Source organism: Capra hircus, chromosome 3, assembly GCF_001704415.2.
Source record: "Capra hircus breed San Clemente chromosome 3, ASM170441v1, whole genome shotgun sequence".
NCBI lineage: Eukaryota > Metazoa > Chordata > Mammalia > Artiodactyla > Bovidae > Capra > Capra hircus.
In genome coordinates this window covers 17,248,820-17,390,165 of record NC_030810.1, presented here as the reverse complement: position 1 = coordinate 17,390,165, position 141,346 = coordinate 17,248,820, and the positions used below count along the sequence as shown (strand labels likewise).

The 141,346-nt window shown below is 46.0% G+C and overlaps 8 protein-coding genes and 1 pseudogene across 18 annotated transcripts in view; 3 read left to right on the top strand and 6 right to left on the bottom strand.

The window, feature by feature from the left end:
* ZNF691 (zinc finger protein 691) overlaps nt 1-3,971 on the bottom strand; it is a 5,388-nt gene extending 1,417 nt beyond the window's left edge. Inside the window, exons 1-2 of one of the 2 annotated variants that reach the window (XM_005678591.2) lie at nt 3,892-3,971; nt 1-146 (exon numbers count right to left, since the gene is read on the bottom strand). The exon at nt 1-146 is cut by the window's left edge and continues 1,417 nt beyond it. In XM_005678591.2, coding sequence (XP_005678648.2) covers nt 1-37 — 37 coding nt within the window. In that variant the 5' untranslated portion in view covers nt 38-146; nt 3,892-3,971. The remainder of the gene's footprint in view (nt 147-3,891) is intronic. The other variant, XM_005678592.3, reaches the window with a different exon arrangement.
* Nucleotides 5,749-17,280, bottom strand: ERMAP (erythroblast membrane associated protein (Scianna blood group)). Its single transcript, XM_013962924.2, has 9 exons — nt 17,196-17,280; nt 14,825-14,941; nt 14,140-14,172; nt 13,109-13,141; nt 10,418-10,438; nt 9,648-9,668; nt 9,526-9,552; nt 9,382-9,408; nt 5,749-7,524 (listed from the first exon to the last, which is right to left on the bottom strand). The coding sequence occupies exons 1-9, from the start codon at nt 17,278-17,280 to the stop codon at nt 6,800-6,802; spliced, it is 1,089 nt and encodes a 362-aa protein (XP_013818378.1). The 3' UTR covers nt 5,749-6,799.
* Nucleotides 20,635-21,604, bottom strand: LOC102184307 (annotated as a pseudogene).
* On the top strand, nt 37,676-43,843 carry SVBP (small vasohibin binding protein). 8 transcript variants are annotated; one of them, XM_018042695.1, is made up of 4 exons: nt 37,698-37,747; nt 38,189-38,336; nt 38,418-38,567; nt 43,419-43,843. In XM_018042695.1, exons 3-4 carry the CDS (start codon nt 38,454-38,456, stop codon nt 43,503-43,505), a joined length of 201 nt encoding a protein of 66 aa, XP_017898184.1. In that variant the 5' UTR covers nt 37,698-37,747; nt 38,189-38,336; nt 38,418-38,453; the 3' UTR covers nt 43,506-43,843. The 8 variants fall into 8 exon arrangements, with proteins under 8 accessions (XP_017898171.1, XP_017898208.1, XP_017898199.1 ...); XM_018042701.1 differs by lacking the exon at nt 37,698-37,747 and adding an exon at nt 37,765-38,096; XM_018042682.1 differs by lacking the exon at nt 38,189-38,336 and having other exon boundaries at nt 37,676-37,747.
* Nucleotides 47,694-59,776, bottom strand: LOC102184582 (CDP-diacylglycerol--serine O-phosphatidyltransferase; the record flags this gene model as incomplete). Its single annotated transcript, XM_013962861.2, has 5 exons — nt 47,694-47,885; nt 53,533-53,733; nt 54,351-54,494; nt 55,180-55,277; nt 59,607-59,776. Coding segments are annotated over 5 exons (741 nt in total), but the record flags the coding sequence as incomplete, so codon positions are not given.
* On the bottom strand, nt 66,660-76,168 carry C3H1orf50 (chromosome 3 C1orf50 homolog). 2 transcript variants are annotated; one of them, XM_005678598.3, is made up of 5 exons: nt 76,033-76,168; nt 75,803-75,918; nt 70,614-70,700; nt 69,968-70,099; nt 66,660-69,605 (listed from the first exon to the last, which is right to left on the bottom strand). In XM_005678598.3, exons 1-5 carry the CDS (start codon nt 76,109-76,111, stop codon nt 69,405-69,407), a joined length of 615 nt encoding a protein of 204 aa, XP_005678655.3. In that variant the 5' UTR covers nt 76,112-76,168; the 3' UTR covers nt 66,660-69,404. The 2 variants fall into 2 exon arrangements, with proteins under 2 accessions (XP_005678655.3, XP_017898169.1); XM_018042680.1 differs by having other exon boundaries at nt 76,042-76,168.
* Nucleotides 76,371-95,619, top strand: P3H1 (prolyl 3-hydroxylase 1). Its single transcript, XM_005678599.3, has 15 exons — nt 76,371-76,912; nt 80,215-80,367; nt 82,157-82,346; nt 82,558-82,689; nt 83,746-83,885; nt 88,826-88,915; nt 89,185-89,237; nt 89,412-89,533; nt 91,431-91,558; nt 91,724-91,819; nt 92,473-92,623; nt 93,758-93,875; nt 94,274-94,349; nt 94,604-94,744; nt 95,147-95,619. The coding sequence occupies exons 1-15, from the start codon at nt 76,448-76,450 to the stop codon at nt 95,300-95,302; spliced, it is 2,211 nt and encodes a 736-aa protein (XP_005678656.2). The 5' UTR covers nt 76,371-76,447; the 3' UTR covers nt 95,303-95,619.
* Nucleotides 102,347-108,176, top strand: CLDN19 (claudin 19). The gene is made up of 5 exons (XM_018042677.1): nt 102,347-103,153; nt 104,436-104,600; nt 104,709-104,793; nt 106,588-106,740; nt 107,445-108,176. The coding sequence occupies exons 1-5, from the start codon at nt 102,931-102,933 to the stop codon at nt 107,491-107,493; spliced, it is 675 nt and encodes a 224-aa protein (XP_017898166.1). The 5' UTR covers nt 102,347-102,930; the 3' UTR covers nt 107,494-108,176.
* On the bottom strand, nt 121,930-141,027 carry YBX1 (Y-box binding protein 1). 2 transcript variants are annotated; one of them, XM_018042673.1, is made up of 8 exons: nt 140,651-141,027; nt 139,896-139,959; nt 130,260-130,293; nt 127,463-127,552; nt 126,863-127,165; nt 126,667-126,749; nt 123,152-123,417; nt 121,930-122,320 (listed from the first exon to the last, which is right to left on the bottom strand). In XM_018042673.1, the coding sequence occupies exons 1-7, from the start codon at nt 140,814-140,816 to the stop codon at nt 123,183-123,185; spliced, it is 975 nt and encodes a 324-aa protein (XP_017898162.1). In that variant the 5' UTR covers nt 140,817-141,027; the 3' UTR covers nt 121,930-122,320; nt 123,152-123,182. The 2 variants fall into 2 exon arrangements, with proteins under 2 accessions (XP_017898162.1, XP_017898165.1); XM_018042676.1 differs by lacking the exon at nt 127,463-127,552 and having other exon boundaries at nt 140,651-140,959.

Genomic DNA, 141,346 nt, shown 5'->3' with positions numbered 1-141,346 from the left:
GGTGCTGTTCTGGGCTCTGCTCCTTCTCACTGCCCATCTCTGAATCCTGAGAATGAACACAAATGGCCAACACCTTTATTCCATGGGTCAGGCCAGCCCCCAGCGAATCTTCTATCCTGGGTTGATTCTGTCCCAGTTCATGATCCCTATAGAAAGAACCATTTCATTCCATTAACTGGAATACTTGGAAGAATGCCTTTACTAACTTTCAAGTGACAAACCTCCACAGATACATAAAGTAACCCACCAGAGCAAAAGGAAGGCCCCCAGCTTTGTCCACCCCCAAAAGATGTTATTTGTGAAATTTGCATAATGTCACTTATCTTACTACCACACTAAACCAAGACAGTCTAGACTAATTCACCTGCAAGTGTAGGACCTTCCATTAGGGGCTGAGTTTTATTTTTCTAACTAAGTTAACAGAAATTCCCATTCTGTTTAACCTTTTCTGGAAAAACCTTCCTTACAAGTATCCCTCTATCTGCCTGCTTTCAAACAGAAAATAACAGAGCCTCTAAGTCCTGAGGCTCTCCTACCCACTCACAAGGCCCAGCTCTGCATCCTCTCAAGTGCTCTGCCACCGTCCCTTCCTCATCTCCCCACAGTCTAACAAATAAAGGGGGACATCTGGGTCCTCCAAGATCCCCTGCAGGGGCTGCACTGTGTCTGTTCTGCCTGGGCAGTGCCCACTTCCACTCACACACCCCAGAGAGCAGCGCCTACACACAGTCTCACACCACACACACAGTCATACTCACCAAACACACACAGTCACGCTTACAACACTCGTGCATATCATGCAGTCACACGTACACAGCCACACATGTACCAATCACACACACCATACACAGCCCTCCCATACACAGAACCACATACATGGCTACACAACCACACACCATGCACACAGCCAGCTGTACTCTCACACCACACAGCCTCACAGGCACACACTGCCCCCCCCTGCCCCCAACACAGTGCCCAGGCCTATTGTGCACACGTCAGTAGGCGCTCGCTAAGCCACACAGACTCCTTTAGAGTCCCTACAGGCACGGACGGCAAATGAGGGGGAGAAAGACTGACAAGAGGAGAGCGGTGTTTCCTCGGAACCTTGAGGAAATAACGGCACTTCAAAAGGCAGAGCGGACTGGTGGAAATACCGCAGAGTGACATGAACAAGGGGATGAGCGAGGCGAGCCCAGGCTACGATGGGACACTGAGGACGGTGAGTGAAAGACTGGCAATTCTTCATCCTTTGTGGAAAACAACAACAAACAATAATGGAAGGGACACCAGCTACAGTTAGGGCTGGATCCCAGTGGTGACATACACTGTCTTTACAACTCTGCAAATTACTCAACCACTCTGGGCCTCAACTCCTGTATCACTGAAATTGTGATACCAACTGACACAGCAGGACTGTTAGAGGAAATGCCTATCATACGCTCAGTGTAAACTGCGGCACGTACTAGTCATTCAGTACATGACAGCTGTGACTAACTGTTGAAGACACTATATGCTAGCCCTGTAAAGAAGGCAAGAATGAAAAAGATTTCTTACATGATCTTGTTAGGAAAGGAAAAAATTCAATTAAAAAATGGTACAGTGTATATAATCTAAAATGTGAAACATGGACAATCTGTTAAACCTTTAAGGAGTGGGGTGGGGGGGTGGTTAGTAAACTTTTTCTGTAAAGGACCAGGGAATATATATTTAGTAAATATTTGGGGTCATAGGATCTCTGTTGCAACTACTCGACTCTGCTGTTGTATCATAAAAGCAGGCATAGAAAATCCGTAAATGACTGGGTGTGGCTGTATCCTAACAAAACTTTATTTCAAACAAAAGAAAGCAAACTATAATCTACCAATCTGTTAAGAGTGTTTCTTTTTTCAAGAATCTAGGTAAGTAATGTTTGAAAAAAAAAAAAAAAAGCTGCTTCACTTTCAAAACTGCAAAAAAAAAAAAATCAGAAACTATTCCTTGATACTTAGTCACTATTTTCTGACGATCCCTTTAAAAATTACAACCCCTCCAAAACAAAAAGTAAAAAATAAAAATTATAACCCCTTCCCCCACACTCAGTTCCCCCTTGCCCGATAGCATTTCTCACCTTCTAATGATCTGTTCTTTATGTCTATTATTTAGTATAAGCCTCCCCCTGCAAAACATAAGTCCCATTAGGGCCAGGTTCTTTGCTTTATTCATTAATGTAAACCAAACTCCTAGAGCAGTGGCAGTCATACACAGAAGATCCTTAATAAATATTTGCTGAATAAACTGAATGAAGACCAGGCCTGTCTCCACAATCCATTTCATGCTTACTTGTATCTATTCTCACCCACCATTCCTTAGCAATCTCTTAACTCCTGATCACTTCCTCCTTCATGCACTCACAGAGTCTTGTACTGGCTTTTATGGTGTTTTATCTGTTTACAAATCTGTTCCCACTATTAGTTTATAAGCAACTTGTGGGCAGAGACTGGTCATTTTGGTAATGTCTCCAGCACAAGACCTTGTGCTCAAAATTTTTTAAGTATCAGTGAAAGGATATGACCTTAATTTACCTCCTACTCCTGTCCATCCCAGCTAGGGCTCCAATATCTCTCTATGCAACAAGCTACAGAGCCTCCACTCACTGCCAACCCTACTATACTGAGAATCCACAATATACCAAGCTCTGACTCTTCCCAGAGCTGAATGCTAGGTTGAATAAGAAGACTTAAGACTATAGTCACCACCCTAAAAGACTTTATGGTACAGTGCAGCGTCATGGGCCACTAACTCCAGAAACTGTCATACATGTGTAGAAGGTTACGTTCCAGACGAAGCAGGAAACTTGTAGTTTGCCCAAGGGCAATGAGTGGCAGAACTGGGAGCCATGCCCATCGCTCCAAAGCCAGTGCTTTTAAGCGCTACACCAGTAATAAATACAGTCCCCTGGGAGTTCTGATGACACAGGCACATCTCCCTGAAGAGTTCAGGGATAAGCAGCTTCGTGGAAAAGGTCGTCTTTGAGTCAGGACTTGCAGGATGGATGAGCAAGACTGACAGAGATGGGGAACCCACCATCTACTAAGAAGACAGTGCCAGGTAAAGAAGCATTTCCGTATCACATTTCAGAGATTTCGGGAAAAAGGGACTCATGGGGTTTGTCTTCCCAGGAGGTTCAGAGGTACAGGGAGGGCCACAGGTGGAAGGGACTGAGACGGTGTGGAAAAGGATCCAGATCTAACAAGTAAGAGCCAAGAAGATGGGGCTGGTGATCAGAGATGCTGAAGGCCAAGGGCCTGGGTTAGATGGAAGGGACCAAGCTGGAAAGTGGTCTGAGGAGCCTTTAGGGTCAAGTCAAGACTTGGAGGGAGCCTGGAAATATCAGGGGAAATGTGTGAGAGCACTGCGAACTGAACGGGGGTGAGGGGATGGATAAAGAGTCAGAGAGAGAAGAGGACCAAGAGAGTCAGAGGGTCCGAGGAGACTGGTCAGGGTGGGAACCCGACCCAAGAGGCTGGGTTGTGTGCAGCCGGGCGGAGTCTGAGGTTGGAGCGTTGTAGAGGAGCTAAGTTCAGAGCTGCCGGGCGGGCGTGGGGCCGGAGGGGTAGGAGAGAAGGAGAAGCTGACCCCGAAGATATGGTCAGTGGCAGCGGGACTGGGTACTCAAAGGCAAACAGAAGGGCGGGAAGGCAGGGGCTTGGAGCCAGACGCTGGCCGTGCAGGCCGGGGGAAGGGGCCAGGAGTTGGGACGAGGGACCACAGGGCCCCGTTTGTTCCCCAGTGGGTCCGCGGAACAAAGCCACAGCCACAGCTGCCCGGTGACAGGAAAGGGACTAAGCTGAGAGCTCCCCGCGAAGCCACTAGCACCTCCCCACCGCGACCTCGGGCCCGACCCCAACCCACCTAGCTCCAGCGTCTCGCGGTCAGGAACAGTACCGCCTCACTGAGCCAGGGGGCGGAGCCGGAACCGGAACCCGGAAAGGATCCGCCCTACCTCTTCAGGATTGGTTCCTGAGGATTCCCTTTCCTTTCTACTGGCTGCCACAACGCTAGAGTCCCTGGCGTGGCCTGCTGGGAGTTGTAGTCCTGTGGAAGATAATAGGCTCGGAGAAGAAATTTGAGAAGTTTAGAATTTAGTGGTGGAGACTGGATTCCCTTTAAGGTCGAGGGCTTCCTGCTGCGCTCCGGCGTTAAAAGCCCAAAGTGCAGGCCACCAGTGTGGGAAGCAGTAGGCTACGTAGCGCTAACCTACATGATCTGCTGCTGCTGCTAGGTCGCTTCAGTCGTGTCCAACTCTGTGCGATCCCATGGACGGTAGCCCACCAGGCACCCCGTCCCTGGGATTCTCCAGGCAAGAACACTGGAGTGGGTTGCCATTTCCTTCTCCTAGGGGTCACGAATTCAGAATTTCTTCTTCACTCTAAATTTGACACCCTTGGCGGCCCTGTAGACATCCCCCGAACCCAGAATCCCGCGCCCCACTGGAGGTTCATAATTTAAAGTCAAAGGATTTGGGAACTGGAGAGGAGTCTATTTATTTATTATGCAGTATAGTTAGGGGGCTTCCCTGGTGGCTCAGAGGTTAAAGCATCAGCCTGCGATGCGGGAGAGCTGGGTTCGATCCCTGGTTGGGGAAGATCCTCTGGAGAAGGAAATGGCAACCCACTTGAGTATTCTTGCCTGGAGAATCCCAAGGACGGAGGAGCCACGGGCTACAGTCCACAGGGTCGCAAAGAGTCGGACACGACTGAGCGACTTCACCTTTCATAGCTGATTTACAATATTGTGTTAGTTTCAGGTGCGTAGCATAGTGATAAGGGGCTAGTTGTTGTTTACAGATTATATTCCATGATAGGTTATTTCAAGATATTGTGTGTAATTGCCTGTGTGCCACAGTAAATACATGTTGCTTATCTATTTTATGGATACTAGTTTATATCTGTTAATTCGGTACTCCTAATTTATGCCTCTCCCTGAAAGGGAGTTGAAAGATCAACTAATCCAATACCTTTATCGGAGAAGCTAAACATTCCCTGGCCAAGGAACCACCTCCAGTTTCCTGAAGTCCCTGCGCAGAGATTTCTCTGAGTGCTACTTAGTTAAACTTGACTTTTGTTCATCGATTCAGACACAACAAGACCACTATCCAGGATTAAGGGTTTTTTTCCTTCAGGTTTAATTTTTTAAAAATCTAATCAAATATGTAGGCTAAAATTCTACAAGCCTCTCACATCTTCAAGGTATTTCAGTGCAAAGCGAAAAAAGAGTATTGTCTTCAGAGACAGACACACTAGATTTATAATCCCAGTTCTACCACCTTGCGTTATTTCCTTCCCCTGTAAAATCCCTGGCTGAATTACTGTAAGAATTAAATGACTTAACATATGTAATACTTCTGCCACCACAAATGTCAGTTCTTTTTCCTGTTGGTAAGTTTTCTTGGGTGCAACCAGTGTGAACAATGTGAATCCGTTTTAAGACTGGGATAGTCACAAATTATGTTTGAAACTAAATATGGATGAGTGAAATATAAATTGCCCACATACACTACAACTTTATAAATGGATATAAGTGAAATACTGAGAAGGCAGACTCAGAAATAAAACTGTGGCTATATTTTTAACTGTGGTTAAACTCACATGGGTGGAATCAAGGCTCTTCAAAAGCAGTCCTGTAATGTGCCTTTTGCTTATCAGTCCAAAGCCTTTCCCCACAACTTCTCATTCCCAATGAAAATAAGAGCATGCCAAATGACAAATACCAAGCTTTTATTTAAGGACTGTACAAAAGCAAACAAAAAATTCCTTTCTGAATCTCAGAGGGGATTCAAAAGGATCAGTGTAACACACGGCCTCACCCACAGCTGCCTTTTCAAGGCCACACACAGCTGGTCTACTCTGTATGAAGCCTTGCTTCCTATCTTCCTGATGGTGATCCTTAGGTTTTTCAAAATTAAGATTACGGCTACCACGTTTACAGTCCCCATACCCGGCTATCACCAAGTTAGCTTTGTAAACATTCTCTGGTGGCTCAAATGGTAAAGAATCTGCCTGCAATGTGGGTGACCTAGGTGCCATCTCTGGATTGGGAAGATTTCCTGGAGGAGGTCATGGCAACCCACTCCAGTATTCTTGCCCGGAGAATCCCCAGGGATGGAGGAGTCTGGTGGGCTGCAGTCTGTAGGGTGGCAAAGAGTTGGACACAACTGAGTGACTTAACACATCCACATATTAGTTCTGCATGTCACCAAACTATGTTGTAGATAGCATCAAGGAAATAGAAAACAGTGGCTTCCTTTTTTTAAATCCCTCTGGCCCTCTGCTCTGTATTCCAGAAGAAAGAAGGAAGAGTATGTGATCCAAAAAAAGTTTACTTTCAAAAAAGCTGTCCTTGGGGGTTAGAGGCCTGAACTGAGAAAAGGAGAAAAGCAATTCTTGATGTGATAAATAAGTCAGGACTGGGCATCCTAATTTCATAACTACAAGCCTGAGTGCAGGATGAGGCAGGATGAAGGCTTTTAAGAAGCCCCTTGAGTAGAGAGTCCCTGTATCTCAGTGGCACACATTCCCCACCATCACCTAAACCTAATCTGATTGTTCATCTGGTTTTCAAGAATTCTTCCAGGGCAATGGAAACTTCAAGTTCCCAGAAATTCTAAAACTGAGCCCTAGGAGAAAGTGGTGCAAGAGAAACCATAAAGGGGTTTGGGTTGGGTGAAAGGAGTGGAGATGGTCCAGAATCACTGGACCAGGAGACTGAAATCCAGGGCACTGGGCTAGAGAGTCTGAGAATCAGGTGATGAGGCCCATCCCTAAAAAGAAGGAACCTTGAGCCCCTGAAGGGCTGGGCCAAGGTCAGAGGACCAGGACAGGATCATATCTTTGAGTGGGACGAGCTCTGACGTCTGAGCAGGGAGCAAGAAAGGGTCCACCTGCAGAGGCACCTCTCCATTAGCCTGGCCTTTTTCTTCTGTGTTGGGGTCAGTTGATTCCTCTGGTTTCTGGAGTTCAGAACAGATTATTAGAGGTGCCGTGTTTTTCCCTCCATCACGAAGGCAAGGTTCAAAGAAAGGGCGGAGGGGGCCAGAGAAACTGTGGGTGAAAGTAAAGATGTGGGACTGGTTGGTCACATCATAGAAGGAGATGACTCCTGCTTCATAGTCCAGAAAAATCCCCACACACCTCGGGGGCTCTTTCAGGCGGAAGGAGGTCTGCGGGGATGTGAGGGCCTCGTACTCATTCCCTTGATTCTGTCGCAGGAGCCAGTGTCCGTTGGCAGGCGAGGCGGTGACCTTCCCCTTCCTGCTCACTGACTCACTACACACCCCCAGGGCCCATTTGGTCTTGTCTGCCACAGACACCTCCCAGTAGTGACAGCCAGCTATGAAGTACTCGGAGCCCAGGACGCTGACAACGAAGTCAAATCGCTCGGGATTGTCAGGCACAGGCTGCCTTGTGTCTCCAAGCTTCACACACTTGCGGTCCTCAGACAGGATGAGTTTGGGATGCGCTGTGTCTGGGTCCAGGGTCACAGTCACTGCAGAGAGTCACAGAGAGGTGAGGTTTTAGGAAGCTAAGTCTCCAGCGACCTCTGAGTAGCTGTGGGGGGAATAATCATCTCTCGGTCTGCAACCATGGTGCCCTCATCCCCACATGTCCTGGAACTAAAAAAAATATGTTGTCAGTCTCCTACATCTACTAGTGGATTAAGTAAAAGAGGGAAACGTTTCTCATCTGTCTGTGAAGCTGTCTTAATCCTTAAGAAATACTGCTTTTGTCTTTGCTGGTCCAAAGGGCTCTCACGTATGGTAATAAACAAGTTGTGATGTTAGACCCAGTAGCGTGATAGCATATTGGAGCCCCAGCTCTGTCTTACACTAGTTAAGTGATACTGGGCTTGTTAATCATCTCTAAACCTTCATCTGTAAAGTGGGAATAATAGCAACACCGATGTTGGAGAGCTGTTGTACAGATTTGATGAGCTAATGCACTCGATAATGAGTGTGTGATGCTCATTTTCTTAACTAAAATTATTGCTTATAGTCATCATCTTAAAATGTTAATGTAGAGAGATAACTTCCTTAAAATTATGGATTATGAGGGTGACAATGAATCTCCTTCCATCCCCAAGTCAAAAAACAGGCTCATTTCGTAGAGTTAAATCCACAAAATGCACACTCAGTCAAGTAGTGGGAATGAATCAGACTAGGAGAGTGAAAAGGGTTTGTGAGTTCCCAGAATGTCAATAGCAATGGCACCCCACTCCAGTACTCTTGCCTGGAAAATCCCATGGACAGAGGAGCCTGGTAAGCTGCAGTCCATGGGGTCGCTAAGAGTCGGGCACGACTGAGCGACTTCACTTTTGCGTTTCACTTTCATGCATTGGAGAAGGAAATGGCAACCCACTCCAGTATTCTTGCCTGGAGAATCCCAGAGACAGAGGAGCCTAGTGGGCTGCCATCTATGGAGTCGCACAGAGTCCGACACAACTGAAGCGACTTAGCAGCAGCAGCAGCAGCAGAATGTCAATAGAGGTAACCCGGTGTTTTCTCAATGGGCCGACTCATGGATTCTATTGTTCCTGCCTAAACAAAAACCTGAATGGAAGGGGGATGAGCATCTTGGAAAACGCAAGAAGGGCAGAAAAGCAGTGAAAATAACAGGTCTCATTCAAACAGCAACAAAAATATGTGATCTAGGAAAAAAATTGAAGAGATGTGCAAATCTTTTCATTTAAAACTATGAAACCTTTTTGCAGTCTACATTGCTGGGGCTTCTGCCCAACTCACTCTCTTCTCTGAGAATCACCACTCACCAAGGAAACGGATCTTCAGAGAAAGAAGGCTGTGGCAGATGCGTAGAAAGAGACAGGAGCACTGACTAGCTGTCCAACAGTGGGAAAAGAAGGACTGCTCAGCCTGAAAGCACAGCAGAGACTACCCAGGAACAGATGAATAGACTTGACTGCAGAAAAATAAACCACTCACGCTTCAAAAGAAATACATCGAGGACATTAACATGCAAATGAAAGACTCAGAAACGTACTGTGTGAAACATACGACCAAGGGTTAATATAGCAAAAAGGCCCCACAAATTGAAAAGTAGCCAGAACAGGACAGGAGCAGACAAGTCACAGAGATAAAACACAAATTTTAAGAAAAATCTCAAAAATCATCGAATACCCTTAAGAAGAGTAAACCAAATATTTATCAGTGTTTTAAAAGAAAGGAGACTTTCTAAATCTAAATTTGATCCTCCCAAAATAAAAGATTTTCAAAATTTGATTAACAGATAAACAGATCAGACCTAAAATTTGTTAAAATTACAATGTGCCTTCTAAAGGAACAGAGTCATGGGCTCTCAACTGTGGATCCATCTGACGGGTGTACCTTACCAAAGTGCAGTCGGGCCCTTTTCCAGCCTGAAAGACAGGGGAAAAGGGCATTGTTAAAGTGACGGAGAAATAAATGGAGACTTTCTGATACAGGGTGGAGGTGGGGAATGGTGGAAGGATGAGGATGGGGAAAGTGCATCTCACCTGAGTTTGCTGCAGCTCTTTTTAACTCTACAAAAGAAGAAACACGGAGAATGAGTTTTCATTGGAAACAGAATCAACAGGAAAGAAGATGTTATGGAAAATAAAAGAGCAGGGGTACTTACTCAGTTCTCTCCGGAGTTTCTCTAGAGAATTAAAAGAATTTGACAAATCAGAATGAAGGCTTCTACATGCCTGTGATGCCCCAGTCCCATCCAAACCACACTCCTAGAGCAGATCCTTCCCCTACGACCGTGTTTCAACAGCAATGACTCCCAGCCCGGGGCCCCAGTGATAATGCAGAGGGTCAGCAAGTTCCTGTGGGAGCCAAAATGACCTGCAGACTGAATGTACAACACATCTCACATAAATGTATGCAATATTATGGGAGAAAAGTAAAATATAGATTCGTTTAAAACTGGTATTGAATTTCCATTAGATTTTCTAATGCATATTTCCTCAGTGTGAAATCATGTAGATACGCCACGTGTTTGAGGATTTGGGATAGTTGTTATAACGAGGTTCTCATACATGAAAGGGTAGAGAAGCACTGCTCCATGTATCCGGTTGAATGAGGATCCATCTACCTTGGATTCCACCTAACTGAATGTCATGCCTGAGTGACAGAAGTGTCTTCCTGATGACTTCACCTGTAGGAGGTACCCCTCTTCTTGCTAAAACATGTCCTTTTTAGAGACCAGATAACAATTGTGCAGGAAACAGGAGCAGGGAATATTTGAGAGAAAAAAAAAAAAGAGGCCTTTATGAAGCCAAAAAATCCGCCCCCCATATGCTTGCCCCCTCTCTTCTGCCCCAGGAGGTGAATCTGGGACTCTCATCCTAAAACAAAGATGTCTGCAGAAGGTTTGGAGCACAGATGAGAAGCAGAACTTACTGAGGGCTTTATGGAGTCGTCCTAGGAAACAGAGAAAGAAGCACAAGTGAGCAGGAGGGCTCATCATGCCAGTCGCCCGCCCGCCCGCCCCGCCACCCCCGGTGGAAAAGATGATGACGATCCCATCAGCCCCCAATCCAGTCACATCTCCCTAAGGGCAGATGTGGAAATTCACTGGTGCCCGTTCCACTTTCCGGATGACCTGGACTACCCTGACTCTGGTTCCTCTTCCCTTCCCTTTGTCTGTCTTGTTTCCTTTCGCTGTCTGTATGAATTTTTCCATATGTTTTTAACCAGTGTCCATGAGTATATGCCTTGCTGCTCTTTTATAACTGTTGGGCTTCCCTGGTGGCTCAGATGGTGAAGAATCTGCCTGCAATGAAGGAGACCTGGATTTGATCCGTGCATCAAGAAGATCCCCTGGAGAAGGGAATCGCTACCCACTCCAGTATTCTTTCCTGGAGAATTCTTTAGACAGATGAGCCTGGTGGGCCAGAGTCCATGGCGTTACAGAGTCAGACATGACTGAACATGCACCACACTATGCTATGCCATCATATTCATGGTGTAAAACTAGCTGAAGACCCACTGTTCACTTACTGACATGTTCTGTTATTCTCTAGAGTGGCCCTCCCTGAAGAACTGTGACCCCAGAAGGTCTGGGACATGTGCATATGCTTCTGTGGTTTGGGGGAGCACCATCAGCTTCTCTGGAAGGGCCGCCTGCCCACGTTTCTGCTCAGCACTGGCCCCACCACAGAGTTGAAGTGATCCATCTGAGTTTACTGTCAGGCCCTGTGCTAAGGGCTGGGCATCCATTAGGTGCATTGGGGCTGCTGCTGCTGCTAAGTCGCTTCAGTCATGTCCAACTCTATGCGACCCCATAGACGGCAGCCCACTGGGCTCCGCTGTCCCTGGGATTCTCTAGACAAGAACCCTCGAGTGGGTTGCCATTTCCTTCTCCAATGCATGAAAGTGAAAAGTAAAAGTGAAGTCGCTCAGTAAGTGTCCAACTCTTCGTGACCCCATGGACTGCAGCCCACCAGGCTCCTCCGTCCATGGGAGTTTCCAGGCAAGAGTACTGGAGTGGGGTGCCATTGCCTTCTCCAGGGCATTGGGGCAGTGAAGCTGAATATGATACAGCCTCCCAATAAGACATTATTTTATCATTCTCACTACCAACAGCCTCCATTCATTGTGTCCTGTTCTTATGATGTATGTTCTGAATTCTCTCAACAATGTGAGGTGCATATAATGATTATTCCCATTTTACAGAGTGGTGGCCTGCGGCTCAGAGGGACATGGAAATTTGTCCAGATTATCCAGCTACTAAGTGGCCAAGGCGGAGAAGGTGATGGCACCCCACTCCAGTACTCTTGCCTGGAAATCCCATGGATGGAGGAGCCTGGTAGGCTGCAGTCCATGGGGTCAAGAAGAGTCGGATACAACTGAGCGACTTCACTTTCACTTTTCACTTTCATGCATTGGAGAAGGAAATGGCAACTCACTCCAGTGTCCTTGCCTGGAGAATCCCAGGGACGGGGGAGCCTGGTGGGCTGCCATCTATGGGGTCGCATAGAGTCGGACACGACTGAAGCGACTTAGCAGCAGCAGCAGCAAGTGGCCAAGGAGGCAGGATTCACACGCAAGTCTGTCTGACTCCTAGCTGGAGGCTTTCCTCCTATCCCACACTGTCCCTTCCCTTCTAGGACAGGATGGTCATTGCATGGTCATCGCGTCCCTGAGGCTGCATCCCACACTTTAACCAGCCCGGAGGAGATGAGAGCCGGGAAGGGAGGAGATGCCGAAACCATTGCATGTGGAGCCATTTCTGAGCTAGAAGACAATGATTTGTCTTCCCAAATAGACTTTCAAGGGGCAGAGTCCCACCTGCTTTTTGAATCCAGGGTTCTATCTTTTACCCTCAGTGGCCCAGAGCAAGCATTTAATTAATGAAGACAAAATGGTAATAAGAGAAAGGTTTCAGGAATTGTAACAGGAGGGTGTTGGGTTTTTTTAAGTTGCCTTTGATAATACTGAAAACAATCAGGTGAGAGGATTTATTATCACAATTTTACAGATGAGGAAACCAAACCTCAGAGTAGTAAAGTGACTTAACCCAAGCCTGTAAGTGGCAGATCTGAACCAGCTGCTGCTGACTCCAGCACCTATGATCCTCCCACTGTATCGCACCACCTCTGTCAACGCAAAGTTTGTATGGGTCCTTGAGATTCTCGTACATCCTGTAATACCTTGTTTTTTAAAAAAATTGGGACCTGTACCACACAGCCTGCAGGGTCTTAGTTCCCCAACCAAGGATCAAATCTGTGCCCCCCTACATTGGAAGTTCAGATTCTTAACCACTGGACCACGAGGGAAGTCCCCCATAATACCATTTTAATATATTTTTACATAGTGTATAGATCTTCTTTTTAGGTGATTGCTGGAAAAGCCAATGAATGGCCCAATGAATTCTGACCACAGGCGTCCCCTCACCCATAGCTAACAACCCTTGACAGTGGAAAGCAAAGCCCAATAATACTAACAGAGGAGATATGTGTGGGGAGTGTGTACATGTGTACACATACACATATGTACATTGTACGTTTAACAAGTGACTGTCAGCATTTATGTAGAAGGAGAAAAAACATGCTATCTGTTCCCTGCCCCTTATTCTATACATAGAATTACCTTTTTCTTTTGCATGGTCGGAGAGAAGATTTTCTAGAGGAAGGAAAAGTAAAAGAAAATGAGATTCTATGCCATTTTCTTGAGGGTCCCTGCTTCTAACTGAATTTATGGGCTCTTGAACATGTCCTTCCCTACCTCCACCTCCTCCTCCCTGATCCAGGCCCTCATCACCTCCCATCAGGATGCCAGAAAGAGTGGCCCAAATTGCCCTCACATTCTGTCTCCTCCCTCTGGTCTCCTCTCAACACAGCAGCCAAAAAGAGCTTTCTGGAAGCATAGTTCTGGTTGGGATATCCCATGCACAGCTTCACCACTGCTCCAAGGAGAAAGATGAAGACCTTCCTGGGATCCCCAGGGCCTCACATGCTGGTCCCTGGCTCCCTCTGCAGCATCATCTGCTGCCGCCTTTCCCCTCATGCAGGCACCACATCTCTTTCTCAAGCTCTTCTGCTGCGGGTGGTTCTCTGAGCTCTCTTCCCCCTTGTCAGTCCATCCTCCAGGCCAAACATCACTTCCTTTGGAAAGTCCTCTTCTATCCCTGAAGTCAGGTTAGTTTCATCCAGCCACCATCTCTCCAGCCTTCAGAACTTCCATCTGAGGCATTTGTCTCACTATTAAATTCGCGTGTACCTCCCTGACTGGATCAAAGCTTCCAAGAAGGCAAAGACTGTGTCCACTTTCACGCACCATTGTGTCACAAGCATCTGGTATGGTCTGAACCACTTAGCAGAGAATTATCAATTATTTGTTGAATGGATAAACATGTCCCCTATGTTAGACCTACACGACTCTCCCAGAATCAGATCAAGCCATGAGTTCACAAAGTCGCCAAACACATTGGAAGGCAAGATATTACAAGAAAGAGTCGTCAGGAAGTGGAAATGACAGGTGCTAACCCCCCTCCCCACTACTGTCACCACCTAGGACAGCAGATGCTGGGATCTGCAGGTCCAGAATTTAGACTAGTGGGTCCTGGGGACACAAAAATGAACAAAACGGAGAAACATCTCCACCCAGCCCAAGACACTCACCTACCTCCATCGCGTGCTCATAGAGAAGCCTCTCTGGAAGGGAGAGAGAGACGTCAGCTTAAGGAAGGGTCTTTTCTTTTTTTTTTAAGGAAGGCCCTTTTCTAACGCCCACTCCAGTGTTCTTGCCTGCAGAATCCCAGGGACGGAGGAGCCTGGTGGGCTGCCATCTATGGGGTCGCACAGAGTCGGACATGACTGACGCGACTTAGCAGCAGCAGCAGCTTTTCTAACGAGCAGAGCTGTCCACAGGCGGCCTGAGCAGGATTTTGTTCCCTGTCACTATGAGTGTGTGACCATTAGAAAGGATTAGAGGGTCTTCAAACCATTAGATGCAGAAAGGAGTGTTGGATTCTGTGATTTTCAAAGTCCTTTGCAACCCTGAGAGCCAGGAAATGCAAGCCTATTAAGGGTTTCATCCAGTGGATACAACTGGAGTTCTTAGTTAATTGGAAGATTGGCAGGATGTGTTATGTGCTAATTTCTCTAAAGATAAGAATTCACAGCCCTGCCCAGGAGTTTCCTATTGATCCTCTCTGCAATGTGGACTCCGAGAGCATGGCTTTACCAGTTTTCTCCCGGACAACCTATGGATAACTGTTGAATCTGTGTCGGCATCCTCCCCGCCTTTCCCTAGAGAGTCTGGAGTACTATTTCCTGCCAGTCTGGGCCCCCTTACCACTGTTACCTTTTGACCTTCTTTGCTTCCAGATGATGTAAAGGCCCACCACGATGAAAATCCCCAGAACAGGTAGGATCACAGTAAGAGCCACGGCTGATGGCGGGAAGCTATCTGGAGATTCGGCTGAAACAGAAACCACCTGTGACCACCCACTCAGAGCTGCTCCCGTGCCAAGGGAGCAGGTGTCTCAGGCACATCCCAACAGCCTTTGTCACCTCAAGAGACACCTTAAGCCAAGATGGTGAGGGTCTCTGCTTCTCTCAGCAACTCAAAGCCCAGATGATCAAGGGATGACTTTAAAGTGAGATGTTTATCTCTCAGGATTGGTTTCAATGACCCTGCCTGAGGACAATGAGTCAAACTCAGCAACTTGGACTTCCCTGGTGGTCCAGTGGTTAAGAATCCTCCTGCCAGTGCAGAGGACACAGGTTCGATCCCTGTTCCAGGAAGATTCCGCAGGACACAGGACAGCTAAGCCCGTGCACCACAGCCACTGAGCCAATACTCAGGAACCACTGAAGCCCCCGCACTCTAGGGCCTGTGCTTTGCAACAACAGAAGCCGCCACGATGAAAAGCCCGAGCACCAAAACTAGAGAGCAGCCTCCGCTCACCACAACTGCAGAAAGCTGATGGGCAGCAAGAAGACCCAGCACAGCCGACAATAAAGTAAATTTTTTAAAAAAAACCAGCATCTAGGGACTTCCCTGGTGGTCCAGCGGATAAGACTCTGTGTTTCCAATGCAGGGGGCATGGGTTCAGTTCCTTATTTGGGAGCCAAGATCCCACATGTTGTGCAGCATGGTCAAATAAATTTAATTTAAAAAGAATAAAAGGTGTAAGACAAGACCAAAAAAAAAAAAAAGAGAGAGAAAAACTCAGCACCTAAACCACAATCTCACCCTACCCTATATGGAAAAACTACCCAGAGACTTTGGAGAACTGGAGCTGCGCCCTCAGGAATCCCCTATCATCTTGTGAGCACCCACCTGCTTCCCCTTCAAATCCTCACTCCAGGACAGAACAGCAGTCAGTGAACCCTTTGCCCTGAGCCCTGTTGGCCAGGGCAAACCAATTTCTATAGAGCTACAGCAGCAAGCTGAATGTCTAGGCAGGAGAGAAAGGAGAAAGGAGAGACAAAGTGGAGAAGGAAATAACAGCAGAAGAGGCTCTATGACAAGCAGCGAAGAGCATAAGCTGGATGCGAGTCTTTTGCTCAGCACTGCGTGACCCCAGGCCAGAGACAGGCTCACCAAGCCTGGCCTGCCAATTCTATTCCATCGGGAGATTTAATGAGATCAGGCACTTAGCTCTTAGTGAGAGACAGTGGCAGTAGTAAGAGAAGCGGGGGACAGACAGAAAAGACAAAAGAGGCTGGCAGAGGTCCATGACTCCTCCCCATCTGGGACCCAAGACCACAGTCTTTCTCGGCTCTAAAACCACTCTGCTCTGCCACAGGGCTCCATGTTTCAAGAGTCTTTAAAAGAGTCATACCCTTTTGACCCATTAATTCTACTTCCAGAAACACATTCTAAGAAAACAATCAGAATCACTTCCCAAAATATGTGCTAAGATGTGCATTGCACCGTTTATTATAATATAAGGAAAAAAAGGAAACCTTCAGATGTCTAGAAATGGAGATCTGAATAATTGTGTTATGCTATAACCACACAATGAAATACTATGCAGCCCTTAAAAACCATGCTGCAGAGAATGACTTAAGGACATGGGTGAACAATGTTCATGGTGTTGTATATGGAGGGAAAAAAATAAACCCGGGCAGAAGAATACATACACGTAAACATATGAACACTCAGAGATACAGACATACAAGAAAGTCTTCAAAGAAATCCCTCCAATGTATATATACATATAGACATATATAGTGTATAGACATATATATGTCTATATATGTAGACCTATATAAAACTGAATCACTTTGTTATACATCTGAAACTAACACAACATTGTAAATTAACTATATTTCAGTTTTTTAATGGTAAAAAAAAAGAAATGCCCTCAAATGTTAGCAGTTGTTCTTTCCAATTTATGAGGTTCTAGGCCATTTAGGGTTTTCTTTAAAATGTTCTGTACTTTTTCAAATTGTCCACAATAAACACTTGTTATTGACAGAATTTTAAAAACCCCAAAATTGCTTTCTTAAGTTTCAGCTAGCATAGGAGTTTTCTCTGGAACCACCAGGGACTTCAGGCTTTTTTCCTGCCCTGCATTTATCTCCTAGGACCATGGCTGGTCTCCTCTTGGCCGAGGGCCATGCCGCAGATGGTGTAGTACACACTCCCCAGAGTGCTGTCCCTGGCTCTGTTGGACACCTTTGCCCAATGTCCTAGGCAGGGAAAGAGGTTCAGAAGCTCTTACCTAACATGTGCAAAGGCAGCTGGAAGAAGACCAGTGTGGTGAAGCATCTAGAGAGCCAGGAGCCTGAGCAACTTGGCATCTTCATCCAAACTAGGAGGACAGACACAGGGAGACATCAAAAAGAGTCAGTGAGCTTGATGTGAGAAAGGGTACCACCCAGCAGGTGAGGCGGAGATGGAGGTTGCATAGCGTATGCTCTGGTGTCACAGAAACCAGGTGTCTAATGCCAGCTCTGCTGCTTAGCTCCATGTAAGCCAAGTCTCTGGGACTCAGTTTCTCCATCTTTGAAATGGGTATACTTACCGTGCCTCCTGGCAAGATTATTATGAAGACTGAAGGAGGCTAGCAACACAGAGGCTGGCATCATGGTTAAGTCTATAAATGCCTTTAGTGGGGACAGGAGGGTGAGACACCAACTGTGATATAGACAGCACAGGGAGGAGTCTGGAAGAATGAGAACTTATACCCAGAGCTAGCCAGATAAACATGGTAAGGACTGACTGTTTTTTGCATTTAGTGTCCCAGGTCAGGCTTGGAAACTGCCTGTTGCAAGCCAATCATGAGCCCATGATGTAGCCTGAAGCACTTCCTGGACAGCTTTTCAAGTCTGACTGTTGGAAAACAAGAAACTAAGGCAGCGAGATCCCTTCATTTCATCGTGAAGGCACTAATTCTACAAGTTCAGCTAACTCCTTGGGGTTAGAGGACCTGGGCTCAAGTTATAGCTCCACCCATGTCCTAGTTCTGTGTCCCTGGGAAAGTTGTCTCTTTTTTTGATAGTGCTGTGCTGCCATGGGGAATTTCTTCGTTTCCTAACCAGGAATCGAACCCATGTCCCCTGCAGTGTAAGCACTGAGTCTTAACCACTGGACCACCAGGGAAGTCCTGGGCCTTCAATTCTTAGCGTATAAAGGGGGGACCTTCTTCACTTGCCAATGCGAGGGTTCAAGGAAATGATGCATGTAGAGCACCTGTCACCAATACCTGTTGTTATTATTTCTAAACTGAAAGAGACCAATCATCCCTGGGAGGTGTGGGTCACCATCTGCACTTGCTATTGTCTGAAATTCCTTGTTGTTGTCGCTAAGTTGCTAAGTCATGTCCAATTCTTCGCAACTCCATGGACTACATCACTCCAGGCTTCCCTGTCCTTCACTGTCTCCCAGAGTTTGCTCAAACTCATGTCCACTGAGTCAGTGATACCATTCAACTATCTCATCCTCTGTCTCCCCCATTCTCCTCCTGCCCCTAGTCTTTCTCAGCATCAGGGTCTTTTCCAATGAGTTAGCTCTTTGTATCAGGTGGCCAAAATATTGGAGCTTTAGCTTCAGCATCAGCCCTTCCAGTGAATATTCAGGGTTGATTTCCTTTAGGATTAACTAGTTTGATCTCTTTGCTGTCCAAGGGACTCTCAAGAGTCTTCTCCAGCACCGCAGTTTGAAAGCATCAGCTCTTCAGTGCTCGGCCTTCTTTATGGTCCAACTCTCACATCTGTAACATAGCTACTGAAAAAAACCATAGCTTTAACTATACGGACCTTTGTCAGCAAAGCGATGTCTCTGCTTTTTAATACACTGTCTAGTTTTGTCATAGCTTTCCTTCCAAGGAGCAAGTGTCTGTTAATTTCATGTCTGCCATCCAGAAATTCCTTGGGCAGGAAACAAATCTTTCATGGCACCCTTGAGGTTGAAGTTCAAATGCAAACCCTCAAGAAAGAGAGAATCTATCTCTTCCACTCTTACATTCTCTTCAAGATTTCAAATCCTTTCCAGAAAGTCATAAGGCTGGATCCCTGCAGGTCTTGGAAGAAGGCAAAACGGAGCTTGGAGTGGGTAGGACGGTCAAAGCAAGGTTGTGAAACTGAAGATGGACTCAAGATTTGAACACGTTTCCAGTTCTGTTTATCTCATTATCTTAGGCAAACAGCACACTGGTTTAGGGTTCTATTGTCAGTTTTTGTTTTAAAATAGTGATGCATGCATATAACAGCTATGCATAGGGACTTCCCTGGTAGTCCAGTGGTTAAGAGTCTACCTTGCAATGCCGGGGACACAGGTTCTATTCCTGGTCAGGGAATTACGATCCCAACAGCAGCTGATCAACTAAGCCTACGCACCACAACTAGAGAATCCGTGCACTGCAACTAAATCCTGACGCAGCCAAAGAAAATAAATATCTTTACAAAAATTACGCATAGTCTGATACAATTTAGGGAGAAGATGCTTAGAGAAAAGGCAAGAATGTAGATATTAAGCAGTGGTGATTTCTAAGAGTGGGAGAGGAGAACAAAGATGATCGTTACAGTTTTCTCTGTGTGTTTTCTAAATTATCTACCTTGAATGTGTATAACTGTGATTATCAGGAAATAAATCTATTAAAAGAAGCAGTAGGAGGATGACCAGGAAGGAAAGGAGAAAAAGGAGGAGAAACAGAGTTCACTTTGGGAAAGAGAACACACAGTCCAGGAGGAACCTCTCTCATTCTTGCTATTGGTAATTTATGTCTCTTTTTTCTTGATCAGTCTGACTAGAGGTTCATCAATTTCATTGATCTCAATGAATCATCTTTTGGTTTCATTTATTTTCTGTAATGTTTTTCTGTTTCTTATTGTATTAGTTTTTGCTCAGATCTTTATTAATTCCTTTCTTCTGCTTACTTCGGATTTAATTTGTTCTTCTTTCCGTGTTGCTTAGGTCAACGATCTGTGATCTTCTTTCCTAATATTGTCACTTAGTACAATACAGATGACTATATCACTCATCTTTTCTAATATAGTCATTAGTCATTTAGTCACAAATTTCTCCTTAGGAATTGCTTTAGCGACATCCAACAAATCTTGATACGCAGTGGTTTTCATTTTCGTTACAGTCAAAATACATTCTATACTTCTGATTAAATTCAGGCATCCATGGACCCAGTATACATGGAATAACTAGGTGGAGAGAGGCGTTTTAGGGTAACAGGGAAACACTAGGGCTCTGAGCCTGAGTAACCACTTACCAACCAATTGTTTAAGCAGAACTTCCAAGCCTCAGTCTCTGTCTTTGTGAAATTGTGAATAAAGACAGTGTTCATTTCAACAAGTAAAAAAAGAAAAATGTTCTAATTTCCTTTTAATTTCTTTTAATTAAATGTATTATCTAGTTTCCAACTATTTGAAATTTTTTGAGATAACTTTCTATTAGTTTCTTTTTTCCCTTTAGCTCACATTTCATAGAAACTACAAAAGATTAAAAGTGATACCCTACTACTATATACCCTACTACTGTACACATCAGTTGGCCTGCCCCATAACGCAGCTCAGGTCATTCCCTCCAGAGGAAGGGAGGCTTGCCTCCCCAGCTCCTGCAGGAATGGCCTGTCCTGTCCCACACCACGTCTAGGAGGAGTGTAAGGTCTTGGTTTTAAGCATGGCAGTAGGACAAAGGAGGTTTTGTTCTCAAGGCCTTCTATTGCAGCCTGGCCCTAAGATGGCCCAGGGCCACTTGGAGAAATATTCTTTGCTCTTCTGAACATCAGACTTGATGGTATTACTGCCAGGCTTCCAGCCAGCTGGGCACACTTTCCCATGTGTGTCAATAAACTGAAAGGCCTGAACTAGCCTCAATGTCTCATCCACAGAGTCGCCAACAGGAAGGTCGCTGGTGGTGATCTTTCAAAGGATACCTTTATCGTCAATAGTAAGAAGGGTCTGAATGAGATGCCTTCATCAGCCTTTAAGATCCCATAGTCCTGAGCAATGGTGCCCTTGGAGTCTGATATCAAGGGAATGTTCACGGGCCCCAGTCCTCCTTGTTTCTTGGGTGCATTAATCCACGCTGGGTGACAAGAAGTGAAAATCCACAGAAACATCCATCACTTGGCAGTTGAGTCTCTTTTTAAAAATTTATTTATTTTAGGCTGCACTGGGTCTTCATTGCTTCTCGAGGGCTTTTGCTAGTTGCAGCGAGAAGGGGCTGTTTTCTGCTGTGGTCCCCAGGCCTCTCGTTACAGAGGCTTCTCTTGTTGAGGAGCACAGGCTCTGGGGTGCACAGGCTTCGGTAGCTGTGGCATGTGAGCTCAGTAGTTGTAGCACATGGACTTCATTTCCCCACAGCACATGGAATCTTCCCGGACCAGGGATCGAACCCATGTCCCCTTCTTTGGCAGGCAGATTCTTAACCACTGCACCACCAAGAAAGACCGGCAATTGAGTTTTTTCAATTCCTCTGCCCTATCACTGAAAGCAATGATCTCCATGGGGTACACAAAGGTGAAGTCAAGAGGGTGAAAGAAGAACACAGCATATTTTTCTCTGTAGTCAGATAGGCTGATATCGTTGAACCGACCATCTGGCACAACAACTATTGCTTTGAACTGAGGGGCACGGTGCCCAATTTCAGCATTTCCTGAAGACATATTGCTATCAGCAGTTCTCAGGCGGGAACCACAGAGACCAGTCAGGAAGAAGACTGCTGCTGCTAAGTCGCTTCAGTCGTGTCCGACTCTGTGCGACCCCATAGACGGCAGCCCACCAGGCTCCCCCGTCCCTGGGATTCTCCAGGCAAGAACACTGGAGTGGGTTGCCATGTCCTTCTCCAGTGAAAAGTGAAAGGGAAGTCGCTGAGTCGTGTCCGACTCTTAGTAACCCCATGGCCTGCAGCCCACCAGGCTCCTCCGTCCATGGGATTTTCCAGGCAAGAGTGCTGGAGTGGGGTGCCATTGCCTTCTCCCAGGAAGAAGACACACCTCTCTTATTGGTTTCTAGTTTAATCCTGTTGGGGCCAGAAAACACACTTCGTGCGGCTCCAACCCTTTGGAATGTGTGCACTTATGTTATGGGCTGGCGTTTGGTCTATTTTGGTAAAAACGTTTCGTGCGTATTTTGCTGTCATCGGGCAGAATGCAACTCACGCGACACGAGACTTGAGCATTTTGATTGAAGGTGTGAGTTTTATTCCTCATACTCTCACGTGAGAAGAGCAGAGAGTAAGCTGCTTGATGACATTTCCAAACATCTAAGGTTCTACAAAACCAAGAGATAAAAGAGGGGCTTATGTCCCTAGCGAACTGAGGACTAGAGCCAGATGCTTGCTTTCAGTCTTGGCTTGGGCTCTCTACCTGTGTGACTTTGTAACTTGGAGCAAGTCACTTAAACTCTTAGGCCCTGAGTTTTCATCTTTAAATTGGGAGATTCACTTACATTTGCTGAGTACACTGTCGATTGGGAAGTAATCAAGAGGTAAGGAAATGTATTTGGCTTTTGATCCAGTAAGAAATATTCTGGAAATCTACTCTAAGGAAAGAATCTGAAATACAGAAGTTTACACGATGTCAGTAGTATTTGTATAATAGTGAAAAACAGGACCATCTATAAGTACATCAATAAGGAAATGACTAAGTTAATTACAGTTCATCAAGCCTATGCTTCAAATGTAAACTAATGATGTGTTAAAAGCAAAAAAAGGAAGGCCTATAAAATATGAGTAGTCATTAATCATTAAGGTGGTTGGAAATATGGGCAATTTTTTCTCATCTCTATTTCCCAACTTATTAATAAAGTATAATATATTGATGAACAAATGTGTAACATGAAACTAAATTTAGCAAAAATAAAATGCATTTAATTAAAGAATTTTGACTAGCTGAAGTTTTAAGTTCCTTTCCCCAGCTCCATTATGCTATAATCTTGCTTCCGAAAAGGAAACCCAACATATCAAGAATGTCTAGCTTTCAGTTCTCCATTCAGTTCAGTTCAGTTCAGTCGCTCAGTCATGTCTGACTTTGCGACCCCAGTTCTCCTCTAGAAATATCCTAATTTGGAAATATGATACTTCAGATTACAAAATTACTGAGTTAAGAGGGGCATTATTCAAATTCTATTTTTGAGAGAGCCTTCAGTGGGCAGAGCAATGGTAAAGGAAAACCATGTTATTCAGTGGAAGTTTCCGAGCCAGATGGGAAGAAAAAATCAAAGAAAGGGACTGGAAAGTAAAAGATGGTAGAGGGGAGACAAGGTAGAAGGAAAAGACTGAAAAAATAAAAGGGTGAACAGATGGTGAGGAAGAATTTCCATCATCAGCTGTCTAGATGTTACCTTTGCTGCAAGTCACCTGTAGGACACCAGGTCCCCAAATTGCTATATGTAAAAGAGTATTTTTTTCATTGCTATACATGTGATTTTAATTTTTTCTTGTATCCATCCTACTTTAAGGAACTAAAAGTCCTCTCTTCTTACTATCTCCCCTAGTCTTTAAAAAAAATGTTATTGGCGTATAGCTCATTTATAATGTTGTGCCATTTCAGGTATACAGCAGTGAGTCAGGTGTACATATACATATGTCCACTCTCTAAGATTCTTTTCCCCTATAGGCCATTATAGAATATTGAGTAGAGCTCCCTGTTATACAATAGGTCCTTATTAGTTGTCTGTTTTATATACTGTAGTGTGTATATTGGAGACGGCAATGGCATCCCACTCCAGCACTCTTGCCTGGAAAATCCCATGGACGGAGGAGCCTGGTAGGCTGCAATCCATGGAGTTGCGAAGGGTCAGACACGACTGAGCGACTTCACTTTCTCTTTTCACCTTCATATATTGGAGAAGGAAACGGCAACCCACTCCAGTGTGCTTGCCTGGAGAATCCCAGGGACGGGGGAGCCTGGTGGGCTGCCGTCTATGGGGTTGCACAGAGTCAGACACGACTGAAGCGACTTAGCAGCAGCAGTGTGTATATGGCCTTCCTGATGGCTCAGACAGTCAAGAATCTACCTGCAATGCAGGAGACCCAGGTTTGTTCCCTGGGTTGGGAAGATCTCCTGGAGAAGGAAATGGTAACCTACTCCAGTGTCCTTGCCTAGAGAATCCCATGGACAGAGGAGCCTGGCGGACTATAGTCCATGAGGTCACAAAGAGTCGGCCACGACGGGAGTGAATGAGCGCACACGCACAGTGTGTATGTATCAATTCCAGTCTACCTCTCCCCCATCCTTACTCTCTGGTAACTGTAAGTTTGTTTTCTACCTCTGTGACTCTATTCCTATTTTGTAAATAAATTTATTTGTGCCTCCCATTTTTTAAAGATTCCACATGTAAGCAATATCATGTGATGTTTGCCTTTCTCTGTTTGACTTAACTTCACTCAGCATGACAATCTCCAGGTCCATCCACGTTTGTCATTTTAATAAGTAAGAAAATGGTATCTTATTAAAAATAATGATGTATCATTTTAATTTGTACTTCTTTGATTATTCCTTTCTCATTTGAATTTTGTCAGCTACCTGTCTTTATACTTTGTCCATTTTTCTATTTGGACATTTGTCTCTTAAATGGTTTCTTTAAGCAATATAATTCTTCATAGAATAACAATTTTTTTTTTCTATTACACATGTTGGAAATATTTTCCCCCACAGGAAATCATTCACCCTTAAGTTTGAAACAGTTTAATTTCAAAAACTTCTAAATCAGAAAAAAATATGCAACCAAAGCTCCCCTGACAAGTCAAAGCAGCTTAAGAAGACCCTGCATATATACAGATGTTCAGTCTGAAAGCACACAGCCAGGACCTGGCTAAGAGTAAGGGCTAAGCAAGTGTTAGCTGTCATGCTTAACACCGATGAAAGTAATACCTAAAGGAGAGTCTTTTGACAAAACCTGTTGGGTCCCCTTGTCACTTGCCCCCTTTTGTGTTCTTCATTTCCCCATTTTATCCTCTAAAATGTTCTTGTGAATATGGAGAAAGGAGATAGTTTCTCCAACGAACCTGAGGATCCCGAGAAAGTCACAGAACTGAAAAGAATGAAGAGAGGGGAGAGGGAGGAGGACTCACCACCTTTGGCATTGGCCCTTTGTCCCTCACTGGCTGCACTGGAGTCTCTAAGCTGGGAACACCCTCCGCCCGTTCAGGGAGACCAGGCATCAGGCAGAGCAGCAGGAAGGACTCCGGAGATGGGTCTGGGAAAGGTTTGTCTTTTATTCTAAGGCCTGAGGCTCTCAGCCAGAGCTCCCTCAGCCACACAGACTCTCTTCCAGCTGTTCCTAAGCACCAACAAGCCACGCCCTGCCTGTCTGCCCCTGATAAAGGAACAGAGCAAAGAGAAGGTTCCTAAAAGCAGGGAAGCCTCCCAGTGCCGCCAGGTGCCAGGTAAGGAACAGGACCTCTGCCCCTCAGCTCCTTCTCCCATTCAAGCTAATGGCGTGCTGATTGCTTTGATACATTTTGCTCCTATCACACCCATACTGAAAAGCTTGCTCCTCTTTACTTTCCAATTCAGAGTTAAATTGAAGACTGGTTGCAGACACCCAATTAGCCACCTTCTTTAACTCGCTACTTTTATCTCCAACTGCACTCTGACATGTGCTTTCTGACAAACCTGCTGACTGTCCCCCAATTGTGATAAACCCTTTCCCGCCTATCTTGCTCCCAGAATATCCATAATTATATGTTCATAATATACATAATTGCATTCTTACCCATGCATTATATACTGTTATGTATTTTTGAACTTTACAAAGATGGAGCACATTGTTCATGAGTTCCTGTGATTTCCTTTTTTCACTCCACATTAGTTTCTGAGTCTAGCAGCACCTATGGTTGCTCACACCATGTCCCCTCAGCCCACTCAATTTCAGGGTAGCTGAGTGAGACTTGCAGGCAAGCTGCCAGCATTCCACCTCACAGGCCATAGCAGTTCTTTGCCCTCCAGAGAGGCCATAGCAGTTCTTTGCCTACCGAACTGGGAGTCTTTTCAAACTTGAGAAAGCTGTTCAGCCTGTGAGTAGCTTAGAAGTTCAGGAAAGTTAATGCCCCAGGGGGTCAAGGGGGCTTGGGCTGTCAGGGATGGAAGTCAGTGGAAAATGGTCCAGCCCCACATCTCCAGAGGAACAGTTCTAAGCTGTATTCTACACGATTCCTCAGGGAGTTCCCAGCAGGAATAAGGACGATCCCCACCATCATCAGTAACTCAGTAATGCACATGTTATCGGTTTGTCTTCCTTTTCTTCTCACTCACCATTTCTGATTCCTGGGATCACCACCTAAATACACTCTTGCACTGAAGAATTTATCTTGCACTCTGATTTTGTGGAGTACAAATTAAGAGAGTGAAATCGATCCCTACTGATTGATAGAGCTTTAATATATTCATCCAACACTGTGGTGTGTGTGGGGGGGTGTGTGTGATCAGTCATGTCTGATTCTTTGCAACCCCGTGGACTGTAACCTGCCAGGCTCTTCTGTTCGTGGAATTTTACAGGCAAGAATACTGGACTAGGTTGCCGTTTCTCCAGGGGATCTTCCCAACCTAGGGATTGACCCAAAGTCTCTTGCGTCTCCTGCATGGCAGGAGGATTCCTTAGCCACTACGTCACCTGGGAAGCCCCAGTGTGTGGTAGATCATCGTATTTAATATGAGTATACCAACAGTCTGCCCATTTCCTCATTGATAACAGTGAGGGTTATTTCTGGGCTTTTGCTTTTACAAATAGCGCTGTTATGAACATTCTTGACCTGTGTTACCCAGTTTATATTTGCAACAGTTTCTCTGGGACAGCAGTTCTCAATGTGGATCCATTAATTCTGAGAGTCCCTGAGATCCTTTCAGGGGACCCCTGTGCGATCATGTTCACTGAGCCATCATTTGTCTTTTTCAAAGTGTTGACATTTCCCCTGAACCAGCAAAAGCAATGATGGGTAAAACTGACAGCATCTTAGTATAATCAAGGAAGTGGCACCAAACTGTAGTAGAAGTTGCTGATTTTAATGAAGCTCTACCATTGAGCACATATCTTTTAAATATTCAGTGTGTCAAAATGGAAGTAGACTTAAGCAGTTCTGCTATGTATCAAGATACAATGACTTTCTCCAGGAAAAGCACATAAATGATGACTTGTGAGCTGAACTAGCTCTTTACTCATGAACTTCATTCCTACCAAAAAGTATAACCAACAGACAAAGTATGATTATTCAGACTTGGGGACTCGGCAGTTGTTTTCTCTAAAAGGAACAAAGGACACTTTGTCACTTCAAGGAAAACAACTGACAGTATTTGTTGCCAAAGAGATTTGATATTTTGGTTGGAAATTAGAAGTTTGGAAAACTTTTATCTGCTACTGTGAGCTTAATGGTTTCCCACTAAAAGAAGATTTTCACGATGAGATTGCTAGTGACATTAATGAATACGAACTATGTCAACATTTGAAAGATCTGCACAATTCAGTGAAGCAGTAAATTCAAATTGACTAATACATGTGTTGACAACCATGCACGAGTAAAAGATAAAATTCAGGATAAGCTAGTGTGTTTTACTGTAACAGTATGAAAAGTTCATTGGTATATAATATATTTGAAAGTTGCTAAAAGAGTAGATCAAACCAGATAATCCTAAAGGAAATGAACCCTGGATATTCACCGGAAGGATTGATGCTGAAGCTGCAGCTCCAATACTTTGGCCAGTTGATGCGAAGAGCCAACTCACTGGAAAAGACTCTGATGCTGGGAAAGGTTGAGGGTAGGAGGAGAAGGGGGCGATAGAGAATGAGATGGTTGGATGGCATCACTGACTCAATGAACATGAGTTTGAGCAAATTCAGAGAGATAGTGAAGGTCAGGGAAGCCCGAATGCCACATTCCTTGGAGTCTCAAAGAGTCAGACACGACTTAGTGATTGAACAACAAAAGAGCAGATCTTAAACGCTCTCACCACAAAAGAGAAATGGTAATCGCATGTGATGTGCGGGTGGTGGTAGCTACCTTTATGATGGTAATCAGATTGCAATCTGTAAGTGTGTCAAATCAACCTATTGTACACCTCAAACTTATACAATATTATAAACTTATACAATTATATCTCAATAAAAACAGGTGAGGAAAGATAGGAAAAGTTCACTGGTATAGTTTTAGATTCTATGCGACAATAACTTTTAAGACAAGTGGTAACTTGTCAAGTTTCTTCTAGCATCAAAGAAAAAAAAATCCACAATTATAAGAGGTGATTGAAATGTTCCTTTTCCAGAGAACCCTCCTATACTGTTGGTGGGAATGTAAATTGGTGTAGCCACTATGAAAAACAGCCTGGAGTTTCCTTAAAAAGGTGAAAAATAAAGTTGCCATATGATCCAGCAATCCCACTCCTGGGCACATATCCGGAGAAAACTGTAATTCAAAAAGATATATGCACCTCAGTGTTCAAAGCAGCACTATTTACAATAGCCAAGACATAGAAGCAACCTAAATGTCCATCAACAGATGAATGGATAAAGTAGATGAACACACACACACACACACACACACACAATGGAATACTACTCACCCATTAAAATGAATGACATGATGCCGCTTGCAGCAACATGGATGGACCTATAGATGATCATACCAGATGAAGTGAGTCAGAAAGGGAAAGACAAATGCCATGTGATACTACTTATACGTGGAATCTGAAATATGACACAAATGAACTTATTTACAAAACAGAAACAGAATCACAGACAAAGAGAACAAAGTTATGATTAACAAAGGGAAAAGGGGGTAAGAAAGGAATAAATAAGGAGTTTGGAATTAGCAGATGCAAAACACTATAATAAAATAGATAGACAACAAGGACTTACTATATAGCACAGGGGCCTAGAGTCAATATGCTGTAATAAATCATAGTGGGAAAAATATAAAAGAATAATAAATATATATTTCTATATATAACTGAATCATTCTGCTATATACTAGAAACTAATACAACCCTGGAAATCAACTACTTCAATTAAAAAAACATTTTTTTTTAAGAAAAAGAAAAATATCCACATATAAGTGGACCTGGGCAATTCAAGCCATCGTTGTTCAAGGGTCAATTGCACGTGAACTTCCCGATTGAATGCAGTAGCTTGTATGAGGATACAACACATAAAAAGATTTACAGAAACAGAAAACAAGTCCATCTTTCTCACTAACTTTTTGTTTCAGAAAATAATTGTTTTCATAAAATATGTCGTGCATGTTAACAAGTGTTTATTATTTTTGTTTTCAAATGAAGCAATAATTGTAATTTAAGTATCTCCATTTTAATTTCTAATATGGTAAGTTTCAAAAAATATAACCCACAGAAACTGAAGCTCTTGGGAGTTCTCAGTAATTTTTAACGCACACACACAACTACACCCTTCATGCCATCACTATACCTATCAAAATTGACAATCAGTTCAGTTCAGTCACTCAGTCGTGTCCAACTCTTTGCGACCCCATGAATCGCAGCACGCCAGGCCTCCCTGTCCATCACCAACACTGGGAGTTCACTCGGACTCACGTCCATTGAATCGGTGATGCCATCCAGCCATCTCATCCTCTGTCATCCCCTTCTCCTCCTGCCCCCAATCCCTTCCAGCATCAGAGTCCTTTCCAATGAGTCAACTCTTCACATGAGGTGGCCAAAATACTGGAGTTTCAGCTTTAGCATCATTCCTTCCAAAGAACACCCAGGGCTGATCTCCTTCAGAATGGACTGGTTGGATCTCCTTGCAGTCCAAGGGACTCTCAAGAGTCTTCTCCAACACCACAGTTCAAAAGCATCAATTCTTCAGCGCTCAGCTTTCTTCACAATCCAACTCTCACATCCATACATGACCACAGGAGAAACCATAGCCTTGACTAGATGGACCTTAGTCGGCAAAGTAATGTCTCTGCTTTTCAATATGCTATCTAGGTTGGTCATAACTTTCCTTCCAAGGAGTAAGCGTCTTTTAATTTCATGGCTGCAATCACCATCTGCAGTGATTTTGGAGCCCCCCAAAATAAAGTCTGACACTGTTTCCACTGTTTCCCCATCTATTTTCCATGAAGTGATGGGACCAGATGCCATGATCTTCATTTTCTGAATGTTGAGCTTTAAGCCAACTTTTTCACTCTCTTCTTTCACTTTCATCAAGAGGCTTTTTAGTTCCTCTTCACTTTCTGTCATAAGGGTGGTGTCATCTGCATATCTGAGGTCATTGATATTTCTCCTGGCAATCTTGATTCCAGCTTGTGCTTCTTCCAGCCCAGCGTTTCTCATGATGTATTCTGCATACAAGCTGGTTTTTGAAAAGGCAGAGGAACCAGAGATCAAATTGCCAACATCCACTGAATCATCGAAAAAGCAAGAGAGCTCTAGAAAAATATTTATTTCTGCTTCATTGACTATGCCAAAGCCTTTGACTGTGTGGATCACAATAAACTGTGGAAAATTTTTAAAGAGATGGGAATACCAGACCACCTACCTGCCTCTTGAGAAATCTGTATGCAGGTCAGGAAGCAACAGTTAGAACTGGACATGGGACAACAGACTGGTTCCAAATAGGAAAAGGAGTCTGTCAAGGCTGTATATTGTCACCCTGCTTATTTAGCTTCTATGCAGAGTACATCATGAGAAACACTGGGCTGGAAGAAGCACAAGCAATCCCTTAATATTATTTGGTGTCCAGTCTATGTTCATATGCTTTCAATAATGTCAAACATGTCTTTTTATAACGGCTTGTTCAAACTTGGATCCAAACAAGGAACACACATTGTATTTTGTGGTTAAATTTCTTAAGTGTCTTTATTCCATAATGATTCCTCTGCCCTACACACTTGATTGTTGGTAAATTGTCTTATACAAAGGGCCACATTGTGGATTTAGCCAATTACATTCCTGTGGTAGCATTTAATGTATTTCTCTATTTCTCAGATTTCCTAAACTGGAAACCTGGAAGTTTGATTACATTCAGGTTCACTTCTGAGCTGTGTGACCTGGGTGAGAGTCGTAACCTACTGTATCCCAGGTTCCCTACTAGTAAATTTCTTTTTCTGGCCTCACCACACAGGATATGGGATCTTAGTTTCCCAGCCAGGGATGGCACCCATGCCCCCAGCAGTGAAGGCTCAGAGCCCTAACCACTGGACTGCCAGGGAATTCTCCTTACTAGTAAAATCTTTCACATTTCTTTGTAATTTTTTCAGGAAAATCAACTTTAAAAAATTTTACCACAGCCTCATACACCAGAATAGTAAATAAACCAAACACTTTTTTAAAAGGTTATACTCCATTTATAGTTATTATAAAATATTGGCTATATTCCTTGTGTTGTACAATATATACTGTAGCTTATTTATTTTATAGGACTTCCAAGGTGGCACTAATGGTAAAGAACCTGCCTGTCAACGCAGGAGATTCAAGAGACGAAAGAGATACGAGTTGGATCCTTGGGCCAGGAAGATCCCCTGGAGAAGGAAATGGCAATCCACTCCAGTATTCTTGCCTGGAGAATCCCGAGGACTGAGGAGCCTGGTGAACTATCCACAGTAGTTTGTATCTTATTGGTAAATTGAGGATAAGAATGGTAACTCCTTCATTGGGTGTAAAGATTAAATTAGTTAAAACGTGTAAAATACTTAGAACTGTGCTTTATACCCAATGAAAGTGTTAGCCGCTCAGTCATGTCTGACTCTTTTCGACACCATCAACGGTAGCCCACAAGGCTCCTCAGTCCATGGGATTTTCCAGGCAAGAATACTGGAGTGGTTGCCATTTCCTTCTCCAGGGGATCTTCCAGACCCAGGGATCGAACCTGGGTCTCCTGCATTGTAGGCAGAAGATGCTTTACTGTCTGAGCCACCAGGGAAGCCAACTTGAAAGCCAGGGATGAAAATAAACAGAGGCAGTCTAAGAAGCGGGAGGAAATGGCAGAAAACAACAACTGATACCCTCAGAAGCACGAAATAAGATCCTGAATCAACAACACAAAAGGAAGAGGCTACCAAAAAGAAAGCCAGGGAACCAGGAAAAACACAGGGAATTAAAATTTTATAGCAAAAAAATGAGCAAATTCAACAGAAAAACTAGAGGGTAAAGTTCAGAAAAATCTCTTATAGAGTTAGAATAAGCAAAGCCAGGAGATAGAAAATAAGAGAAAAAATGATGGGAAAAACGAGGAAATCTAACACAATGAAAATTTCCCGGAATTGAAGACTGTATGTTTCCTGATTGAAAGGGGCCACTGAATACCCACTGTAATGCATGAAAAAGACTAACATTATTATTACTTATCATCACAAAGGTTCAAAAGATCAAGCAGGGAAAATATGTGTCCTAAAAGCTTCTAGAAACAAGTGAACAAACAAAACAGAAATCAGAATAAATCAGACTTCTCAAGAGTCGGCATGCGTGCAAAGCTGCTTCAGTCATGTCTGACTCTTTGCAACCCCATGGACTGTAGCCTGCCAGGCCCCTCTGTCCATGGGATTCTCCAGGCAAGAATACTGCAGTGGGTTGCCATGCCTTCCTCCAGGGGATCTTCCCGACACAGGGATCAAACCCCCATCTCTTACACCTCCTGCATTGGCAAGTGCGTTCCTTACTACTAATGCCACGTAGTAAGCCTTCTCAGAGTCTAGCCACATGAAAAGCTAGACAACAATGGATCAATGCCTTTAAAATTCTGAGGGAAAATGATTTCCAATCTGTACCACGCCAAACTGTCGATCAAGTGTGAGAGCAAAATAAAGCCATTTTTAGACAAGCAAGATTTCAAAAATTTACCTCCCGTGAAACTGTCCTGGGGAAATTACTGGGGAACAAACTCCTCCAAAGTGAGAGGATAAACCATAAATAGGAAGATCCAGGAGACAGGGGATTTGGCAAGAAGAGGAGATGGAAGTCCCCAAACGTGGTTAGGGGAAGTCTCAGGACTACAGTGGGACAGCAAAGCCAAGAGTACAGCTTGGAGTGTGAAAAGGATAAGCCTAAGGAATGTTTTTTTCTTCAAGGGAAAAAAACAGTTGAAATATGTTGGATTTTTGTGACCAGATTACAAGACATTTTACAATCCTGATGGAAAGTTTATGGCATGATTACTAGTAGATGCATAGATAATTACACAAAGGAAAAAAAACAGACAATTTTTGACTCCAGGGTAAAAAAAAAAGTTGCTTAATAAAATGAATGAAATATTAATACAATATACACTGTAAAAATATTCTACAGTTATATTCATGTAAACACTGACTCAAGCAACCAGGGAATTGGTAGACTGGCCAAGACTCTGTTGATAGTTGAGAGACACAGAGAGAGAGAAATTATAAATTCATGGTTGAAGAACAGAGAGGGGACTTTCACTCCCTCCTGGCTCCAGCCTTCACCTTCCTGATGAAGAATCCCAAACCAGTACCTCCACACCTATGACTCTCTGGAGCCCTGTGCTTAGTGGACACCTCTTGCCTATCGCCATCTGTAAGTATAAACTAGCTCTCTCTCTCTCTCTCTCTCTCTCTCTCTCTCTCACACACACACACACACACACACACACACACACACACACCTCTGATTGATCCTCTTCCTCATTCCTTCCCAAGCCACCTCATCATACCTTCACTTTTTATCAGTGGTCCACTGTTTCTCCAACCTTCCAGTTTAGCTTTTCCACTACTTAATTACTCTATATATCCAGTCTGTTTCCATTGGCTTTATAAAGCCTTCCAAAGGTCCCTGCCATGTCTCCAGCTATAATCTAATCCAGATTTATACAAATTTTATAAACTGTACAATGCGATAAAAGTGTAAAAAAATATAAATCTTGCTGAAGTTTAAATGTTCATTGAAAAAAATTTGGAAAATACAAAAAAAACACAGAGAAGATAAAATAATCTCCACTCAAAGTAATCTGAATATGCAATTTGTTGTGTTTCTATCCAGCCTCTTTTTCACAAAATGAAATGATAAAACAAATATTGTGACTATGTTGTATATTTAATATACTAAATTTATATTTAATATACTTGTCATATTTAATATACTAAAAACATTTAAAAATATTCTTCTATGTCACTATAATGGCTGCATAGAATCCCATTTTAGTTATCCTGTGATTTACTTAATCAATCTCTATTTATAAATATTTTGGTTGTTTTGGTTTTTTACTCTTATGAATAGCTCTGATTATTTAGTTGGGATAACTTAAAAGTGCAGTTGTTGAGTCAAATGTTGTGCTTATTTTTTTTTGTTGTGATTTAAAACACCCACATAAAACTTACCATATTTTTTAAATCTTTTTTAAAAATTTTAAATTGAAGTATAGTTTATATAGAATATTACATGTTACAGGTGAAAAAATATAGTGATTCACAATGTTTAAAGGTTATATTCCACTTATAATTTCTACAACATACTAGCTATATTCCCTGTGTTGTACAATATATCCATGTAGCTTATTTATAATTTGTACCTCTTAATCCCTTACCTCTTCTTGCCCCCTCTCCATCTTCCCACTGATTACCACTAGTTTGTTTGCAATACTTGTGAGTTTGATCCTTTTTTGTTATGGTTACTACACTATTTTATTTTTTAGATCCCACATATGAGTGATATCATACAGTATTTGTCTTTTTCTGTCTCACTTATCTCAGCATAATATCCTCCAAGTCCATCCATGTTGTTGCAAATGGCAAATTTTCATTCTTTTTTTTTTTTTGGATTGAGTAGTATTCCGCTGTATATATGTACCACACCTTCTATATCCATTCTACATCCGTTCATCTGTTGATGAACACTTAGGTTGTGTCCAAATCCAAACTGGCAATTGTAGACAATGACACTGAACTTTGAGGTGCATGTATCTTTTTTAATTAGTGTTTTCATTTTCTTTGAATATGTATATCCAGGAGTGGAATTGCTGGGTCAGGTGGTAGTTTTATTTTTAGTTTTTTGAGAAACTTCCATATTGTTTTCCACAGTGGTTGCACCAAATTACATTTCCACAAACAGTGTACAAGGGTTCCTTTTTCTGTACATCCTCAATAATATTTGTGTCTTTTTGATGATAGGCATTCTGACAGATGTTAGAGATGTTATCTCATTGCCATTTTAATTTGCACTTGATGAAAATTAAAGAGGAGAGTGAAAAAGCTGGCTTAAAACTCAACATTCAGAAAACTAAGATCATGGCATCTGGTCCCATTACTTCATGGCAAATAGGTGGGGAAACAATAGAAACAGTGACAGACTTTATTTTGGGGGGCTCCAAAATCACTGCAGATGGTGACTGCAGCCATAAAATTAAAAGACACGTACTCCTTGGAAGAAAAGCTATGACCCACCTAGGCAGCAAAGTAAAAAGCAGAGACATTACTTTGCCAACAAAGGTCCGTCTAGTCAAAGCTATGGTTTTTCCAGTAGTCATGTATGGATGGGAGAGTTGGACTATAAAGAAAGCTGAGCGCTGAAGGATTGATGCTTTTGAACTGTGGTGTTGAAGACTGTTGAGAGTCCCTTGGACTGCAAGGAGATCCAACCAGTCCATCCTAAAGAAAATCAGTCCTGAATATTCATTGGAAGGACTGATGCTGAAGCTGAACCTCAATACTTTGGCCATCTGATGCAAAGAACTGACTCATTTGAAAAGACCCTGATGCTGGGAAAGATTGAAGGCAGGAGGAGAAGAGGACAACAGAGGATGAGATGGTTGGATGACATCACCTACTCAACGGACATGAGTTTGAGCAAACTCTGGGAGTTGGTCATGGACAGGGAAGCCTGGAGTGCTACAGTCCGTGGAGTCTCAAAGAGTCGGAAATGACTGAGCAACTGAATTGAACTGAACTAATGATTAACGATGTTGAGCATCTTTTCATGCGCCTGTTGGTCATCTGTGTATCTTCTTTGGAAAAATGTCTATTCAGGTTTTCTGCCCATTTTTCAACTGGATTGTTTGGTTTTTTGATATTGAGTACATGAACTGTTTATATATTTTTATATTAACCCTTTATTGAACATGTCATTTGCAAATATTTTCTATGTCTTTTGATTTTGTTGATGGTTTCCTTTGCTATGCAAAATATTTTAATAACTTTCCACTTGTGTGTTACTTTTATTTCCTTTGCTGTAGGAGATAGATCAAAAAAGTTGTTACAATTTATGTCAAACTTGTTATGCTCATGTTTTCTTCTAGGAGTTTTAAGGATTTGGGTCTTATATTTAGGCATTTAATCCAGTTTATTTTTATATATAGCGTTAGGGAGCATTCTAATTTCATTGTTTTACATGTAGCTGTCCAGTATTCCCAGCATAAATTTTTGAAGACACTGTCCTTCCTCCATTGTATATTCTTACCTCCTTTGTCATAGATTAATTGACCATAAGTGCATGGGTTTATTTCTGGGCTCTGTATACTGTTCCATTGATCCATGTGTGTACTTGTGTGCCTATACCATACTATTTTGATTACTGCAGCTTTGTAGTGTAGTCTAAAGTCAGAGAGCATGATTCCTCCAGGTCTGTTCTCCTTTCTCAATATTGTTTTCACTATTCAGGCTCTTTTTTGTATCCATGCAAATTTTAAAATTACTTGTTCTAGTTCTGTGGAAAATGCTCTTGGTGTTGTGATAGGGGTTGCACTGGATCTAGATTGCCTTTGACAGTATGGTCATTTTCATAACAGTAATCCTTCCAGTCCATGAACATGGTTCATCTTTCCATTTGTTTGTGTCTTCAATTTCTTTCATCAGTGTTCTATAATTTTCCAAGGGCAGGTCTTTACCTCCTTAGGTGGGTTTATCATTTAACTATTTTTTAAGTGTGCAGTGCTGTGGTATTAGCTATTTACACTCTGTTGTGCAGCTGATCTCTAGTACTTTTTCATCTTGCAAAACTGAAATTCTATACCCGTCGAACAGCTTCCCTTTTCCCCACCCCAGTCTGTGGCAATCACCATTCTACTTTTTTAAGAATTTGACTACTTTAGATATCTCACAAAAACAGAATCGAGCATTATTTGTCCTTTTGAGGGGTTATGCTCATTATCAAGGCTTTTGCTGTGCAGTGATAAACTGGCTTCTCAAAAGGTTGTGATAATTTACATTTTGATTGAAAGTGTATGAGTGTCCATCAGGCTATACTTTCACTGCTGCTTAGAATCCCCCTTTTGTTTCGATTCTTGCCTAGTCCTTGAAGGAACAACAGGAGTGGACATGCCTGAGATTTCCCAGGCAAGAATACTGGAGTGGATTGCCATTTCCTTCTCCAGGGGATCTCCCTGACCCAGAGATGGAACCTGCAACTCCCGCATTGCAGGCCGATTCTTTACTGCTGAGCCACCATCGAAACCCAAAATTACTGTATATAGTTATAAAAATGTAATTTTTAAAAAAGTAACTAAAATTATCGATTGTCAGTGAACTTGAGCGTTTCTCGTTTATATTGGCTACTTAGACTGCTGTCAGGATTTCCTTTCTTCAAAGCATCCTAGTAAACGTGGTCTCACTTGATCTTCCTAACAAGTTTCCGAATCCAGAAGACAGCAATCACCATCCCTCAGCGAGTTACAATTCCAGCCCCAGGTTTCAGATCTCTCCCTTCAAAGCCTAGTAGCTGTCCCAGGAAAAATCCCCCAGGAAAAGTTTCAGCTACACGTACCCACCCGCCCCAGCCCCAGCTCCAACTCCAACTCCTGAGCTTTCTGCGCCCGCGCAAGCTGGCCTGTGGGCGGGGCCTAGGGCCGCCGGCCCGCCCTTCGGTTCGTTGCCCCGCCCCCAGGCCCCGCCCCACCCGAGGCGCGGCGGTCTAAGCTAGGCCAGGAGGTAGGGGAAGGTGAGGGTCCACGCGTGGGGCCTTGTCTGCGCCGCGGCGGGGCCGGAGTCCTGAGGCCGGGGAGGAAAGGCGCCGAGTCCCGAGCGCCGCCCGCCTCCCGCCGCCATTTTGTACCGGGAGAGGGCGGTGGCGGCGGGAGGAGAGCTCCCCTGGGGCCGGGCTTGGGCCCCGGGCGGGGCGGGGCGGTGGCTGTTACCGTCTGGGAGGACAGAGGTGGGGTCCCGAGGTTGGCGGCCGCGTGATGCTCGGGCTCCCCGCCGCGCCGCTTCGAGACTTCGGCTGGCCGGTCCCTCGGCCGCGGTGTCCTGCAGTGCCACGCTGGATGCAGCCCGCGACAGTGTAGGAAACCGTTCACTGGGCTCTTCGCGTTTGGTGCTCATACCGCAGCTGGTGGGAGGGGCCAGGGAATGGACCGTTGTTCTCTTGTGCAGATGGGGAAAACTAAGGCTCGGAGTGGGGATGAGATTCGCCTAGAGACCCTCAGTGAGGTGGTGGCAGTAGGACTCAGGTCTTATTCCGCCAATGCAGCGCCCTTTTCTCCGGGCCCCTCTGCCTCACCTGCCAAAGGAAGGAGCTGAGGTAGGGCCTAAGTTTCTGGAAGTTCGTTCGTTCGTTCGTTCGTTCTTTGTTTTTAGATCAGCCTTCCTGTGTACCATCCAGGTTAGAGCTGACTAAGAAGTATACGGAAATCAAGTCATGGATCCACCTGCACGTAAAGAAAAGCCCAAAGTTAAAGAGCCTGTCAGCAGAATCGAGAAGGCCAAGCAGAAATCAGCCCAGCAGGAGCTGAAGCAGAGACAGAGAGCAGAGGTGAGAGCGAGGAGGGCCCTTGTACCTGCAGTTTGCTGGAGGTGCTGCTGGAATAGGGGAGAGTGGAGAATGATATAGGAGAGCCCCGCCTGCCTCCAGCCAAAAACAGGGTTCTCCTAGGTGTCCAGAGGAGATCACTGAGGACCAGAAGGTGAGGTGGCAGGCCAGAGTCACATGCCAAGTGTCAGGAACCCCACCCCCCACCCCAACCAGTCCCAGGTGGTCTCCTGATGACCCCGGTGCAGAGCTTTTGTGGTAGGGTCCTGAGGGAAGGAAGAAAGGAGAAGGAGAAGGGCTCTGTGAGGGAGGGTCCTGTAAGGGAGTCCAAGAACAAGTGTCAGACACCCTAGCGCAGATGTCCTGGATTTGGCCTGGAGAGTAGCTGCTCCTAATTCAGAAGTAGAGGCCCAAGCTCTGCACCCACCACTGTGTTCCTTTGTTCAGCCTGCCCTTAAAAGTTTATTTGACTGTTTACATGAATATTTTACTTTAGTATTTAATATCAGGAAAAAGCTTTAGTATTTAATATCAGGAAAAGAGTCTTTTCCCTCTTTCTCTTTTCTTTTCTTTTTTTTTGAAATTTCAAAATACAGAAAAACAGAATATTATAACAAACACCTGGGTACTCAGCACCCCAGATTGGCAGTGTTTAACGTTTTGTCATATTTGCATGTAGTCTTTTTTAAGATAAATAAAAATTACCTGTAAATTTGAAATCCCCTCTCTCCATTTCCTGTCTTATGCCATTTTTCCCCTCTTTATGGACAACCATGATTTTTTAAATACTTTTACACTCAAGTATATTAGTAGATATCCTTGAACAATATAAAATTTTTTGTTTTAAGATCTTATATTAAACTAACTGCATATGTTCTATTTTGTATTACATTTTTTAGAATTATTCATGTTAATATAAGAATCTAGTTTATTCCTCATCACTGTTTATAGTAATCTACTTTGTGAATCCACTTAGTATATTTGCCCTGTCTTCCAGTGATGAATGTTTAAATGATTTATAGGGTTTTTTTTTGCTGTTACAAACAGTGCTGTAGTAAAAACCCTTTAGATGTCTCCTGGAATTCCTATAGGGCCAATATAACTACAAATAGAATTATGGGGTGCATTTTCAAATTTATTAGATGTTGCCGAATTGTTTTCAAAGAAATTATACAAATTTGTACCCATATTAGCAGAGTAAGAGGGTTCTCATCCCTCATTTCTTTTTCAGTGCTTAATAGTGTCAGACCTTAAATTTTTGTTGATCTGATCCAGTCACTAACAATATTGAACTGCGACTGCATGCTAGGCACTGTTGCGGGCATGGAGGAGTCCCTGCCTTTGTGGAGCTTGCATTCAGTGAGAAGGCCATCATGATGAGTAAATTTAATAGTGTGTTTGAAGTTAATCTATAAGCTGAAATCTGCCTTTGGATTAAGTCAGACTGAGAGCTGTGGACCTGGCTTCCAGCAGATTGTTCCCACTTTACTTCACCTCCACATCCCCACCTGGACCCAGGCCCCCAGATGATTTTACTGCATTGCCCTTCGGTGAAAGTTGGAGAACCGCTATAAGAAATAGCCCTAGGAAACTGTCCTTTGTGCACACTGCAGCGGTAGATGTTATTGAGGACATTGTTCATGCACTCATTGACACCCTGCTGGTGAGGTTTCATGGGTTACACTTACTTGTCTGACCTCAAATCCCAGCTCCTCCATAAGTTCCAGTTCTTCCCAGGTCAACTTGGGCAAGATACCTAACCTCTCTGAACCTTGGTTCTTCAGTTCCTCCTTGGTAAAATGAGGATGATGACATCAGTCACATGAGTTTGTTGTGAGCAGAAATACTGTATCTGAAGCACGTAGTGCAGTGCCTGCCCCAGAAAAGGCACTCGAAAATGGCAATGATGGTTTCCACGAGTCTCTGCTTTTATTGTGCTCAGTCTAAGCTGAATTGTGCTGACTTGCTAAGCTGTCATATTGGACTTGCACTGTTGTAGCAGCTGGCACTTGTCGAGCTCCTCAGATGTGCCAGGCACATGCCTGACCACATGTCATCTTCAAACTGGTGTGTATTACTGTTGCTCCCACTTTGCCCTTTGTAAATCCATCCTGGAATAAAGATGGGCGATATAACATACGTGACCTTGTGAGGTAGGAGGCATTATCATCATTTAAAGTGAAGTATGGTGACCAGAATCCCTAGGTGGTGATGGACTGAGGGGCAGGGCTGCCATCTAAACAGGTCTCTTGACATTCTTCCCTGCTTCCAGCTTTGCCCCACAGCTGCTCGTCCATCTGTGTGGCCTGGAATGCAGCCTCCTAAGATAAGAATGTAACAGGAGCCCATGTAGGGAGGCAGAAACAGTTTCCATTCAGTTTTGCATCGATGCCACATTACAGGAGGTGAGGTGAGCGGGGAGAATGGACTCAGAGGCCACATTCCAAGAGGCGAGATGAGCGGGGAGAATGGACTCAGAGGCCCATTTGGATTGAAGCAACATTTGGAACTTTTGATGACCCTTTCTTTCTTGAAAGTCTTTCATTCCTTGGCTTGGACCCTTGACCCATTTTAAGTCTTCTTTCTCTGCTTAGTGTAAATATACACTTAATGCATAATAATATATATAATACATATAAATAATATATATAAAATGTATTTGTACTCTTAAAGAAGGTGAATAAAACAAACACCCTACCACCCAACTACAGAAATAGAACATGACCGTACATGAGCAGGCCTCACTCTGGCCGTGTCTCCAGCCTTCCCACGAGCAGTACCTGTACCCTCAGTCCTTAGCTTATGCTGTTCTGTAAATGATACTGTATAGCATAACAGTGTATCATCTAGTTTGCATGTTGCTAAACTTTATGTATGCTACCATATTCCATGACTGGCCCTGTTCACTGAGCATTTTTTTTAGCCATTCAAATTTACTTATTTGTGTTTGTTAAACATACATAAAACATGACCATTTTAACCATACATTTTGAGAATCATTTCAGTTGTTTGAAAGTGTTTTCATCATTGTGTGGAGTTCTGTTTTCCTTGAAGGTTATAGAATCTTACCACAATTTTTAAAAATTGGGGGGAAAAAGATTGTAGGATTATTCAAGCTTTCTGTTTAGTCAGTTTTGATCATTTTACTCTTCCTCGGAATTTGTATCATTTAACTTTTCAAACTTATTGACACAAAGTTCATAAATTTTAATTTCTACTCTGGCTTCCCTGGGTGTGAAGAATCTTCCTGCAGTGCAGGAGACCCAGCTTTGATCCCTGAGTCGGGAGGATCCCCTGGAGAAGGGAATAGCTACTCATTCCAGTATTCTTGTCTGGAGAGTTCCATGGTCAAAGGAACCTGGCAGGCTACAGTTCATAGGGTTGCAAAGAGTTGGATACAACTGAGCAACTAACACACATGTATCAATAATTATGACTTCTTTTTAATTCTGATGATATTCGTGGAGCCTCCCTTTTATGTCAACAAGTCTCAGAGGTGTGCAGTTTTCTTTAGAATTTTCAAAGAACCACCTTACAGTTTCAGTGATCCTCTCTCTTGTACATTTGTTTGCCTTTCCATTAATTTCTACTCTTATTTTATATTTTTTGTCTCACTTGTCAGGGTTTTTTCCCTTCTTTTTGATTATTCACATTTTATCCCCTACACACAAACATGGCCCTTTTCTTCTTCTATACAAATTTGGAGGTTTTATGTTGCCTCTGGTTCTTTGGTGGACTGATGAATTACTGGGAGGTGAAGCAGTAAGGTAGATGCCCTGCCTTTCACCTTGGAATGGCTCTTGCAGTTTTCTCCTCCCTCCGCTGCCTGCCCTGGGGCGCGTTCCTACTCCCTCCTGCCTGGACTGTCGTAACAGATGTCTCCTAAGTGCCTGTGACCTCTCCTCCCTGACTGTGTCCTTCACATGGTCTTCAGTTTTCTTTCTCAAAGCACAGATACAATCAGGTTTCTTCCCTGCACACTTATCTCTCCAGAGTTGGTCAGATAAAGTCCAGATTATTTGGTATGACATTTAAGAGTCTAACATACCTTTCTTTCTTTCTCCAGCTCCCCAACCTTTCGTATTTAGCATACTTGAAGTTTCTAGAACTAATGCTGTGCTTTTACAGTATTTAATCATAAAATCCATTGTTCCATCACTTAGGTTCTTTCCCCTGTCTCTACCTGTTTAAATCCTGTGTGTGTTAGTCTTTAGTCGTGTCTTGACTCTTTGCAACCCCATGGACTGTAGCCCACCAGGTTCCTTTGTTCATGGGGATTCTCCAGGCAATAATACTGGAGTGGGTTGCCTTTTCCTTCTCCAAGGGATCTTCCTGACCCAGGGATCAAACCCAGGTCTCCTGCATGGCAGGCAGATTCTTTACCGTCTGAGCTATAGGGAAATCCCACCAACCCTTTTTATTTTGGCTTTGCGGGCTCTTCGTTGAGGTATGCAGGCTTTTCTCTAGTGCTGTGTGACTTCTCTTGTTGTGGAGCATGGGCTCTGGAGTGAACAGGCTCAGTAGTTGCGGTGTATGGGCTTAGTTGCCCCGCATGTGGGATCTTAACTTTCCAACCAGGGATTGAACCACATCCCCTGCATTGGAAGGTGGATTCTTAACCACTGGACCCCCAGGGAAATCCCCTACCAGTCCTTTCAAGACCAGGTCAAGCACCTGCCTCACTGCTTCTTTCCTGATTCCCCAGTGGAGCTACGGTTTGCCTCTCCGGTTGCTTTATCACTGCCCCTGCATTACTGATGCAGTTCTGGCATTTTCACATGACACAGCCTGTGGTGTCTGAAGACAGGTTGGGCAGCTGCCTCCATTGTTAACATATCTTTTCCTCCCATTCAGATCTATGCCCTCAACAGAGTCATGACAGAGCTGGAGCAGCAGCAGTTTGATGAATTCTGTAAACAGATGCAGCCTCCCGGAGAGTGAACCACCCCTGCGTTCACACTAGCTGGGACCCTGGAAGCTTTGTTTATGAACGTGTTACCAGTTTGAAGCTGAGATGGCCCATTTGGCGCCTTACACAGCTAGACAAGAAGAGATTTGTATTATTCCTGAAACTGGGTAAATCAGAACTTCCTGTATGTAACTTGCTTCACTAGTTCCTCCAATCTGAATTGGCCCATTACTTGCTGAAGAGACTTCTTCTATTCTTCCAAGACAATACTTTTTTTTTTTAAACTTTTTCTATTGTTTGAAAAAAATAGTGTTTCTTCTGAAACTGTAAACCTTCTCCAAAAATACAAATAAAATACTAATAAAATGTTTGTTTGCTTATACTTTAGGGGTGCCTAGTCATAAGAAAGTGGAGTCAAAATGAATGTAATAAGTAGGAAAATTTGCCATGAGCAGAGGGGAGCCTTTTTCCTTCAGGAAGGGAGCAGAGGTGAGAGGACAGAAAGAACATGACTGTTTCCAGATTCATTCTTCCTGAGGCTAAGGCTCTGCAGACCCTATAGATCCTAAGTCTTTAGCTATACAGGTGTAAATATATGACTTTTACTCCCAGATGAGCCACTACTCAGAGCCTTGAAACTAAGATTCCTGTCACTCTATGAATGTGGAGAGCTAGCAGGAGGCTTGTACCAACAAGGGGAGGAGGGGAGCGAAGTGCTTTTGGTTTTTCATTTTGTATTTTATTGGGTGTAGAAGCAGAATAAGCTTGGAAATGAGGCTGATTACTTAGAGGGCACAACAGCCAACATTGCCTCCTCTGTTACTCTCTGCGCTAGACATACCTGTATTTTCCCTAGTGGTTCTGGGAACATCTCTAGCAATTCCCACCTCCTCTGTTTCCCCGCCACTCTGAAGTCACTGAGAATTCTGTTCCCATTCCTATGCTTATTTTGGCAATAAACCGTGATGTTAAGGAACTTGCTGTCCCTATGGAGAATGTGTTCTGAGAGCCTAAGTCGTAGTTAAGGATAACCTTTACACAGATTATCCTCAGAAGTAGTAATTAGATTCTATAGTGTCCTACTGAATTTGGATTGAACGCAAATTTTTCAATATTATGTTTTGGAGGAATGGAGGCTTGGAGTAAGCTGTCATCATAAACATAAGGAAATGATGTAGTATACTAGAAAGAACAGTGTTTGGGGGTCAAGTATAGTTCTTACTACTTTGGATAAGTTATTAACCTCTCTAAGCCTCACTCATCTCTCATCTGTGTAATGGAGTAATATTTTCTTCCTCTCAAGATCATTCATCAAAAAAATAATATATATAATAACTACTCAGTAAATATTACTTCCCAGCTACCTTACTTCATGGGATATGTTTCAAATTTCATATAACCAATTAATATATGAGTGTTGGTTGGAAAGATTCTGATCCTTAGTTGGGAACTGCTTGTATTAACATGTCACAGCCCTGGATATAGTTTATCCTAGAGAAGTGTTCTAGTATTGCAAACTGTAGGTGGTTGTCAAATCAGTTTAATAAATTATGACTAGCTTATCTTTATAATTGAACAATAGGGGCCTGCCTGGTGGTTCAGTGGTTAAGAATCTACCTTGCAATGCAGGGGATGCCAGTAGATCCCACATGCTGCAACTAAACATCGGCATGCCAAAACCAAGACCCAGTGCAGCCAAATAAATGTTTTTTTAAAAAAAAAAGCTTTTAAAGAAAGAACAGATTTTAAAATATCAATGTGGTGAGGATATTGTTTCATGAAGCTTTTGTTTCAGCTTTCAGTTTTTTACCATTGAGTACAATGTTAGTTGTGTGTTTGTATATGTGGACTTGAATATGTAGAAGTACATTCCTTCTATACGCACTTTATTGAGAGTTTATCATAAATAGCTGTTGAATCTTGTCAAACACTTTTGCTGCATCTAGTGAGATGATTATATTATTTTTATCCATCATTTTTTTAATGTGGTGTAGCACATTAACTGGTTTGTGCATCCTAGAATCCCTTAATCCTTTTAATATATTGTGCATTTGGTTTGCCGATATTTTGTTGAGGATTTTTGTGTCTGTATTCAGTAGTGACACTTGTCTGTAATTTTCCTTTTTTGTGTGTTTTTGTTTGCTTTTGGTGTAGGGTGATGTGGGCCTTACAAAATAGGAAGTATTCCTTCCTCTTTAGTTATTTGGAGTAGTTTAGAAGGATATTAAGTCTTCTTTGAATGTTTGATAGAATTCACCCATAACCCCAGCAGGCCCTGGACTTTTGTTTTGGGGGAAGTTTTTGATTACTCTTTCAGTCTCTACTAGTGATCGATCTATTAGGATTTCCTATTTCTTCATGATTCACTCTTGGAAGACCTTCCTTCTAGGTTGTCCAATTTGCTGATTTATAGCTGATCTAATCTTTTGTATTTCTGTCATATCCATTGTTATTTCTCCTCTTCCATTGTTGAGTTTATTGGTACCTCCTCTTTTTTTTTTTTTCCTTAGTCTCACAGTTTGTCAGCTCTCAGCTGATCTACAACTGTCCTCATATTGCTAACCTAAACTTTTGTTTGAGGCGATGTAGTATGATTATTATTGTATAAACAGAGTACAATGTGTATTTTCCCTTTCAAAGCATTCCTCTGGAAGTCTACATATTTATTTCAGCTCTGCTGCTATGGCTCAGAATGGATGTGGAAATCCTCTTTCAGAATTGCATCTTCTTCCTTTGAACATAGCTAAAGTTCTAGAAATAGCCAGAAGTCATTTGAGGCCAAAATCAATAGCTAATTTGGTTTTGGTTTAAAAAGAGGATATCATTGGCTAATATTAAATATTATTAGGTTTTTAGATTAAATTTGGTTGGCTCGAGAAAAATAAGTATTTTTTGAGCACCTATTATGTCTAGGCACTGTGCTAAGTGCTGACCTCTAAGAGCATATGTGAAGACAGTTATCATCTTGGAGTTCCTCAAATATTTTGATAAAGGATAGCAACAGTGAAATGAGGATTCAGCATTTAAGGGCATCACACTGAAATGTCTGAGCCCATGTATATTTGTAAGATCCCTACTATATTATTCTAACCTTGTACATAACTCACTAGAATGCACAACCAAATCAATTCATCTACAAAGTATATGTTTCTGAGTGTGGGGCACTGTGGCAGGCAGCAGAAACACGAAAATGTAAACTGAAGGAACCTAAAAATCTAGGAAGCAGATCTATTCATCTATCCATGAAAACAAAAAAAGAAAGTGCTATAACAGATATGAACAGAAAGCCATGGAGAAAAGAGGGTGCTGTCTTTTCCTGTAGAGCCAAACCATAGCAAGGTGGACCTCACTGGACTTTTTTCATATAACTTTAGAGTTAATGCATACTTGCGATATATATCGTTCTGCAAACTTCAAGAAGTTAGACCTGAGGTAAAGGAGGTCTGGTGCGCTGGCCGAGGAAGGGGCAGAATGAGCCAATAATCCTCTAGTACACCAGCTGGAGGTGGAAAGTCCAGAGGCAGTGCCGTGAGCGTGACTTTTAGTGGGCCTGAGTTCTCTATGACGTGCCACTTTAGGGTTCCATACAGTTCTCTTTATTTCTATTCAATTTGGATTTTAGAATATGAAATGTCCTTTGAATATCTTCAGTTTAATATGTTTAGAGCTTAGGGGGAAAAAAAAACACAAAATGAGATCCTAGAGGCCAAATGATGCCCTCAAGATGCCAATGTGTCTAATCTCTAAACAAAGCAAAAGGCAGAAGTTTTAATTGTGAAAAAAAAAAAAAATCCTACACATAAATGGGGCAACAGGATTGCCCTGCCATCAGCTCTGCTCTACAGAGCCAGAGTCTATAAACGTAAGAATCCCGTTAGTAAGCCCCACCATACCACTGGAGTTATTATATTCAGGCAGGACAAGGTGGAGGCTACACCAATTCTGAAGGGTTTCATTCATTTCTAAGGGACAAACCTTAGTGCACCAGGTCACACAGCTGGTAACAGAACTAGAACTCAAACCCAGCCCAAGTTTAGCTTGGAAGAAAAAGCTGTTCTGTATGACACAGACAACTATTGTCACCAAGGGATTCAGAATCCTGAACAAAAAGGAAGAAGTACAGGCCACTGGCCCTACTGTGGGTTGCTCTGGTTCAAGACCACATGTACCTAGCACTGCACAACACAGACACAAAGAAAGATTTAGTGAGGGTAAGGCAAGCTTTGGCCCACCATGCTGGCAGAAACCCCACAGAGGCCCGTGGGAGTGGCTGTTTTAATATCTTCAGTACTGCGGCCTAAGACATGCTGCCCTGCCCCACAGAGCATCTGGAAAGAAGATGTAGGAGAGTGACCACGTCAGGCAGTAAAAAGCAGTTATCGAGAATGGACACAAAAACAGCATGATGACACCTAGAAGAAAGAAAAAGGCAAACGCTCAATTCTTATGAAGCTGTCTTATGTGTATTTTCCTCCCTCTAAGTCCAATCCCCATCTTTCCAGCCTTCAGTTTTTACTCACACTAAAAAACCATTGGCATATGAGCCTTACCTTTATGAAGTTTGTGTAACTAGATAATTACAATCTAATGCAATCTCTATTTCTTTTCATTGTTCACTTAAGGCTTTCTTATCTCTCCTTGCTATTCTCTGGAATTCTGAAAGTGAAAGTGTTAATTGCTCAATTGTGTCTGACTTGTTACAACCCCATGGACTCTATAGCCCACCAGGCTCCTTTGTCCATGGAATTCCCCAGGCAAGAATAGTAGAGTGGGTAGCTATTCCCTTCTCCATGGGATCTTCCCAACCCAGGGATCAAAGCCAGGTCCCCTGCATTGCAGGCAGATTCTTTACTATCTGAGCCACCAGGGAAGCTCTGACTATTGAATATTCATTGGAAGGACTGATGCTGAAGCTGAAGTTCCCATACTTTGGCCACTTAATGTGAAGAGCAACTCATTGGAATAGACTGTGATGCTGGGAAAGATTGAGGGCAGGAGAAGGGGGCGACAGTGGATAAGATGGTTGGATAGAATCACCAACTCAATGGACAAGTTTGAGCAAACTCCAGGAGATAGCAAAGGACAAGAAAACCTGGTGTGCTGCAGTCCATGGGGTCACAGAGTCAGACATGCATGACTTAGCAATTGAACAACAACAATGCCATCTCAGATTCTGTGTTGTCAAATTCAGATCAGAAATCAGTCTTCCCAAGAATACATTTGAGTTGCCTGGATCTCTTGCTAGAAAAAGAAAAGAAAAGAAAAAAAGTATATTCATATTGTTTCAACTTTAACATGTGATAGGGGTCAATACAGTATTATACACATGTGGAAGAGTTAACATAGCAGGGCTAAGACTGCTATCCTTAGAAAATCCTGCTTGCAAGGTGGGCCAAGAGCCTAGAATCTTGAATAATAAAGTTTCCTACACTGATAAAAACTGATGAGATCAACTGGATATACAAGTGAGGTAGTTAATGCAGAACACTGATTTCCTTCTGTGGAAGTCTGGAATTTTGGTACATGCTAGGCATGAGAAACGCTGGACTGGAAGAAACACAAGCTGGAATCAAGATTGCCGGGAGAAATATCAATAACCTCAGATATGCAGATGACACCACCCTTATGGCAGAAAGTGGGGAGCTAAAAAGCCTCTTGATGAAAGTGAAAGAGGAGGGTGAAAGAGTTGGCTTAAAGCTCAACATTCAGGAAACTAAGATCATGGCATCTGGTCCCATCACTTCATGGCAAATAGATGGGAAAACAGTGGAAACAGTGTCAGACTTTATTTTGGGGGGTTCCAAAATCACTGCAGATGGTGATTGCAGCCATGAAATTAAAATACACTTACTCCTTGGAAGAAATTATGACTAACCTAGATAGCATATTCCAAAGCAGAGACATTACTTTGCCAACGAAGGTCCGTCTAGTCAAGGCTATGGTTTTTCCAGTGGTCACGTATGGATGTGAGAGTTGGACTGTAAAGAAGGCTGAGTGCCGAAGAATTGATGCTTTTGAACTGTGGTGTTGGAGAAGACTCTTGAGAGTCCCTTGGACTGCAAGCAGATCCAACCAGTCCATTCTGAAAGAGATCAGCCTTGGGATTTCTTTGGAAGGAATGATGCTGAAGCTGAAACTCCAGTACTTTGGCCACCTCATGCGAAGAGCTGACTCATTGGAAAAGACTGATGCTGGGAGGGACTGGGGGCAGGAGGAGAAGGGGACGACAGAGGATGAGATGGCTGGATAGCATCACTGACTCGATGGACGTGAGTCTGAGTGAACTCCAGGAGGTGGTGATGGACAGGGAGGCCTGGCGTGCTGCAATTCATGGGGTCGCAAAGAGTCGGATACAACTGAGAGACTGAACTGAACTGAAGCAGAGGGGAGGGGCTTCCCTAGTGGCTCAGTGGTAAAGAATCCGCCTGCCAATGCAGGAGACTTCAATCCCTGGGTTGGCAAAATCCCCTGGAGAAGGAATGGCAACCCACTCCAGTATTCTTGCCTAGGAAATCCCATGGACAGAGGAGCCTGGAGAGCTACAGTCTGTGGGGTCACAAGAGATGCACACGACTGAGCAACTAAACCACTGCCAGGCAGAGGGGACCTATGTGTCCAGCCCCTGTAAATGCCTTCAGCACTGAGTCTCTAAAGAGCTTCCTAGAAGACAGACTTTCACAAGCAGTGTCACAATTCAGGCTGGAGAATTGTGTCCTGCGTGACTCCGCAGGGAGAGGATGCTTGGAAGCTTGCACCTGGTTCCCTCCAGACTTGGTTCCTTTCAAGTTTCCCTTGACTGATTTGGTTTATCCTTTTGCTATAACAAATCTGAGCTATATGTGTGACTCTCTGCAGAATCCTGTGAGTCCTCCTAGAGAAGCACTGACCCAGGGGTGGTCTTGAGGGAGCGCCCCCCCTCCACTCCGACAACACAATTTCAATCTCAGATTTACCACCAAAGGGCACCAACATTTTTGGAGATCTACTTTGCACTAGAGGCTTCCCAGGTGGCTCAGTGATAAAGAATCTGCCTGCCAATCCAGGAAACACATGTTTGATCCCTGGGTCAGGAAGATCCCCTGAAGGAGGAAATGGCAACCCACTCCAGTATTCTTGCCTTGGAAATCCCATGGACAGAGGAGCCCAGTGGGCTACAGTCCATAGCGTCACAAAGAATTGTACATAATAGAGCTCAGGCACACTTTGCACTAGACGGTCTGCTGGGTAGGTTACAAAAAGTACTTTATGCGCATTTCAGAATTACCCTGTGATTTAGGATTAAGTCTGTTTTTCAAATAAGGAAACAAAGGGTATATAATTCGGACAAGGTCCTGATTCATTCCCTCATCTGCTTGGATGTTAAAAACTAGACACAGTCTGCTTCAGAAAGCTCAGATGGAGGGAGGGAGTGTATAGTCTATGGCATTTCCACGGGAGGAATTAGCATGTATTCCTCAAGAGAAATCAGAACATGGGACCTGAAAAAGACCACTTCTAAGGATAAGAAGCAGTTACAGAAAGGCATTCAGTTCAGATCAGTTCAGTTCAGTTCAGTTCAGTCACTCAGTCGTGTCCGACTCTTTGCGACCCCATGAATCGCAGCACGCCAGGCCTCCCTGTCCATCACCATCTCCTGGAGTTCACTCAGACTCGCGTCCATCGAGTCAGTGATGCCATCCAGCCATCTCATCCTCGGTCGTCCCCTTCTCTTCCTGGCCCCAATCCCTCCCAGCATCAGAGTCTTTTCCAATGAGTCAACTCTTCGCATGAGGTGGCCAAAGTACTGGAGTTTCAGCTTCAGCATCATTCCTTCCAAAGAAATCCCAGGGCTGATCTCCTTCAGAATGGACTGGTTGGATATCCTTGCAGTCCAAGGGACTCTCAAGAGTCTTCTCCAACACCACAGTTCAAAAGCATCAATTCTTCGGCACTCAGCCTTCTTCACAGTCCAACTCTCACATCCATACATGACTACTGGAAAAACCATAGCCTTAACTAGACGGACCTTAGTCGGCAAAGTAATGTCTCTGTTTTTGAATATGCTATCTAGGTTGGTCATAACTTTTCGGAATACTACATCTAGAGAACAGTCATTGATTTGTTGAGTTAATGAGATAATATTTTAAACCAAAGCTGTCCTGAAGAAAGGTCTCAGGAGCCATAGAGCAGTTCCTCAGATGTACAGAGCTCTTGCTGGGGGAGAAGGCAACTTGGTCTAAAAAGATGACTGGCTGTCCTCCAATATCCACAGCAGGTATTTTGAAATCTATCCAGCAGGGCTTCAGTATCAACTGGTGTCAGGTTTTGAGGTGCGGTCTCCCCCTTTACCCACACAGCACAGACAATCCATGGAAGGCTGTCAAGTGTGCCATCTATTTTGAGAAGAGGGGATCAATGGTGTCTACAAAGAACACTGTGGGAAACGCTGCTGCAATGAAATAAGAGAAGGGCTAGTGAAGGGAAGAAGGGGGCTAAGAAATTTCCATTTACAGGACACATCTGTGCCAGAGGATTTATATACATTACCTCATTTAATCTCAAGAATCTTGCAAGGTAGGGATTATCAGCTTCGTCTTAGAGATGAAGAAAACTGCAGCAGGCTCAAATTCAGGAAACTAATATGTGCTGAAGTTAGAACTTGAACTCAGGTCTGTTTAGCTCCAAACCAGGTATCTTCTCCCCTCATTGTGCCTCTGCCAACTGGGACACAGGAGGAGCCAGCACTTGGAACTTGGACAGGGCTGTGGGTGCTAATGCTATAGAAGAAAGGGTGTGAGCTTAAAGGGGAGAGTCAGGATGGAACCTAGGACCTTCAAATAACCAAAAGCGAAAGTGTCAGTCACCCAGTCATGTCTGACTCTTTGCATCCCCATGGACTGCAGCCTGCCAAGTTCTTCTGTCCATGGGATTCTCCAGGCAAGAATACTGGAATGGTTGCCATGCCCTCCTCCAGACTCAAGGATTGAACCTGGGTCTCATGTATTGCAGGAAAATTCTTTATCATCTGAGCCACCACTTCAAACCAAGTGGACCACATAGAAACTAAGCATAGATGTCATCCTGTTTACATGAGCGCATTTCAAAAGAAGAAAAATCGGTGTTCCTTGAAGAAGACCATCAGTTGGGGAAATCTTAGGGAGACATCTTCCAGGGCCCCAGTGTGACCAGGGCCTCAGGGCCTGGCACCCTTTACTCAATTGCTATAGCCCAGAACCTGCTTCCTCAGTATCAGCTGTACGGTATTTCCAACACTCATGTCACATCGCTTCATCTTTACCCCCACCACTACCTTTCATGTGATAAAAAGCTGGTTTTCCTACTTCCATTCTGAGTCTCCTACAGTCTATTCTCCACATTACAGTCAAAGGGAACATGTAAACTGATGCTCAGAAATCCCTTCAGAGACTCCTCATTTGCCTCCAGGATCCAGTCCCCAATCCCGCCCAGTCTGCTCGCTTCACTGGCCTCAGTCTGTTGCCAGCCCTCTCTCAGCAAGTTCAGCCACACTGCTGCTCAAATGCATCTGGCTGCTCCTTGCCTCAGAGCACTCACAAAGCTCTGCTTCATTTTCTGAACCACCCCTCCCACTGCTTGGCAAATCATCTTGTAGTTTTCATGTGTTTTTAATTTTTTCCAGTTTTATTGAGATATCACTGACATATACCTTGGTATTAGTCCAAGATATATCAACAACTTTGACATTTGTGTATATTGCAACATAATAACCATAATAAATTTAGTTAGTATCCATCACCTCAAAAAGTTACAAATTTTTTTTTCTTGTGATGAGAACTTTTAAGATCTACTATCTTAGCAACTTTCAAATAGACAATACAGTATTGTAGACACCATGGTGTACATTACATGCACAGAATTTATTTATCTTGTAACTGGAGTTTTTACCTTTTGACCAATTTCACCCAGGTTTCGTTCCCTCTAGGCATTCCCATCTAAATTAGGTCATCCTCTGATGCCCTCTGAGATGCCATTATCATGGCAATGAGCAGCAATGATAATAAATGATCACTAGTGACATTAAGAGCAATACATTTCACTTACCTCCCAGATAGACCATTTTTTTCCAGCTCTCAGACTCCAGGATTTCATCATGTGGGTAGTAGCTCTGGTCCATCATGAACAGAATCATGAGTGAGGCCATGCAAGAGAGAATGAACGTGTTGCCTTTGGTCAGGAGGGAGGTGGAAGCCAAAACACAGGAAGCATAGGGGCAGGGTAGACCCTTGTATGTGAAAGGAATGCCTGCAGGGAAAGAAAAGATGGGGTTAACTGCTTCCCACTGCTCTAAAGCATCCCCAGGAGGAAGCCCTTCTCTCTTTGGGTCTTCCCTACCCCATTTTCCAAATTCCTTCACTCTCAGGGCAGCGGCCCGCTGTAAAGAACTTAGTTATTCAGAGATGATGTGTGGGTTTTGCACTGGATCCCCAAGGTAAAGCAGGCAGCTAGGACCAGGCCTGTGCCCTGGCACCTAGGAAGCCTCTGTAGAAAAGGCCTTTGAGATATTTCTGTCTGCCTCCACAATCCCTTGCATTGTTACCTTAGGCAAGGCAATTACCTTCCCTGGAGTTCAGTTTCCCCATCTGTTTTGGGAAACTGGAGTATGACCTCTAGTTTTAGGGTCTGTGAAGCCATGTGCTCCATCCAAAGGTCACACAGCAAGAAAAAAGCACAGCTGGTTCAAGAACCAAGGGTTCCCGCCCCCTAGACCAGGGGTCAGCCAAGGCAACCTGAAACCTCCAGTGGGCCTGCAGTAGGAAAGAGAAGGAAGGAAGAGTCTCCATGAAAGGAAGGAGAAGAGTCAGTTACTGTTCCCGGGTTTCTGACATCTACCCTCAGCCACAAGTCTGGTTTCCACTCACCTGTTGAATAAAAACAGAGGCGGAATGAAATAGCTAACACATAGATGATGGCCAGTAACCCATTCAGAGGTCCATCCACGCCTAGAAGCAGGGCTGAGGCCAGGCCGAAGGTGGTGAAGACTGCGAAGTCATTCAGTTCGGTTCCTGCTCCAGAAGGCCAAAGTTAGAGGAACTTCCGCTCACATGTCCTGTATCTTAGTCCCCTCTGCTGGGGGAGCTGGAGTGGTGACAAGCAGGATCCTGCTGTCAGGTCTCTGAGGGGCCGGGAGGCAATGCTGCTTCCTGGGGTGGTCTGCTGATCAAAGATTAGGGTCTCCTGGCTCTGCCTCAAGCTGATCATGTGGCCTTAGGCAAGTCTTTCTCTGTCTAGGTCTTAGTTTTCCTGTCCTTCAACATGCGAGGGTTGGACCACAATTGGAAACAAATTAATGATATGGAACCCTTTTTTTTTTTTTCAAGCAAAATCTTACTTGGGAATATTTTATTATCTTTAAGTGAGTTGCTCTGCTTGGGGTATTTTTCATTTCTCCACACCTCCATTGCCAAAACCACAGCTCCCACTCCCAGATCTGCCCTGAGAGGGAGACAGGGCAGATAAGCCAAGTCAAGGCCAGAAGGGCAGCCAGAGACCCACAGGTGAACCAGCAGAGCAGCCAGATCTAGGCTGCGGGGCTCACAGACTCCTGTTCTAGGGCTGCTTTGGCTACACTCAGAGGGACTGAACAGGGGTGGTGACTGCCGGAAGCCTGCTGGATATTACAGGACAGCGGAGCTGACTGGAATGGGTGCTCCTGGGGTCAGGGATGATGAATCTGAGGCCTGGACTCACCGGATTTGGAGCAGATGTTCAGGTGTCTGGTCGCTGACCCGATAGCCATGTCTAATAGAAAGCTGACCAAAACCATCCAGGAGGCGCAGGAGCATTTCCTAAAGTGCAGGCCCACAGGCCAAACAGGACAGCTCTCTCAAGTAGTATCAAAGAGACTCCACCCCTACCCACCCCCAACTAAACCAATATGCTTCCTGTGCTAGCCAGCACACACTCCTACATGCTCCCTAACTCACATCCTTTCTGATCTGTGCTGCCTCACACACCACACACACATACACACACACAGACTTTCATCCCCTTCATACTCATATTCTCAACCCACATTCTCAAAGGGCTGCCCTCTATAGGTAATCATTAAGAAACAAGGTCCCTTCCAATTCTAAATTCCAGGCGTATTTGATGGCAAGGGAGATCCTAGGTCCTAGCCCAGCCTCCACAACCATCTCACTGTGGCCTCTGTTCCTCCATCTGTAAAATGAAAGGTTTGTATCAAATGATTTCTTTAACAGATACAAGCCTATTTAGATTATCTATTTCTCCAATGTGAGTTTTGTATCTTTGAAGAAGTTGATCTGTTTCATCTTAGGCTATCAAGTCTGTGGACACAGAGTTGTTCACAATATTCATTTATTATACTTTTAATGTCCATGTAATGATTCCTCATTTTTCATTTCTGATATTCGTAATTTGTATCTTCTCTTTTTCTTGGATAGCCTGGCTAGAGGTTTATCAATTATGTTGATCTTTTCAAAGAACTAGATTTTGGTTTCATTGATTTTCTTTATTGACTTCTTGTTTTCAATTTCATTGATTTCTATCCTAATTTTTATTATTTCTTTCCTTCTGCTTACTATGGATTTAATTTGTTCTTTTTTTTCTAGTTTCCTAAGATGGAAGCCTACATAATTGATTTTAGATCCTCCTTCTTTTCAGTTTTTTCAAAGACTTAATTTTTTCGGGAAATTTTATGTTTACAACAAAATTGAGAGAAATGCAGAGATCCATTACCCTTGTTCTCACATATGCATAGCCTCTCCCATTATCAATATCATTACAGAATGATACATTCTGGCCTTGGTATATACCAAAAGTGACCCTACACTGACACATTGCAATCACTCAAAGTCCATAATTTACCTTAGGGTTCATTCTTGGTGTTACATTCTATGGTTCTGGGCAAAAGTTTAATGGCATATATCCATCATTATAACATCATACAGCGTATTTTCACTGTCCTAAAAGTCCTTTGTGCTCTACCTATTTATGTCCTCCCCAACCCTCCTGACAACTATGATCTTTTTATTGTCTCCATATTTTTGGAGACATATTTCCTCCATATTTCCTTTTCCAGAATGTCGTGTAGTAGAGGTCATATAATCTGTAGCCTTTTTAGATTGGCCTCTTTCACTTGGTTATATGCATTTAATGTTCCTCCATGTCTTCTTAGGGCTTAATAGCTCATTTGTTTTTAAGACTGAGAGTGATAGTCCATTGTCTGGATGTACCACAATTTATTTATTCATTCATCTGCTGAAGGATACCTTTGTTACTTTCAAGTTTTGGCAGTTATGAGTAAAATATCACAATCATCTAAGTACAGGTTTTGAACATAGTTTTCAATTCATTTGCTTGATTGTACGGTAGGAGTTGGGCTTCCCTGGTGGCTCAGAGGGTAAAGAATCTGCCTGGAACGCAGGAGACCTGGATTCAATCCCTGGGTCAGGAAGATCTCCTGAAAAAGGGAATGGCTACCCACCCCAGTATTCTTGCCTGGAGAATTCTGTGGACAGAGGACCCTAGCAGGCTACAGTCCATGGGGTTGCAACAAGTTGGACATGACTGAGCAACTAACACTGACATACTGACTCATGGTAGGAGTATGCTTAGTTTTGTAAGAAGCCACCAAACTGTCTTCCAAAGGAGCTGTACCATTTTGCGTTCCCATCAGCAATGAGTAGGTGCTCCTGTTGCGCCGCATCTTCAGAAGCATTTGTTATTGTCAGTGTTCTGGATTCTAGTCATTTTAATAGGTGTGTAGTGATATCTCATTGTTATTTAATTTGCATTCCCAAGACGACATTTGATGAGTATCTTTTCATGTGCTTAAATGCCATCTGTATATCTTCTTTGGTGAGGTGTCTGTTAAATTCTTGGGCCCTTTTCAAATTGAATTGTTTTCTTATTGATGAATTTTAAGCTTTGTATATTTTGGACTATAGTTCTTTATCAAACGTATCCTTTGTAAATATTTTCTCCCAGTCTGTGGCTTGTTTTCTAGTTCTCTTGACATAGACTTTGGCAGAGCAGATTTCTTTTCTAATATATGCATACAATGTATACATTTCCCTCTAAGTACTGCATTCACTGCATCTCACACATTTTGATAAGTTGTATTTTCACTTTCATTTAGTTCAAAATATTTTTTAATTTCTCCTGAGACTTTTTTTGTCTATGTATTATTTAGAAATGAGTTGTTTAACCTCCATGTATTTTGGAATTTTCTAGTTATCTTTCTGTTCTTTCTAGTTTAACTCCATATGGTCTAAGAGCATACTTCGTATGATTTATATTTTTTCAAATTTGTTAAAGTATGTCTTACAGACCAGAAAGTGGTCTATCTGGGTGAGCTTGAGAATAACATGTATTCGGCTATTGTTGGATCAAATATTATATAAAATATCAATTAGATCCAGTGGGTCAAGGGTGCTATTCAACTATATCCTTACTGATTTTCTGCCTGCTAAACATCCAATTATGGTAATAGATCCATAACATTCTGCTTGTAGTTCTATTAGTTTTCATCTCATGTGTTTTTGACACTCTAAATGATTTCCAAGATATCTTTCATACCCTTCCTTCAGGGATTCCTTCTTTTTGGCTGCGCTGGGTGTCCGTTGCAGTGCACAGGCTTTCTCTAGTTGTGGTACACAGTGACATGCAGGCTCAGTAACTGTGGGGAGCTGACTTCTCTAGTCGCGGCACATCAGCCTAGTTGCCCCACGGCATGAGGGATCTTAGTTCCCAGACCAGGGATCAAACCCACATCCCTTGCATTGGAAGGTGGATTCTTAACCACTGGACCACCAGGGAAATCCCACCTTCAAGGATTCTGTGTTTCTCTCCAGCACATGCTCCCAGACCCCCTCTGAAAGCAGCTATAACAATCTCAGGCCAACTTGCCCTAGGAGGCCACACCCAAGTTGACGCACTGACTGCAATGCTTGGGTGGCCCAGCAAAAGCAGAGAGCCTGACCCTAGACCTCAGCAGTCCTAAAACAACCTTAGAATTTCCTTTGTTTAGACCCATATTTATGTGTCTAGAGGGGCTTCCCTGGTGGCTGAGCAGGTAAAGAATCCCCTGTAATGCAGGAGACCTGGGTTCGATTCTGGGATTGGGAAGATCCCCTAGAGAAGGAAAAGACTACCCACTCCAGTATTCAGGCCTGGAGAATTCCATGGAGTAAACAGTCCATGGGGTTGCAAAGAGTCAGACACAACTGAGCGACTTTCACTTCACTATGTGTCTAAAGGGAACTGGGCCCACCATCATGGCCTTAAATACTACATTCCCAGAAGATTAGGTTGAACTAAGAAGATAGAGATTTTCTGCTGCAGGTATGTCCCAATTTATGAGACCCCCCCCCAAACCTAGATTTAGAGAATTTTCAAACTGGAAGGGAACTTAAACATCATTAGGTAAAACCATCTTATTTTATGGATGAGAAACAGATCCAGAGAAGTTACTTGCTAATGGTTAAGTCTCCATGAAGAGATTATCTTTAAACCTCTGATTTCACAAAGGCATTGAAATACAATTCAATTCATAGAAATATAATTTGCTTACAATTTTCGGGGGGACCCATACTCATGTCTCAGACTTTCCAGAACAGTTAACTTTAATTATTCTGCCAGGTCATATGCTGTAATTTAAGAATCAAAAAAATATTAATGGTAGCCTGCCCACCCAAGGATTGTGCAAAGGCTACAGGAATGGAATCTCTTGATTTTCTTATAGAAACCATTCTAGATTGCCATATCTGGAAAGATCTATAGAGATCATAGTTCCTTGTTTTACAGATGGAGAGGGACTCCCTGGCAGTCCAGCGGTTAAGACTATGTGCTCCCAATGCAAGGGACATGGGCTTGATCCTTGGTTGGAGAACTAAGACCCTGAATGCTGCACCAAAAAAAAAAAAAGATGGGAGAAACTGAGGTTCACGATGTGACCTAGCCAAGGTTACGTATCAGGCTGGTAGTTGAACTGAGGCTAGGATCTTCACCCCTCGACTCCCAACCCACTGCACTTTCTCCTGCCCCGAGTCAATCTGTATGCCTCAGTGCTTTGTTCTCTAGACAAACCCCTCCCTCCCTCATGCCATTGGCTCCAGCTCTCGGCTAAGAGCTTGCTGGGCCCCTAGACATACTTGCAGAAGCTGCAGAAGATGGAGAAGAGCCCCAGGATCATGTTGGCCAGGGACAAGGCATTGACAACATCCTTCCAGGTAAATTCATTCATCTGGGGGTGGCTCTGCTCTTTGGTCAGGAAGAAACTGCTGCACTCACCTGGGGCCCAGGAGAGAGGGTCATGGGGTTGCCAAGGTCAAAGAGTCCCAAAAGAATCTCTCAGGGACCAGGTACCTCCTGTTCCCCTAGACCCCACCCTAGAACTGCACCCTCCCAACATCATTTCACTGGCTGGAATGAAGGAGACTACAGGTTTATGGAGGAGACCCAGGAGGTGAGACAAAGGTGCTGAAGATGAATGCCTTGGAACGTTCAATAGCAAAATGAGTGAACCATAGCTATGAATCATGACCACAGCCTCCACCCATCTCTGATGCCTCTTGCGCTACAGCACAGACCTCTCTCCAGCCCATACAGTGACCCGCTGGCACCCCCATGGCCCAGGGTCCAAGGGGTATGGGCCATTCCCCAATCTGAGAGATGAGCCCCTTGTCATAAAGACCTTCATCATAAATGAGCCTCCTTTATTTTTACATTACAAAGTAAGCAAGTGTTAAGTGTTAGTCGCTCAGTCGTGCCCGACTCTTTGCGACCCCATTTTCCAGGCAAGGATACTGGAGTGGGTTGCCATTTCCTTCTCCAGGGGATCTTCCCAACCCAGGGATCGAACCCTGGTCTCCTGCACTGCAGGCAGATTCTTTACCAACTGAGCTACAAGGGAAGACAAAGCTACTTTTAGTACTCTAGAGTGAGCCCACAGGAATCAAAACACTGGCAAGAGGTAACCCCCTCATCCCTAGGAGTGGCCCAGGAGGCGAAAGGCTGCCTGATGGGAGGGAAGCACAAAGGGCCTGCTGCAGATCCAGGCTCCTTTGCCCCTCCAGCCACACTCCCTCCCTCAGAAGGAGAGGGTGTGGCTGAGGTGCCTCAGGGTCCTAGTCCAGACAGCCCCCAGCAGCAGGCCCAGTACCAACAGCGGAAGAGATGAGAAACGCGAAATGAAGACAGACAGCGCTGGATAGTTCACAGGACCCTTTTACCACATTCTGTCTCCTGATCCTGACAACCTGGGGAGATGCTACTATAATTTTCCCTATTTCATGGTTGAGGAAGCTGAGGTCCTGAGAAATGGACATACTTGCTCACAGTCACATATTAGGTGAGTAGAATCAATCTCACCTGTTTGATTCTAAATCTGGTGCTTTCTTACTAGGGGTGTGATCTCAGCAGGAGGAGGTCTTTGGGGCAGGGGGGTGATGAGGGAGCTCCGATGGCCAGCCCAGCGGGGCAACTACAGCCTTTCCACGCAGAAGCAGCCCCTGCCAGTCCTCCTCTCTCCCCCAGCCTCCTTTGGCAGCAGGGATCAGCTGGCCCTGGCCATTTTCACACTCCCGCTCTGTCTGTGTTCACTCTGTGTTCACCAAATATGTGCACTCCTTACACATAAACTGCATTGTGAACCTTGCTTTTGGAGAAAGAGCCCCAGTGCTCTCTGAAACAGGGAGGCCCACCGGTTGTAAACACACTACCCACATACAGAATCCTGCACTTGAGTACAATATACAAGTTCCAAGGTGTTTCCACATCTGTTTTCTCATTTAATCCCCACTTATTTTCGAGGTGAGGAAGCTGAGACTCTGCTTCCATATAGCCCCTCTGTACAGCCCCAGGCGTTTCTGGTCTGGGCAAGAGCTAGGACAAGTCATTGTCCTTTCCCATAAATACTGCCGCCAAGATGCAGAGGATGAGAAGGGGCCGGATTTAGAGTTTAGAGCTAAGAGTTTATCAGGCAGCACGGCAGAGCTAACTGCTCCCGTAGGCCAGCTTTATTCACCAAGGGGTATCAGTAGCTATAATCCCAAAGCCACTGGGACTCCTGAGACCTTGTCATGCCAGATTCCCTCAAAACGTAAGACAGGAAGCAATGCTAGCCAGACAAATCTGGGATGGGAAGGGGAGCAAAGGACCAGAGTTATGTTCCCTCCCTGTCAACCCTTCCCTCCTGGTCTGTCCTGAGTCTCAGGGCTCAGCTGGCGAGACCAAACACCTCTGTTCCAGTCTAGCCTACTGTTGCCTGGAAGAGCAGCATCCTAGCATCTCTGCCTCTCTGCAGAGATACCTGGGGTATGTCCAAAAATTACGAGACACACCTCATCTACACTGCTTCACTGTTTAATGAATGTTCAATTAATTGTCTACCAGATTATCTCGTTCATTCACAAAGCACATTCATCTCTGTGGTTTCTAATGGCCCTGTGAGGTCTGCCAGGTAAAGCAGAGAAGACTCAGAGAGGGGAAGAACCTCGTTCAAGGTCACACTGGAAGTGGCAGAACAAGACTTCCAACTTCACCTTAAGGGTTCTTTCCTGTGCACTCTGCTGTCCACCAACCAACAGGACTGATCATTTTTTATTTGTTGTAAGCTCAGATCAAGCAAGGTGCTGAGGAAAGTCCTTGGTACCTGCCTAGACCATAGACCTTTCAGTCTATTCAGGAAAAGACTCATGCATGCGTGTGGAGACTTACAGACTGTTCATGGTGATAACTCATCTTACAGGTGGAGAAACTGAGGTTTCAGGACAGTTGAACAATTTGTCCCAGTAAATGGCGGAGCCAGGATTGGAATTGGGCCTCCTCTTTCCCAATTAAAACCCATCTGCTGCATAATGCATAGGCTCCAGGTATGAAAGGATGTGGACCTGAGAGTAAGGGCTGGTGAAATTTAGAGGAAAAAAGAGCAATCCATTCATTCAGCAAACATTTGGTCTTGGGACAAAAAAGATTAAAACCTGGTCTTGTCTCTCAAAAACCTGGTCTGGCAGAGGCTTCAACCCTGCACAGAAAGGAAGAGGTGACAAGGCTGCTAAGGGAGCATAGAGGTGGGGTCCTGCCTGTCAGGGGGCTCAGAGAAGGCTCCTCAGAGGAGGGGCCAGAACCAAGGCCTTGCCCAGCAGTGGCCAGCAGGACTAGCCTGTGTCACTCCCCAGCTGCTTGGAGGTCATCGGTGGCTCCCAGCACCCTCAAGATGGAGCTCAACTCCTTCATTTGGTATGCAAGTCCTTTCTGCATCGCCCCTTGACCCCTTCTCTGCCCGCTTCTTGTCTCGGGTTGGGTGGTAGTCCTCTTTGGGAAGCCTGGCACGCCCTCAAGTCTTGAGGTGCTCCTCCTCTGCACTGCCACACCTCCTTGCTCACCGTGTGACAGTTGGCACTCTGTATTGGCACCGCCTATGTAGTCTTCCTTCTCCAGTACAGGGAAAGGAACTTGAGTGCCGACCGAGATCCCCGGTGCCCAGCATGAGGCCTGACAATAGACGTTGTTTGGTGATTGTTAAATTAATAGAGCACTCTGGTGCTTACCTGAGATCCTCTTCCTGCACTCAGTCACTCAAAGCCTGTCTAGTCTGTCCCATGAGAAGCCTTCTCAAACGAACAATCCAGCCTCTTCAACACACCCAAGCATCTACCTGACACTTACGATCTTCCATTTATTCATTTTAAAAACTGTGCTTGCTGATGCTTGCCCTGTGCCCAGCCTGCATGTTCTGGGCACACAGAGCACCCTCAGGAGGCTGGGAATCTGGTGGGGGAGGCAGATGTGTGCAGGGACAGTGAAGGCGGTGTGACGAGTGTTGTTGGACAAAGGTTTGTCAGGTTGCTGAGTGTGTCCAGGGAAGACTAACTCTGTGAGGCGGGCAGGGGAAGGCTCCACCAACAGGATATTTACGACTCTATAAGCATAAACAAAAGGGGTGGGCGGTAGCAGGGAGGGCGGGGCGGTGGCGAGGGTATCTTCTTGGCAAAGGAAATTGCAAAAAGGAAAGCACAATGAGGAGGCTGGATCCCACGGAGAGAGGGGCACCCGGAGGCAGAGCCGGCAGGGAGATCACCGTTGTGATAGCTGGTGTGATCTTGCATTGCCGCTGTGACTGGGCAGTAATGTTTAATTAGTAAGAGGGTGTAGGAGGGTGTCTTGCTCAGATGTGGGTTGCGAGTGGAGGGTGGTCTCAAGGGGGGAGGCTGAAGAAAAGGAAATCAGCCCTGAGTCTGGTAAGGAGAACGAGGTGAGCGAGCCGGAACTGCAGACTAGACTCGGGCTGCTCCTGAAAGGAGCGAGGAGGGTTGCGCGTGACTCGGGGCTTTCTAGGGAAAGGCAAGGGCGACGGTGTGAGTTCTGTGCCCAGGAACCCAGCAGCATTGGTGTGAGAACGCTCTGAGTGACACTTCCCCGCGGGCAGGCAGTGAGCCAAGGGCACAGCCACTTGTGTGAGAAACGACCTGCCTCCCCGCAGCCACCCGACTCCACCCGCTCCCCTAGAGGCCAACAGCCCAACGGAGAACCGGCCTCGGTCCAAGCTGAAGACATCAGCGTGCTCCTCCTCGTCCCTCCCCCTCCGCTATTCCTCGCGCTCTGCGGGATGGCAGCAACGGCGAAGATGCCCAGGTGAAAAGATGGACGAGACCAAGCCGGGGCTGGGCGCCAATACCCCCGGACAGCTCTTTCCCCACGCTCCCCACCCCCCACCGTGATCACTGACAGCACGTGGAGGAGGCACGTGCTGCTGCAGATGCTTACCTGAGGACTAGACATTCTTAGATGGGGTGGGGGCCCACGCTACTCCCCCGCTTTCTGTGCGGTGGAGGGGCCAGCCAAGGCGAGCGGGAGCTGCCGACCTAAGCCTCTCACCCCTGGCTCTTAGCTCACAATCCCCAGGAGGCAGGGGAGGGGCAACAGGGCTTCAGTTGGCAGGGAGAGGGGCCTCATTTTGCAGGGGAGCCCGAGGTCTTGAAGCGGCGGCATGGGTTGGGGATGGCGGAACGGAGGGATCTGGCAGGAGTGGACTAGTGTAACACGACTAATGTGCAAAGGCTCAGCAGGTGAAGAGACCAGCGTATGCACGGTGCATGGGAGGTAGGCGGGGAGTTGGGGGCAGGTAAAGCTGTAAAGGGCCCCTGAAATATAAGGCCCCTCCTCGTGGGCAGGGCTTCGGCTCTGCTTGGATCACTGCTGTATCTTTGAGTCTATATGAATGCTAGGCACACAGTACCCTCCCGCCCCCAGCCTCAGTATTTGCTGGATCAATGAAAAGCTGAGTAATTTACACTCAGTCCTGCAAACTATTACACTTTAAGTAGGGAAATGACAAGGTCAAGTTCATTTTAGAAAGATTATCCTGGCAGCCATTGTGTAGGAAGGCTCTCTTAAACACCCCATGAGCTGGGGGAGTGTGGTGCTGGAGCAAAGACATCTTACTGGACAGCAGCAGACAAGACCAAGAAGTAGCCTGACCAGAAGCCCCTGTGAGAGGGAATGCCAAGACAACAGAAGGGTGAGAGGGCGGAGGAAAGAGCCCCTCTGAGGTATCCAGGTTCCATAACTGGACGAGTATGTGCCACAGACATCTGTTAGTATTCCAGAGGATCCCAAGCACCACTTCTAATACCTGACCCACATTCTCTGACCTACCCTGTTGCTAAGCCACTGCAGCAAGAGCTTCCAGGGCCGCACAGGAGACTATGCAAGAGAAGGGGTGGAGTCAGGTCAGGTGACCCTTTGCCTCACCTGGCAGCCTGGAGAGGGAGAATAGGATCTAGCCTGTCCTGAGTGGCTGCTAGCCACTGGGCACTGTGCTCAATGCTTTACAGACATTACAGTCACCTTACTGGATTTTCTCAAATGCTCCTAATGTTAGTATTAGCATTCCCATTCTCCAGAAGAGGAAATGGGCTTTAGTCAATTTTACCATTACTAATTAGTGGTTATAAGAACTGAACCGTTTGACACTAAAGTCATACCTAAGGCATTTGAGAAACTAAACTGGAGATCCAGGATGGAGGCAAGTACAGCTGTGCTACAAGTCTAAGCCCAAGTGTCAGGTCAGCTTCTTTATGTCATTTGTATTTCTCTTCATTTTCCCAGGCAACATGAATCACTGAAGTGGCAAAATAACAACTGTCACATAATGATTATAATACTGGCCTTAACTTTCAACCAGATTTACATTCCAGCTCTAGCATTAACAGAGGTGTACATCTGAACAAGTTACTTTGGTTTCCTGAACCTATTTCCTAATCTGTAAAATGGGATTGCTGTGACAATAAGCTTATAATTTATATTAAATAAAAAATACAAATAATAAATATATTAAATAATGCTCAGCACAGGACAGAAGCTCAACCATCATCATCATTATTCTAAGGACATGATCATGCATCTGTTACCCCGGACAACCCCAAGGCTTCCTTCAGAAGGGGGAGAGGAAGTAGGGAGATCTAATAAAAACCTTCCTTTCGAACTGGCAGAAGTTTCTAGCTTCCTCTCATTCTGGATCTCACAAAAGTGGAGAACAGGAATAGGGGAACATGTGCTTCTGGCTAGTCCAAATTGAGGCGGCAAGAGTCTGGACTTTATTCTAAGTGTAAAGAGAAACCTGGGGGTCGTTTTTATAGGATTATAACCTGATATACTTTTAAAAGATGTGATGACAAGTATCTGTAGAAATGGACTGAAGGAGGCTGAGAACAGAGGCACAAAGGCACGTGAGGTTACTGCACCCATCCAGGCCAGAGACGCTGGCGGCGTGGACTAAGAGGGTAGGGGTGGAGGCGCTGAGCAGCAGTCAGAGTGGGATATATTTTGAAGACAGGGCTGAGACTTGCTGATTGGTGCGGGAAGAACAGGATGGCTTGGGTTTGGGGTCTCAACAGCAGTGTGATGCAGGTGCTGATGCAAACAGGACCGGTGACAAAACAGCCTTGGGGTATAACTCAAGACTTCCATTTTGGACATGTTAGGTTTGTAATGACATCAAGTGAGACTGTTGGATAAATTAAGTCTGCATGAAACTCAGGGAGAGATCAGGAGACACACATGTGAGTCAGCAGCATGCGGGTGGCATTTAAAGCCAAGGGAAATGATTAGATCACCTAGCAGAGAAAGAACAGAGGACCAAGGACTCAGCCTCAGAGCAGTCCAAACTATTAGTGTCATGAGACAAAAAAAGATGCAGGCGGTAAAGCGGAAGATGGTAATATTCCAAATCAAAATGAAGAACAAAGCTTTTAAGAAGGGAGTAGTCCACGAATCGAATGCTGCTTGGACTACAGAGGTCCAGTTACTCCAAGCACTCAGTCTCCTTCCTCCCAAGCTCCAGGTTCTTTAGGGTAGATGCACCTCATCTTGTGTGTGTGGGGGGGAGGGGGGTTCTGCACATGGGCTTTCATGCTAGAAGTGTGGGCTCAATTATTCTTTATTCTTAAGTTGTGTGACCTTAGGTAAGTTACTTAATTTCCTCAGACTTTGATATACACCCTTTGCATGTTCATCACTAAATACTCAAGTGAACTACTTCCACAGTATCCCCTACACACGTTACTCTGCCACTTTTCTATTTATTTCTTCACACTTCTATGAGGAGATCTTCTAGGACTGTCTTAATCAGCCAGAACAGCTTATGGATATGAACTAAACAGGAATGTCTGAACTTGACCTCTAGCACTTTGTACCTATATAATCACAGGTCAGGTACTTAAATCTCTGAGATGATCCAGCTCTGTAAAACAGGAATACCATATAATACCTTATAGATGGTGATTATATAAAATTAAATCAGACAATGGCTATGCCTGGCAGAAAAAGAGCTCACTAAACAGTATTTATCATCTCTGAATCTGTACCACCAGTGATCTCAGTGCTTGTGGACTGATGACTCAGAAGCCAAAGACACAATCAGGCCTCCTTTCCCTCCTTCTAGAGCCCTCATAGGAGACTGGGAGGTCCAGTCAGTTGTTACTTATACTCAGTGAACCTAGGCAGGGCCAACCAGATTGCTAATTATTTTGGAAAATTATCAGGGATGTCTTACTTTTCTGTTATTTTGTTAGTGCATTCCTACCATCCACACACTCAAGCTAGAGATTCTAGCGTTACCTAACAGTCTTTCCTTCCATTCTTTCTGCCACGTGGTACCAGTTAACAAGATGGTGATCTACTGTACTTTCTAAATGCCACACTTCATCAAGCCTAAGATGGCATCCATTGTTAAGACACACGATTATTTCATGTAGCTATAAGAAAGAAAAAAAATGCTGCCACTTAAACAATGACCTACCACTGACTTCTAGAAGCATCCAGGTCTCAAGAGATTAAATGTGGAGGAAGAAAAGTATATCTTAAGATCGATAAAATACAGCACCTCTAACTCAGACCTCCAATATCTCTTGCCTGGACTGGGATGAAGGCTCATAGAGGTTTTGCCTCCACTCATCCTCTGTTGTCAAAATGAGGTTTCTAAAAGGTCAATTTTATTAACTCCCTATCCCAGTCCTTCAGTAAGCTCTTTTCTCACACCCCCCGGCCAATACTCTTCACTTTAAACTAGCTCCAATTCCCCAAATGTTATATGAATTCTTGTCAATGTCCCTCACGTGCAATTTTTTTTGCCTAGAATTATCATCCTATTCATCTACCTATCTCCTAGCTGTTAGAAGACTGTTCTGGTCAGGAGATATCTCAGTCCACTCTTTGTGACTGGCAGGATTATTTTGGTTGATGTGGCTTGTTAAGTGGATATTCCTTTGTTCATTCACAAATAAATTCTATCCAAAAACGAACCCTCCCCCTACCCAGAAAGACACCCTTCCCATAGAGAGGACAGTTGGTACCCTCCAGATAAGCTCTAACTCTTGTTTTTCAGTTCCCAAGCAGGTGTCAGCTCCTCCAAGTCTTCTCAAGTTCTCTAAGCTGAGTTAGGTAGCTCTCCTTGGTGCGCCATGATATTCCATGTGTACTTCCATCATAGCCTTTTTATACTATGCTGTAATGACTGACTGACTTTCTCCCCAACTAGATTGTGAGCTTCCTGGAAACAGGGGCCTGTCTTACTCAGCTGTGTCATTCTCCAGAATCTGGAAACTAGAAGGCACTTAATACTTAGTAATTAAGTATTATTTACTTATGGATGGGTGGATGGATGGGTAAATGAAAAATGTATATAATCACTGGGTATTAGTCACTCTAGGAGATGCTACCTCCAAAATAACTTCACAATGCTCCTTTCTCTGAACTTGGTAACTTGGCTTAACCAGGAAATCACAATGGCACCACCTAGTGGTCAACGTAGGGAGTAGCATGAAGTAAGCCAGACCTTATCAACTGTGTAGAAGTCCATAGGGCGGCAGAGTCAGACATGACTGTAGCAACTTCGTGCACGCGCGCGCGCACACACGCACACACACACACACACACACACCCCGGAATTACACACTATCGCTAGCCAAGCCAGGCTGTTTATCATCCTCCAGTACCCAGTAGCCTGCTTCCCAGATGAATCTGAAGCTAGAGTTACACAAACTGTTAAATAGCCTCAATCCCAATCTTAAACACTTCTAGTTACAAAAGACTGTTAACAGTGTTTCTGGAAAATGACTCGCCAGCCTGTTTTGCAGGAAGAAGAAAACTTTCCTTCTTTAACGTTCTAACTCATGAGAGAACAGATGGAGATGAAGGAGAAGGAAAGTACACTGGCTGGTCCTCTGAAACTGACTGGTTGGGTACATGTGACCCAGAGAGGATCCCAGGAGAGACTGATATGATTCTACCATCCCACACAGAAGTAATAACAACAGCATTTCCATTCTCACAGGCTCGCCTTCAAAGAAGTTCATGATTCACCCACACACCTTCGTCTCTCTTGCTACCTCCCACCAGGGCAGAGGTTGGGGCAACAAGGTGACAGGTCCATGTCCTGATGGCCTTTGTCAGAGTCCACTCTCAGTGGACCTGAACCCCTGGAAGTTGGGTTCAGTGCTTGGAGGCAGAGCCACTGGCTGGTTTAGCAACTTGTTCACGACACTGATTTTAGCATCCTGCTTCTCAATGTCCTCATACGGAGTCCAGGACAGGTCGTGCTGTAGCTTGTAGGCACCAAGGAAGTCATGTGGACGACTCGTCCCCCATTCCTAGAGAAAGCAAAGGAGTCAGTTCTGATCAGGGCAGGAGGTAAGGAAGTTGAGTCCATTTTCTAATTATACCACAATTTTCTTTTTTTGGCTTTTCACTTCAGACCAGTCAGAATCATCCTTGGAAAGCACTGCATTACACATCAGGTACCTCCCTGAATACAGATAATGATTGTGAAATAATTTAAGTGCATATATTTTTCAGGAGCATCTCTGGGCTCATGCCACCTCTAGTTTTCTAGAAAATCACTTACCAACCCCTATGCCTACATTTTCTCACACATAACGCGTACACACACACTACACCAAGAATTTCTTAAAGACAAGAGTAGGTTTTTGTAGCAACAATTAAATGTTCTTACCTCTGGAGAAATAATGGAAAAATATTGCTGACCACTCTCCCGTTTATAAAGGTAGTAAATGTTGCCAGGTTTTTTCACCATGTTACAGGCTACATGGTGCAAGTCAGCATCTCTGCGAGCATCCTCCAAAACCTAAAATCCAGAGACGTAACCAACTGGGTGTAAGAGGAAACAGCACTCATACTCAATGATCACCCCACTCGAAAGCTGGAACCTGTTCAATGCTTAGGGTCTTGCTCCCTCACATCAATGAATTATGACTGAGATCCAGGTGACACTGAAGAGAAAAATTAAGACTACATTATGCAACTATGTTATAAAAATGCCTTTGGAAAACTTATATTTCAAAATGTAGAGTACTACTGGCTGTGGGTGGTTTTTAAATTTCTTCCCAATTTTTCAGTGGTAAGTACATTTCTTTTATAACTGAAAACAAAAATTTTCCCCTTAAGATGCTTTACCTCACTGAGCTTTCTCCCAGTGAAAAACTTTATACTTAACCTCTTGGGCTTATTCTATTTTGCTCAACACTTCTATATTTCTAGGAGGTACCGAAACAAGTAAGTTACAGTGATTATAAGCAAGTTCAGTCAATCCGGTGAACTAAATGAAGAAAATGAAAGCTTACCAAAAAGCTACTACTTACTTTCCTGGCTTGTTCTTGCAAATGTTCGATTTGCTCAGCTATGACTGTCAGTTTGTTGGTGGCATTTGCTCTGATGAATTCATTAGCCTAAGGGTGAGAAAAACTGAACTGTGGGTCAGAAAAGGGTGAGACTTTACGATGCTCTTATTTAGATCCCAATGTGAAATTATGTCAACATGTTGGCTTATGCCTTTCATACCCTTCCCATGTTCACCATTCTCCCACGAACACCCACTCCTCCCAAGGCCTAGCTCTGAAGGCACTGCCTCGAAGTCAATGCTGCCATGACCCCACGACTCCATACCATGGAAATGAGTGCTCTTTCTCTATCACCCAAAGCATCTATCTTGTTCACTCTAGATTCTGGTCGCACTCAAAATTTTCAGTCTTCCAACATGCCCCAATCTCTTGCTTCCAAGTAATTTTGCATATGGCCTCTCTTCCATCCAATACATTTCCCGTCTTGCTCTTTTGTCTGACTAACCCCACTTATTCCTCAGGTCTCCATCTGTTTTCTCACATTTAAACATTACTGAAATCAGGGATGGATCTTACAATGAAAATCCGAAGACACTTGGGGTATGTCTCTTATGGCCTGCGATATAGAAACCTGACTATATACAGAAGGTATCTTTTTTCTTTAACTTATTTATTTCAATTGGAGGCTAAATACTTTACAATATTGCAGTGGTTTTTGCCATACATTGACATGAGTCAGTCATGGGCATACATGTGTTCCCCATCCTGAACCCCCCTCCCACCTCCCTCCCCATCCCATCCCTCACTGTCATCCCAGCGCACCAGCCCTGAGCACCTTGTCTCATGCATCGAACCTGGACTGGCGATCTGTTTCACATATGATAATATACATGTTTCAATGCTATTAGAAGGCATCTGTTAAACTGACCATTATTCAGTTGAATTATTTACATCACACTTAATTATATTTAACTTATATTTGCATTCCTGTTACTAAAAATGTATTTTTAAAAGACTGTAAGGTCAGTGGGTAAAGAATCTGCCTGAAAGGCAGGAGACCCGGATTCGATTTCTGAGTCAGAAAGATACCCTGGAGAAGGAAATGGCAATCCACTCCAGTATTCTCTCCTGGAGAATCCCATGGACACAGGAGCCTGGCAGGCTACAGTCCATGGGGTCGCAAGGGTTGGACACGACTTAGCGACTAAACCACCACCACTATGATATAGACCTGGAACAATTATAATATACACAGAAGATTGTCATGTCCTAGGAAATTCAACTGAAGGCACTGGAAATTGCTTTAAAAAAAAAAACTTTCAAAGCTAGGAGACACATATGTAACCAATTCATGTACTGGGAAGGATTATCATCCACACATCAGAAATCTGTCAAAAAACTTCCAGATTTCTTTTCACAAAAAGCTGATTAACTTTTTTTTTTTTTTTGGCTCTGTCCAACCAAAGATTGAATCAAGGCCCCAGCAATGAAAGCACCGAGTCCTAACCACTGGACCACCAGAAGAGTTTCAAAAAAAACAACAACACTGATTAACTTTTAGTGGTATACAGCTGTTAAGGAAAAGAAAGCAAGAGGTTAAACTTGAACTAAGAAATATTAAGAGAATTTGCTGGTTAGTTGAGGAAGCTTATGATAAAAGTCAGGTATAAGTCGTGTTCTGAGTGAAGAGAAAACAACTGAGTAGGCTGAGTCAAGCCTTTATCTGTTTCACAGACACACACTGAGCAACTACCATGGGTCAAACACCACGCTAGGCACTGCGCTGGACACACTGGCAAACATGAGAAAGAGGTCACAGCCTTCGTTAAGATTAGAGTCTAATGCAACTATCCTTGAGGACAGAAACAAGTCACATATGAAATTGTAAATTTTCTAGTAGCTGTGTTAAAAGTAAAAATAAATAAGTAAAATTAATTGTAATAATATAGTGAATTATCTGCAAGTCCAGTAGTTAGGACTTGGCACTTTCACTGTGGTGGCCTGGGTTCAATCCCTGGTTGGGGAACTAAGATTCCATAAGCCACACGGCACAGCCAAAAAAACCCCCAAAAAACAAAAAACTACTAATACAGTTTATTTAACCCAATATATCAAAAAATTGAGCACTGAAGAATTGATGCTTTTGAACTGTGGTGTTGGAGAAGCCTCTTGAGAGTCCGTTGGACTACAAGGAGATCAAACCAGTCAATCCTAAAGGAAATCAGTCCTGAATATTCACTGAAAGGTCTGATGCTGAAGCTGAAACTCCAATACTTTGGCCACCTGATGCAAAGAACTGACTCACTGGAACAAAGACCCTGATGCTGGGAAAGACTGAAGGCAGGAAGAGAAGGGGATGACAGGATGAGATGGTTGGATGGCATCACCGACTCGATGGACATGAGTCTGAACAAGCTCCAGGAGTTGGTGATGGACAGGGAAGCCTGGCATGCTTCAGTCCATCGGTCGTAAAGAGTCCGACATGACTGAGTGAACTGAACTGAACTGATCAGAAAATTTATCATTTCAACATGTAATCAAATAAAAATTGTTAAGAGATATTTTACATTTCATATTAAGTGTATATTTTATATTCATAGCACCTATCAATTTGGATGCTGTATTTTCATTGGAAAAAATCTGTATTGAGACTTCATAAAATTTATAGTTGGAAGAGTCAATTCACATACTCAAATTGTTCCAAATATACTTAAAAGTTTCCAGTCATTAACTCAATTACCAGGTTTTAAAATTAAATTAAGATCACATTAAAATTTAAAATAGTTTCTCAACCGCACTAATAGATAAGAAAGTCTCACTGAGGTTGTGACATTTGACTTGGGTCTGAAGGAAACGACTAGCCATGCAAAAAAATCAGAGAAGCAGCTTCCAGGCACTTCTGAGGCCAGTGCAGCTTGAGCAGTTAGTGAGGGGAGATGTAAAAAAGAGTGCAGGCATCAAATCACGTAAGGCTTTATGACCCCTGACACAAGAACTTGCACTTTGTTCCAGGGACAGTGAGGTACCTCATGGCCAAGCAGAGAGTAGGTGGTTCCTGAGCTAGGATAGCTCTGGTTAGGAGTGGCCTTGAAATAAATCTTTTTTCTTAAGGTGGCAACAAATCTGTACTTTGTACACAAAAGATCCTAATTAAAACAGAAATAAGAGAAAGACTACCTCTAACAACTAAGCACAAACTCTGGCCCTAATCACTGAGGCTCTTTGCATAATATCTCATTTAACTCTCATAATAGCTTATGAAGTTGGAGATGATAACTTCACTTTCTCATTTTAGGATTAGACTCAGACAGGTGAAGTGGCTTGTCCAAGGTTTCAAGGCTTCCCTGATGGCTCAGCGATATAGAATCCGCCCGCCAATGCAGGAGATGGAGGAGAGGCTCCCTGGGTTGGGAAGATGTCCTGGAGAAGGAAATGGCCAAATAGGACACTATTCTTGCCAGGATAATCTCATGGAGAGGAGCTGGGCAGGCTACAATCCAAAAGGTCACAAAACCAACTGAGCACACACACACATCCACAAATCTCAAAACAGATCAGTATGATTCTAAATTTCATGCCTTAATACCAGGCTTCTTGCACTTTCCAACACACATGAATACCTAAATTGCATGTAAGAAGTCAGTCCTGCTACAAAGTACATTTCAGTTCACAAACTGAAATACTCTTGATTCTGTTTATCTTCAGAGTGCTTTTTCTTCAGTTTCTCAAAGAAAATGGAAAAACGGAGGCAGCACAATGATGCATACTCTGTATTTCACTAGATTACAGACTGACTGAAGGAGAAAAACTGTCTTCCTTCTTTTCCACATCACTGTAATAAACATGTCACTCAGTAACCCACCAAAAATGTTTGCCTAAGATGTGACTCTGGGAGCCTCCCTGCCAATAAGTGATTTGATTCAACAGACACATAGTGAAAGTGAAAGTCACTCAGTCCTGTCCAACTCTTTGTGACCCCAGGGACTATACAGTCCATGGAATTCTCCAGGCTGGAATACTGCAGTGGGTAGCCTTTCCCTGCTCCAGGGATCTTCCCGACCCGGGAATCGAACCAGAGTCTCCTGCATTGCAGGCAGATTCTTTACCAACTGAGCTATCAGGGAAGCCCACATGTTTTCATAATCCACAAAAGTCATATTTTACTTTTCACCTCTCTAGGAAAGAGAAAGCACACAGTATATTAAAGGAGATTTCCTAAGCATTTGAAAACAAAACTGAGGTACCGAGACACGTAACGGAATTTGAGCACATTATTAAATTTTTTTGAGCAAAATGAAGGCCTTTGAATATAACCAAGGCCAAATGTGATCATATACACCAGGATGAAGGGATATCATAAATTTTAAAGTAGCAATGCCCTGTAACAACTCAAAGAGGGTTCTACAACTGGAAGTCTTGGGAAGAAAGATTAAAGGAAACCTGGATTTTCAAGAATTTCAGACCTAACAGTTCTCCTAGTTCACACCCTGCATTTTACAGATAAAGAAGCTGAGGTCCAGAGAAAAGTAATTTACCTCAAGTCACACTGCAAGTTAATATTAAAACTGGGATTAAAAATTCATGTGTTCAAACTCCCAGTGACCCTGAGAGAACTGTTTCGAGGAAGCAAGGGGAGGAGCCAGGTTATACATAAGTTTTGCAACAAAGGGCAGGTAGTCTGAACATCAAAAGACTATTACTAATTAAAGAAAACCAGGTAATCCAAATTAAAGAATTAAGCGCTTTTCTATATATGTGAAGATACAAGAGTCTGGACTCATTGAAATCATTCCTTTGATACGCACCTCAGCTATCTGAGGCAGCATGCTGTTTTCATCCTGAGCTTCCTCAGTGCTCACTATAAGGAGTGGCTACAGTCTGATAGACGACTGCTAGATGGGAGATATTCTCTCCTTCCTGAGTTCCCTCAGGGCTCACTACCTGTGAAGGCAGCAATTGCTAAGGGCTGTGACATCCTTATTTACTCATACAGCATGAAATATTCCATTTCTCAGAGATTATGGGCACTCAAGCTGCAGCTGAAGGGGTGTTTGGTCTCAGAAGATCAGCTGGAGTCAGGCCACCAACGGGCCATGAACATGTATTCCCCGAGTGTAAAATGGAGTCAAGAAAAAACACTACACTCAGTGGCTGGGAGGACCAAATATGCAAGAAGATAGTCATTCACTATCCCAGCCCCGCCTCCTCACCTTCTGCACCTGCTCTGCGAGCGCCACGAGGTCTAAAGGGTCCCCGGCCCGGTGGGTGCGGTGGGGGCTCACCAGGGCCAGGCCGCCGGGATTCGGGGTGAGCTCCACCAGGGCTCCTGCGACACATACCCAGGAACACAGGCCGTGAGCGCCCGCCCTCGGCCTCCCGTGGAGCCCGGCAGACTAGCTGCTCCGGAAGGGCTTCTTTTCCCCATCTGACTCCCGCCTACCTCCCCGACCTGCCGCCGACAGAACTCCTTGGTTTTCTGTGACTCCCTGGGTCCCCCCGGGCGATGCTGCATCTTCCATGACAGGACTTTGCTCTCCTCACTACTCAGGCGGCGCGAGACGGCAGAGCATGCGCAAAAAAGCCCGTGGGCGGAGCTTCCGCGTCTTCTGACCACTAGGCGTCGGAACTGCCAGGAGTCCGGAGGCGGGGCTCCTGCTGACGCTCAGGGTTCCGCTGAGGGGCGGAGTCAAGGCTGGGGGAAGGCAGAAGAGGTGGGCGCCTCCTGGGAGACGCCGCAGGGTTTGGGAGGCGGGGCTTCGTCTAGGGCGGGGCTTCCCTCGAGGGCGGGGCTTCCCAGCAGAGGGCCTCCAACCTCCCTGGCGGGTGACGCGGGGTCCCGTTAGGTCTGAGCGGTCATGGCGGCACGGGCGTTAAGGCTGCTGACCACGTTGCTAGCCGTCGCCGCCACTGCCTCCCAGGCTGAGGCCGAGTCCGAGGCGGGATGGGACTTGACGGCGCCTGATCTGCTGTTCGCGGAGGGGACGGCGGCCTATGCTCGCGGGGACTGGGCCGGTGTGGTTCTGAGCATGGAGCGGGCGCTGCGCTCGCGGGCAGCCCTGCGCGCCCTCCGCCTGCGCTGCCGCACCCGGTGTGCCGCCGACCTCCCATGGGAGGTGGACCCAGACTCGCCCCCCAGCCTGGCGCAGGCTTCAGGTGCCTCCGCCCTGCACGACCTGCGGTTCTTCGGGGGCTTGCTGCGCCGCGCGGCTTGCCTGCGCCGCTGCCTCGGGCCGTCGACCGCCCACTCGCTCAGCGAGGAGCTGGAGTTGGAGTTCCGCAAGCGGAGCCCCTACAACTACCTGCAGGTCGCCTACTTCAAGGTGCAGACCTGCCCGAGCCCCGGGCGGCTGGGGGTTCTTCTGGGCGTGGTTGGTTCGGGGAATCTGGGGGGCGAGGGACGTGTCCGCGGAGAGGGAAAGTGGCCTCTTGGACGAGAAACTTCTCCGGATCCAGGGAGAGCAGGGACCCTGCCAGGAGACCAGCCTCTCCGGGTTCGCATAGGCAGATGGTGACCCCAAAAGTCCAGCCTGGGGTTAGGCACATGCCAAGCAAAACTTGGTCTTGTGTTACTCAGGAAGCTGCTTATAGGGAACTACAGCGGCAGCTGTAAATCCTGATTTCATTGTAAGTTACCCAGTGAGAAGCTAAGACCTTTCTACAATATCTTCCGGTTTGCTTTTCAGTGATGCTCTTCCTGCCGCCTGAGTGCAGCAGCCTTCTTTCAGGACGTGAGGTTGCCACGTCGCCAGTAGGGGCTGTCTGGCCCCTCCCTGTGAGGGACCCTCTGGCTAGTGTGTCAGGTTTCCAAAGAAAATGAACATTTTTAGGAATTCCAGAGTGCCTTAACTCCAAGTGTACACCCAGATTTGGAGCGTTCCTGGTTTATGATGATAATAATAGCCAAAACAGACTTCCAGGCATTATTAAGTACTTTGTGTTTGTTAGTTCATTTACCCAGATCCTGGCAATATCCTGTAAAATAGATGCTATTAATAGCCCCATTTTGTTTGGGGGAAATGGAAGGAGGAGCTGTGCAGGCTTATCTGTTATATCCATAGTTTAACAGACCTTCAGTTCAACTTAGAGACTTAACAAAGTCTTGGGGACCTCAGAGTTCCACCTCTGCACAAGCATTCTGCTTACACAGTTCTGCTCCATTCCTCCTAGTTTCCCGGAGGAATACCGGATTTGACACCAAAATAATTGGGCTGTGTCTTTGGTTAATGTCACTTAACAACACTTAAAAATTGTTTGACAAACATTTACTAAACACTTACCACATTCCAGTTTTTGAACAGGTAATGTGCTTGACTTTGTATGTTTTTGTTTTAGTTCGCTTTGCAGTGTAAGAGTCATTTTAGTAGTAAGGGCTCCTGAAAGAGTATCTATATCCTGCTGTGGAAACACACCAGAGGAAAAATCTAACTGTGTGTCAGAGAAGTTTGACTTGAAAGAAGAGGTGACATTGGAAGCTGATCCCAACTATTGCTGGAGGAGAGGAACGATAGCCATTTCCAACAGAGTAGGGCCAGAGTGGGAAGAGAATTCTGCAGACTTCATGGACCCATCATCAGAACTGGGTTGTAGGATGCTGATTCTGGAAACCATGTGGGATAAGCCTTGGGAGAAGGAGAAAGTGGTGACAGAGTAAACCATTAGGAGATGACTGCAGTTGTCCACATGAGAGAGAGAAATCAGGTGCCTTGCGCTCAGAGGGTAAAAAAGAGCTGGAGGTGGAGTGAAGAGTATAGAGATGGAGGAGAATGGCGAAAGGCAAGAGTAGTGCTGAAAGATACAAGAGAGTCAGTCCATAAAAGGGACAGACTTGAGAGAATTTCTGGAGAAGGAAATGGCAACCCACTCCAGTACTCTTGCCTGGGTAATCCCATGGATGGAGAATCCTGGTGCAGGCTACAGTCCATGAGGTCACAAAGAGTCGGACATGACTGAGCGACTTCACTTTCACTTTGAGAGAATTTCTGATTTTACAGTTAGGGATACTGAGGGACAGTGATGGGGATTGTTGACCTTGGGTCACCTAGCTATTTGGGGGTCACAGCCAGGGCTGACTCCTTGTCTAGTGTGCATTTACTAGTGCTAAAGTCAGAAAAGAAAAAATGTTTTCTTGGCATATTAGTCATGTGCTGGGAAGAACTGACACAGTGGAAAAGGCCCTGATGCTGGGAAAGGTTGAAGGCAGGAGGAGAAGGGGACAACAGAGGATGAAATGGTTGGATGGCATCACCGATTCAATGGACATGAATTTGAGCAAGCTCCAAGAGTTGGTGATGGACAGGGAAGCCTGGCATACTACAGTCCATGAGGTCACAAAGAGTTGGACACGACTGAGCGACTGAACTGAACTGAGGATTTACATTCATTGAGCTGACATTTATTAAGCATTTAATATGTGCCCAGTGCCATGTGTTAAAAGCTGCATATATATCCTCTCATTTAACTTTCCCTGCAATCCTGTGAGATTAGGGGATGTATTTATATATTTATTTATTCATTTTTGGCTGTGCTGGGTCTTTGTTGCTGTTCGGGGGCTTTTCTCTAGTTACAATGAGTGGGGGGCTACTCTCCAGTTGTGGTGCTTGGGCTTCTCACTGTGGTGACTTCTCTTGTTGCAGAGCACAGGCTCTAGGGCACACAGGCTTCAGTAGTTGTGGTGCACAAGCTGAATTACCTGCAGCATGTGGAATCTTCCCAGACCAGGGATTGAACCCCTGTCCCCTGCATTGCCAGGCAGATTCTTAACCACGGGACCACTAGCAGAGTCCCGGGAATGAGTTTAGAGAATAAACTTTAACTTGTCTAAAGCCCCAGCAAGAAAATAATTAAACCTACCATTGTTACCAGTCTGATACCACAACCCATGTTGTTAATCATTATATCATCAGTGATTTCTTCTGGGCTCTCTATATGAAGCTGTGTAATTTTGGTGTCTGGAGTCCATTGCTCTCAGCATTACTGTGGCCTGTAGCACAATTCTTCCCCTCTCATATTTCTGTAAAGTCACCAGTTTTAACCTCATGAGCCCTGGGCTTTGAAAAGGCAGAAGATGTCATGTCTGGATTTTGTATAGGACCTTAAGACTTTCCGCCACCCACCTTTTCCTTGAATGAGTCAAAAACACATATGCGAAAAAAAAAAAAAAAGCATTTTTTTTTTCTAGGCAAATTCTTAGGCATGGTCTAATTGTTAACTGCGCTTTCCCCCCTACCCCTAAATCCTTGAGTTCTTGGACTTTTTTCAGCTCAATCCCTACATCTGAATCTCGAGACTGGATTATCTCAGGCAGTCAGTCATCCATAGCATTCCCCCTACAATAACACCTTTGTTTTAGAATAGAATGTTTATACTTTTGAAGCATGACCTCCTGTAATTTGAGGAATCCCTAATTCTGATTTGAGAAATAGCTGAAAATCTGTTCAGGGCCCCGTGCTTCTAATCTCTGGTATGTAGTTTCTTGCAATAGGTGTGTTTTCTGGGCTTGGGAGGGGCTTGGACACACTGAGTGGAAGGCTCAGGAAGGCAGGAATTTCCTGTTTACTGTGAACTGCATATTCAGACTTCAGAGTTTGCATGTGACAACTATGTTTTTATTCTTCATCCTTAGATAAACAAGTTGGAGAAAGCCGTAGCAGCAGCCCACACCTTCTTCGTGGGCAACCCTGAGCACATGGAGATGCGACAGAACCTGGACTATTACCAGACCATGTCTGGGGTGAAGGAGGCTGACTTCAAGGATCTTGAGGCCAAACCCCATATGGTGAAAAAAAAAAACAAAAAATGTTATCCTCTTCTCTCACTCTTTTTTTTTTTTAATTTTTATTTTTTTAAATTTTAACTGAAGGTTAATTACAGTATTGAGTTGGTTTTGCCATACATTCACATGAATCAGCCATGGGTGTACATGTGTTCCCCATCCTGACCCTCCCTCCTACCTGCCTCCCCATCTCACTGTTTATTATAGTGACATTCACTAGGGTTGTTTTCAGATTACAAAAGTAATGTATGTTCATTGTACAATGTTAGAAAAATGCAAATACATAAAAAAAACAGGAATTAATTATCTCTAACAGTGCTACATTCAGAAAACCAGTGGTTGATATTTTGGTCTATTTTTTAAGTCTTCAGTACCTAATTTTTATGGGCTTCCCTGATGGCTTAGTGGTAAAGAATCCAACTACCAATGTAGGAGACAAAGGGTTCGATCACTGGGTCAGGAAAATTCCTGGAGAAGGAAATGGCGATCCACTCCAGTATTCTTGCCTGGGAAATCTCATGGGCAGAGAAGCCTGGCGGGCTACAGTCCATGGAGTAGCAATAGAGTTGGACAAAACAACAGCAACAAATCTAGTTTTTAAACCTAATTTGGTGTCATATTGTGTATATACTTTTAATCATCCTTTTGAATTAACATTTTATCATGTACTTTTTCTCATGTCTTCAAATTTTCTTTGAAAACACAATTTTTAATAGCTGCATGGTAATCCATCTTATTCATCAGTTGTATTCATTTACTTATCGAATATTTTTGGTTGTGTAGATTTTTGCTTTTCACAACAGTGGGTGGTACCATATTCCTCAGTGTTCTTATTCTATTTGTTTAGCAGCTGGTGGCTCAGACAATCCTCATATAATGTAGAACCCAATCCTGGGTTTGATCCTTGGGTTGGGAAGATCCTCTAAAGATGGGAATGGTTACCCACTCCAGTATTCTGGCCTGAAGAATTCCATGGACCAAGGAGCCTGGCAGGCTACTGTCCAATGGCATAGTATTTTTATAAAGGGCTTATGTTCTAGTATATTAATAGAAATAGGCATATTAGAGACAGTATCAGAATAGCTTTGAAAGTAAAATGTGTACATATAGTACTTTATACAACTCTACACAGTTTAGGTTTTGTGTTTGTTTGTTTTTAGTGATTCTGTGACAAATGAAAATGGTTACTGTCCACAAGAAGGGAGCTGTGTCCCACAGAGAGCAGAAGCAGAGTCTGTAATCAGCAGTCCTTACTGCCAGAAAGATTGCTTTCATCCCCTCAAACCACATTCTAACCTCTAAGAGTTCAATTTTTTTAATTAAATTTTTTTTTGAAAACTTTCTGCCCTACCAAGAAAAAGTGCAGGAAAACGACAATGAGGGACTTCCCTGGTGGTCCAGTGACTATGACTCTGAGCTCCCAATGCAGGGGTCCCAGGTTTGCTCCCTGGTCAGGGAACTAGATCCCACACGCTGCAGCTAAGAGTTTGCCTGCTACAACTTAAAGATTCCACATGCAGCAACTAAGACCCCCTGCACAGCCAAATAAAAAATTTTTTTAAGAAAATGACAGTGAATTCCCATATAGCTTTCATCTAGATTAAGTTAGATGCTTTTAAATTTCAAAAGAAACAAGGAAAGACCTTTTCTAGGAGAGCTTCATTATACAGCAGCCACCCTTTCTGTCGGTAACCTGCGAGGGCTAGGGGGACGCTCGCCGAGGTGGCCGCGGGATAGAAGGGACAGCCGTCTGCTGCCTGCCTGGCATCTGAGTACCCCTTCCTCCCAGTAGCACGAATTTCGGCTGGGAGTGCGCCTCTACTCCGAGGAGCAGCCGCAGGAAGCCGTGCCCCACCTGGAGGCGGCGCTGCGCGAGTACTTCGTGGCGGACGAGGAGTGCCGCGCGCTCTGTGAAGGGCCCTATGACTACGACGGCTACAACTACCTGGAGTACAACGCTGACCTCTTCCAGGCCATCACAGGTGCGGGCCGGAACCCCGCTCCTGATCGGGCCTGCTGGGCTCTCGGGGCGGCAACGTGGTTCCGTAGACAGGGCCTCTTAGGCCTCATTCCTGAATCTCCTAGAGCTGGGGATCCGACTGAAAACTGCTTCCTCTTGATTCGTTCATCTTAAGCAGAACTGGAATCCTGGAAGCTGATCTTACGGTTCTCCCTCTCTTCGATTCCTTTCAGATCATTACATCCAGGTCCTCAGCTGTAAGCAGAACTGCGTCACGGAGCTTGCTTCCCACCCAAGTCGAGAGAAGCCCTTTGAAGACTTCCTGCCATCTCATTATAATTATCTGCAATTTGCCTACTATAACAGTAAGGTCTACTTCCCCTCTTTCTCAGCTGCTTTTAACTAAGCCTAAGGCAAGGAAGGCAGGGATCGTGGCCACTGTGCTGCTTTGGCCCCTTTGGCTTCTCTCTGGCTCTGGGAGGCACTGGGCCAGGTGATCCCTGGATGCCTTGTTACAGGCCACCTCCTGGGAGGCCAGTATCAGCAGCCTGAGAAGCTGGGAGAAGGAAACTCTAGGACCTCACTGGTCCCCTCTATAACATTTATAATCTGGTTTTGCACTTGAGTTATAGTAAGGGCTTCCCTGTGGCTCAGATGGTAAAGAATCTGCCTGCAATGCAGGAGACCCAGGTTCAATCCCTGGGTTGGGAATATTCCTTGGAGAAGGGATGGCTACCCACTCCAGTATTCTTGCCTGGGGAATTCCATGGACAGAGGAGCCTGGTGGGTTACAGTCCATGGGGTTGAAAATAGTTGAACATAACTGAGTGACTAACGCTTTCACTTTTTTTACTTTAAGTTATAGTAAATGCAAGGATGTATTTCCATTTAAACCAGCTCACAGGACATTTCCCAGCCCTTCTCCTTCATAACAGCACTGAGGCTCTAGAGTAGAGAGAGGGGCATGTCAATATCCAGAAAAACAAGTCAGCAGGTATTTACCGAGTTCCTACTGTGTGCTAAAGTAAGCCTTGTAGCATGTTTAAGAATGTATGCTTTTATAGTTGAGGAAACCAACACATATCAACAAAAGAGGCAATCTGCTATTGTAATCTTCCCTTCTCTTCTGAAAGGCCATACGGGAAAAAAAAATAGGAAGATGGGAATATTCCTGATATTGGTCTAATGAGTTGGACTATTAAGGCCAATGTTTGAATTACCTGAGGACACTGAGCACCTTAAAATCAATTACATATTCTATGTGGATTCTGTCATTTCTCTCCCTAATCAGGCAGTTGTGTTATGTAGCTGGTGCCTCCTGGCCGTGTCATCACCTTGAGCTGTGCTGAGACTGAACTCTAGGTGGTTCGTGGTACCCAAAATGAGATGCTTTCTTTTCAGCCACTTTTTCCCCTTTGCAGTTGGGAATTACACACAGGCCATTGAATGTGCCAAGACCTATCTTCTCTTCTTCCCCAATGATGAGGTGATGAGCCAGAATCTGGCCTACTATACAGCCATGCTTGGAGAAGAGCAGGCCAGATCCATTGGCCCCCGTGAGGTGAGAGACTTGCGTTACTTAGGGCCGCTGCCAGCTGAACCCAGACCAGAGAGCAGAGTGGGATAGAGAAGGGGGAGCCAGCTGCTGCTTGGGCAGGGTGAGGCAGGGTTCCCAGGCAGGCGTGAATGCATGGGGAGCGTAGGGAATAAGCCAGAGCCTTCATTAGCACAATCTGGGCCCAGAAGTCTGTTCCCTGAGTTGGCAAAGAAAAGCAGAACTGCAAAGCAGCCACGTTCTTTGCCTTTTTTAGCATCCCTACGTTAAGACTTGACACTGTTTGGCCAAGATTAATCATTTTCTACTTCATGCTAACTTTTTTTCACTCACTGCTTTTCTGCCTCCATTTTCCTTCCTATCCCCTCTTCTTTCTGCGATTGTCTGATCTGTCCCTGTTTCAGCATTAATCCCATATCCTTCCAAAAGTGGAAGGAAAATCTATGTGATACAAAGTCTAAAATGAAAAGTACTGAAGTGAAAGCACCCCCCCCACCCCTGCACTGTTGGGAGGACTGTACATTGTGCTGTTCATTTAACAATGGCTATTTCAGGAATTACAGGTGATTCTTTTTTATTTTGCTCATTTGTATTTTCTAAATTCCCTGCAGTGAATGAGTATTATTTTTGTATTAAAAACATGAAAAGAGAGGACTTTCCTAGATGTCTAGTGGTTAAGACTCCACGCTTCCACTGAAGCAGATGCAGGTTCGATCCCTGGTCAGGGAACTAAGATCACATGCCTCAGGGCATGACCAAAAAAAATAAATAATAAAATAAAGTAGCCTAAAATACACACACACACACACACACACACACACACACACACACACACACAAAGTTCTCTGTTTTAACTCAGTGAAGTTTGGGACTGTGAACCTTTTTGTGCATATGCCCTGCACAGGCCCTAGATCCTCTCCTTCTTGAGCCCAGAACAATGAGGTGGATTTCAAGTCACTAATACAGGCTCAAGTCCTGACTCCTCCACTTACTAGCCATGTGATTTTTGGCACATCGTGTGGGATCTCAGTCATGCTGCTTTGCCCTTCTGAGTCTGTCTCTTCTGCTGTAAAATAGGACTGTGGTTCTTGCACTGGCTTCAACACAGGATGAGTGTGAAGGTCAAATGAGATAGTGAGCTGGGACTTCCCTGACGATCCAGTGGTTAAGACTCAGCACTTTCACTGCTGTGGGCCAGGGTTCAATCCCTGGTCAGGGAACCAAGATCCCACAAGCCTCGAGGTGCAGTCAAAAAAAGAGAGAGAGTAAGCCGATAGGCACTATACAACATATTGTGTGGACAGGTAGCATCACAGGGTTCTGGACGATGGTACATGAGTAGCAGTTGGAGGGTTTTCTCACCTCTAACCTCAGTTACCTCCTGAAACTAGGGGGCTTATCACTGTGGCCCTCAATCACTTGTGTCCTGCTGGCCTCACCCAAACCCCAGCCTGTAAAATTGACTATAACTTTGGACTAACCTTTCACTTTGTCAACAACAACAACAAAGATAAATAGCTATGATTGTTCTAGAAGCCCCTCAGTTGTTAATGCATCACATCTCTTGGACAAATGAAAGGGATGAGAAAACCGGTCCACCCCTGGGCTGTTTAACCAATGATTCAGCGGCCAGGGATTCACCCTGCAGCTTTACTGCACGCTTGTGCAAAGGTAATGTGCACAGCTGTGCATCAGAACACTGCTGCTGAAAGCAAAATAACTAGAAACAAGCTCAACGCCATCAATTTGGAGACTGGTTGAATCAATTTTGGTACATTCATTCAGTGTCATAGATGATAACTCGTAAATTGCATGAGTAGATTACTATGCACCAATATGATATTGTCTCCATGATAATAATTTTAGGTAAAGAAAAAATTTTAACCTAACTGTTCCTGGAGATTATTTCCCCACCCCCAACCCCCAGACATGGGCCTGTAGGTCAGGGGTTGGAGGAAAGGCCTGAACATTTCTGTTTATGTCTGCCAGCTCTCTGTGGGTTTAGCTGTGTATGTTTTACCTTCATGTCTTTTTGAGTGCCATCTGAAACCACCTTGGAAAGGTATTCAATGTGACATTTGTAGGGTACTGCAGTGAATAGAATAAAAGAGGTGCCAGCGAGCTAGAGCGGACACATGGGAGAGAAGGGAGTGCCTGGAGAGTCAGGGAGGGCTTTGCAAGAGGCAGTGGTGGTGACATTTGGTTTTTAAAGCCTACAGTAGGTGAATGAGTCAGGGAAGGGCCGTTTAGATGGAGAGCAGCATGTACAGCACCTACACGACTATCCCACGCAAATGGAGGAGGGTGCCAGGGAGTCGCAGGCAGTGGGGCCCGGAGGATCAGATTCTGAAGGTTCTTGAGTGCCTCTCCAGGACCTTGGACTCTGTGCGGCGGGGAGTGGTGAGTCCTGGAAGGGTTTGAAGCAGCCTGATGAGCTATGATGGTGGAGGGTTCAGAATGGGAGGTGCTGGGGGCCGTGTGGCACTGAGAGAGCTGCCAAGACCTGAGCGAGGCAGGGGCGCCCACCAGGTGGGGGAGGGAGGTAGAACTGGCAGCCTGGGTTGGGGGTGGTTTTCACTCCTCCCTTCTCTCCATGTCTAATTAGGTACCCTGTTCCAGTCTGGGACCCACTCCAGTATTCTTGCCTGGAAAATTCCGTGGGCAGAGGAGCCTGGCAGGCTAAAATCTATGGGTTGCAAAGAGTACGACATGACTTACAGACTGAGCGATAGAGCACACACCCAAAATTCCCAGGCTGGGAGACCTGTGTGTGTTGCTGGCCACAGGGCTCCAGAGTGTACAGGTGGCAGGGTGGAAGGGACACGCAGCCTCCCTTCCTGCCCGTGCTCCAGCCCAGGGTGGCTAACTTTTCCTCTGTTCACTGGGAGAAGCAGGTACATGATGTGGTAGTAACAGACTTCCCATTCTGGTTGCTGGGGCACTTTCGTGTTGAAAATAAGCACCCTTTAAATGTGTGTGGCATTTTATAGTTTACAAAAATCTTTCATAGCTTTTCTTTCATTTGATTCTCATAACAGTCCCGTGAGGTGGCATCACCAACCTACCCTGAAGTTAAAAACCAAGGTTCTTCCTTCCTAGATCTGGCGTCCTGAGAGTCTCCAGTAAAAGGAGTCCTCCTCTTGCCATCCCCTGCCGTGCGGAGACTGTTTACCCTGGTCATTGTCCGCTTTGGCTGCTAGATGGTGACCACCTGGCTTTGAGATGGCACTTCTGGCCTCTTTGCTCAGTTAAGATCCCCCTCACTCTTGCCCTTGATGGCCATATTAGTGAGTCTTGGGCAGAAAGAGAAAATGAGTGGTCAGTCTACCATTTCTAACTAGCACCACCCTTCTGGTAAGAAGGTGACTCACATCTGTTGAGCCCCATCCCAGGCCAAGAATTGAGCCAGATCTTTACACCCATCAACTCGTTGAGCTGGGCGTTAACACACATCATCTCATTCTGTCATCACAGGTGCCCTGTGAGGTAGGCAGTGTTCTTTCTTTTTTAGAGATGAGGACATTTAGGCTCCAAGAAATGAGTTAACCTGCACAGTGGCCTGTCACTGCCTATAGTGATGAGAATCTCTGCTCCCCTGCTTTCTCCCAGTGCCAGCATAGTTCTGACACAAAGCTGCCACTTGGAAAATCAGTGTTTAAAGAGTAAGTGGTAGAAGTGGGGGTTGAGCCTCATAGGGCTGCTGCAGAGGGTTAAAGGAGTTAACACATATCTAGCTTTGTGTCCAGCACTTGGTGCGGGAGGCCAATCATTTCAGCTCCTCAGGAGGGACTTCCCTGGTGATTCAGTGGTTAAGACTCCACATAATGCAGGGGGCCCAGGTTCCATCCCTGCTCAGGAAACTAGGTCCCACATGCCATGACTGAGTTCACATGCTGCAACTAAAGATCTTCCATAAAAAAAAAAATCTTGCATGCACAGCGAAGATCCTGAGTGTCAGACCTAAGACCTGACACTAAGATCCACATAAATAAATATTTTTAAAAATAATTTTATCCCTTAAAATTTTTTAAAAATGAACTCCCTTGAAAATTTCCATCTTCCTCTTATAGGTAGGCCTCATTGACGCCTTTGAAGTTTTCCTTACTGCCCTCATCTTTTGTTTCAACTGACACCGTCTTCTTTTTCTTTTCCTTCTTTCTTCTGCTGCTAGGAGACTAGCAGGGCACCTAGGGAAAGGTGGGATCCAGAAGGCACTTAGTTTGCCTACCCTGGGTAAGCCCACCAGTGGGAAGGGCCTGGTGCTGGATCCCAGTGCTCTTTCTGCAGCTGCCTGGCTCCGGGGAGGGATACCCTCTGCTCCAAATCTGAGGGGAGGCACATGACCCAGGATAAAGCACACGGACTTTAGGATTAGAGAGACCCAGCCTTGGACATGGGTCCCTGCTCTGCTGTTTCCTGTTGTGTCACGCCACAATAGGACACAATATTGTCCCTCTGTACCTCAGTGTCCCCGTCTGTAAAATGGGGATAGTCAGATCAACCTCAAGGTGGCAGTAAAGATTGAATGAATAACACAGGAGTCACCTAACACCTAGTTTTTAAGCTGTTCGTTTTTCCCTGAGTACCAAACTCCTGTAAAAGTACCAAACTCCTTCTTTGAAGACTAAGTGTTCCTGAGAATCCTCAGGTTTTCTGTCTCAGAGAGTAATGGCAGAGGAAGGAAGGGGACGTTTTCCCTTCAAGGGAAGCCTGGCTACGCCACCCTCAGACACGCTGCTTGTGACAGGCAAGAGGAACCCTCGAGCACAAAAGTGAGGCTTTTGTCCCAAACTGGGGGACGGACACATGAATAGTGGTGGGAGAGGAAGCCTCGGGTCACACTGGGAGCAGAAGTATAGATGCGGGGTGGAGGGCAGGGGTGTGGGGGGCTGAGAGCTAGCAGCAGGGCTGAGTTCCAGAGCGTTCCTCCCGCTGTGTGTCCTCAGAGTGCCCAGGAGTACCGCCAGCGGAGCCTGCTGGAGAAGGAGCTGCTCTTCTTCGCCTATGATGTTTTCGGAATTCCCTTTGTTGATCCGGTGAGCCAGGGTGTGGGGGTGAGGGGTGGGCAAGGGATGGGGTGAGCTGTACACCAGGTGACTCCGGGGAGAAGACCGGTGGACAAGAGACAAGGGGGAATTCTGGCTGGCTAGTTATAGGTGACTTGGTCCAAAAGACATCTCCCTTTGTCTCCTGGAAGGGGTCTGGTGAGGAGGTGGGCTTCCTGTAGGCCCTGGTCCGCGCATCAAGACCTAAAGGATCCACCAGGCCCTCTGGCACTGTTCATTTCCTCCTGCTCTGCTTTTAGGATTCATGGACTCCAGTGGAGGTGATTCCTAAGAGACTGCAAGAGAAACAGAAGTGAGGCCCTTGAAGAAACTGCATGCGTGGATCGGTGTGATGAAGCACTTGAGGCTTCCCGAGCCCAGGCAGATGTGAACTCCTGGCAAGGGGTGGGCAGGTCCAGTCTGGGGAGCCGGGGTGGAAACCTGGGTTGGCCCCGGGATGCAGCGCTCAGAGCGGCTGTGCTCACAGGTCAGAACGGGAAACAGCCGCCCGCATCTCCCAGGAGATCGGGAACCTTATGAAGGAGATTGAGACCCTCGTGGAGGAGAAGACCAAGGAGTCACTGGACGTGAGCAGGCTGACCCGGGAAGGTGAGAGGATGGGCTTGGGGCCACCTTGGCCATCGTGGGGGCAGCAGGGCCAGGGTCCCCATGTCCGCTGGGCAGCTCCCATGAGAGGGCAGCCTCAGGAGCTGAGCTGGCACAGGTCACAGTCAGGGTCACCCTTCCTTACTCACTCATGGGACTTCTGCCTGCAAAGATAACTGAGAATTGGCCTTTGGTTAAGAAATAAGACGCCTGTGTCACGGGGACATTAGTTTAGTTCACTTCGGTAAGTATTTAGAGGAGAAAACTCGTCTCCTTGACCGTTTCCTCCCAACTGCCATCATCCATTCGGTCACCAAGCCTCAGAATCTTCAGATGTCCTTTGGTCCCCCCTTGCCTGTCCCCTCCAGTCCACTGGCGAGGCCTAGCGAGTGGGACTCCGCTCTCTGTCTATCTCCCCAACCCTTTTCCTGTCCCGTTGCCTCAGGCCAATGACGGGCTCCCAGGCCTCCCATCTGCACCCTTCTTTCCTCTTCCAGTCTGTCCTTGCCCCTTCCCATCGGGGGGCAAGACCAGTCTCCGAACACTGGGACTCTGACACCATCCTCCTTGTCTCCCCTTTAACCGTAGGCTCCACTCTTGCCGTGTTTACACTTTTCCTCATCCTGAGCCTCTCTCCGCCCACAAGTCCTTGTTGAGGTCTGTCTGTCCTCCTACACACTTCCTACCATCCCTACCCATGCGGCATCTCAGATACACCCCCACAGAGTCTTTCTTAAACTCCAGGCCAGTCAGGAGCGCCTGCCTATTATTAATTTGTTCGCGCTGGGTCTTAGTTGCGGCATGCAGGATCTTTAGTTGCAACATGTGGGATCTAGTTCCCTGACCAGGGATTGAACCCAGGCCCCCCTGCATTAGGAGCACAGAGTCTCAGTCACTGGACCACCAGGGAATTCCCTCCCCTCCCTCTTTCTGTTGAATTTTCAAGGCACTCTGTGCTTTCACAAGGCCTGCTTTGTGCCGCTTATTGTGTGAGTATTGAAACAGGTTCTGTCTTCAGGTGTTAATCCCTCACCTCTTCTAGCACAGTGCCTGGCACATGCTGGGGCTGGAGTAAATAGAATTGATTTGGTCTCTGGTATGTCCCCAGCACAAAGAGATACCAGGGGAACTGAAGAGAGAAAGACTGGCTGTTATGGTTGCTTCAGTGAACAGTGGTTAATTTAAGAAGATTAGCACATTAAAGAACTGGTCCATCGTTCGTTTGTTTTAAGAGAGCTTTCACTCTACTCTGTTATTTCTCTTGATTCTCATAACTGCCTGAGAGGTGGGTTTGGGCAGATTGTAAAATCCTCATTTTTAAATAGATGATGATATGATGGTGGCTAAACTTTTTTTTTTTTTTCCTAATTGGAGGATAATCACTTTACAGTGTGGTGCTGGTGATAGGTAAACTTCTAAGCATTTACTCCATGCCAAGTATTGTGCTAAACTTTTTGAGTTGTCTTATTATTCTTTATATTAAGCTTATGATATACCAGGAGAAATTGAAGAGAGAAGGACTGGCCTTTAAGATATTATTTTGCAGATGAGATAAGGCTCAGGGAGGTTAAGTAACTTGCCAAGGTCAGACAGCTAGTAAGTAGAGGATCCAGGAGTCAAACCCAGTTCTTTCTGGTCTTGAGCTCACGTTATAGGAACGTCTATGATGTTTCCCCAACGATGTGTGAAGGCCCAGGAGCCAGCAGCTGTGGAACAGTGCTTGGACCTCCTGTCCTAAGTTCCGTCCTCTGGTTCAGCCCACCTTTGGAACTGACCAAATGGAAGGTTTCTCTGGTAAACAGGAATCAACTGGAATTTCTATTCCTTACAGGAAGGTAGTATCTGATGGAGAGTGTCTGAACCACTGCTGGATTTAGCCAGTCTTGTCATTGCTTTGCAGGTGGCCCCCTGCTGTATGACGGCATCAGACTCACCATGAACTCCAAAGTCCTGAATGGTTCCCAGCGGGTGGTGATGGATGGCGTCATCTCCGACGAGGAGTGCCAGGAGCTGCAGAGACTGACCAATGTGAGGGAGCCCGGTGACCACACTGCCTCCCTGAGGGCCCAGCGTCCCCCGACTGGGTGCTTCTTAGGTCTGGACAGTTGCCTGCCCCTTGCTCTGGGCAGTCAACCGCCTCTTCCCGGGCTCTCAGCTGCCTGGCTAACTCTACCTGTTCTGGGGGCCTCCTAGGCAGCAGCAACTTTAGGAGATGGCTACCGGGGTCAGACCTCCCCACATACCCCCAGCGAGAAGTTCTACGGTGTCACCGTCTTCAAGGCCCTCAAGGTAGGGTCAGTACTCTGTTCTAAGTGTGGAGAGGAGGGAGAAGGTGCCCAGGCTTTGAGGGGGAGTTGGAGATGGTGGCGGGAAGGGGAAAAGTATCTGCCTGTCAGCATTCCGGCTGCCACGGAGGCAGGATAAACCACGCTGGGTGAGGCTGACCTTTGAACCATGGCTCTTAAGTGTAATAAAATTGAGGCAAGCAAGTAAGACTAATACCCCGAGTTTGAGAGTGCTTTCTGAAGAACAGCTATACTTTAAGAAAAATATTTATTTTTATTTATTTGGTGGCACTGGGCCTTAGTTGCAGCATGCGAGAGCTTTAGCTGTGGTACGCCAACTCTTAGTTGCAGCATGTGGGATCTGGTTCCCTGACCAGAGATCAAACCTGGGCCCCCTGCATCGGGAGCACAGAGTCTGGACCATGAGGGAAGTCCTAGAATGGCTCTACTTCTGAGCAGGATGCATGAGTTACTTATAAAGAGAAGTGTGGAGGGGAGGGGGGCGGGCGATGGCAGAGGGTCACGTGCGGGAAGCAGAGGGACTGCGCCTTCAGAGCTCGAAGAGTGGGGCCAGTTGCCTCCCTGGTCTCTGTCGGCCTCCAGAGAGAGGGGCGCCCAGGGCCCCTGACCCAGGCTGACCACTGCTCTTCTCGGCAGCTGGGGCAGGAAGGGAAGGTTCCTCTGCAGAGCGCCCACCTGTACTACAACGTGACCGAGAAGGTGCGCCGCGTCATGGAGTCGTACTTCCGCCTGGACACCCCGCTCTACTTCTCCTACTCCCACCTGGTGTGCCGCACCGCCATCGAAGGTGGGCCTCCCTCGTCCTGCAGCCCCGCCCGGCAGACCCCCAGGCACTGGCCGGGCGCCGGGACGGGGAGAAGAGCAGGCACGGGCTCCTTCATCCTGCTGGGGAGCCAGCGTGAAGGAGCGCAGTCCGCGCTGCGGAGGAAGTTGGAGTCAGTCTCCCTGGGCAGTCAGGAGGGCTTCCCAGAGGCGGTGACAGCGGTTACACAGGATGAATGGGGGTTGTGGAGTACATGGGGCGATGGAGGATGTTTAAGCCAGAGGGAACCGCAGCCATGTACAAAGGAGTGGCAGCACTGATCCACCAGGAGTTGGGGGAACTAAGAAAGTTGCCATTTCTGGAGAGGAAGGTCAGGGAGGTAGGGGGACGGGGCAGCCAGGTGAGGCTGGCAGGGCCTCAGAGGCCGAATCACAGAGTGCTTCTAGTTGGAGATGACTTAGAGACTAAACAACCACCTTCAAGAGCCTTGTTCATCCTCTAAGTCAGTGGTTCTCAGCATCAGGGTTGGGCATACAGGTGTCTTTAGATGAACCATGAGCTGTGTTTTAAGTTCCTGTCACTAATTTTTAAGTACCACATGTGTGAGGGAACTCCTTATTTTATAAGTTAGGGCAGACTGGAGGCCACTCGCCGTTCACTCCCCCTCTGTCACATTCCCTTTTCGTCCCTGCGGAGGGGTGAGGTACGGCCAGTGTCCAGGACTCACATATGACCCACAGCCGGGTCTGTCCTGCCAGAGCCTTCAGTGGCCCGGCGCTGACGTTCCACTGATGGTGGCAGAGGTTAGGGCTTTACTGTCCCGCAGAATGTCTGGAATCCTGCCATAATCTGGGCACACCAAAGGAATATGCCAAGCTTGCAATATGCACGGTCTCCAGGTGGGGGCGCCCTGGGGCCTGGCCAGCAGGAGGCCAGTGGTCAGGCAGGGGAGGGCTGGATGAGGCCTTGTCTTTATTCCGCCAGTGTTGAGGATTTAAGGTTGGTCTTGCTGCTGTGTCAAAAGACTCAAAGGTGTGGATCAAACCAGAGGAAAGGAAGCTGGTTGGTAGTGACCCAAACGCACCCCCAGGCCAGCAGGAGAGCTGCACGGCAGTCCCCTGAGAGCCCCAGTGCTGACGTGTGTCCCCTTGGCCGCAGAGGCACAGGCTGAGAGGAAGGATGGTAGCCACCCGGTCCACGTGGACAACTGTATCCTGAACGCCGAGGCCCTCGTGTGCATCAAGGAGCCCCCTGCTTACACCTTCCGGGACTTCAGGTGCCAGTGGTCCTCAGGTCCCCAGGGTCCCATGCCTTGCTCCCTCCTCCAACACATGCATGCTTGGGACCAGCTCTTGCCAGAGTCTAGGACCCTCTGGGTTGGAAATCAGACAATATGGGAATGGTTACAGTGTAGTGGGAGAACAGAATGGAGAGAGGAGGTCGTGGTTCAGAAAAGGGCATGCTGGGTGCTCAGGGCTGAGGGTCAGGAGGCAGGAAGGTCAGGAGTCCTGTTCGTGAAGCTTCAAAGAAGGTTCTGGAAAGCTTTCTTCCTATGAAAGGCCCCCCTCCAGCTGCTGGCTGGGAGCACTTGGAGGTGAAGGCACTGGAGCTGCGGGTTTTCTCGGGGGCGGGAGGAGGAAGTTGGTGTCGAGATGCTCTCTCTGCCTTTCCCAGTGCCATTCTTTATCTGAACGGAGACTTCGATGGAGGAAACTTCTATTTCACTGAACTAGATGCCAAGACCGTGACGGTGAGTGTGCCTGTCCGTGGGAGAGAGAAACCCTCAAGGTGCAGTGGGCAGAATGGCCAGCTGGCCTTCCTGGTAGCCAGCACTCCCCTCCCCAAACCAGGAGGCCTCCAACCCGTCACCTTTTCTCTTTAGCGCTGGGCTTTGGGCAGCCAGGCAGAGGAGCCACCCTCCAGCCCAACCTGAGTGACCCCATGTCCCTTCTGAAGGCAGGTTCCAGTCTCTGACCTGCGCACCCGCCTCGCTGTCCCCTTTAGGCAGAGGTGCAGCCCCAGTGCGGAAGGGCCGTGGGATTCTCTTCGGGCACGGAAAACCCGCATGGAGTAAAGGCCGTCACCAGAGGGCAGCGCTGTGCCATCGCCCTCTGGTTCACTTTGGATGCTCGACACAGCGAGAGGGTGAGAGCAGCTGGTGCCGCCATGGCCTGTTGCTGGCGGGGCCCCTGTTCTGCTTCCTCCTTCCCCAGTCCCACTGCCGATGCTTAGACGGGAAAGAAACACTGGGCTGGGGGGTCCAGAGAGACTCTTTGCTCTGGCACTGTGTCACCGTGGTCCCCGGCCCTTCCTTCCTTGTCAGTAGGGCTCCAGGTAGGGACCTGGGGGGACAGGATTGGGGGGTGACCCTAGTTCTCGGTCCCTCACTGGGTACCATCTCTGCTACCTCTGCCCATGACCTGCTAGGAAGAGGATGAGATCGGAGGCCGCAGAGGAAGCACCTTGTTCTCCAGGAAGTAGCACCTAGGCGATGGTGAGTACCTGGTCCAGAGGCCTCTCTGAACAGCCAAGGGTTTGTCCTTGCAGGACCGAGTGCAGGCGGATGACCTGGTAAAGATGCTCTTTAGCCCAGAAGAGATGGACCTCCCCCACGAGCAGCCCCAGGAAGCCCAGGAGGGGACCTCCAATCCCCTACAGGAGCCCGTCTCCAGCAGTGAGTCGGGGCACAAGGATGAGCTCTGACAACTCCCATGGATGGTGATCAGACCCACACGAGGGACTCTGTCCTGCACCCTGGACTGGCCAGCTCCGGGTGAGGAGCAGTGGGAACCTAGGCCTGCCGCCCAGCTGAGGGGGCTCTGCTCACGGCCATCCGCATGGTGCTACTGCTCTTGGAGTGGACATGGCGGGATGGCCCTCTCCCCTCCGGGCCTGACTGAGGGCTCAGGACGCAGGCCACGAGCCACTCTGGGGGCCCGCCCAGGCAGCCACGTGACAGCAATACAGTATTTAAGTGCCTGTGTAGACGACCAAAGAATAAATGATTCGTGGTTTTTTTACCTGGTGGTTTGTTCAGAGTGGAAATATGCCCATTGGCCCCAGAGGTCTCACTTGATGAAAATTGTTCTGGGCAGGACGCAGTGGCAGGCCCGGTGTGAGGGCCCGGTGTGAAGTGGCTTGGCCACTTCCTGTGCAGCCTCAGGCCAGACACTTAACCTCGGGGACCTCAGGGTTGTCATATGTACGAGGGGGACCATAATCCCCGGTCTGCCCACCTCTGGGCAGTTGTGTGGCCCAGAGGCGGTATCAGATGTGACAGTATTTTGTAAACTGGAACGCTCTGGGTGGATGGCAAGGATTATCTTTAATCCTTCTCTGGCAGCCAGCATCGGTCAGCAGTGCCCTGGCGTGGTGCCCCCGTGTCGGCCACATGCATCCTGCTCTGCTGTCTGGCTTCTGGGTCCTCAGACCTCAGGGTCTCCATGTGCAGGACAACACACACACACACACACCTCTAGGAGGCAGAGTGAGAGACCTACAGCTTCAGCTCCTCTGGCCTCAAGCTCATCTCCCATCCTGGGCTTGAGAGGCAGGAGGGTTGTGAGTTGGGAACCTGCAGTCTGAGAGCCCATTTATTCATTTAACCTGTGTTTGTTTATTGAGCACCAGCTAAGTGTCTGGTGCTGGGAATATGGAACCAAACAAAACAAGTCCCTGCCCTTGTAGAGCTTATACTTTAGTAAGGGAGACAAGGTAACAAACACAAAAATGTGTGTGTGTATATGTGTGTGTGATCCTTTGAGGCAGATAAGAGAGCGGGTTAGGCCCTAAGTGGGGAGCAGCAACAAGGAGGCCAGCCTGGTGGCACTGAGCAGGCAAGGAGGGCAGCCAGTGAGGTCAGGGTCCCTGGGGGCCATAGGGAGCACCTGGGCTTTGACTCAGTGGGACAGGAGCCCTTGGAGGATTTTGAGCAGGGAGTGGGGGCGTCTGACTTATAAAGGCCTCGGTGAAGAATGTAGGTGGAAAATGGGCTACAGGAGCAAGTATGGAGACGAGAGCATAGCAAAGGCTGCTGCATGGACCCTGGGGAGAGATGGAGGCAGTGTGGATCAGGCGTTGGCAGTAGAGAAGGTCAGGTTCTGGATCTCTTCAAAATAGAACCAAAAGGGACTTCCCTGGTGGTCCAGTGGCCAAGACCCCGCATTCCCAACTTTGTAGGGGCCAGAGTTTGATCCCTGAACAGGGAACTAAGACCCCACGTGCCACAGCTAAAACCTGGCACAGCCAAGTAGATAAATATTGTTAAATTTTTTTTTAAGTAGAGCCAACAGGAGTTGGGTGGCACAACAAGAAGGAACAGCAAGGATTTAGCCTGAGCAGTTGGGGAAGTGGAGCCACCCTTTTCCCCATGTTGGGTAGACTGCAGACGAGAGGGCTATGGGCATGGAAATGAGGAATCTGGTTTTGTGTGTTTTGCTCAAGTTTGAAGAGCCTATTAAGCAGAAGATTCCTGAATATGGAGTTCAGGGAGAGGTGGAGGTAGGAGTTGACATTTTGGAGGTTGCCATCAGCACATGGTGGGTGTTCAGAGCCAGGAAGCTGAGGTCAGTGCAGACAGAAGAGGAGTCAGAAGACTGGGCCAGGCTGCAGGTGGCTGGAGGGCAGTGGGGTCCAACAGAGGACGTGAGGACCAGCCATGAGCAGGGAGCCAAGATGTCTGGTCCTGGAAGCTGATGAGAGTGTTTCAGGAAGGAGGGGGTGAGCAGTGGTATCTAAAGCTGCTGAGAGGTTGAACAAGCTAAGAACCGGGAACCTGCTTTTGAATTTGGGGATGGACGTGGAGATCAGTGAGAACTTTAGCAAGAGATGTTTCAGTCGTCTTTCAAGTGAGAATGACTTGCAGCAGCCTTTGCTATGCTCTCGTCTCCATACTTGCTCCTGTAGCCCATTTTCCACCTACATTCTTCACCGAGGCCTTTATAAGTCAGACGCCCCCACTCCCTGCTCAAAAAGTGAGAATGACTGGTGCTGGTGGGTGCAGACCACTCTTCTCAGGAATTTAGCTCTACTCGGGGGCAGGATGAGCTGGAGGGAGATATGAAGGAACAGTCATTTTTCTGCTCATGGGAACCATCCTGTAGGGACAGTCACTATTCCTTTAGTCATTGGTGGTCTGTGTCCTGTTTGGATAACCCACTTGCCTAATGGAGAAAGGACCACGTTAATGGAAAGAACACCAACTTCACCCACATGCTGAGCTGGACGAGACTTTCACTTCCCACCACTTCCGGCTGTGTGATCTGTTGAGTGTGTTTCCTCACACACTCAAGGGCTATAACATGAGATTATAGCCCTTACCTCCTGGGATGGCTGAGAGTATCAATGAGTATCAATATTCAGAGAGAGCCTGGCATGACGCTTGGCACACAGGAGATACTCAACATCACAGAAAACGAATCAGCCTGATTGTGGTCTTCCAGGAGTTTTCACCTCAAGGCAGATGAACTTCACAATTTTAAAGCATGCCAAACCATAGAGACAACAGACTGTCTCAGTGTAGCTCATGAAAGGCCAGATGTTTTCAGCGGCAGCAGAATTGGAATAAGTGCATATGGTTATGGTGGGTGAGTCCTCCCAGCAGCAGGAGGTGACGGCACGGTCCAAGCCAAGACTGCTTGGCCTGTGTGTGTAACTCATGCACACAAGCGGGTCAGCACTGGGGAAGGCTGCTTGAAATGAAGAGAGAGCAGCCACAGGAGCATGAGAGGGGACGGAGGCAACTCAGCAAACTCGGGGAGGATGTGGACGTGGAAGACGTCTGTCTCAGCACTCAGGGCAACTGGCAGAGCTCTCAGCAGGGGTGCCAAAGAGAGCCAGTGTTCAGGACTGTTTGGGGAGGAGAAGAGGGCACTGCCAGACACCCTCACCCTGGTTTAGTTGTTGTTCAGTCGCTAAGTCATGTCTGACTCTTTGCAACTCCATGGACTGCAGCACGCCAGGCTCCCCTTGTCCTTCACTATTTCCTGGAGCTTGCTCAAACTCATGTTCATTGAGTCAGCGATGCCATCCAACCATCTCATCCTCTGTCACCCCCTTCTCCTCCTGCCTTCGGTCTTTCCCAGAATCAGGGTCTTTTCAGTGAGTCAGTTCTTCGCATCAGGTGGCCAAAGCGTTGGAGCTTCAATATCAGTTCTTCCAATGAATATTCAGGGTTAATTTCCTTTAGGATTGACTGGTTTGATCTCCTTGCAGTCCAAGACTCTCAGGAGTCTTCCCCCAGCACCTCAGTTTAAAAGCATCAGTTCTTCAGTGCTCAGCTTTCTTCATAGTCTAACTCTCACATCCATACATGACTACTGGAAAAGCTATAGCTTTGACTAGATGGACCTTTGTCGGCAAAGTGTCTCTGCTTTTTAATACACTGCCTAGGTTTGTCATAGCTTTTCTTTCAAGGAGAAAACATCTTTTTAATTTTGTGGCTGCAGTTACTGTCCACAGTGATTTTGGAGCCCAAGAAAATAAAGTCTGTCACTGTTTCCACTTTTCCCCCATCTATTTGCCCTGAGTTAGTCGTGGGACACAGAAATGAGGCTCGTGGTAGGGCCAGCAGATCTCTTAGTCCTTGGGAGGGAGGCAATGGAACGATGAGCCAAGTGCTGTGAAAGGAAATACTCAAAGAACATGACAGATCCAGACCAGAGCACCTGACCCTGCTGGAGCGGGCAAAACACTGGGGTGGCCACCCTGCTGGGTCACATTGGGGTGGCCATGCTGTTAGCTGCACTGCTTTCTAGCTATGTGCCTAGGGCAAGTCCTCTCCATTTTGAGCCTGGGATTCCACGGGAAAGTCAGACTCCAAGCTGGGGGGTGTTTGGCCAGCACCACCACCTGAGCCGCCAGCGTTTCAGATGGTGGCTGCAGAGAATGTGCTGGACGGCAACCAACTGAGTCAGACCCTCTTAACTGGCAGGGGGAAAGGACGGGGGGAGGTGCTCCTCTGTTCCACTGGGAGGGAGGCAGAAATGTCATCTCCACACCCATCAGTCAGTGGTCAGCACAGATCTACCTACTAAGCACCCGCCCCGCCAGACACTGCCAGGCAGGAAGGGGTAGTGGGTCTTCAGCCACACAGGGTGAGAAGGCTGCCAAGCTGCACCCAGGGTGAGAGGGCACAAGGGGCAGATCGCCCAGGGGGAACAGAGCATTCATTAGCCACAATTCTTCAGGCGTATTATGTTTTCCAAAAGCACTTCTCACCCGTTTTGATCCCTCTAAACTCCCTCTTGACCCAAACAGATGAATGCTATTGTCTCTGTTCTTCAGTTGGGGAACCAGGACCAGAGAGGCTAAGGGACTTGCCTAGCATCACACGGCTTTTCAGTGGCAGAGATGAAGCTAGTACCCCTAAGTTTCTTGTAATGTAAGTGAAAGCACTTTTTAAACAGTGAAGTGTGATACCCCAGGGAAGTTTTTAGTTAGCTCTTAATGGAGGCTGGGGTGGGTTCCTGAGCCTTGTTGCTCTCCCCACATGCCTGGGAGTTGCTGGACTGCAGGAGGCGATGGGGGTGGCAGAAGCCCTGGGTGGAGAAGCTGCGCCTGGTTAGGGAACTCAACTCCAGAAGCAGGATCCGGATTTCGAAGGGATTTGGGACATGGGTAAGAGAAGGCCTTTGGGGTAGGAGAGAATGTTTTGGTAGAACAGACTCAAGACCACAAGTAACAGAAGGGATAAGAGTTTCCAAGGGAGATGTGAGCATCATTCTGGGTCATAAAGTGGGTCTGGTCCAGTGTGGGGAGGGCTCAGGGTGGGGGCCCCAGCCAGGAGGAGCGAGCAGGTCCTGGGGGCAGCTGGGTGACTCTAAGCATCTCGCTTCCTGTCTCTGATTCTCAGCTTTTCATTTGTCAGTGGAGGGCCTTGTAGTCCCTGGTCTCCCAGACTGTGTGGCCTTTAGGATCCTAAGGCTCAGAGACCTGACTCAGGCGCTACTCGGGACCAGAATGACCCCTGGATCCTCCTTACAGAGGAAGCCCTGCATAAGGCTGGGAGAGGGCTTCCCTGGCGGCCCAGCCATGAAGAATCCACCTGCCTTGCAGCAGACACAGTAGACACAGGTTCCATCCCTGGGTCTGGAAGATTCCCCAGAGGAGGAAATGTCAACCCACTCCAGTATTCCTGCCTGGAAAATCCCATGGACAGAGAACCTTGGAGGACTACAATCCATAGGGTCACAAAGAGCTGGACATGGCTTAGCAACAACAAAGGCTGGGAGAAGCCCAGCCCAGCCAGGAGAGGGCAGTCAGTCCTTTGGGAATAACTGCTGAGTGGCAGCCCCATGCAGATAACCCATACTCTCTCAAACACTGGGCAGCTCTCTGGGTGATTCCATGAAGCTAATTAGATTCCATGAATCTAATTCCATGATTTAGAGGTGAGGACACAGCCTCCACAGCCAGCCAGCTCAGGCCTGTTCCTCCTGGTGCTGCAAGAAAGGTGGGGTGTGGACTAGACAGATCTGATAGGAAAGCATCCTGACCCCAGCTTCCTAGCTTGGGGTAGGTCACCTCCTTCAGTCTAGGTTCCTTATCCGTGAAGGGGCGCCCACCGTGAGGGGCTGTCTACTATTAGAGGAATAAGGCCTAGAAACCCTTGCCCGGAGTCTCCACCCTGGGCGCCGGCAGTCCCCTGCCCCTCGACGTCAGTCTCTCGCCGTGGTGGAGGGATCGGAATTAGGGACTGACTGTACCATGGCTCTAGGCCCGGCTAGCTTTGGGGGACTCGCCGGCCCCAGGACGGCCAGATCCACGTGGCTTGGGACTTTCCAGCTTGGAGGACGGCGGTGGGCGGTGAGGGGGTGGAGGGAGCAGTATCAGGAACCACAGGCCCAGCAGCGCCCACCGCCCCCTTGAGGGCAGGCCCCGCCCCCAGCTGGCAGCCGCGGGGCCGCGGGCCATACCAGGGCCCACGCCCGGCGGCCTCACAGGGCAGCATTGTCCCCAGCGCCTGGCACCCTCTCGTTTGCATAGCCACGTGAAGAATGCGAGGGAGCGGGCGGGGCTGCCCCTGCGGAGGGGTTCTGGGTGGAGGGTGCCTGGAGCCCAGGGTCGGCGGCAGGACCCTGCCTTCCCCCAGCGCAGCAAGGGGAAAGGCGAGGCTAGTGGGAGGCTTGGGTAGGAGGGGATGCGGGGGCGGGTTGGTGGGGGGGTCGGCGGGAGCGGGAACAGGATTGTGACATTCCCCGGCACCCACGCCTGGCGAGCCGAACTGAACGTGAGGGGATTGCTAATGAGGTCGACGAGAGTTAAACATTCCCTTGCTCCAGAGACCTGAGCTGGGACTGGAGAGAGGAGGGCAGGGGGGCCTCTCGGAGGGGGCAGCCTGAACCCCAGGAATGTGCAGAGGCCACTGCTCCCCACCAGGCTGTTCTGGAGCTGGGGGCCAGGGCCTGGTGCCTCAGGCCCCAGCAGGAGTGTTAAGCCAGCCAGCAAAGAGATTAGCAGCCTGAGCAGTCTGCCCTCCTTCAGGCTGATGCCAAAGGTTGGTGATATCTCCCACCTCCCTGCCAGGCTCCTGGCTGGCTGGCGGCCAGCTCTGTCCCAGCCTTCATGGGTCTCTCTTCAGCCCCCCACCTCAGATCTCAAACAGACCCCTGTTTGAGTGAGTCTGGCCCTCCCCTGTTTTGATACACATGGTCCCAGGGACCCAGAACCTCTCTCTCCAACACCCCCTCCCCAGCCCAATCTCTCCATAGCTGACCTCAGAACCCGCTCCGAAAAGTTCTCCTTGATGTCTAACTCTAGTCTTACCTCTTGCAAATTGGAATTCCATTCTCTTTCCGTCCTACAGGCAGGGGACAGAAAACCCCAAGGGTCAGATCAACTGTGCGATGGCAACGTCCATCATCTCAGGGCTGATGCTTGGGGTAGGAATGAGAAATTTAGGGCACTTGTATCAGCTTCTAAAGGGGTTCCCCTGGGGGAAAGGCCCTGAGAGCCAGCCCAGGTCACTCCTCCCAGCCCCTCCTTTCTCTGTCCCTGGAGAGGGGAACCCACCTTGGCCACGCCCCACCCCACCCCCCACCCCCAAGGGGCTGAGCAGGAGGAGCTTTGCTGGGGACCTTGCCCTGGCTTAGGCGGCTACTGTGGGCGGGCCCCTGGCCTTTCCAGCCCGGGCCTCCCCCTGCATTCTAGAGCCTGGATCCGCTGCCTTTGCTGCTGCCACTGCAGGGCTGCCGTCTCTCCTCTTCAGCCTCTGACCACTTGCTGCTCCCTACCCCCACCCCGCTGCTCCTGTTACCTGGCCATGACCTCGGCCCCCCCAGGGATCCTGGCCCAGCCCTGAGCCCTGGAACCCCCAGTCGCCTCCCTTGGCCATGGCCAACTCCGGCCTTCAGCTCCTGGGCTACTTCCTGGCTATGGGTGGCTGGGTGGGCATCATCGCCAGCACAGCCCTGCCGCAGTGGAAGCAGTCCTCCTACGCCGGCGACGCTATCATCACCGCCGTGGGCCTCTACGAAGGGCTCTGGATGTCCTGCGCCTCCCAGAGCACAGGTCAGGTGCAGTGCAAGCTTTATGACTCGCTGCTTGCCCTGGAAGGTAGGCCTCATGCCCGCTGGGATGGGAGGTGGGAAGTGGGGGTGGGGGGCCCAGAGCAGGCTTTCCCACAGTCTGCCGTCTGCCCTGGGCTGCACTCGCCAGCCCCTGCCCCTGTGCACTCGTGAAGAACCAGGTCAGCCTGTCCCCTGTCCAGGAACAGGGGCTCTAGGTTCTGGCAACTGTGGGTCCACGTGCCAGCTCTGCCGCTGTAACCTTGAAGGAGTCACTGACCCTCTCTGTCCTCATCTGGAAAGGGGAGGACTAGGACTCTGGCAGGGCTCTGGGAGGGTCAGAGGAGATGACTGCCAGCACTCAGAGGGGCTCAGTCAAGACCCTTCCCTCTGTTTCTCTCCGCACTCTGTGCAGACACACTGTGTGCACATATCTTCTTGTCAGTCCTGCCACGTAGGCAAGTATGTGGGCACTTGGGTGCACCTACACACACACACACACACGCACACACACACACACCGATTCAATGGACATGAACTTGAGCAAACTCCAGGAGATGGTGAGGGACAGGGAAGCCTGGCATGCTGCAGTCCGTGGGGTCTCAAAGAATCAGGCCTGACTAACACACACGAACATATGCATGTACATGCACGTCCACACACAGGCACTTTAGTAGGCAGGTAGTTCTCCTCCTCCTGAGGTGTGGGGCTGCGTCTGACAAGTTGGCTCGTAAACAGACACCACTTTAGCTCTACCCTGGCTGGGAGCCCACCCACCGCCCTCTGCCCAGGGCCCCACAGGCCTGAGCCAGGCGACTGTCACATGGCCCCTGCCACTGCAGACCAGACAGGTCATCTGGCCTCCATCAGGGACCCAGATCCCCTGAGCTGCCCCTGGGCCCGGGACTGACCCCAGCAGCAGGCATCCAGCTACCATGGGTGACTCAAGGGGCATAGGGAAATGTGACCAGAGTCAGATCCCTCAGCTCCTCCTTCTGCCGGATCTGAAAGGCCCCAGGAGAAGCTGCCTCCCAACCTCACTGCCTGCGAGGGCTGTGCCAGGCCCCAAAGGGAGTCGCCTGGCCAGAAAGCAGCAGATGGGAGAACTCATGCCCCCCGTCACCACACACTATCCAAAGGACCCCGCAAGCAAGAGTGAGTGGTGGAGTTCATTGGTGTGGCTCAGCTCCGCACCCTGCTCTCACACCCTCCCCATCCCCTCACAGCTGCCGCAAGTAGCACCTCCAGCTTCAGCTCCAGGCCCCCCATCTTGGGCTCCTCCCACCCGCCTACTTCTCCCACCCCCGCTCAGTCCCTCCCGCTCCCCCCAGGTCACATCCAGTCAGCACGAGCCCTAATGGTGGTGGCTGTGCTCCTGGGCTTCGTGGGCATGGTCCTCAGTGTCGTCGGCATGAAGTGCACCCGGGTCGGAGACAGCAACCCCGTCGCCAAGGGCCGTGTCGCCATCGCCGGGGGTGCCCTCTTCCTCCTGGCGGGTAAGTGCCCAGCTCCTCCCCCACCATCTTGACCGTTGCAAGTAGCCCCAAGCTGGGTGGTCATCTGGGGGCCAGAGCAGAGCTGAGACCTCCCTCCCCTGTCCTTAGGCCTCTGCACATTGACGGCTGTCTCATGGTATGCCACCCTGGTGACCCAAGAGTTCTTCAACCCCAGCACACCTGTCAATGCCAGGTGAGTGCCAGGGCATGGCTTGAGCCAGGGGACAGGCTGGGCCTCTCGCTCCACCTTCTCTGAGGTCACTGGCCTTCATCCAGCAGGGCGACTGGAGGGGAAACAAGGGACAGGCCCCAGGAGCTGTCACTGAGAAGTTCTTTGGCATGGGGAGCAGACAGCATGTGGCTGGGCCCTCCAACGGGGTGGGAGGCCTATGGAAGCCACCCCAAGGGGTAACACTCTGGCTCTTGATTTAAATCCCAGCTCCACACAGGCTGTCTGTCTGACTGGCAAGTTCCTTAATCTTTCCGTGCCTGATTTCCTGCCCTGGAACATGCAGCTAGGACCAGGGACACAGCTCAGTGTGGTTAGGAGGGTTCTGTGAGACGGTGCAGGTAAGGAGGGGCCTAGCACAGTGCCTGGGTTGTTATTTCTCTAGAAGGCACAATGACTTTGAGCCAAAGAGTTGAGGTTGGAAAAGTCTTATGGGCAGATGGCAGAGGCCCCTGCAGCCGTGGGAAGCTTTCTTTTCCCCTTCTTGGGATGGAAGGCAGGATACTCCCTCTGGCTGTGGTGTGAGAATGATGAGGAATGGGCAAGGCCAGTAAGGTTCTGTTGCAGAGGTCTGGAGCAGAGGGCTTAGGGCTGAAGGGGCAGAGATATTTAGAGGCTAAAATGGTCAGGACTTGTAAAGTCAAGGTGTGGGGCCAAATAAGGGGCTCTATGAAGGGGCTGGCCCCTCCCCTTACCTCTCAGCTCTGCCAGGAGCAGAGAATGGGACAGTCTCAACCCCAGATATCCCAACAGACCTTAAGACCTGGGGTGGAGGGTGAGGAGAGATGGTTGGGTCATTGCAGTCTGGAAGGCTCCCTGGAGGAGGCAGCAATATGGAGAAGGGAGGAAAAGGAGACTTCAGGAGTGAGGTTCATTCCCCGAGGCTGGCAGCTGTAACCACCAAAACCTGCCAAGCAAGAGGTAGCGCAGCTCAGAGATGCCAGGCTGACACTCAGCCTGTCCCTTCAGCACTCCTCAAGGTTGCCCGAATTGCAGGCCCTGTGCTGGGCCCTGGGGACATGGACAAATCTGGTGCTGTCTGCCCTCAAGGTGCTCCCTGGGGAGCCAGACAAGCAAGAAACTGATCAGCCACCATGTGAGAGTCAGTGCCAGGTGGCGAGCAAAGAGGGGTCAGGGAAAGCTGCCGGAGGAGGTGGCATCTGCACTGGGTCCTGGAGGCAGAGGGGATGCAGGTAGCGGGACCCTCCAGCAGGGGGCGCCTCAGAACCAAAGGTGGGGAGACCTGGGTGCTGCAGAGGGGACGCGTCCCACCTAGCCTAGGGGTGGAGAGGCTGGAGTGCCAGATGGAGCAGGCGGGGGAGCCTGGCCTTCTCCAGAGGGCAGTGGGAGCTCAGTGCGAGTTCCGTGGGCCAGACCATGACCAAGAGGGGTGGCTGGACTGCCCCGTTCCTCCCCTCCCTGATGGCCTGGCGGGTACCCCCCCGCCCCACAACACACACGCCCTTGCACTGGCCAGAGGAGGAAAGAGGCCTGAGGTTGCACGGAGCAGAACAGCCTGGACCTGGGTCACTCTGGGTCAGTGGTGTTGATGTGCTGGGACAGGGGCTGAAGAAAGGATGTGTGTTCATCCCAACTTCCCCAGAGAGCCCGAGGAGGCTTGTGAGGCCCCAGCCTCTGCTCCCCATGCCCTGCCCACCCTCCACTCTGCCAGGTGGAGGCTGAGAGTCCCCCGGGGAAGGTCGGGGCAGGGCGGGGGTCGGCACAGTCACACCTGATGGTGTCCTCCACCCCTCGCAGGTATGAGTTCGGCCCGGCCCTGTTTGTGGGCTGGGCAGCCGCCGGCCTGGCCCTGCTGGGCGGCTCTTTCCTCTGCTGCACGTGTCCGGAGCCTGAACGAGCCAACAACAGCCCACAGCCCTACCGGCCAGGCCCCTCCACGGCTGCCCGAGAGTACGTCTGAGCCTGCCCAGCACCCGCCGGCCCGTGCAGCACCCTGGGTGGGGCTCAGGGGGTCCCCCAGGTCGGTTAGGGCTCTGAGCAGCTTGTCCCCAACCTAGGCACCCAGTCTGGGTTCTGAGAGTCAGACCCAGACATTCAGAGAGAGCAGGGAGGCAGGCCTCAGCCCTCCTGTGCCGCTGGGGCCAGGGCCAGGGCCAGGGACAAGCAGGGACCTGTCCACACCCCAGCCAGCTGCAGTTCCTTTCATGGCCGCTTATTTACTCATCCACCGGTTGAGGGAGTGACTACTCTGTGCTGGGCCTGGAGGACGCAGCAATAAAGACGCCCTGGGGGTGGCCAGAGCCCATTGTCCCCCTGGCCCACGGGGCTTCTCACAACCCCAGGAAGGAAGTAGCGCTGGGATGACACTTGTCCCCGATTACACACACAAGGAAGTAGGTTCAGAGAGACCAGGAGGCGTGGCCCTGCTGCCTCTGAATTCAGGTCTTCCAGTATGCCTGGAGCTGCGTGGACACTCGCACAGATGCTGAGCCAGGCCATGTCACCCCTGCCCCAGAAATGGGCTCCTGCCGCAGGGCTGCTGTGAATTGTACTTGCCAGTCCCTGGGTCTGGGCCTGAACCCCACAGCCCCTGCCCCATCCCCACTGCCCTCTGCTCACCCCACTAACTAGCTCTCCTCTCTTTTGACTTTCAGACCAGTTGTTAAATTGTCCGCCTCCACCAAGGGCCCCCTGGGTGTGTAATGTCCAGGTTCCCAGCCTGGCTCTGCCCCGCCTTGCCACACCTAGACTATGTGCTTGATATTTTTTTTTGGAAAGAAAAGTGAACATCCAGCTCCGAGTGTGGTGTCATTTGATCCGTCTCTGGAATGGCAGAGCTGGACCCTGGGCTCCTTGGGCACAAAGACAGGGAGACAGGTCCAGTAAGGGTTACACAGCACATGCAAGCTGGTCAGGATCCTCCCTGACCGTCCTTGGGCTGGCACCAGCACCTCCTTGGTCAGAGACGCAGCGCTGCTGCTCTGGCTGTCCTGGAGCCCTCCTGGGAAAGGGGGTGATCCCAGGGAGGCCCTCTCACTTGGTGCTGGGGGTCAGAGCCGGGTGAGAGCACACCGAGGAGGCGTTGGCTGCCGGGAGAAGTGCCTGAGGGAAGGACGTTAGGGCCTTGCAGGAGTGGCGGAAGCTCTGCTCCCAGCCCAGGGCTGCCACCTCTCCCACAGCCACTGTCCTCTTCCTCTCCAGTCTGTTGAGACCCCACCGTTCCTGCCCTGGAACCAGAGTAGGGAGGGGTAGCCTGAGGCTGCTTGAGACAGTGGCTGGAGCTGTGGCCTCACACAGGGCTGCGGGCAGAGCTGGGAGGGCTTTGGATCTTGAAGTACAGTTATCACCTCCTTAGTACAGAAGCAAGTGTGTGCGCCGGCTTAGTCACTCAATCGTGTCCCACTCTTTGCTACCCTTTGGACTGTAGGCCGCCAGGCTCCTCTGTCATAGGATTTTTCAGACAAGAATACTGGAGTGGGTTGCCATTTCCTTTTCCAATAGAAGCAAGAGACGTCCTCAAAGCAATGTAGGGAAAATGAGCCCCTGCCCTCATGCTCAGGTGTTGCCCACCCCAGACGTCCTCCCGGGACCCTGAGTCTCTCTCTGGCCTCTGCCCTCTGTCTCTCCCAACCAGAAGGAGCTGACTACAGCTCTCGGGAAGAACTGTCCCTTGCCTTCCCCTGCCCTCCTCAGCCAGTTCTCTTCTGGCTTCCTCCACCACCCGTCCAGCGACATCTCCTACCCAGTCAAGATCCCAAGGACGCAGCTCAACCGTCACCCCCGACATGCCTCTGAGAGGTGAAGTAAGACGAGATGACCGTCCGGCTCCAGGAGAAGGGAGGGGAGAAGCAGACGGCAGAGCTGCGGGGGGATCGTCCACGGGCGGCCTGGCCTGGCAGCAGCTGCGCGTACATGGGGGAGCCCGAGGGGCTAGAAGGGGTGGGTGGCTGCGCCTAAATGGGTTCACCAGAGCCCTGCCTCTCGAACGAGGTGAGGTGAACAAGAGCTACGGCAGGGTCTCTCTGGGGGCCTGACACTGTAACGTAGGGGTTCCTGGCTCTGCTCGTACATTCGAGTCACCTGGGGAGCTGATGTCCAGCCCTCCCCGCCGCCTCCAGGCATCCCAACCTAATGGACTTGAGGTGGCCATGCGGTGGACCCGGGCACCAAGGTCAGCACACTGAGGGCACTTCTGTGAGGCCTCAGAGCTTCTGTGAAGCTCGGGGCTGTGACAGCCACATTTCTTGCCCCTCTGAGGCAGTCTCGAAAGGCAGAAAGGAAGCCCCGCTCCCTCTGCCTTTCCTGAGACCGGGCTGTTCCGTGAGAACACCACACCCGCCCGGTAAATAAATAAACCCCTTTCCACTGAAACGGTTTTGAGTTTGACTTCTGTCACACACAGCCATGTGTTGTCTCTTGTGGTTCAGGGACCACCAGAGGCTTGGGACTTGGTAGGAAAGTGTTGGGATAGAGTGTGCTGGCTGCTTCAGCGATGGGCCGTGAGGGAGACAAGCACCAGCCCAGCGGGTGGCCCTACAGCCGGGCAGGAGCAAAATTCCGTGTGATCCTTTGTGAAGGGAAGTCTTTTGTGCCCATAGCTGAAGACTGGACAGGTGGAGAGTCAGACGACCGTTCACCACCTAGTGGGTCCTGGCAGTGGGAGGATGCCTGGGAAGAGTTCAGAGTTTGTAGCTAGAAGAGTTTGGGAAGCCTGATCCCCCCAGGCCTCTTTTTCAAATGTTTACATCACAGTCACCTTGTCTGCCAACCTGTGACAGGGTCAACTGTCCAGGTCTCCTGTTTCCTATCCCAGCTGCAAGGCTAGAGGACTGACAGGAGACCCAGGTAGGTTGCGCTGTTTTATTTTACTAGCAGAGTTCTTTCAAGGATGAAATTTAAGTGTTAGTTGCTCAGTTGTATCCGACTCTTTACAAGCCCATGGACTGAAGCCCTCCAGGCTCTTCTGTCCATGGAATTCTCCAGCCAAGAATTACTGGAGTGGGTTGCCATTCCCTTTTCCAGGGGATCTTCCTGACTTAGGGATCAAACCCAGGTCTCCTGCATTGCAGGCAGATTCTTGACCATCTGAGCCATCAGAAAAGCTAAGAATGAAATTGGCAGGCCATAAAAGATGGTTTGGGGAGGGATATGTCTGTGCCCTCAGCCTCGAAGGAAATCCGGAGCACCATGGTAACAGATGTTCAGCTAAGGGATGTGAACCAGGTGCTGGAGTATCTGACCAGACACTCATCTATTGCCTGCATCTGAGAGTATAGATAGGAACTGAGTATTAGATGATGTCAAGGAATTATGGTTAATTTTGTGTTCTATATTATTCATTTTATGTGATAATGACACTGGTTATCATTTTTAAGCCTTGTCTGTCAGACATGCACACTGAAACAATGTAATGGTTGGATTTTCTTTAAAAATACTCAAGGAATAGAAAAGTCAGAGGCAGGGAAAATTTATAAAATAAGATTGGTAAATGCCAGTGGTACTTAGGGGTTCACTCTGTTCTACTCTGTGCATTTGAAAATGAAAAAAAAAATCAAAAGGTTAAAAATACATCTTTAAGTTTTGCTGGTTTGTAATTTTATATACTTTCCATTGGAATAAAGGTGATGAAGACTCTTGTCATTCAAAGCAGAGTCTTCCAGCCACAAGCATCACATCACCCAAAACCCTGTGAGATGTGCAGAATTTCAGGCTCCACTCCAGACTAGGAGAAACAGATTCAGCATTTTCAGATCTCTGGGTGATTCTGGAGCATTTCAGAAAGGCAGGTGTAGGCTAGTGAGAGCTGTGTGTTGCTTCTCCTTTTCTGGATGAGAATTTCAACTGAACTACCATTGAAAAACTGGATATAATGAAAGTGGTTCAATTTAAGATTTTGTCTAAAGTTGGGAAGATTGTGGGGAACACAACTAACCCTGATCCAGGCAAAACTGGACATGAAGAATGGACAATACCCAAAGAAGGGCTTCCTGACCATCTCTCCTCCGAGAGCACATAAAACTAAGACTTAGTTCAATTTATGAGAATATTGCAGGCAGTTTTATTCTGGATACTATGTAGTCTTGTTAAAAACAACTAGAAATGCGGAGGAAACGATCACTTTGCAGAACAGTAGAAATTACCATTACGTTGTAAATCAACTGTGAGTGAGTGAAAGTTGCTCAGTCGTGTCCGACTCTTTGCGACCCCATTGACTATACAGTCTATGGAATTTTCCAGGCCAGAATACAGGAGTGGGTATTATTAGTTCCTTCTCCAGGGTACTGTACTTCAACTGTACATCAACTGTACTTCAGTAAAAATGTTTTAAAAAGAACCCGAAGCACTGCCGCTCCCCCTCTGTGTTGGTGGCCCATGTAGTTGCCACAAAGCTGAAGAGTCCTTGGTTGGCGGGTTTGCAGATTGGTTACATGTAAGGGGATTGAACAAATAAGTAAATTTGTTGTTGTTTAGTCGCTCATTCGTATCTGACTTGTGACCCCATGGCCTGTAGCCTGCCAAGCTCCTGTGGCCATGGGATTTCCCAGGCAAGAGTACTGGAGTGGGTTGCCATTTCCTTCTCCAGGGGATATTCCTGACCCAGGGACCGAACCCTCATCCCCTGCATTGCAGGAGGATTCTTTACCACTGAATCACCTGGGAAGCCCAAGTAAGTATAAACACGCGACGTAATTGGAGCCAGTCAGAGAATGGATTTACAGAGTTGGAAAGAGGGAGGACTAGAATAAATCTTGAGGTGTTGGATTGGAGTTGGAGGTATGCGGATGAACATACAGCTTTTAATATATGTAGATAAACGTAGAAATAGATAGTTGTATACATACACAGAGCCTTCTGTAACCACAGGCAAGGAACTGGAAACATGGAGAACCCACTGTACTGTGGTATTTTACATAAAGACTTGAGCATTCAGGGATTTTAGTATGGCTGCGGTTGGCAGGGGAGGGGGTGGACAGGCGTGGCTCTGGAACCAATCCCGCATGAGCACCAAGGGCTGTCTCTACATCCCCTAGACAGGCCAAGAAGCAATAACCCCCAAGGGCAAGCTCATATCTTGATTTCTGAATACCACGCAGAACCCCAGGGAGATTCACGGAAAGTACAAAATTAGCTTGGAGCATCTTCTTCCAGAAAGTAAGAATGTGCTCAAGGAAGGATGGAAATGTGTCTAAAGGATTCAGAAGCCAGATTAAAGGGTTCCCTCTGATTTCATCTGGAACAATTTGATCATCAAAATACATAGTGACTATAATGGATTTTAACTCTGTGAATAAAAATAAGAATCCACTTGTTCCTAGAGATATGAATGATTAAATAAGTGGGGAAAAAGGAAAAGCTTTACAGTAAAATGACAATACATGTAATTTATTAACTAAGAAATACAAAATACTTAATTTTGCAATGATAAGCACAGTGGACATATCTTAATCAAGGGATAAGAGTTAATACCACCAGTAATGAAACAAGACAAATGTAGGTGACTCCCAAGACAGAGATGGAAGCTTTGAACTCATCTGTGATGAAAACAGAATCTTTCACCTTCATTTTTGAAAGACGTTTTTGCTGAGTATAGAATTCTAGGTTGACTCCCTCATCGTTTTTCAGCACTTCGTGGCTGTCATGCTAGTGTTTGCTAGTGTTTTCTAGCCTACATAGTTTTTAAATCAAAAGTCTGCTCTTGTCCATATTGTCATTCCTTTGCTTCTGTCTGGCTGTTAGTCATATTTTCTCTGTCTTTGGTTTTCTTAAATCTGACTATGATGTGCCTAGATGTATTTTTTCCTTTGTGTTCGTTTTGCTTCATGTTTTCTGAGCTTCCTGGATCTGTGATGTATTAACTTTCATTTCCTTTGGGAAATTTGCAGCCATTATTCTTTTCAAATGTTTCTTCTGCTACATTTTTCCATCTTCAGCAGCTACTTCCGTCCCATACTGGATATTGTCACAGCTCTTCAGTGGTCTGTCTTCCCCACGTGTTGGTCTGTATAACTTCTACGGGTGTATCTTTAAGATCAGGGCGTTTTCCTTCCCTGTGTCATCATTTGATGAGCACATCTAAGCAATTCTTCACTTCTGCTGATACCTTGTGCTTAGTTTGAGACTTGGACTCCAGAGTTTTTCTAGTGTTACTGAGCCTTGGCATTCACCACTTCCTGCATGCTGGCACCAAAGGAAATCCCTCTCCGTGCTCTTGTTCCTTCCCCAGAAACAGCTTGCCACTGCTCGCTTTATGACACAAGGCTCATGGTGGTGGCAGAGCTTTTCTCAGTTCTGCTCCAGCCTTAGTCATAGATGGGCCCTGTGCACCTGAGCACCTGACCCCTGCCTTGTGATGACAGCGGGTCTCAAGTGGGAGTTTCCTGCCCTCCCATCAGGAAGCAGATTTCCGTTTTGTATCAATTCAGGGTCTTAGTAGTGAGATTCCTATTTTTATCTAGTGTCAGGCAGCTTTTGCTTCCTCCCCAGCTCAGAGGTAGGCAACCTTGACTTAGGACTTACTTCTTACCTTGCTTTTCATTCCTTTTTTATCTCCTAATATTTCAGATAGGATCATTATCTTTTAATGCCCATCAGCTGCTTGTGAGTGTTCTTCATTACCTCGAAATGTCTATTTTTTTTTCCACCTTCATATCTCACTGTGTATGGAATCCTAGGTTGGCAATTATTTTCTTTCAGGTCACTGAAGATATTTTTCTACTCTGAGACTATCATTTTACTATTTTCTGGCACCCATTGTTTCTGTTGAGAAATATCAGCTTAAATGTCACTTCTCTGAAAGTAATCTTTTTTTCTCCCTGGCTCTTTGTAATATATTCTTTTGCCATTAAAAAAAAAATTGTGGTATCATTTCTGATGTGTTTAGATGTGGATTTCTTTTTATTTAACCTCTTTGGGATTCTTGACTCTTGGTGTCTGCCCCTCTCCCCACCCCAGTCATTTCTGATTGAGTCTTAGTCATTATCTCTTCAATTTTCTTTTTTCTGTGGCTACAATTACGGACTGGTTGATTTGTTACTATATTCTCTATCTCTGTATTTTCTCCTCTATTTTCTACATTGTTTATTCTCTGTATTTCATTAGAAATGATTTCCTTCAACTATCTCTCAGTTAATTCTTATTTTTTGACTGCACTGCATGGCTTGTGGGATTTTCATTCTCTGACCAGGACTGAACCCAGGCCCTCAACAGTGAAAGCATGGAGTCCTAATCACTAGACCACCAGGGAATTTCCTTTGTATCTTCAGCTTTTAAGTAGCTTCTGAACCTGTCTATTGATTTCTTTGGTGTATTGTATTTTTATAGTCTCAGATTTCCATCTGGTTAATTTTTTAAAATCTGCTGTCAATTTATAGTTTCTGGTTCCCTCCTGTATTAGTTTGCCTGGGTTGCTATAACAGAATAACGTATGTTGGGTGGCTTAGACAACAGAAATTTATTTCCCCACATTCTTGCAGGCTGAAAGTTCAAGCTGTAGGTGTAGGCAGTTAGTTTATCTCTGAACACTCCGTCTTTAGATTGTAGAAGCCTGTCCTCTTCTGGTGCCTTCCTGGTCCTTCCTTGTGCCTATGTCTTAATCTCTTTTCATAAGGACACCAGCTATGTTGGATTAAGCCTAGTGTCCATGATCTCATTTAACCTTCTCTCTTTAAAGACTCTATGTTCAAATAGAGTCACATTGGAAAGTACTGGGGGTTAGGATTTAAATATATGAATTTGGGCTGGATAGAGTCACAATTCAGCCCATAACACGTCCTAAAATTTTCAAGTGTCTTTAATCTAATGAAGCAGTAAACATAGTTGCTTTACATTCTGTGTCTAATATTTTTGGCCTCTGGGCTACCTGTGGGGCTTTTTCCACCCTCTGCTGCTTCTACCTTCTACTAGTCCTTGTTCGTGATGACTTGTCTCCTGTAGACCTAATCATCTTTGAATGTATGCTTGATTTGGCATTTGTAAAACATTTATAGAAATAATTCAAAGCCTAGGATTATACTATTTTCCAAAAATATTTTACTTCCGGATGCCTGGGGTGGGGGGCAGTGGAACGAGCAATTCAGGATCACCTTTATTGAAGTCTAGGGCTTGAGATCTCTGGGCCCCTATATGACTCCAAGTCAGGTGGCAATCTATGTGAGGGTTGGTTAATTTACTACCATGGTAACAATTCAAAGTCCTCAACTCAAAGCATGGGGTAATACACAAGGGTTCACATGCTCAGTGGGCCCTCTAGCAGTTGCAACTGCCTCTTCCAGGCCAGCAAACTTAAGCTTCCAGATAAGCACCCAGGCTCTGCTCTCTCGCCTAGATTTTCAAACACATCCAGGGGAAAGGAAGCCCTGAAAATCACTTACTTTTCTACTTTCATCCTCTCCTGGACCTAGCCTAGTAGTTTGTATTTCAATCTCTTAAAGCTTAAAAAATTATGTATTTTGCCTAGTTTGTTTTCTTTTTGGTGGAAATTTTGCTTTATTTCAGTTGCCAGCAACTAGGGTGGCTCAGAGGTTAAGTGTCTGCCTGGAATGCAGGAGACTTGGGTTCGATCCCTGGGTCAGGAAGATCCCCTGGAGAAGGAAATGGTAACCCCACTCCAGTACTCTTGCCTGGAGAATCCCATGGAGGGAGGAGCCTGGTAGGCTACAGTCCATGGGGGTCACAGAGTAGGACACGACTGAGTGACTTCACTTCACAGGATGGGGGTGTGGAGGTCAACTAGAGAATATAGTCAGGCTCCTCTGAAAGTCCCTTCAGCTGGAGCGGAAAGGCTTGCAACAATGAGGGTAGGTACAACAACGACGACGACTGCTATCTTTGTGTTTGCACCTCTTTGATGAGAAACAGCCGATTGACTACAATCAGAACACAATCTCAGTATTTAGGGACGGGGTCTTTATTGCTCCCTTTGGCTGCTGCAAGGTATGTGCAAGGAGCTCCAGGAACAATTGCATGCCTTAGAGCTGAGCTGGGTAGTCACTGGTGAATGAAGAACCAAAATCCCCAATTAATCTCAGTTTACCATATGTCTTCCCTGGAGGTTGACCAATTCTACCAGTGTACTTGTTGAGATTACGGGGACAGATTCCTGGTGCTTCATACTCGGTCATCTTCCCAGAATCCTTCCTCACCTCCTTACTTTTCTGTGATGTTTATGTTAGTCTGGGTTCTCCAAGCAGTAGACCCCCACCCTCCCCACAACAGGATTAAAATGCAAGACGTTTACTATGGAAACACCTTTAAAAAATGGGTAGGGGGCTCATCAAGCCTAAGTGAAGGAATACTGGGTTGAAGAATCATAGAATACCATGGAGTCTAAGTCAGTTAGCTGTCAGAGGAGTTCAGTATCTTCCAGGAACAGGACTGTTTTAGAAACTCTGCTGAGCTTACTCATTGATTGGCTTGGGAGCACTTACAAAGCACAGCCTCAGGGCAAACATGGTGGCAGATTTCAGAGCAAAGCATCTTGGATCAGTTAGAGATTTGCAAGTCATACTCATGGCCACCACAATTTCAGTTTAGTGTTCAGAGCTCCTATCTAAGTCGATACTTAAAATTACTATAGTAACAGCCTACTGAGCACTAACTGATGCTCCAATACTTTGGCCACCTGGTGACAAAAGCCAACTCACTGGAAAAGATCCTGATGCTGGCAAAGACTGGAGGCAAAAAGAGAAGGGGGTGGGCAGGATGAGATGGTCAGATAGCATCACTGACTCAATGGACATGAATTTGACCAAACCCTGGGAGGTGGTGGAGGAAAGAGGAGCCTGGCATGCTGAAGTCCATGGGGTTGCAAAGAATAGGGCATGACTTAGCAGTTGAACAGGACTTCCCTGGTGGCTCAGACAATAAAGCATCTGCCTACAATGTGGGAGACCCGGGTTCAATCCCTGGGTGGGGAAGATCTCCTGGAGAAGGAAATGGCAACCCACTCCAGCATTCTTGCCTGGAAAATCCCATGGACGGAGGAGTCTGGTAGGTTAGTCCATTGGGTCTCAAAGAGTTGGACACGACTGAGCGACTTCACTAGCAGCTGAACAACAAAACATAAGGTATTCTTCTTAGTTAATCTTCGTAAGAAACTTGGGAAGTAGGTACTATTTACCCTCTACTTTCATTGGTAGGACTGGAATTCAGGTTTTCTGACTGCAAATCACCTTTTCATCCTGGTGTCTCAAAATGATCTTTGAAAACTGAATTTTATGCATAGGGTAAACAAGGCATTTGGTTGTACCACAGAATCACAAAGCTCTTCTTGTTTGGCCCCTTCTCCCCCAACCCCACATAAATATGTTTCCTCATCCTAAACAAACTCTTCCTTCAAATTTGGTATCTCTGGAGTGACCAGGACTCCTGGGCAGTCTTTTCATCCCAGTGTGATTGGAAATCAAATCCCTGTCACTCTCAAGAGCACCTATTTGGCTAACACATAAATCGGTCTAACATTACCAGCTTATCTTGCCCTTCCAGCAGCAGCCCTCACTTCCGTCATCCCACTTCTTCCCAGCGTAATAAGTTACTGAGCTTTTACTCTGTACCCTTGTAGATCTTCGAATGTATCAGGGAAAAAGCAAACACAAAACACAAACAAGTTATCTCTGCCCTCTACTTTCTGGCGAAAAGAATATGCACTATTGATTAGCCTATGATCATATATGTGCACTATGGAGAAAAGTCAAGCAGGGCAGGGAGGTCAGATGTGGGCACAGACGGGCTGCTATTTTAAAGAGTGGTCAGGGAAAGCCTTCCTAATCTTTCCCTGAAATAACAGAGGGAGAAAGCCATTTAGTTCCTGGGGGAAACAGTCTTCCTGTCAAGAAGTAAAAGTCTTGAGTTGGAACATGCTGGCACATTCCAGGAAGAGAACTGTGAGGCTGTTGTAAACCAGGGGGAAAGCAGTAAAGGTGGGAGTGGGGCCCACTGTGAAGACTCCTGTAGGGTGTTGACTTTTGTTGAAAAGTGAGACTGGAAGCTTCTAAACGGTTTTGAGCAGAGAAGGGACCCAGAGTCTGACACAGTTTTTAAGAGGACTAGCTGGAGACAGGTGGGGCAGGAAATTTGGTAGCAGGGAGCTCACCTAGCACATACAACGATCCAAGTGAGAGACAAGAGGCTTGGACCCCTGTGGACAGAGGTGGTGAGAAGTGGTCCGATGCTGGGTACATCAAAGGCAGAACCAAGAGGATCTGCAGACTCGTTGGATGTGGAATGTTTTAAGTGAGAAGTCAGGAGACTTGAGGATTTTGGCTGGAACCTGTAAGGATGGACTGTTACTGAGATGCGGAAGGTTGAGCATGCAGCAGCCCTTGTCACCACTCACCTGCTCAGTCTGGGGACACCCTCACACTTCCACAAGCCTGCTCTCCCCCTTCATCTCCTTGCTGCTGAGCCCAAGGGACACTTTTCAGCCTCTCCCTTCTTGGACTGTTTGGTTTTGATGCCCACTGAACCACTTCTTGGTTCTCCATGATTCCGTGATGCTCCCCTTCCTGGATTCCTCACATCTTCGGGGCTCCACTCTATTCTCCAGCCACAGCTTTCAAAAGCCACCTGATGGGCGGTCAACACCCCACTCCTTAGCTTCACATCTGCTTCCCACACCTTCCCTATGGATTCCCCAGACATTGCAAGCAAACAGAGCCCTCCCGTTTGTGCAGCCCCTGTTCTAGCAAGTAGCTCTGTCTTCTTCACCATTCTACAATCGCACCAGATTCTTCCCTCTTCTTCGTTCCACAGTCAGCTAGTCCCCTCAAACCGGCAACTTCTGAGAACATCTCAAATTTGACCTTTTCCTACTGCCTTATCTATGGTCTCATCTTATCTGGGCTTCTACAACAATGTCCCATTTTTCTGTCCCAGAGTAACTTAAAATGTAACTATCCTATTTAAAAGTCATTCATCGGAATTCCTTGGCAGTCCAGTGGTTAGGACTCCACGTTTTCACTGCTAAGGGCTCAAGCTTGATCCTTGCTCAGGGAACCGAGATCCCACAAGCTACAGCCAGCCAAAAATATAATATACAAACATCATTCAGACCCCTTATCACCCAGACAGAAGGGCTGTACAGCTGGCTGCCCCAAGCCAGTAAGAGGTGCTAAACATCACTCGGATAGGTATTCATGCAAGTTGACTTTTTATCATTTATAACTTTTAAAAGCCAGCCAGCCAGACTGAAGGGATCTAAGCAGGCTCTCCAATATCTGAGGCACCATTCAGAGCAGGGAGTGGCAGAATTCCTAACGAATGCTCCTTCCTCAGCCAAAAAGCAGCCTTACCAGCCTTGGCGCAACTATAGAACCCCAGTAATGAGCCTGTCATGAACTATACTTGCCTGTTTAGCTCTGCCAGATGCTCAACTCCCATTCAGCGCCACTACCTTAATTTCTATCAGCTCTCCTCTACTGACTCAGTATCGCTTCTCAAACCCCCACTGTGCCCAGCCCTGTCCTGTGGATTTAGCCACTAGCTGCTTTTTTGAATGTTCTTAGCCTACCTCTCCGCAGACTTGTGCTGAGGACACTCTCTTTTGAGCTTTCAGTAGTGGCTTTCTTTTTCTAAACCCAGAGTACTGTGGTGCCTGATGGTGGGCTAATTCGATTACACCATTGCCACTTTTAAATTCAAACTTCCTTGAAGCCCATGCCTTCAAGCCAAGCTCACGATCCAGCAGCACTCCCTGACATTCCAGGGCCTTCACCACACCTACTTCTATCAACACTGAGGGAATTTCAACACTCAGGATCCTTTTGAACACCATGGTCTATTTTTGACCCCTTTACCTCCGGTCCGGTCTTCCACACACGTGATCTTAACCTGAACTGTCACTACCAGTGCCCCAGGTCTCCACGCCTGTTGGTTTAAGGCCAGCATCTCATTCTCCCACCTTCCTTAACTAGTACTTTTACCCCACCAGATCACTCTGGAACCGTGTCAGCTCACGGACTCACTTCAATCACCAAAGCAAGCTATGTGCTCTCATCGGCTTTCACTAATAAGGATACACCTCCTAGATCTGGGGACCAGGGAAGTGGACGCTGAGGACAACAGCATCAGCTTTACCTTGGCACTCACTTAAGCCTTATTTGGCGGTGCTGGGTCTTTGTTGCTGTCCTGGCTTTTCTCTAGCTGTGCTGAGTGCATGGGCATCTCACTGTGCTGGCTCATCCTGTCACAGAGCACAGGCTCCAGTGCTCAGGCACCAGGCATTTCAGCATGCGAGCTGCAGCTGCCCTGCAGCACGTGGGATCCTCCCAGACCAGGGAACGCACCCACTTCCTGCCCTGGCAGGCAGAGTCTTTACCACTGAGCCACCAGCGAAGCCTCTGCATTTGCTTTCTGTACCTTTACCCTTTTTCCCTTCTGCTGGATTCAGCTGGCCAAGCTCGGGTGAAACCCAACCCTCTACCTGCTGGCAGTTCTACTTTCTTGGTATACTTATTTTCCTATTCTCCAAGACAACTATTTTACATCCTTTTCTCTCCTCTAACCTCCCATCTCTCATCTTTTCTAAAACCCAAAAATGCCATTAAAAAAAAAAAAGAATTTGTATAGATGGATTGACATCATTCTTAATATCCATGAACATGTAAATCTTCATTTAGCTTTAACATCTTTCAATAGTTTTGCTTCCTCCCAGATTTTTGGAAAATGCTACTTAGTTCTGCATGCATTTCCTTGATACTACTGTATTTCTTATATGAAATAAATTTTCGCTCTTTACTGATTATCCATTCTTGACTACAGGCTCTTCTGGTTTGTTACCACTATCACCTATTCCTTAAGTATTACCTGACTGCCTAGGCCACCCAGTACGAGCTTCAACAGAAACCAAAAGCATCCTAAATTAATTTTAAAGGAATAACAGACAACAAACTTGATCTGACTGAACTGGCACTCAGTTCCTTACCATCTTCCTGTGCTCCAGCTGCACAGCTCTTCAGGAACATGAGGTATTCAAACTTACAGCGGGAAAACCTGACTCAAGGGTAAGCAGCTAGGGCAGAGCTGTCAGAGGAAGTCGCTGCAGCAGAGGACTGCGGCCACCGCCCCCTCTAGGCTGTCTAGTCCTCATACATAGTGAACTCAGCATGAGGTGCTGGGTGACATGAGAAAAATACACAAGAGAAAAACAATGTTCTGTTTGCAACACTGGCAGCAAGGCTACATCACAAAAAGCTTTCTTCCTTGCCATGGTTTTCAAAATCACATTCTTACATTATTGGATTATATAAGCAATGTTGAAATCATTTCCCACAACATACATCCTAATGCATGCAACTGTTAAAAAAACCCCACTACATTTTACATACCATGAGCAGTGCTCAATTGTCCATACCATCCAAAGAGTTGGTCCCAAATTGAGAAAAGGCATTTCAAGGTGTTAACTGATACTAGCCCAGCTACTTGCCTATTTTTTCCCACTTTATTCACCAGTCCCCTGAACCAAAACTACCACTGCAAAGCAACTCTCAGCTCTGTGAATGCCAAGCCCATTCTGAACAGGCACACGGCACCGCATGACTTCCAGATATGCCTCTCTAGCCAACTGTATATCCCCAAGGTCTCCAAAACTGGCCAGGATGGTCCAGAATGTCTCTGGATAGCAGTCATCAAATTATTCCATAAAGGAAAGTAAGACACTATAAAATATGGAACACGCTTACGTTACAAGGGTGCTGAGGACAAAATGAATGTCACTGACCTCTATATTCTTTAAGCAGCCTTCCCACAAGCATTCCGTCATTTGTGGTTACCATCTCTAGTACCCAAGTAAAGGAGCTGAGCTGTGTTTACTGAGTACAGCAGTCTCTGCGGCAGATATCTGCTAAGGTGGGTGTCCTTCAATCTGCAGGCTGAAATAACTCACAGTTCTGTTAGTTTCCACTAGAACATGCCCTCTCTTTACCACTGCCTCCCAGTAAAAGGAACTCACTGAATGGAAAATGGCCAGATTATCGTAGCAAATTCTAATTTCCAGTACAGGTATGCTACTCAACAAATGATTACACATTTTAAGAGCATTTCCTTGAGTAAATACCGCTAAGTATCACCTATCTGCAGAGATTTAAGTTAATAACCAGCTAAGTACTTATAAACTAAAAAAGCAAGGCAGAAATATACAACAAAGACAATTATTTAAGACCTTTATTAACAGGTGCTTGCAGTTTGTTGACTTTTTTTTTTGAAAAAATCAAGCTGTAAACTTTTATTACAAATTAAAAATGAGGTTCTTAAAAATCTCAACTTGACCAGATATGAAACAATTTAAAAACCTTTAAAGGTGTATTGAGAAAAAACAGGCTTTTTTTTTTTTTTTTAAAAAACACGTTTGTCATTACCAAAAAGAGACGTCTTTAGGTAAAAATAATAAAAACCCCATGCTGCATAGATAATGCAGATAGTTCTAGTTATCTGGTCAACAGGCAAAAAGCAAGCACTTAAGGTCTTCAGCTCCAATCTTTTGTTCATTTCTTATTGCTGGAATTTCATATTCATTTCTTCTTGTTGGATGACTAAACTGTAAGAGAGAAAAAAAAAGTTTTCTAATTACCTTCTATAGTTCACTGCAATCTTTCAGTATATCAAATTAGCTAGGCAGGAACACATCTCATACTGGTTTACCTTTACACAGCAGTTCATAACAGGAGTGGGCATTGCTATATAATAAGAATGATTACTCATAGGTTCTGAATGACCTTTTGACACTCAAAATAGGGGGAAAAAGTCTCACTGGCTGAAAATGATAATTCTAGAGTCAAACAGAGACAAATACATGTCTCCTAGAATCAAGTAAAAAGGGAATCCTCTTAATTTTAGAATTGATGATGTAATGCCAAAGCCACCATGTAAACAGACCATCCTGGTCATCATCACCTACGTTTTTAATCTGAGTAGCCATCCCACTGATTTTTGAAAATGAAGAATCTCATAATGTAATTACTTGTAGTTAGCAAGACTTTCCTCAGCTTACTGGTGTTTGTGTGTGCACTCAGTCATGTCCGACTCTTAACCCCCATGGACTACAGCCCACCAAGCTCCTCTGTCCACAGAATTTTCCAGGTAAGAATACTGGAGTGGGTTGCCATTTCCTTCTCCAGCTTACTTTAAAATCATCCAAGAAAGTTGACAAAAAAGCCCTAATACAAAAGATACAATGCAAAGCTAGGCCAAAGTATGGCTCTGATATACAATCCATTAACAAAATGACATTCAAGTCATCTTAAGATTAGTTTGGGTAGAAGACACTGTAAGTTTAAGTGGCTTACCTTACCTGATGAACTGGGTTTTCCTCTCTTTCATTAATGGACATCACTCATGACTGCCCAGAGGGCCATCGAGGCTTACTTACCCGGATGATGGTAGAGATGGTAAGCCGGCATTTACTCAGCCCCGCCCTGCTCAGCCTCGGGAGCGGACGAATTCTCAGCTGGTGGATCGGCTGCTTTTGTCTCTTTGCCATCTTGTGGTTTAGGGTTTTCTGGGCGTCTGCGTCGGTAATTGAAGTTGCGGCGGTACCGACGTTGAGGTGGCTGCTGACCTTGGGTCTCATCTCCTTGGTTTTCCTTATCTTCTTCATTGCCGTCCTCTCTGGGCTGTCTTTGGCGAGGAGGGCCCCTGGAATGAACATTGTGGAAGCTTGCAATGATAAAACCTTTCTTTAATCAAGTCACCAGGTCAACACATCTGCTCTTTCTGTTTATCAAGTGGTATGCAGGCAATTTATCAAAACTGAAAGAGTAAACTTGGTTTTTACTTCACAAATTGAGTATGATGACTTGGTAAAAGGATTTGGAAGTGTAAACTAAGATGACCGCTTAAAACTGATTTTAACAGTCTCATATTACCCAATATATCCATATATATACCCAATATATTCATAGATAGTTAAGTGAAGGTTGGGGAGCCTGGAGTGCTGCAGTCCATGAGGCCACAAAAACTTGGACATGACTTAGTGACTGAACAACACACTCATATTATTCAAAATACCCATAGTAAAACCTATTCCAAAGTTAGCCATGAAAGGACTAAAGCTGTACAATACCATCAATACCCTAATGCTATTTAAAAACATGGGTATTAAAGTAACCAGGTTTGGAAACAAGTGCTAAACTTTATAGATGAACATTTGTTTTTTTAAAAAAAAGCAGAAATCAAAACCAGAGAAAAGGTATTATCTTTATATAAATCAAAGTACACAGCAACCATTAGTTTGGGAAAGGCAGATCAAAACCACTTCATACACACCAGAAGAGCTGAAAACAATCACATTGGGGAGGGGGTGGAAAAACCCCTCAATGCATTGCTGGCTGGTCTGGCTATAAAATGGTGCAGCAGCTTTGTAGAACAGCTTGGAGACTAAATGACCTAGCAGTTCTACTTCTAGATCTGTATCCAAAACAATATCCACCACGCATTATTTTAACATTCACAACAAGATGTGAAAATAACCCAATTGCCCATCAACCAAGTTAACAAAGAACAAAATGTAATATCCATACAACGGAACCTGATTTGGTCATAAAAAGAAATCAAGTACTAATGATAAAGGCATGAATGACAAATACACGAGGTGAAAGCCAGACACAAACTAGGCAAATACAGAGACAAGGAAAGCAGCAGCCAGGGGCTGGTGTGAATATACTAAAATCCACTGAGTCTCACACTTTAAACACCAAGATTACCAGCATGCCTTTACACCTGTGTAGGTCATTCCAGCTCTAACTATTTACGATTCCATTTCTCACCTCTAACCCCTCCAGTCTTCCACCTACCCCTCCCAACTTCCCCCGCCCCCCACAGCCCCCACCACCTCTTCTCCTGAAACGGTTTTCCCACGTGTTTGGGAACTCCTGACCAGTCTTTGGCAAAACTGCCCTGGCCCTCCCCTGTAGCCTTTTGAATTCTAAAATCCCACCTTTCAAATCTTAATGTCATGTTCCATTTTACTGCCCTTTTCCTACTGTAATTATCACGACAGTTCCACATAACATGGGCTTTTAGATTCTTTCAGTCCATTTCAGTCGTTCAGTCGTGTCCAGCTCTTTGCGATCCCATGAATCGCAGCACGCCAGGCCTCCCTGTCCATCACCATCTCCCGGAGTTCACTCAAACTCACGTCCATCGAGTTGGTGATGCCATCCAGCCATCTCATCCTCCGTTGTCCCCTTCCCCTCCTGCCCCCAGTCCCTCCCAGCATGAGGGTCTTTTCCAACTTGTCAGCTCTTCGCACGAGGCGGCCACTTTGCCTCCCATGCAACTCCTGTTTGCTACTTAGCTTCTCTCAGTTTCAAGCACTCCACTCTCTAGTCACCCTTTACTTCTTTTCCTGGTGTATTCCAGGAGTCTTGTTCTCCCACTCTTATTTCCACTAGGACCTATAATCCAACAATCCTATCGATCATTCTGTCCCTTAACTCTTCCTTAATCCTCTTCTCTCATTTCTCTCGAAGTGCAAGTTCTACCACTAATGATTATCATCAAACCCAAACCCAGTATCTTTGAGTAGACAAATGCTGAACAAATCTAACTCTGCTTAATCTGAGGCTGCTGCTCAAAATGGCTGGAAAAACACAAGCATGTTTGGTGGACCCACTTTAAATTTGTGATCACTGTTACTTGACTTCACCTACTTCTCTTCTACAGATAATTTCACATATTTGTCCCAAACCTCTCACCCCTTTCCTTTTGACTTCACCAACACACTGGCGCCCATAAACTCTGGCTTTTTACACATGCAACATCCACGGTTCCCAGCAAAAGACATCCCATTACATGGACCAAACCCAATCCTAACTGAAGATAGCTGCAGCAGATAATTCTGACAAGTATCCTTTTTTTTAAATTGCATTTTTCAGCCTACAAATAAGCTCTTATTTCTCAAACAAAAAAAATCCTTTCTTAATGATTCCTTTCCCTTTACTGCCACCTCATCTATCTTCCTTTCAGCAAAACTCCTGCTATACTGATCTCAGATTTCTCACAATTTGCTCTTGGATCTGCATCAACCATTTCACCCCCTGGATTATAAGTAGCATGTGTCATTTACTATTCAAACAAAAAATTCCTGACTAAGTAGTTTGGAAAGCCCTGCATTCATCGATAGATTATAATAAATATATTCAAATGAGACCATTAAATAAAACTGAAGCACTCAACAAAAATTCATGTGCTGTTTTTAAACACACCAATGAAAATAGGTAGAAAATTGGAAAAGTTCTACAACGTAACAAAAAGTAGACCAAGGATACTGCCCTTGGGATTTAAAGGGACAGAGTATGAAAGCCTATTTTAGACCGTTTATCACTACCACAGATAAACACATCACTATTTAAAAGCTGACATTGTGATTGTTTGCAGTATTTCAACAAGGTATCTGTGTCTAGGTTTAGACACAGATGCTTAAGACCTTTTACTACCTATATGCATTAAACCTATCTGGCCTGTGAAGCTCTACCCTAATTCCTCTAATAATTAAACACCTTCTGTTAAAAAGGTATGCTTACCTTTACTTTCCTCCCTCCCAATGAATCAGGTCTTAAAGTTATAATACAATGCAGTTTAAACTACCATTCTCTTACCTGTTAAAGGACAGAAATGGGAAATTCCATACCCTCATTAGAGTAAAACAAAAACAAAACCAACTGCAAAAAGTAGACCACATCTATAAAGCTGTTTTTAACCAGTGCCAGCAAAGATGCAAAGAACACATTCTCAAAGATAACTGACTTCAGGTTCACCTCTTAGGCATCTGATGAAAGAAAATGTGAAGTGTTAACAGACAAATGACTGAAAAAGCCTGCAGAAGCAGCATGCTGTTGCCGAGTCGTAGCACGCGCTCCAGCCAACTCTAAACGCAAGCCGCACCTGCGGAATCGTGGTCTGTAGCCCCGATACAGGTTCTGTCTCACTGGTCTGCCTTGTTCTCCGGCACCTTGGTTGTCAGCACCCTGAAAAGGCAATGGAGACCAAGCCAAATTTTACTCCATTTACATTAGCGCAAACCCCAACCAGACAAAAGTCTGAATACAGCAGCAGTTAGAAGGAAATAAAATCCGTTTACCTCCATCACTTCTCCCTGCACAGGAGGGTTGGAGTACTGTGGTCGACGCCCGTAGGGTCTCCGCATGTAGTAAGGTGGGAACCTCCGCCTGCGGTAGGGCCGGCGCTGTTGGGCCTGGCCTTCGGGAGCGCTCTCCGATCCCTCATTCTTTTCCCCACTCTCACTATTCTGGTAATTCTGCTGGTAATTGCGTGGAGGACCCCTGCGACGTGGATAGCGTCTATAATGGTTACGGTCTGCTGCGTATTTACTGCCTTGCACTGGAACTCCACCAGGGCCTGTAACATTCGCTGCCTCCGCACCCTACAAAAGCCATCATATAGTCATAGTGACAATGGAATTAAGGACACGCAGCAAAACGCACACAAAAAGTACAAAAGGGTCTCTGTGGCCAGGGGTGCAGAGAAATGATTTAACACTAGCTCCTCACTGTTCTGAAGAGGTAGCCCTCTATCTGCAGCCAGCACATTAGGGTTGGTGCACCTGTGTTCAAGTGGTCACCTGACCCATCCATCCACCTTAGAGCCACCATCCTAATGGATGAGATCTCCAAAATATTTCCATACTGAAGTCAAACCTTTACACAAAAAGCATCCTCACCTTTTCTCCTTCAACAACATCAAACTCCACAGTCTCTCCATCTCCTACACTGCGAAGGTACTTCCTGGGGTTATTCTTCTTTATGGCAGTCTAGTAATATCACATTCCAAAAATAGATTAACAGGGGAGAATAATGTGCTTTTTCATTTAAAATGTACCAGAGTCAATATTATTTTAACTTGGATATACAAGTAAAATTAGCTTTAAATAAGACCAAACCATCAATAAATTTAGGAAAACAAGGACCAGTGCTACCCCCAACCTCAACCAAAATACTCCAATCTTACAAGGCCCCAGCATTTTATCACTATTTTCCAAACTAAAACAAGTCATTTAACACGCAAGACAAACACAACTATAAACATATATTTTAAAATGCTTTTTGCAAAAGCATTATATGTAGCTTTGAACAAAATGAGGATATCCACCTATCCCCAAAGACTGCACTTAATAGTAGAAGCGAGCCCCACACAGGGCCAGTTTAGATGACAGGCGAGTTTAGTTTTGCATGCTTCAAAGTTGACCAAACCAACTTTGTCCCTGTGTTACCATATCAAACTCTGTTACAAATGTCAACCAAAATCCCTTCCAACCTGATTGTGGGAATACTTCGATGGAAATGCAATTCCCATGAATTAACTATGACACTTTTTAATATTCTGTGGGTTATTACCTCCCCAGAATACATTAAATCTCTCATTGTTACTCATTCTCTAGACTTGTATAACAAAACTAAAGGGGAAGAATAACATCTCACATTTAATACTTCCATGAAGTAGTTTCATGCATTACCCACTCAATCGCATCATGAAGATGTGAGGCATCATTATTCATTCCTCTTTTAGGGTAATAAAACAGGCTTTAAAAGTCAGGGGACTTGCCCAAGGTCACAAAGTAAGTGACAGAGTATGGACTTTTCTAAATCCAGGTCTCGGGACTCCAAATCCCATGTTCATTCTACTATATCACAGCGGTATCCATTATGGGATCACCCATGCATTTCCATTCCAGAGGAGGCAGGACAACCAACAAATCTGAAGCCAATTAAGCTAAAGTTGCCCAGAACTGCAGTCTCCTTGTAACACCACCAAGACCTGAGCAGCCAAAGTCCTAAGAAACAACTAAATGTTGAAACCACCTCCAAAATAAAGAGGAAAGCATGTTGGTGACAACCTGTGGGTTGGTACAAGTGGGTGACATGTGTTCAGCCAAATAATCGATCTCATCTGTCATCTAAACTGTCACAAAGTTTCCATACCTTTCATGTAACTCTCAATTATCTGCAGTCATAGGGGATAGCAGAAATATGGGTTAATTAAAACCCCAAACTCTTGTTTTGGTCAGTATCAATTCTCTCCTACACATTCCCAGACCCTTCACTGTTGCCCAAAGGCAGCAAGACTGGCAAGCCTTGCTGTCTGTCTCTTGTACCCAAGTCTGCAAATTCCTTCAAATATGCAGAAGGAAGTAAGAAACAGATTAAGTATTGGTATTCAATTTTATAAAACAAACATTTGTTTTAATACAATATTTTGCCTGAGCAGTCTTTTGTTTAGAATTTAAATGTTTCCATACTTAATGTTTGACCCTATGATTACTGAACAGGGTTTTGGATGTACCTAGAAATTGATCTGGACTCCCTCTCAATTGTCATTGAGTGGTCTACAGGTCAATGCAAAGAGCTACACACCACCAACTTAAGGCAGCCTTTCCAAGGAAGTATGCTGCCAGCCAAGCTCACACCTGCCTGAATAAAGGCATGAGTGTGGAGACTGACTTTGTCTTTTGATGTCTAAATCACAGTACAGTGGTTAAAAAGTTCTTAAAGAGCGATTTTCAATACAAGTCAATAATATTTCAATAGTCTCAGTAAAAAAAAAAAAAAAAAAACAAATCCACTCCCCCCGGCAGAATTCATAGAAGTATGCATTCCTAAACATTTTTCCTACCCATTGCATTCCTATGGAGAAAAATTAAGTCCAATGAAGCCTATGATATACTTAAGGTTGAAGTATCAGTGTTCACTTGGCAGCGGCTTAAACAATAAACTTCTTAACGTTTACAGTTTCCCCGAACACTTCCCTTAAATAGTGCTTGTGGACGAGAGCTTGGCATGCAGCACCTATCCTGGCAGTTTTCCCTCTCAAACACTGAGGCTAATCTAAAAACTATTCAATAAGCAATTACCAACCTTGCCATACCACCCTTTCACTTAACCTTCAACTAGCAAGGATTTCTAAATTTGCCAAGCTGGTAAAAATTCTCCAAACATAAAAACATATCTTACCCATTCAAAGTACTTTAGAATAAACAGAAGGATCTATGCTACAATGTCCAGTTTTTCAACATTTGTCTCAAATCAATGTATTTTGCAGCTTTGGCCTATTTCCCCCATCACTACTGTCATCTGTCAGAGGTAATTCTAACAGCATTTGAGTGTGTTATGGACAGCAACAGTATGGTTCGAATTTAGATTAATGGAGGTTTTCAGTTTATCTGAAATTAGGTTTGAAAATTTAGTGTAAGGAATCAAGTGAATTCAACATTTAAAAAAGCTACAGCTATTAACAAAACAAAATATCAACACGAAAGGCCTATTTTAATTAAGTGAACTGCCAACACAATGTTTTAATGTACACATTTAAGCTGTACTACCCCTCTTCCTGTGGGAACTAAACTGTTTGGTAAGTGGACTTAATAAACCTTTTTTTACAAGGAACAATAGTTCAGAAGACATACACCCTTTTCTTCTCACAAGTGTTGAGCCAGAAGTGTAAATAGCCACAGGAGCACTCACCTGGTGTACAAATACATCTTCCTTGGTGTCATTCCTACAAGACAGAACCAAGTAGAACAAGTTAGAAAACTGAACACTACGATGCATGTTGCCAAAGATTAAGAATACGCTTGGTCCTTTGTGCCTTCCCTTCCCCTTTTTAAAGACTTCCCTGGCTGCCAACCAGCCACTAGGAAGGAAATTAAGAATCGAAACAGAAACACAACCAGTAAATCACAATGGTTTTACTAACAATCGTCTCACCACCTACTTCAGAAGGACTACAAAAGGAAAAAGGCAAATAAAAAGTGTGAGCTACAAAGCCATTAAGAGGACAGAAGTGACTAGCAACATATATTGTCACTTCTCATTCTACTAAACACTAAAAGTATTCCAGCACAAGCCATTCCTCTCTCTAAGAACATTGTTACTAACTTAAGTAGAAGAGATCATGAACCTACTCTCATCAATTAACCACCTTCCTTCCTACTTCATCTTTACCATCCCCAATTCTCAACTTTCATTGAAGGTGTAAGGACAACCTCAGAATGTACAATACCAGGAGTGAGCCCTAAATGTAAACTATGGACTTTGAGCAATAAATAATGGTGTCAAATGTAGATTTGTCAATTTAAACAAATGTATCACTTGGTACAGTATAGCAGAGGTGGTCATGGATACAATCTGAAGGCCTGGAGTACATGGGAACTATGTATTTTCTGTTCAACGTTGCCATGAACAGAAAGCACTGATTAAAGTAAAGCGACAGATTACAATGAAGTACAAATATGAACACTACCAATACTGACATCATTCACATGGCAAGCCTTGTTTGTGCCAGAAAACCAGGAAGTGAAGATGAATGCAATTTTTCACTAGCACACAACCCTCTTTTACTTCGTTTTAAGACATCATTTTTACACCAATCTTTGTTGTTTAGTTGTCTCTTTTGTGACCCCCACGGACTGTAGCCCACAGGCTCCACCATCCATGGGATTTCCCGGGCAAGAATACTGGAGTGTGTTGCCATGTCCTTCTCCAGGGGATCTTCCCAATCCAGGGACTGAACCTAGGTCTCCTGCACTGCAGGCAGATTCTTTACTACAGAACTACCTGGGAAACCCACACCAATCTTTAGTCTGTTGTTAAATAGGGGAAAAACTGTGAATGAATGGATGTTAGCAGTGAGGGGGCAGTGGTGAATGCTTTGACTTTCTAGAGATTGGGAATTAATGTGATGATACTACTAGTAAAAAGAACCCCTGGAGAAGCAACATTTCTAGACCTTTCCTGACTCACCCCACCCTGCTGTCAGTAGGTCAGAGTTGAGAAAGGACTAACCATTCTAGTGTTTATGCACCAGAGAATCCATACAGCATGGGAATATCATAATCCCATTCTGACATTCTCACAAACAGGATTAACTTAAACTCTTCAAACACACACACTCCACCCAACGCAGGGTGAGTGAAAACTGACCTTATAAACTAGCTGAGTATTGTTGTTTAGTCACTAAGTCGTGTCTGACTCTGCAACCCCATGGACTGTAGCCTGCCAGGCTCCTCTGTCCATGGGATTTCCCAAGCAAAAGAACTGGAGTGGGTTGTCATTTCCTTCTCCAGGGGATCTTCCCAATCCAGTGATCAAACCAGAGTCTCCTGCAATGGCAGGTAGATTCTTTACCACTGAGTCATCAGGGAAGCCCCATTGAGTATTAGGAACACTTAGGAATTAACAGCCAGCTGGAGTATCCATCTGTCAAATAGGTCCACATACATCACACAATTCCATAGCCACCAATAGTTTTCAGATGCAACATGACTGAATTTCAAGCTCTAAGGTAGTTCCAAAGACGGGGGCGTTACTTTCATTACCGCGAGTAAAGGATATAAGACTTGCCAGATGACTAAGGTAAAGGACATTTGGTACTGGACTTCCATTAAGTAAATTTATTACTTGAGTTTTTTTTTTTTTGGGGGGGGAAGGAATTTATGGTTTTAATATGCATCAAAATTTCCTTAAAAAAAAAAAAAAAAGAGGTAACTTTCAAGAGAGAGATTTTTCATTACTATCAATGCTGCTGCCCATGGACCTGGGTAGCTAACATCATTTTTTCTAATGTAGCTGCAAATAGGTATTTACAGACTGAAAATACACACCACAATAAAAAGAAAAGCAGTTGTCTATGAATCTTACTTTAGGGTTGTAAAGCGAATTTTAAAAAATTCACCAAATACTTCTCTAGTCAGTTGATCTAGTTGCAACTTGTTACACAGGGGAAAAGCAATACGTAACAGCTTATACTGTGAGGGTTTAAGTTTCAGATACTTTGCCAAGCATTTTACCATACCAATCCTCACAATGCCAAGGTGGGTGCTTTTACTTATATTACCACCCATTCTACAAATTAGGAAAATGAAGTATGTGGTCATCTGCTTACAGTGGTAGAATCTGACTCTACAGGCCCTGGTCTTTATCAAGTTGAAAACTCAGAAAGGACCGTCCGGAAATTTTACCTATTTCCAAATTATTTCCAGGTAGACTACAGGATACGGTTTCTCTAATTTTGGGAGAGGACAATAATAAATAACAAGCCAGGTGGAGTATCTCTGCACATCCTCACCTGCAACACAGTCACATTCTGTGTAACTGGACCAGGGCTCTGCTACATACTGCCCCCTCACCACCCTCAACACATGGGAAATGTAAACGCCATTCTTTGCTCACAAGCCACATAAAACCAGTTCTGTTCTGTGTGGGTTTGTTGATTCCCAATTACTGCCACTCTTAGCTTTTTTCCAAAGTCTATTCCTCCATATTATTCCACCTTATTAGTTCTTCCTCTGATCTACCGTAGCCACAGGACTGACAACGAAAGAACAGCAAACCCAAAGGCCTCATTCAATTCTTTAATAACGTTGGGTATTTACTTGTGCTAGCTAACTGGGCATTGTGCTAAGCACCAGAAATAAAAATAAGACATGGTTTACCCTCAAGAATTTCTATCTAGAAGGCCGCCACCATTCAGTCTAATACAGCAGCTGAATTACCAAACACAGTTGCATATTACAGTATGTTAACAGAAGCAGAAGATATTAAGAAGAGGTGGCAAGAATACACAGAAGAACTATACAAAAAAGATCTTCACAACCCAGATAGTTACGATGGGGTGATCACTCACCTAGAGCCACACATCCTGGAATGTGAAGTCAAGTGGGCCTTAGAAACTAGCATCACTACGAACAAAGCCTGTGGAGGTGATGGAATTCCAGTTGAGCTATTTCAAATTCAGAAAGATGATGCTGTGAAAGTGCTGCACTCAATATGCCAGCAAATTTGGAAAACTCAGCAGTGGCCACAGGACTGGAAAAGGTCAGTTTTCATTCCAATCCCAAAGAAAGGCAATGCCAAAGAATGCTCAAACTACTGCACAACTGCACTCATCTCACACGCTAGTAAAGTAATGCTCAAAATTCTCCAAGCCAGGCTTCAGCAATATGTGAACCATGAGCTTCCAGATGTCCAAGCTGGTTTTCGAAAAGGCAGAGGAACCAGAGATCAAATTGCAAACATCCGCTGGATCATGGAAAAAGCAAGAGAGTTCCAGAAAAACATCTATTTCTGCTTTATTGACTATGCCAAAGCCTTTGACTGTGTGGATCACAAGAAACTGTGGAAAATTCTGAAAGAGATGGGAATCCCAGACCACCTGGCCCACCTCTTGAGAAACCTGTATACAGGTCAGGAAGCAACAGTTAGAACTGGACATGGAACAACAGACTGGTTCCAAATAGGAAAAGGGGTACGTCAAGGATATATATTGTCACCCTGCTTATTTAACTTATATGCAGAGTACATCATGAGAAACGCTGGGCTGGAAGAAGCACAAGCTGGAATCAAGATTGCCGGGAGAAATATCAATCACCTCAGATACTCAGATGACACCACCCTTATGACAAGAAAGTGAAGAGGGACTAAAGAGCTTCTTGATGAAAGTGAAAGAGGAGAGTGAAAAAGTTGGCTTAAAGCTCAACATTCAGAAACGAAGATCATGGCATCTGGTCCCATCACTTCATGGGACATAGATGGGGAAACAGTGGAAACAGTGTCAGACTTTGTTTTTTTGGGCTCCAAAATCACTGCAAATGGTGACTGCAGCCATGAAATTAAAAGACGCTTACTCCTTGGAAGGAAAGTTATGACTAACCTAGATAGCATATTAAAAAGCAGAGACATTACTTTGCCGACTAAGGTCCGTCTAGTCAAGGCTATGGTTTTTCTAGTGGTCATGTAAGGATGTGAGAGTTGGACTGTGAAGAAGGCTGAGTGCCGAAGAATTGATGCTTTTGAACTGTGGTGTTGGAGAAGACTCTTGAGAGTTCCTTGGACTGCAAGGAGATCCAACCAGTCCATTCTAAAGGAAATTAGCCTTGGGTGTTCTTTGGAAGGAATGATGCTAAAGCTGAAACTCCAGTACTTTGGCCACCTCATGCGAGGAGTTGACTCATTGGAAAAGACTCTGATTCTGGGAGGGATAGGGGGCAGGAGGAGAAGGGGACGACAGAGGATGAGATGGCTGGATGGCATCACCGACTCGATGGACCTGAGTTTGAATGAACTCCGGGAGCTGGTGATGGACAGGGAGGCCTGGTCTGCTGTGATTCATGGGGTTGCAAAGAGTCAAACATGACTGAGTGACTGAACTGAACTGAAGGCCTATCAATCAAAGGAGGAGGCGAGAGTGGCAAGATGAGATATAGAACCCAACGGTTAAGAGCTCCTTACCAAAATCATTGGAGCCAAGGTTGGAATCCTGGCTATTCCCATTATTAACTACATAATCTTGGGCAAGCTGCCTTATTTATGAAGTCAAATATCTAAGTTTGTTTCCTAGTGGCCTTAAAAAACAAAGGCAAAGACAAGTCAAATGAATTTTAGCACTTCAATATTATGGTCAACATTAACTATTGAACTTTTTTACATTCAGTTTCTCTACTTCTTGGTGTTCACAGAACATTATTCGCTACTGAAAAATTTTTTACAATGAAAACACAGCTTTCTCACCTATCTAAAAGAACTGATACAATTTTGCTCTTATTCAGCATATAAGATGTCACAGTAGTGACATCAAGGAAAAAGAAATCACACAGACAGCAAGAGACTGAAGAAAAGGGGACGCCATTTTAAGTTAAGAGAATGCCAAAGAAAAAGGAAATCCTGCAGGTATCTAAGGAAAATGAAAGGCTCTTCAAAGTCCCTAATGTAGCGCAATGAAGGTAAAAAGCATGTAGCCAACTTCAAATTTTAGGAAAATTTTAGTTATTTTCACTAGGTGCCAATCCACAGTATTGCCCGAAAGGAGACATGTCAATAAATGCTCTTACACCATTATCTGAAGGCCACCACACCAAGCCATTAATAATTTAATATGCCCAAGAGCATAAATTAACTTATAATCCTATAGCTATAAAAACAAAAGCTTCAACTCTCAACAACTTAGTGAAATGACTTCTGGCCAACTCACAATCAGTGCCTAACAACCAGCACATGAATCAATCCTAGAGTGCTCTGCATACAAGCCACTGTCTTAAGAACTACAGTCTGTTTTTGAAAAGACTGCCAATGACACATCAGATTTGGGGGACCATTCAAATATCTTTTAACGCCTCCAGCCCCCTTGAAGTGAAAGTGAAGTCGCTCAGTCACGTAGCACACCATCAAATCTTCAAGTTTTCTCTAGTGCCACAGCATTTACTCATTTATGTTACAGACTACCTATGATTTCTTGGCTCTTCCCATGTCATCAAGCTATGATCAGTTTGACTTTAATAGCCTAAGAGGCTTGGCAATCATCTTTCTACAGGTCTACAAACTTTAAAAATTAACAGGCTTTGTGGGACTTCCCTGGTGGTCCAGTGGCCGAGACTCCACATTCCCAACGCAAGGGGGCCTGGGTTCAATTCCTGGTCAAGGAACTAGACTTCCACATGAAAACTAAGACCCAGTGGAGCCAAGTAAATATTTAAAACAGGCTTTGTAGGGTCAGACTGCTGTATATTTTCTTCTCTTTTAAACAACATTTAAAAGGCAAACCTGGTTCCTGATTCACAGATCATATAAAAACAGAATGAATTTAAAGATAAAGCCTAGTACTCTCTCCTATAAATCCTTAACTGCCTCCCAATATTCGGTAGACAATCTGCCCACTAAACTAGTACTATATTACGGCAATCCCTAACTACATGAAACAGGCAGTGAGAAGTAGAAAGCTTTTCAAATCTGAGGAACTAGCAGCGAACAGGGGTCCTAGTGACAGGCTAGATATCATTTAAGAATCTTTCAAATGGCCAAGAATACCACCTCCACCCCCAGTCTGTAACCATACGGAAACAAACAAACGAAGACGAGGCAGACAGTTAGGGCAGACAAACTCCAATGTGAGAAAATAAATTCAAATCTCAGCTCTGCTACTTACTAACCACACTTCTTGGAGCAAGTTTACTCAATCTCTCTGTGCCATGGAATAGCACCTATACCTGAAATGTTGAGGATTAAATCCATTAGTTGACTTTAAGCATTTACTATAGTTCCTGGCATAAATATTTGATAAACATTAGCTACTCTTACCACCACTGTAATGAAGAATCAGTTATATACACATGAAATCCCCAATAGGGAGTCCCCCTAAAGGGAGACCAAACCTGAGAGCCATGATATAGTATTTTTTTAGGGAGGGACAGCTGAGTCTTTTCCTTAGACCCTGGGTAATAAGTAATAAACACAAATGCATTAACAGAGGCCAGGCAGGAAAGGAAGTCAACAACAGGAGAAAACTAAGCCTGAAAGATGTGGTAAAAGAGAATGCATACCCCAATTACAGGTGGTAACATGTAACTGGCGAGCTGATATTCATTTACTTGGAACTAAAGGCCCCCAAACTAAAATAGTAGCTCTTTAAAAACTCACAGATTAGGCACATTACCAGTTTGTGATCTCTTCTGTATTCGATTCTCTTTGCTCAAAATTTCTTGGCCACCCCTTACAATTAATTTAGCATTTTAACTACTCTGGATAACAGAAAAATATTTCTTTTCTGGTCACTAAAAGATGCATGTCCAACTGGAAAATAAGTTGTTATTGATCCATGTCAATCTTTCTTAAATTTGGTGAGCATGGATTAATCCTCAACACCTGGAAGCAAAAGAGGAAACAGTTTCTAGATTCAAAATCAGAGTAATCAAACCCTGAAAAGACTGACCCCATGCCATCCTTCTAATGCTATCTCAAATAGTCCTGAGTGAAGTTTTTCATTATAAAATGAAAAATAATTCTGGGGGTTAATAAACCCCTCTAGTCACATAATCCAATTATCTTTCATAGTCACAGAACACAAAGGAATAACAATGAATTCCTAGACTACATAGCCTAAGAAAACAAAGCCAAAAAACTTACTGTGTTAAAATCAACAGTCTTATTTATTTGGCACCTTTCATACAATACAATCCTTAAAAAAACAATTCTAATAAGGCTTTAACAATTATCACAAGCAATAACAGACTGAAAAAAGTTTGTAATGAAAATACATTCCTTTAAAGGGGACTTTTACATTAAAAATGTATTTTTAACAAATCTTAAAAACTTAAGAACCTAAAATACATAATTCATAGAATCCCAAGGTTAAAATTAGACCTATACCAATCATCCCATACACTGTATCCTCAAAAACAGCACCCATCACACACACACTCTCTCTCTCAGGAAAGCCAGGTGCCTACAGCCCTGAACCACTTGCTATACATTTTCCCTTAAGCAAGGTAAACCTCTCCTGGACTTAACTTCTGTTAGGTTTTATAGCGTCTTGTTCAAAAGTCTCTGAATCATTGAGACAACCAGTTTAGAAATGTGAAGCACATTTATTTGAACCAGTTAGTTTGACAAAACACTGTGGTTAAGACAATCCAAACAAAGGATCATTAAAAGCCAACTTACATTTAACTTGTCCTATCTGATGATCAACAGCGTTGATTACAAGTTAAATGGATAAAGGAATGGTATCTCACAGAATAAACTTAGAACCCGAAGAACTGCTTTTATCTTGGATTATCAATTGTTCACCTACAAATATAATCTAGATCCATTTAACAAATGCAGCAGAACAGAAGGCACATATATGCCACAATCTTTAAAACACACACACAAATTACTTAAAAGGCTGCAAATTATAGATCACTCCTAATAGGCACACCTGTGACAGCCTATCACCACACTGGGTCAAAGGTCAAAAGCAGTGTTTCTCAAACTAAGGCTCACAGGCTATTATCACCTGGAATTCTTAAAAATGTACTCCAGACCCAATGAATCTAAGCTAAGAAGAATGAACTCAGGAATGCGTACTTTTATCCTTTCAAGGTAAGCACACAAATTCGAAAACCACTGGTTTAAGGGTGAGGCCAAAGTAAAATCAGAGTAAGACTGAAATATTAACAAATTCAGAGATCACCTAAAAAGTGGTCAAACACTGGCATCAAAGCAGTCCCTGCCTTCCTCACTAGTAACCCATTATCAAAAAACTGATGAGAAAATGTGGCCTTGGCCTGTCCCAAGGCAGTGTAAGAACAGATGGAAAATTCCTAAAGATTTTGGAAGAAACAAAATGTTTCCTCAACTGCAAACGTGGAAAACAGACCGTCAAATGCTTACAATCTCTTTTGCTTTCTGAGCGTTTGAGTAACTAGTGGGTTTCTGCCAGCCAATTGTGTGTCTAGGCTTGATCTTGCCCACTTGGTTTCCCTCAGTAGAGTCCATTTCAGAAACATTCGGTATTACTTCTTACTCTTGAAGTTCTTTCAAACATCCAGCGTAATAGAGGTGTTAAGAAATAAAACGCTGCGATGACCGCATCACACCTGTAAGGCCAACACTGCTGTCAGCACGCACACTGCTCTACACCCTCTAGCTGCACCACCAGCCCGGGCAGCCATCTTGGAAAAGATGCCCGGCTGACAGGGACCACGAAGAGCACTGTGAGCGAACTGCCGTCACCATCCCACTGCTACAAACAACTCAAAGGGTTAATCCTTAAGATGCAGTTTGCAGCTCTGCCTTCAAATACAAAGACGAATGTAATCGTGGACTAAGGTCACTGTAAGCTACAACCAAAGCTTTAACAGGTACGATTTGGGGGGACAAGGAAGTAGGAGGAATAAGGCAGTAAGACCTTAGTCAAAATGACATACTTGCATTGTCAAAGCACGTTACCTCCAAAGGTTAAAAAGTTGTAAATAACCTACATAGTAAACAGCGGCTCACAATTTCAAATACCAATTTCAGTAACATAGAAAAGAATGACGGATAAAAATGCGAGGGGTCTAAGCCTAACAAAATCACACCAGATCTTAGCTTTTTCTCACTCACTCCGCCTGCCTTTTAAATCGCTTTGTATCTTTCAAGTTAGCTAGAGATCAACATTTAGCTACAAAACAAAGACAATCTCTACGTCTCCTAATCCTTTCGGTCACCAAGGCAAACAAAACCCCACTAGCCCTACACCAGGGATGGCAACCTACACAAGCGCCAACAACCCCAAGTTCCTAAAGCCTACAGATGGAGGAGAGCAATGCAAGAGGCAGGACAGGGCTTCAGCGGCGGTCATCTCACCTGTTGATGAAACCATATCCGTTTCTTACATTGAACCATTTTACTGTTCCCAAAACCTTCGTTGCTGAAGGAGAGAGGAAAAAAAAAACCCACAATTACTAGACGTCCTTTTTCAAAACCGCCACGCTTCAGCATCCGGTGGCTCACGCATTCCCTGGCAAAGACCCATGGCCACCTGACAGCCTTTTTCCCCAGGGCCTGCCGGCCATCCGCACGGTCCACGTGGGTGAACCCACCGCAGCAGAGGCCCCGGGTCAGGCCCAGGGCGCGGGCCCGAGCTGGGTGTGCGCGGGGACCGCGGGAGACGGCGAGCACGTGAGAAGGGGGAAGCCGCCCGGCCCACTCCGGCCTGCGTAGGCGGCGCGCCGCGCCCTCAGGGTACACGCGGAAGGGAGCGGGTGGGGGACGGAACAACGGCGTGCGGGCCCGGGCGCACGCGGCCGGCGGGCACGGAGGGGAGGGACCCCGCCGCACACGCGGTCGGCGGCGCGCGGCCGCACAGGGGGAGGGGCGCGCGGCCGCGCGGGGTCCGCAGGGGGCGCGGGAGGCGGCGCGCGCGCGCGCTTGCCGGGCACGCGGACCGGGCGGGCCAGCGTCCGCGAGGGCGCGAGTAGGGGGGCCTGGGGGAGGGGCGGCCGCGCGTCGCCGAGACGGTCCCCGCCGGCCGCGCGCCCGCCGGCTCGCCCCGCTTCGGGTAACGGTTCCGCCGCCAGACTTCCCTACTTGCCCCACCCCCGTCCACGTCCGGTTCTCACCGATGACCTTCTTGTCCCCGCCGGCAGGCGCCGCCGATGTGAGGCCGCCCGGGCCGCCGCTCCCTGCGCCGCTGCCCGTCGTGCCGGGCTTGGTGTCGGCAGCGCTGAGGGCGGGGGCGGCGGCGGGGGCGGCGGGCGGCTGCTGGGTCTCGGCCTCGCTGCTCATAGTTGCGGTGATGGTGACTGGGGCCGGCTGCGGCAGCTGCGGCTCCTCCCGGGGTGTGATGGTAACTAGGCCGGCGGCGGCGGTGGGGCTGCTCAGGGCTCTCTGGGGTCCGCTCTCCGCTCCCGCTACCGATCGAACTAGCGAGAATGGCGGGACGGGCGGGATAAGCCCTGCGAGCGACCCGCCCTAAGCATCGTTCACTGGTCAATAGTGTTGTCAATCTCACCACCTGACCACAACTCCTAGTTTCTATTGGCTAATAGTCTTTCACTCCTCCACTCTCATTGGCCTTTAGGCGGCTAATTCGGCCGACCTACAACCGTTCCTGCCTCTGCTGCCGCCATAGAGACCGGAACTAGAATTAGAGTAGAGTCACCACGAGAACCATAGAGAACCTGAGAGGACGGGCAAGAGGGGACGTGACTTTCACGAGGCTGCAGCCGGGGTGGGCCGGCTCCAGGTCCAGGGTTGTGTCCTGGCCGAAGGAAAGGTACGGCCAGACGCCTGCGCCGGGATTACCCGGCCTGACC

Coding starts and splice junctions, on each gene's coding strand:
- ERMAP (XM_013962924.2), bottom strand. CDS start 17,280: ATGAAGATGCCAAGTTGCTCAGGCTCCTGGCTCTCTAGATGCTTCACC. Junction 14,173..14,824: donor GAAGCAAAGAAGGTCAAAAG/GTAACAGTGGTA, acceptor TCTCCCTTCCAG/AGAGGCTTCTCTATGAGCAC. Junction 13,142..14,139: donor TGAGCACGCGATGGAGGTAG/GTGAGTGTCTTG, acceptor TCCTTCCTCTAG/AAAATCTTCTCTCCGACCAT.
- SVBP (XM_018042682.1), top strand. CDS start 38,454: ATGGATCCACCTGCACGTAAAGAAAAGCCCAAAGTTAAAGAGCCTGTC. Junction 38,568..43,418: donor AGCAGAGACAGAGAGCAGAG/GTGAGAGCGAGG, acceptor CCTCCCATTCAG/ATCTATGCCCTCAACAGAGT.
- C3H1orf50 (XM_005678598.3), bottom strand. CDS start 76,111: ATGGAAGATGCAGCATCGCCCGGGGGGACCCAGGGAGTCACAGAAAAC. Junction 75,919..76,032: donor GTCGGCGGCAGGTCGGGGAG/GTAGGCGGGAGT, acceptor TATGTGTCGCAG/GAGCCCTGGTGGAGCTCACC. Junction 69,606..69,967: donor TTTCCATTATTTCTCCAGAG/GTAAGAACATTT, acceptor TGCTTTCTCTAG/GAATGGGGGACGAGTCGTCC.
- P3H1 (XM_005678599.3), top strand. CDS start 76,448: ATGGCGGCACGGGCGTTAAGGCTGCTGACCACGTTGCTAGCCGTCGCC. Junction 89,534..91,430: donor GAGCAGGCTGACCCGGGAAG/GTGAGAGGATGG, acceptor ATTGCTTTGCAG/GTGGCCCCCTGCTGTATGAC. Junction 91,820..92,472: donor CCGTCTTCAAGGCCCTCAAG/GTAGGGTCAGTA, acceptor TCTTCTCGGCAG/CTGGGGCAGGAAGGGAAGGT.
- CLDN19 (XM_018042677.1), top strand. CDS start 102,931: ATGGCCAACTCCGGCCTTCAGCTCCTGGGCTACTTCCTGGCTATGGGT. Junction 104,601..104,708: donor TGCCCTCTTCCTCCTGGCGG/GTAAGTGCCCAG, acceptor CCCTGTCCTTAG/GCCTCTGCACATTGACGGCT. Junction 104,794..106,587: donor AGCACACCTGTCAATGCCAG/GTGAGTGCCAGG, acceptor CACCCCTCGCAG/GTATGAGTTCGGCCCGGCCC.
- YBX1 (XM_018042673.1), bottom strand. CDS start 140,816: ATGAGCAGCGAGGCCGAGACCCAGCAGCCGCCCGCCGCCCCCGCCGCC. Junction 139,960..140,650: donor CGGGGACAAGAAGGTCATCG/GTGAGAACCGGA, acceptor TCTCTCCTTCAG/CAACGAAGGTTTTGGGAACA. Junction 123,418..126,666: donor TACAGACCACGATTCCGCAG/GTGCGGCTTGCG, acceptor TGTTCATTCCAG/GGGCCCTCCTCGCCAAAGAC.